This window comes from Plectropomus leopardus, chromosome 6, assembly GCF_008729295.1.
Source record: "Plectropomus leopardus isolate mb chromosome 6, YSFRI_Pleo_2.0, whole genome shotgun sequence".
In the NCBI taxonomy this organism is placed as follows: domain Eukaryota; kingdom Metazoa; phylum Chordata; class Actinopteri; order Perciformes; family Serranidae; genus Plectropomus; species Plectropomus leopardus.
Window position 1 is genome coordinate 16,744,229 of NC_056468.1, and position 144,179 is coordinate 16,888,407.

General features: G+C 39.0%; 5 protein-coding genes across 6 annotated transcripts in view; 3 read left to right on the forward strand and 2 right to left on the reverse strand.

Moving 5' to 3' along the window:
- Window positions 1-7,451: 7,451 nt before the first annotated feature.
- ssbp2a (single stranded DNA binding protein 2a) lies at window positions 7,452-71,585 on the forward strand. The gene is made up of 17 exons (XM_042487546.1): window positions 7,452-7,507; window positions 36,832-36,904; window positions 41,135-41,196; window positions 41,548-41,632; window positions 63,351-63,440; window positions 64,881-64,940; window positions 65,055-65,121; window positions 66,371-66,441; window positions 66,539-66,606; window positions 66,983-67,031; window positions 67,115-67,150; window positions 67,782-67,836; window positions 68,437-68,507; window positions 68,606-68,684; window positions 68,841-68,869; window positions 68,947-69,045; window positions 69,565-71,585. Exons 1-17 carry the CDS (start codon window positions 7,452-7,454, stop codon window positions 69,592-69,594), a joined length of 1,080 nt encoding a protein of 359 aa, XP_042343480.1. The 3' UTR covers window positions 69,595-71,585.
- Window positions 71,586-80,175: 8,590 nt separating this feature from the next.
- LOC121943877 lies at window positions 80,176-82,536 on the forward strand. The gene is made up of 6 exons (XM_042487467.1): window positions 80,176-80,353; window positions 81,025-81,167; window positions 81,265-81,332; window positions 81,576-81,704; window positions 81,864-81,959; window positions 82,051-82,536. The coding sequence occupies exons 1-6, from the start codon at window positions 80,243-80,245 to the stop codon at window positions 82,137-82,139; spliced, it is 636 nt and encodes a 211-aa protein (XP_042343401.1). The 5' UTR covers window positions 80,176-80,242; the 3' UTR covers window positions 82,140-82,536.
- Window positions 82,537-85,513: 2,977 nt separating this feature from the next.
- f2r (coagulation factor II (thrombin) receptor) lies at window positions 85,514-113,336 on the reverse strand. Its single transcript, XM_042488404.1, has 2 exons — window positions 113,214-113,336; window positions 85,514-87,519 (listed from the first exon to the last, which is right to left on the reverse strand). Exons 1-2 carry the CDS (start codon window positions 113,281-113,283, stop codon window positions 86,300-86,302), a joined length of 1,290 nt encoding a protein of 429 aa, XP_042344338.1. The 5' UTR covers window positions 113,284-113,336; the 3' UTR covers window positions 85,514-86,299.
- A 641-nt stretch (window positions 113,337-113,977) lies between these two features.
- iqgap2 (IQ motif containing GTPase activating protein 2) overlaps window positions 113,978-144,179 on the reverse strand; it is a 37,967-nt gene continuing 7,765 nt past the window's right edge. Inside the window, exons 3-38 of the mRNA XM_042487579.1 lie at window positions 140,672-140,828; window positions 140,117-140,194; window positions 137,768-137,844; window positions 135,441-135,508; window positions 134,190-134,303; window positions 133,852-134,030; window positions 133,226-133,313; window positions 132,801-132,964; window positions 131,962-132,049; window positions 131,623-131,786; window positions 131,317-131,477; window positions 130,537-130,661; window positions 130,215-130,378; window positions 126,795-126,885; window positions 126,017-126,184; window positions 125,749-125,891; window positions 125,377-125,547; window positions 124,918-125,001; window positions 124,204-124,275; window positions 124,034-124,103; window positions 123,347-123,555; window positions 123,001-123,153; window positions 122,745-122,908; window positions 122,175-122,399; window positions 121,588-121,728; window positions 120,305-120,389; window positions 119,924-120,156; window positions 119,176-119,308; window positions 117,906-118,008; window positions 117,677-117,818; window positions 116,711-116,798; window positions 116,359-116,571; window positions 116,118-116,278; window positions 115,829-115,972; window positions 115,025-115,133; window positions 113,978-114,549 (exon numbers count right to left, since the gene is read on the reverse strand). Coding sequence (XP_042343513.1) covers window positions 114,436-114,549; window positions 115,025-115,133; window positions 115,829-115,972; window positions 116,118-116,278; window positions 116,359-116,571; window positions 116,711-116,798; window positions 117,677-117,818; window positions 117,906-118,008; window positions 119,176-119,308; window positions 119,924-120,156; window positions 120,305-120,389; window positions 121,588-121,728; window positions 122,175-122,399; window positions 122,745-122,908; window positions 123,001-123,153; window positions 123,347-123,555; window positions 124,034-124,103; window positions 124,204-124,275; window positions 124,918-125,001; window positions 125,377-125,547; window positions 125,749-125,891; window positions 126,017-126,184; window positions 126,795-126,885; window positions 130,215-130,378; window positions 130,537-130,661; window positions 131,317-131,477; window positions 131,623-131,786; window positions 131,962-132,049; window positions 132,801-132,964; window positions 133,226-133,313; window positions 133,852-134,030; window positions 134,190-134,303; window positions 135,441-135,508; window positions 137,768-137,844; window positions 140,117-140,194; window positions 140,672-140,828 — 4,843 coding nt within the window. The 3' untranslated portion in view covers window positions 113,978-114,435. The remainder of the gene's footprint in view (window positions 114,550-115,024; window positions 115,134-115,828; window positions 115,973-116,117; window positions 116,279-116,358; window positions 116,572-116,710; window positions 116,799-117,676; window positions 117,819-117,905; window positions 118,009-119,175; window positions 119,309-119,923; window positions 120,157-120,304; window positions 120,390-121,587; window positions 121,729-122,174; window positions 122,400-122,744; window positions 122,909-123,000; window positions 123,154-123,346; window positions 123,556-124,033; window positions 124,104-124,203; window positions 124,276-124,917; window positions 125,002-125,376; window positions 125,548-125,748; window positions 125,892-126,016; window positions 126,185-126,794; window positions 126,886-130,214; window positions 130,379-130,536; window positions 130,662-131,316; window positions 131,478-131,622; window positions 131,787-131,961; window positions 132,050-132,800; window positions 132,965-133,225; window positions 133,314-133,851; window positions 134,031-134,189; window positions 134,304-135,440; window positions 135,509-137,767; window positions 137,845-140,116; window positions 140,195-140,671; window positions 140,829-144,179) is intronic.
- On the forward strand, window positions 128,158-135,487 carry f2rl2 (coagulation factor II (thrombin) receptor-like 2). 2 transcript variants are annotated; one of them, XM_042487581.1, is made up of 3 exons: window positions 128,158-128,416; window positions 128,820-129,245; window positions 135,415-135,487. In XM_042487581.1, exons 1-3 carry the CDS (start codon window positions 128,353-128,355, stop codon window positions 135,444-135,446), a joined length of 522 nt encoding a protein of 173 aa, XP_042343515.1. In that variant the 5' UTR covers window positions 128,158-128,352; the 3' UTR covers window positions 135,447-135,487. The 2 variants fall into 2 exon arrangements, with proteins under 2 accessions (XP_042343515.1, XP_042343514.1); XM_042487580.1 differs by lacking the exon at window positions 135,415-135,487 and having other exon boundaries at window positions 128,820-130,195.

Here is a 144,179-nt window from a genome sequence, read left to right on the forward strand (position 1 = left end):
CAGTTTCAAGACGCCCCTGGACCAGAGGAGACTGGGACCGAAGAGTTTTATTTCTTTTCTCTTGTGTATCTGTTTGTGTTGTACATCTGTGAGCCCGCATGCACACATTTGTCAATACGATTGCTCCTCGGCTGTCTGTATTGCCTGAACATGGGATGCATCTGCATCTGTGTTGTGTGTCCATGTATGCAGTATGTGTCTGGCACTTGCAAGACTGACAGGACTGTAAAGCAGCTTCTCAGTTTAATACTTTAATTGGTATACAGAGATGGTACATTTTAGGGAAGGTGGAGGTGGTGCGGATGGTGAGGTGGTGTACAGATCTCACAGGTGCAGAGGATACTGTATAGCCACATGAGCTGTGTGAAGTAGAATAACAGAGTAGTGTTTTCCATATTTCACCTGCATGCAGATTGAAGATTAAAGGTTGAATGCCTTCACCAACCAAGTTAAGTCAGGTTGCTGTTTTAGTTTACATCCTCCCCTTGGCAGCAAACACAATCAGCACTGTTTCAAGATGGACACCCAAAATTAGTGTCACCAATTCAGTATCTTACCAAATGTCTCCCCCTCTGTTCCTGAGTTTTGACAGTGAGTAATGGCTAGAAAAATCGTTTTACAGAACATTAGGACATCGCAGTGAAGTTGACCTTTGACCTTTTGTTATAAAATGTCATCAGTTCATTTTTATTAGACATTTGTGTGAAATGTCATAATTAGTGTATGAATTCTTGAGTTATGGCCAAAATCTAATTGACCTTTGACCAGCAAAATCTAATTTTGCTTGCACAAGAATGAGACAGATGCAAGGTCACAGTGACCTTTGACCACTGACAACTAAATTCTAATCAGTTTATTGTTGAGTCTAAGTGAGCGTTTGTAACTAATTTGAAGTAATTCCCTCAAGGTGTTCTTGAGATATTGTATTTACAAGAATAAGACAAACAAGGTCACAGTGACCTTGACCTTTGACCTGTGACCCCCAAATCTAGTCAGTTCATCGTTAAGTCCAAGTGGACATTTGTGCAGAATTTACAGAAATTCCCTCATGGCATTCTTGAGAAATTGTGTTCAAAACAATGGGCCGGTTGGACAGACGGATGGACAGAAAGACAGATGTATGGCTGGATAACCCAAAACAAAATGCCCCCGTCCACAACTACCACATGCAAATACATGTAAGCATGCAGATACCTGTTAACAGTTTACCAATAATGAATTATGACAAATGAAATACATAAAATTGAATTAAAAGGAGACACAGACATTGTCATCATGCTGTCATCATGTACAGTGTCCACTGTCCACTGCAGAGAGCCGTTGTTGAACAGTGATATATCCTCAGTAGCGACACCAACAATTACTCATCTGAAAACAAAAACACAGTGTGACAAGGTGTACCATTGTTCATGCTAAATTATTTACTGAGCCACAAGCTTTTGTAAACTTCAGCGCCAATTAATCTCAAGAACCTCTTTTGTGTGAGAGCTTAATCGTTCGCTAATTAGCGTCCTTGCTAACAGACACTCTCAGTGGAAATATACGATTACATAGCCCATCGACAGGCTCAGTAAACAAAGGCTGTTTGCCAAACTGCCAAAGCAGTTGTTGTAAAGCTGGAGAGGGGCAAATCTATCATTTGTTTCTGTGTGTGAGTGTAAAGCCTACTGTATGTGAGCGTGTGTGCATCTGTGTGTGAATGAATGACAGGAGAAAAACAAAGAAAGAGAGACACAGGAGAAAAAGGAGGGAAACAAAGAAGAAAAGTGTGATTGTAGGGCACATTTTGATTTCACTCGCTGCTTCATAGTGATTGCACGTTAACCTGATTTAAGTGAACATGTTGGTTTGTTTGTAAGTGACAGTGCTGAGAGTTTGTGGTCTAGACAGTCTGGAATAGGTGACCTCAGACAGATGGCTCGATGCTGCAAAACAGAGAGAAGTGGGTGGACTGAGAGACAGAGAGAAAGACAAGGAGATGTAGGAGAGGAGAGGAGGGAAGCAACAAGAGTGATGTTCTCTGACAGATGTAGGTGTGTTGTTTTTGCGACCAGTGGTGGAGAAGAAGTCAATTTAGCCAAGTAGCGACTGCATTTGCTGTCTTAAATAATTGAGTCACTTGAGTGTTGTGCAGTTTATTCCATTACATGTATTTGACATGTAAGTGCATTTTAAAAAAATTAAACCAGGAATTCCCACTTGTTTTCTACATGTGACCCCCTCTTAAAAAGATTTGTATCTAATTGAGGCCCCTAATGTTTCAGGTGTCAACAAGTTGTTAGCAGCTACACCAAAGAGATATTACACTGCTGTACTTCTCAGATGGTCTCATTATAAATAACTGCTCAAGGCCAGTAGAGGTGAAATGCTCTAAATATTTAATATAAAAAGCTGACATTATTAAATAGTACAAAAAAAGAACACAAATTTGTATGGCGAAATTTAGTTTTTGGTCTTTCTCTCCTGCTAATCTTCACTCAACCTCTGAGATTTCTGTTGTGACACTTTCAGGTATATGTAAATTACCTAAAAAGAGTAAAACCATGCCATTTTTGTAAACAATTTTGCAATTGTGCAGTTGTGATTTGTGATATTGGGCTTTATAAACTAAATTAAATTAAGTTGAATTCCATAGCGCTTATACATACATAAAAATGATAATCAAGGGCGTAGGTTTCATTTGAGAATTGGGGGGACCCATGTGAAACAAGGGCGTTTGTGTGTTCTCTGCCAGAAAACTTTGAGCATTAAACACTTAATTTCTTGCCTTCTGCTAAAAAATGTTATGCACCAATTTGTGCACAGGCCCCCTGTGTCCCCCTTGAAATCCAAAACCTATGTTCATCAGCATGAATTTCAGTTTTTTATACAGTAATATAAATCGAACAGGGGGTATATTTCACTGTTCACTTTTTCCTTTACTGAGGCAGGATTTTACTTGTACTTGAGTGTATTAACAATGAAGTACTTTTACCTTAGTAAAGGATTCTAGCTCTTCTTTCATCACAGAAATAGATAGTATATTCACTAATAAACAGACCTGCAATGACCATAAATTTTTCTCTTTGTGTGTTTCACTCTCTTTTCTTCTCCTAGTGTTTTATGTTGGTCCTCCACCCTATGTCTTTTTAAGAAATCAAAGCTTGTGATACTGGAGTAACATGATCAATGGAAACATAACATATACAGTAACGCATACACAGGTTGAGCTTGTTGAATTGGTGAAAAGTTCTGGTGGCAAATCTGCAAACATAGTTGAAAAAAAATAATAGGATAATTTGTGTCTTTTGTGTCATCCTCATTCTCTCTGTCTCACTCCCTCTGTCTGTCTGGATCAGATCATTTGCTCTCCTGACTGAAGTTGCGCTTTTCAGTGATGGAGTGTAACATGCTGGGGCTTACTTTTGATTGTCACCACAGGCCTGCAGATTACATGGGGCCACAGTCAATAGGAAAATAGCTAAGTCCCCTATGATGGAGTACATCTGTAGTCTTCGGCCAGTCTGTGTCCCGGCCGGGCATCCAGCCAGTTAGGAAACCTGCTAGTCAGTCAATCCTTCAGTTAGTCAACGAGCCAGCTGGTCCATCGGTCAGCCAAAATGTTGCCAAGTTTATCAGTCAGTAAGACAAGTTTCACGCCATTAACTCTACGTCTATACTGCTTCCTTTCCTCAGGGGGATAAATTGAGGTGATCTACTGTGATCTGACCGTGGCCCCCCTTTGGCACAACAGAGGTCATCCCACCATGTTCCCACCTGAGGCTTCATGAGGGAGACAGGAAGTTGAAACAGTGAGGAGAGAGACAGGAGAGGATGTAGAAACACCTGGTAAAGGATAAATACAAAAGCAGGCCACTGGGAAGTCTGTGAATTTCCCCATAGGGCCATTTTTGTGAGTGCCAGTCATTTCCCCCAACCCTGGTATTATATACCCTTTGATAACACTTTATTTTGTAAACCAGTCATGGTCACACATGTATATTTCCATTAACATTGCCAAGTACGTCACTACTTCTTCCCGTCAGAATGCATTCGCCGTTAGAGTCAGTGCACTGAAGTTGTAGCATCGAATGATTTGACCAAGGATATTTGAATGACTGCTGGCTTGACCACAGATATTTCTAGTATGTGCCCTGCCGGCAACTCTTTGGCTTCCTTTGGGCGGCCAGGTGCTCTCAGGCTCTGGATTAGCTACCCCTGATAAGGCATATAAAAGTTGACCCAGCGATGAAAATGATTTGTTAAATACTTGGTGTAAATCAGTGCCCTTTGTGTATATATGTAGTGTAAATATAGTGTGCTTCTGTGAGTTTGTTGGATAAAATTTAGCTATGACACTGATGACTGATTTACAATATTTGTAATAATTCTGAAAAGCAGGCTAATAAGTCAAACTAAGTGTCAAGTGATCATGATATTAATTCAATTTAATTTTTACACACAAAATGAGGCAAAAAACCTTGGAAAATTAATTCAATCATTTAACATATAAGCCTAACAAAAAAATACAGATGAACAGATTGTGTGTTTTTTAATTACTAATTTGTTGTTCGTAGTTTGAGGCTGCTTTTTGTATAAGACACTTTATAAGAGACAGTTTATTTTGTACAGTGAATACACAATGTATTTAGTTGAATGCAACAGCTTAATGAATTACAATGATAGGAAAAGCACATAGAAAAGCAGCAAATTCTCACATTTGAGCAAGTGAAAATAGTAAAAGGGTCTGTGCATTTGCTTGATGAATGACAACTAATCCATGATCAAAATTTTTCTTGATATTCTGTATTCCAGCGACTAAGCCATTAATCGACTAATTTTTAGCTCTTTAGGTGATGCAGCTCAGCTCCCATTTCTGTAAGATTTTCCGATCTTTCAAGCAAAGCTCTTGAATTAATTTCAGCTTTCAACATTCACGTGCATATTCTTCAGGAAATGAATTTTCTTCTTATTTCAGCTGTCGTGATGTTTATTGTTTTTATAGTATTTCTCCTTGCCAACTGGTAATGTTTTGTAATCTCAATAACCAGAATTTAGGAGCAGGTCTCTGTCTTGTCATGCAAAAGCAGCATAATAACATTTGATTTTAATCACAAGTTTGCAGACAGGAAATCAGTGGATAAGGAGGTAGCAGAAAATGGGTTGGGGGGCGGAAGAGAAAAGAGAGAGCGAGCGAAGAGAGAAGGGGAGGAACAATGCAGAAACAAAAGGGGGGAGGGAAGTTAATCTCCAAACTCAGTAGAGTCTAACTGTTCATTACCTCTGTGAGGATCTGAGCACTGTGTTGTTAACAGAGGTCATCTGAGCATAGAGAGGGGGCTGGCCAATGATCTTTACCTCTTCCACTTACTACTCCCCTGTTATCTGGACCGCTATCCATCTATCCATCTATCTACGTATCCACCTCACATCTCTCCCCCTTTATCAGTGTCACTCTGTGTCTCCCTCCCTCTAATCACAGCCTCCGTCATGTTGGAGCTGCGCTTCGCTTTCAGTGGTGGCAATAAGAATGATGACGGATCGTCAGATTCATCCACAAATAATGATACTATATATTATCTGAACCATCTGGGAATAAAAACAACAAACAGGTGACCCAGTCAGATCACGTCTTATTAGATTTGACTTTTTTTTCTTTGCATAACATGACCTGTTAACCTTTACATTCTCTCTCACTCTGGTTCTCTCTATCTGTCTCTCTTCCTCGTTCTTTCTCGCCTCTTTCCTCCTCCTCCTCCTCCTCCTCCGCCATCCTCTGGAACACATGGTTATCGCCTGCTAGTGGTTGTCATGGTGATCGACCCCGGGGGACTCATCCCAAAACCAAAAGTTCTGCCTGTCTGAAATAGAACCTCCACTTCTCTCCAGGGGGATGGGGGTTCATTTGGCACATGGGGAGGCAGGGAGAGAAGGAGAGACAGAGAGAGAGAGAGGAAGAGATGGAGAGACAGAGAGAGAGAGAGAGAGAGAGAGAGAGAGAGGTTTCAGTCAAAAAGAGAGACATGAGAGAGTGAGGACAGGGGAGACAGAAAGAGAGAGAGCAGGAGAGAATGAGGCAGTGTGCATCCATTCCAACTGGGTCACATCACGGGAGCATTGCGTAAGCATAAACACTGCTGCCCCTGTACTATGCCCTTAGCGCATGCACGCACGCACGCACACACACACACACACACATATACACACATACAGACAGTCTTTCCAGAGCTTACTACTGTCTGGGAATCAAGCGTTTTGTACATCAGTCTGTGGTGTTTTTCAGCTCCTGGATAGCACCAAGCTGTGGTCCATCCCTTATTCTCTTATGTTCTTTCTCTCAGTGGATTTGCGATAAGTACATCGTGACAGTGGAGTGAACCCTCCTCTCTGTTAGCTGCCAGACTGGACAGCAGCATGACGTAGCACTTCTTGCCTGCTGCATATCCAAAAAACACACACACCGTGCTCTGTGAAGAAGACCATGTTTCTGCAGTCATCATGACCTCTGCTTTTTTGTGAATGTACCTCATTATCTCATGATGATCACAGACACTTACGAAGGACTAATCCATACAGCGTGAGGCCTTTTTTAGGATTTCAGCTGTTGAGCGAACTCATATACGTATCTCCAACAGGTCATCATTTACACTCGAGAGCTGATCATCTTCCATGTTCCACTGCATTTATCCAGCTCTTAAGTATCACTGCATTTCCCAAACATTTCCTGTTAGTAGTGGAGCAGCTGCACAGTGGCAGCGCTTCAAGCATGTATGTAAAGGAAGGCTTCTTTTGTGGCCACGTCTCCCCACAGTGCACGCTTGGGTGTGTTGTTTACAGGCCCTCAGTAGCGCTTGTCTGTTCCCAACATGCTCTGCTCCACACATGTTTGGATATCTTAACACCTTTGTAAATAAACACCAATGCAAATGCAGTTTGCGAGACTTGTTTGCGCAGTGCGCTGTGTGTGCGTCGGTAGAGGGTGTGATTGTCTATAAAAGGAACAGCCAAAGCCAGTTGTTTAAAAATCCTAGTTGGACGGTTTCAATTCCCCCCCTTGCAATGAGAGAGGAGAATAGAGGGAGGGGGTGCGGATGTGTATGTGTGTGTGTGTGTGTGTGTGTGTGTGTGTGTATGTCAGTCTGTCTGCATGTCAGGAGAGCCTTTCCAATCAGGGAAGGGATGTGAGAGACACTGACAGACAGACAGACTTCAGACAGACACACTGGAAAGCAGAGGGAAAGAGAGTGGAGCAGAGAGAGACAGAGAGAGAGAGGCTGGGGGTGGAGCTATTCAGGAAGAGGCGTGGTTTTGAAGCTGTCACTCACTGGCGGTTGCCATGGCGAGCGGGCGGTCCCGAACAGCGGGACATCCAATGGGAGACGACGCTGCTTGTGTCACCATGGTGACGGGGCTGTGCCCAGGGAGGTTGTGATGGGTTGACAGGTGCGTGACAATCGGAGCTCTCTGCAAGCATGTACGCCAAAGGCAAGAGTAGCAACGTGCCGTCCGACAGCCAAGCCAGAGAAAAGTAAGTTTTATTTATGGGGGAGGAAACCGCGGCTGTGAGGGAAGTTCATGAGCGGCCGGGGGCAGTCACACACGGAGCTGCGGTAGGGGAGGGCACACGGCGCTACACTCAGCGGCATGGAGCTCTCTGCTCAGCGCTCTGCAAACCTTGGAAAGTTGACTGCTTTATTTATTTGAGGAAAGATAAGACATTTTGTCGGCGGGGTTTTTTTTTAACCGTTATTAGCCAAAGTAGGCTAGAATGTGCCACGCAGTTTCTGCTTTCTTCTTCTTTTGTGGTGTCTTTCTGTGCTTGTTGTCCGGGCTGCTTCATTTTAAACACTCATTTGTTATTTTGGCTCACGCGTGCTTTAAAACACGCATTTGGCAGTTTTGTAAACAAGCAGTGCGAAACTAGACATTCACGCCCGTGTGTCGACAGTTGAAGCAGCAACAAAGTCCACGCATTTGAGTGCTCGCGAGCCGTTTTGAGGTGTCGGTTTTTAAAAAGAGACTTGTCTTGCGTTGAATGCCACGCTCCGTGAGTCCAGTCACCTACAGCCACAGTACATGAGATTGTGACAGCAGACAGTCATGTTGGCTCCACATTTAGCGAGACATGCACTGTCAGGCAGCTTTGAAAAAATAGTTGGTTATAGTATAGAAGATGATGTACAGCAATTTCTGTTTTACATATCAGCAAGCAAAGATATGGCTGCTTTCTGCACACTGACGGGGTTCACACACACACAGAGAGAGAGAGAGCAGAGTTTGGCCCAAGAATGGAACTAATTAGGGTTTTTTTTCTTATCAGACAAGAGCTTTTATAAGTTAAAATTAAGTCAGGTTTGGAGGTGGGCAGGTCAGTGACATTGTTTTAATTGAATGGTCAGCTTGTTTCAAATACCTGCGTTTCAAAAATTTAAAATGAATGTATGTAATTTGGCACATCTTTTGGTGCTACTTTTCAACACATCCTCTAATGCATGACATAAAACACTAAATTCAGTCATCCCAAAACTAGATGTACAGAGAATAGCAGATTTTGTGTGAAAGCGCTTTAAGGTGAATCCCCTTTTCAGTTTCAATCAGGCATGACTGCTCACTACTTTTTTGGATGCTCGGGGTCAGATGGTCGGCAAGCAGCGATCATGGATCAGGTCCCGCTGGGAAGGAGGAACAAGTATTTATTGATGATATGCCTTTTTAACAGACGAAAACACATTTTTAGAGTCGATGTGTCTCTCAGGTTTGGTCCTCTGCAACTGATGAGGAAATCAGAGAGGAGTGCAAAGATAAACTGCATTTAAGTTGTATTTTTTCAGTTGTTGTGTCCTTTGAGAGTCCTTTTTTGTCCTGGCAGTATGTTCATAAAAGACTAGATTAATCGTCTCACCTCTACTCCCAGCTGCTTCTGCTCATATCATGTCTTTTGAATCCAGTTCACTCATGTTTGTCAACATTGTGATTGAGTGTTCAGCTCTTCCCTCGAGCCCCATTCTTTATCCCCCAATCGATACGAAAAGGATAGGACTGAACAGTGTGGCTCTATTGCTGCCTTATTGCATGCGCTGACAGAGAGATGGAAAGCTTCCTCCAGGCCTGGAAGATACTCTGTGTCAACACATGTAAGCGTGCGTGTGAGTGTGTGTAAGCATGTACTGTATGTGAAAAGCTTTTCTGTTGGGAAAACAGAAGATTATTTTGTAGAAGTGTTGCTCAGGAGTCCCCTGACAGTTTGCAGAGCAGCTTAGTTCACGTGATGAAGAGATGTGAGTTCACACTGCTGTGTTAACATGGCATATAAGTGGGTTACCAGCTGTCTTTAAAGGAAACGTCTGCCTAAACTTTGTTCATAGATGTGTCAGACATGATCTTTCATAGGTGAAGACCTACTTTTTTGGAGCTACTTGAGAGGTTTGACATTCATGAACACTTGGCTTGTGTGATACTTTTGTGTTACTGAGCATGAGTCTTAACATTTCAGCCACAAATAAAGGATATCTATATACTGTAAATGACCTGTTGAAAGTGGTATCTTCTGGGGCGATATTTTGATACTCTGATATGAGACCACAAATTGTCTTAGGTTTTGGATATTATAATATTGTAAATGTTGTTTTTACCTGGTTTTAAAGGCTAAATTCCTTAAAAATGATATACCCTATAATACCCTATAATATCATATCGACATTAAGGTATTTGGTTAAAAGTACCACGATGATTTTATCCATATCGCCCAGTCCTAATATCTACTGATCATATTTGATATTAGTCTTTGAGATCAAAACAGGCAAGATCTTTCCTGCAGACTCTAAACTTATTACTTTTCTATCTCACTGGCTGGTATCACATATAATTTAGACTTCCATGCCGTTGCAGATCATTTCGTTATCTGTGTTTACAAGTGTTTTCGAGGCGAGAGTTGATGTTCCACTGGGTGTTAATGCCAAGGCCATGGCAAAAGAAAGGATGGGGTGACAAGAAAACACCAGATGAAAAGGGGCCGAGAAAGGCAAAAATCAGGCGAGGCACAGTTTCATTCGTCTCTTAACAAGCAGCCTTGTTTATCAGTGGTGTGTATCGGAGAAGCAGAGCGGGCCCAGCACCGCCGAGTCTTCAGTTGTTTCTCATTTCTGCAGCACAGCGGGGGATCAGAGAGTGGGAGAGACTGAGGGCAACAACAGATTGAGGAAAAGAAGGAGGAGGGGAAGAGAGCAGGACTGAGGGAATTTGCTGGATCATTAGTTTACAGTGTTGTAGTATTGACCTCAGGATGGACCCCCGCAGACACGGGGCTCTGGCATCTCGCCCATGTAAATGTAAAGGAGCTGGAAATGCAACTGACCTCTGCAGCTCTGTTCACTGGTGTGTGTGCATTAAGAATCTGATTTGTCTGTGTATCCTTGCTACAGATGCATTTTCGGAACACACTTTTTTGCCTCAGCAGGGTAACATATCACAGATATACAAGTGTTTATCCCGTGGTTTTCTAGTTTGCATACTTGGAGATAAAAAGTTATATAGTGGGATAAAAATATTGTTTCAGGAGAGTGACAAAATGTAGCACTTTTTAAAAAGATCCTATGTTAATCACGGTATAAAGGTGTAAATTTACAGTCTGCAGAATATGCCTGAAATTTCCAAACAAAATGAAGGAAGCCTCATTTCTCTCCAGGTAGAAATTGTGTGGACATTGCATGTCAGTTGAACTCCCTGTTCTTGATATGAAAAACTTTCAGACATATAAGGAGTTCTGCGTGAAGAATCAAGGTAACATTCAGTAGCTCAAAATTTGTTAAACAATGTAATTCATCTTCAAGAGAGTTAAAAAAAAAAAATACATTTTTTGTGTCCATAGAAAAATGCAGTATGTTAAAATACACCAAAGGGAATTTGGACTGAAGAGAAAACTATTTTCCTTAAATTATTATAGTAACGCCCATCTACCTGACATTTCATCTGATTGTATATCCTTTTCTACATAGATTATGTAGTAAGAAAGCACCGACTGGACAAAATAATTGACGCGCATTTCATGAAGTTCACTGAAGATGTGGCTGAAGCTGTTGTCACTTATTGATTTCCGCTATTTAATCTGTACCCTTAACAGAGGAGGATGTGCAGATAAAGCGAAGCAGATGAGTAAGAAAAGGATTCTTTGAGGAATCTGTTTATTCAAGTTATAAAAAATAAATAAATAAACAGAGACATAATGTCACGCTTAATGTTAATGGTATCATGCCATATATATATATATATATATAGTCCAGGTTGGATGAGATTTCTGCTTCTAAGGAAGTGCAGCTGCACACAAGTTCAGTAATAGTGAATGGGATTTTGTTTGTGTTGTTCTAAGCTCTAAAAACTAAATGGAAACATGTCTGTGCAGACACAATAGAGGGCTCAACAATAAAGATTGCCTGATTGCCAGGGGCAAGTAAAATGTCATGTTTGGCTAGTAAATCTAGTGGTGTTAAAAAAAAAACCCAATTAAACACATTGTTTTTCAGAGCCGATGATGGAACTAGCTGTGGAGTGAGTCATCCGCCTTCTCTCCTATCTCTGTTGAGAGCTGCATATGTGCAGTACTGATCATAGGGTTTCCCACACATTCATTTTTTCGTGGCGGCCCGCCACAATATCAACATCTGGCTTTAATAGGGATGCAGGATATTTGAATTTTTGCCAATATGCCAATATATAATAACTCATTTGGCCAATAAGGGATACTGAAATCGATATATCCACCTTTTTCCCCACCTAATTTTAGTGGTCATCAAGTCAATTCTGTAGTGGAATTAACATTATATTATGCATACTCCCGTCATTATGGCCCACCAGCAGATGGAGACATAAAATACAATGCTTTCTCTCGGCACTGACGGAGCATCGAAATGGCCGGTGCAGTGAAAATGAAAAATTTGCCTTCATTTGCCTCTGCAGTAGCTGCTCCTCTTGTTAATTGATCTGATCGAATGGACTGATCAATTATTATCTGTGCTAATCAAACTCCACACCTGTGCTGCGTTCATGGACCTGCAAAAATGTCCTAAATTTAGAGAGGGGACAGAGAATGATACAAAGGAGCTGGAGCGTGAGAATTTCATTTATCCTGACAACACGAGTTTAGTTGGGTGGCATTAGAGGATTAGGGTGAAAGATTAAACCTGATAATTAACTTTAATCTTTATTTTTATTTGACAACCACTAATAAATAAAGCAATCTGGACAAGGTCAACTAAAGATCAGCTTTTGGCAACTATATTCCTGACCCACTTGCCTGACTGAGTAAATGAAAAAAAAAAAAAACCTTAATGTTGAACCGTGCAAACGCCCTGACCTCGCCATGGATAGTTTTTGTAGGAGCCATAATGTGTATTGATCATTTTGTTCCGTGTTGGTTACGTTCACTTCAGGTAGTTGTAATTGTCATAGGGTGGGCGTGGTTTTACATTATTTACCTGTTCATTCATAGGCGTGGTGGCACTTAGACAGAGAGAGGGTGAGTTTGGCTCCGATATTTTCTGTTGACCCTTAACATCATGTTTTATTTTGCTTTGCATCAGTTATTAATGTTTCCTGTCTTTTTGTTAATAAATTCCCATAAACCGCATCTGTGGACTTCAGCATCTTTGAACAAGTCACTGTTAGGAGCCTGCTCAGCCTCTTAGCAGCTTTTTTATTAGTAGCGGTCACTATAGTTTTGATTAAGACAGTTTCTTCAGTAGAAAGAATTGCAGTCCCCGTCACAAATATTTGGCAGTGAGGTTTATGGATTACGCTGAGTAAAAGGGACATCTGCCAATAAAACCCAAATTGTCTGCAAAGCTAGATACCACTTCTACCATCACAACTGTGTATTTTATGATTTGTTTGAACTGATTCTTTAAGGTTTAAGACAACAGAGACTTGAATAGGAAACAGTCTTTACACCCATGTGCCTGTAGCGAACACCCTCTCCCTGGTTCTCAGACAGCAACACTGTTCAGCTCTCTCTTCTCTCTCTCTCTGGCTGTACCTGTGTTACGGTCTGCACTTGATTTTGATTCGAAGTGACAGTACACGACCACTGACTGTGTACTGCAGTTGTTCAACGAGTGTAGGTTTCAGTCACTGGCAGTTAGAGGACACATTCCACATAGTTCTGGGATTGTGGTCCTGAGCGAGTTGCATTGCAGCGCATAGTACACATTCCTTTTTTTTTTTTTCTTTTCTGTGTAATGAATCATGGAAAAAACACTGCTTCAGATACACGTGCTTCTAAGTCTTGTCGTATCACTTAGACATATGCAGCATACCTGTTTTGAGGACTTTTTCCTAAAAAGTGTGCTTTGTTTTTTTTACTCATCAGATTAATGAGAACATATTCTCAAAGTCAAACTATAGGAAGTGCCACTGCTGTTCAGTCTGTAGTTCAGGTGCCAACCACAAATCTGGTGCAGACTTAAGCATTTCTAGTGCTGTAAGGATCATCATTCTGCACACACACACACACACACACACACACACACACACACACACACACAGCTACTTCTGAACCGAGACACCTCAGAATCCTGCCAGGAGGCTGCCAATGCAGCATTGCGCAGACTGAGGCAAAGCAGTGCATGCTGGGAGTGTTTATCCGACAGAAGCAATTCAGGCTGCCACTCTGGCTCTGACAGTGAGTCGCATTACAGGAGAACTACAATAAAAATAGAGCAGTATCTCACACACGCACATAGTGTATGCTCACAATGCCTTGCATCGACTGTGCGGGGAATCTGATTTTGTGTGTGCCAGCTGCCACCTTACAAATGTAATTGATGACTTTTTTTGTTTGTTTACTACCACATCTTGGGTGTCCTTGAAAAATGATAGAGGTGCACTCATTAGAGGAAAGGGAGAGTGGGATCATTTGTTAGAGCATGAACAAAAAGAATGTAGCCGGGGGATAAACATATGTTGTTGGTCAACTTGGCGGGTGAAATGAGAGTTTGGAAAATGAGCGTCAAACTAACAGATTCAAAGGTCGACATACAGTTGAGAGGCAGGGACGTATCTAAGGAGTGTTCTGGGGTGACACTGGCCCAGGCCCTGAAATTTTAATGCCCACTCAAGGTGCCACCCCATTATGATTGGCTATCCGCCCAGTCAGCTGGAACTGTTTGATGAGTAAACTGAATTTTAATTTATCGGTGCAATTCAGTGTTAAACTTGAGAGGCAGGAATGTGTGTCTAGCCCGTCTAATTTTATATACAAATAAATCGATGCAACTTTAAAAAAGTTCGTTCGCACAGGCTTATTTACGTTAAATTAGGGCTGTCAAATGATTATCTTTTTGAATCACAGTTAATTGCAGAAATTATAGGTTATCATGATGAATCGTAGTTTTTCATTACATATTTTCAAATCCATTATTTTGCATGATAAAACAGTTTTGAAGTCCATATCGACAGGGTAAGGCAATTCTTACCAGATTGTCTTGATCAGAAATCAAATGACAGCAAAAAACTGTATTGGACTAGTAAAAGTAGGCATGTCTGTGAAGGGGAGACTCATGGGTACCCACAGAACCCATTTTCATTCAGATATCCTGAGGTCAGAGGTCAAGGGACCCCTGTGAAATGGCCATTGTTTTTCCATTGCCAAAATTTAGCCTACCTTTGGAGCATTATTCCGCCCCCTTACTGAGAAGCTAGTATGACATGGTATGAACCACTGTCTTCTTTAATATGAAACCAGTGTCATTACTCTAGCAGCCCCTTAAAGACAGAAATGTTGGCCAACGATTAACACTATTAAAAAGTTTAACATTTTAACGCTCACAGTCCTATTCAATGTTTTGGCTTTTTATTTTTTTTTGGCACTTTATACTTGCTATTGTGCTTTTTACTTTTGGAGGAACATTGTCTAATTTTACATTTGTGTGGTGTCACTCGGTTGTGTTGTGATTGGTAGGTCTATACATCTTTTAAACTAAACTATAAACAGGAATGTAAGACACTGTAATGTTAGTAATTAAAGTAGGTATGGGTAGCTTATGTAAAACTATGCAGACATGTGAAGCAGTGCTCGTTCTTATTGCCAAACCTGCGAAAGTCAGTGCTCCACTCGGCCAGCCCAGTAAAAAAAGTCTGGATATGCCACTGTTGAGAGGTTAAAAAAGGAGGGCTGACTGAATGAGAGAGTTTTTGTGTCCAGGTCAGACAAGGTCAGGTGATATCCTAGAGGACCTCATGGTCTAATGCTCCATAATGGCTGTGTATCGGACCTCTGCACTCTGCACGCATCTCGCTCTTTCTGTGGCTCACTTACACTGGTAAGTAGCCACACCTGGTTTTGTTGGCTTAAGTCCAGTGACGGAGTAAAAAGAAACCCTTTAACCCAAACATAAGCACCACGTGGTGGACCTCAACTTTAGCTCCAGAGATCAATATGGAAATGTGTGATAGTGTGTGTGTATCTGTCTCCGCTCTTTGCTGCTTTGGGTCAATAAAGAGCATACTGCGTGTGTAAGTCTGTAAGCCCATCTGAGCTGTCTGCTTACAGCACTTTCCCCATATGTTTCATCCCTCAAAATCAACCTCCATCTGTCTGTCACGCTGCCTGTGTGAATGTGAACTACAACATCCAGTGATCATTACACAGCTAATAGCCTCCCCAGCTCTCATGGGATGCTTGTGAACAACTGCTACAACACAGAGAACTGTCAGCGCTATCCGTTTGTTGTCTTCCAGCAATACTGACGGTCAGTGAAAGATATCTACTTAAAACTGCCGCAGATGTATTTAATCCTCACAGCGTTTTAGATTAGCATCAGTCTGGGATTACAAGAAAACCTCTGATATGTTTTTTTTCCTCTCTCTGGGTATACAGAGCTGTCTTCAAACAAAAGTGATGATGACAGTTTGACAAGGCCCTGATAGAAAACACTTTTTAACCTGCTGAACACATAGAGGCTGTTAAAAGTCCTCTTTTATCTACTGGCATCCCTCCTAGTTTCTCTCTTATCCCCGCTGCCAGAGATGTAACTTGCCACAGAACTGCTATCAAAGCAGCGGCCTCTTATTGAGCTGTGTGAGGCAGGGGAGACAGCCTCTGATCGACACAGGCAGAAAAAGGGGTGACATGTCAATCAACAGAGAGGACCCTGTAGAAGGCATTCTCACAGGACGCCTTGGGGTCCTTGAGAAGGATCGACGTGACAAAAGGCCTCCGTCGGCATCAGATAGTGTGTGGGTAAGAAGGGGGAAGAGAGGAGGGGAGGGCACAGCATCCTGAAAGTCTTTTATCACTCCCTTCAAAAGACGTAGGGCACAGATGAGTGAGTTTATCACCTGGTGTTGGTCCCTGAAGACCTCATGGGTGTCCCTGAATGCGTCTGCTTTAATTAGGAACACATCATATCTTTTCTTTCTCCTTAGTTCTCTTAAGGAACCCACTCATCCTGTCTGCAATAGTTACAGTGTATCAGGTGTATGTTTGCAATTGAGATACTGACATTTGGGGAGTGGAGGATTCAGATCGGTGCACTATGAAGCAGGGAGGGGGGTGCATTTCATCGTACGCTTTGTTGACCATGATTGTAAACTGCGATCATGCTGTCAGGCTTTGTTCATGTTGTTAGTGGTAGCACTTGAGGTTTTGTCAAGATGTTTTTTTTGTGGCCCCTGGTGACACCAAATATGCCCGGCTTTGCTCCAAACCACAGCGCCGTAGGGACGCTCCCTCAAAGCGCTTCCTGTAACCTGAGAGTTCCAGCCAAAAGTAAAAGCTGTCAGTGGAAACACTTTCTGTGTATAGGCTCAGCTGAGAGAAGCTCTACTGCTTGTTACTTTTATTCATCTGATTTTCTGAAACATGAATTATTTTAGCCATTTATCTACTCTGCTTCTCCAGTATAATATTATATGTATAGGTAGTTTTTTCCCCGATTTCTTGATGTAAGCAGTGGTGGAAGAAGTATGCAGTTCCTTTATTTAAGTAAAAGTACTACCCAATGTTGAAATATGTAAAAAAACAAACACACCCAGAAAAACTCAAAATTATATAAATGAAAAACAGAAAAAGACTTAAATGTTTATCAAAATAGTTGACAGTTCATTTTCTGTCAGTTGGGTAATTGATTAATTAACTAATAATTGTAGCTGTACTTGTGTAAACTGTTTAGTAATCTAATTTACATTCTCATGGTTTTTATTCAAATATTTAAACCAGTAAAGTAAGTAGTTACTAAAGCTTTCAGAAAAAAATCTTCCCTCTGAAATGTGGTGGACTGAAAGTATATATTGGCATGAAAGGAAGATACAAAGTCCAAGTACCTTAAATTTGTACTTAAAGGGGTACCTCGCTGATTTTCAACCAGCTTTGTACCAAAACAGTGTTGGTAGTATGTGTAGATAACTAGTTTTATGTGAGGGCCTTCTTTATATTGGTGAAATACTTCTTTAAGTACAGTACTTATACTTATTTACATTCCACCACTGAATGTAAATGTGTGTATTTTTCACACTCATTCTTACTGTATGACTGCTCCATGTGCTCACCAGCATGGTTTAAAGTGCCACATAGTGTAACTGCGGATGCTGCTGTGCTTTCCCTGCCTGCCGAGTGTAGTGGAGGTTGGTTGAAGGCCTCTCTGCTGATATCCCTCCATCATTGATATGCAAGCTGCATCGCACAGGCGCTAGCGCAAGGTTAAGCATGCGTGACGGCCAGGCTTAGGAACTGCTTCAGACACTCTCTCTCTGTATCTCTCTCTCTCTCCTGCACGCACACACGCACACACACGCACACACGCACACACACACACACACACACACACACACACACACACACACACACACACACACACACATTCTCTTACTGTGCCTTCCATCTGTACTCAGTTCTTCTACATCTTGGCCTCAATTGTCCCTTGTCTGTTTTGTGAAGTTAAGCCACAGAGTTCTCCACTTTAATTCTCCATAAATGTACCGTCCTCACATGACCAACATGCAGGCTGTCCGTCCACTGATCCCTATAAAGTCCTTCATGACATTTTCTCCCCTCTGAATGCATGCAGTATATCCTCTCACTTAGGATTTAAATCTCTGACATTGAGTTCTTGACTTTCTGAGGTCCTCTAAATGCCACAATTTCACAACCATTGAGCAGCAGGACAGATAAAGGAGGGACACAAGGTGCCGAGCAGGGCAACAGTGGGATTATTTAAGATAAATCCAGTAATGGCAGCTAACTAACTGGTGCAGCTAATTTAGTACAGTTATGTTTTTTTTCTTTTATAAGTGTGTGCTGCTATTGATTTACAGACACCTCAGTGCATACATTTCACTGTAAGTTTATACAACCTCATGTTGCAGCAAGATGTATTTCTCCGAACGGTTAGTCATTTATTTATACTTCCTCCCGAGCCTCTGTGCAGGCCTTAATAGCTTCACATTCTTCTCTAAATTGCTCCAGATTGCCTTCATCTGTATCAGTTTCTTTTATCTCATCTCGAAGCTCTGTTGTTCAAAAGAATAGAGGCCCATTAGAGCCCGTAGAAAGGAATTCTAATCCTATAAGATTAGAGCAATGCAGTCCTCCCAGTCGTCTGCTTCTCCCTCTGGTTTTGTCGGAGTTGCTGCTGATTGTGGAATGTTGCATTGTGCGAGCTGAACAATGACGGACGGCGTGTCACTGGACGGCCTGCAGAGTGGGCAGGAAAGGAGAGTGTCCTGGGCTGTCACATGCTGCATACTAGGGACAGGGAGGTGTGTACGGCAGATACGAAACACCTCAGATCCACAGTGTGTGTGTGTGTGTGTGTGTGTGTGTGTGTGTGTGTGTGTGTGTGTTCCTAAGTGCGTAAAAGAGAAGTAAGTGGGAATGAAAGAAAGGGAGGTGTGCATACATGAGAGAGATGATCTTAAAGTAAAAACAACTCAATCTACTGAAAACATACGTGCACGTGAGCATGTGAAGTAATCCCTCCCCAGAACAGTGATTGTCCAATCAAAGAACAAAACAACGGTACGATTGTACTACCTTATTATATTTATAATACTAGGACTAAATACCTCTCTGTTGCATTCCACAAACGTTGTTTTTAAAAATTTTAATTGGTTAGTTTTTGTTTTTTTACATATAGCCTTTTGCCTCAGGCCTAATCCACATGTGGGGATTTAAAAAAAATAAAATTCTATGTGTTGGCCTTATGTCCTCACAAAAACTGCATTTAAGGTCACTGAAAACAAACTTTTTGTAAATTAACTTTCAGGGTGCAGCTGTTTAGTACTCTGTTTTCAGCGTTAACGTGTAGACAGGGAAATCACAGTCTTTAGCCCATGATGTCAGAGTGTGCACCGAATTTCCTTTGGGATGCGACTCAAATGAGTTAACATTTCATGCAATGACAGACGTGGCCAAAACAGGGCTGGCTCTAGCCTTGCTAACAGGAGTTTTGACATGTTTATACAGAAATGTACAGTTACTTGTCCACTATATTGAGGAACGGAGACATTAAGATGTGCGGTTGGGTCACTGCTACATAATGCCCACCTCCTTGATGAGCTATTGCAGCCAGGTAGCCTTCTGGCTCTGGCTTTTTTTCAGGCATTATCTTTTACTTCTTTGTGTGATTGGCCTATATAGCTGATGGTTTATGGTTATATTGCAGGCTGTTGGTTGAGCATACTTATGACAGCACCTCAGTTGTGTTTTTGTGGTCGTCTCGTCTCGTATGGTCAGTTTTATGTGCTTATTTGGCATTCCCAGTGAAAACTAATGCAGTCTAATACATACAGCCCTGCAAGGAAAACTATTGTACCTGCATGTTGGTTACAATGTTCACTTTTAGAGAGATGTTCATTCAACTTCATGATCATATTTTATGTTGCATGGACAATGTTTAAGTGTACAAAATATTTTGGATTTTGCCCTTATTTTGAAAAAGACAAGATTCCTGTTTACCTGGCTAGTGAAAACAAATATACCACCAATATTTGTGGAATGTATCCATCCATGCTCTGATTAATGTGCCCTAACATGTCGTTTATCCAGTCAAAATATGAAATTTCAAATTGTTTTCCACAGGTGGTAGACTTGTTTGACAGTACAAACACAGTGTCCCTCCTTCATTTCTTCAACCACCCTCTTGAAAAGTTCTGCGTTGCCATGTTTGCACATATCCACTAATAAGTGTGGATATGTGTAATAACTGTGGCACATCTTACATGTCGTAATTGGAAAGTGCTTCATTTGTTTATACGAAGAATCAAATTCACAATAATGTCATATTTGGAAAAATAATGGAATATTAGTGTGCATATAAACGTAATCACTGTACTTTCACTTTTTTAATTTCAATTAGTCCATCAACAGATCTGCAATTATTTTGATAGTCAACCTCTGTGAGTAATTTATCAGATGTACAAAAGTGCCATATTTGTTGCTGACTCAAACCTTGCAAATTTTATTGTTTGCTGTGCTCTCTGCTTTATATCATGATAAACTGGTAAACTGTCGTCCAACCTCAGACATACAGTACCAGTGTTTTTGCCATTTTGTATACAGAGCTGGGGATTTTTTTGTTACATGTAGGCTACAACTACCGCTACACTCACAATCCATTAAACGCCCCTCTTCCGGCGAGACGCTGGAAACAGCCTTTAAAAGAATACAGTAATTAACCTCGTATGATCACTAAGTGTTGTCATCAGACTCTTTAAGTTCCCTCTGTAAACAGCAGTTTAATATTCTGGGCTTTATGGCTGTGTTGCATTCAAGATTTACTGTAATAGCTTGTAGAGAAAGTTGAACAAGGAAAACACTCCTAAAAATCATTGGTGTTCTTTCAGCTGTGAAATTAAACAAACTCCCCATGAGAGGTGACTCAATCTAAACAAATCAAAGCCAATGAAATGGAACTCGAATTAAGAAAGTGATGGATTTGCCCCCGCTTTTATTTGATTTATCCACTTTACATGTTCTGCAAACAAATTCCACTTGTAGAAAAATCTCACTGGCTGAAACCTAATATGTAAATGACAGATTTTTATGTAAAGGGCACAACTGAATTTTTGCTCAATTAGTGTGTTGGTAAACAGTGAGCTACCCATCACGCTCTCTCTCTGTTTCTCCCGCTCTCTGATAAGCTGGCATTTCCTGTTATCTCAGCCCTGGGCATTGTTGTCTGCTGTGTGAGACAGTGGAGTCTCTGCACTGCTGACAGAACAAGAACTGTTTCACTTTGTCTGATTGTGCCTGTATCGGGCGGGGGAATGCTTCCTTTTTTATTGTATTGTCTTTTCAAGTCTTAGTTGCAGCTGCACTAATTTGCTGTTTTCAAGATGCGAGTGTGGGAGTGTATCCTGTCAGAGCTGCCACCAGACAGTCAATATAATCTGGTATGCACTGAACAAACCAAACACACAGCAAATGGATGAATTAATCAATATTTTTATTCTGTCAACAAGGTGAACAGTTTAGTTTTATTTTACAACAACTGGTCCAATGACATGAAGCTGAAATCTAAACAGAAAAGCCGAAAAAAGCACAACAAGAACTATGAGTGAATGGATGAAAATACAAGTGTTGGTTGAAATAAACTGAGGTGGGCGATGTATTGATTATACTCGATATGTCATGGCTTTTTCCACATGGTCTGTATAAAATGAATGTATTTATTTATTTATCACTTACACTCCCTTGCCAGTCTAGACCTCTCCCCTGAGAGATAGTGTGTGAGGCGAGGCTAGTTTTTCATCATTTAGTCACATTTTGCAGCCATGGAGCACAAGTGAATTGCAAATATTACTAATATAGGAACTAGTATAGAGTATAGAAAGTATTGAAAGCTGGTAGATAACATGTATCAACACTTCTGGCTGGGGACGAGCTGTTGCTTCAGAATAAAAGCACCATTGGTTTTGCTTTGATATAGTCTTTCAGTGTAATATTGTCTTTATTATCACTGTACTTTAACTTTATTATAACATTACAGTAATTTAAACAGTTTTTGATTTAGCTTTATTATAACAGTACTCAATTTAACTTTATTTTAACAATACAGTGGTTAATTGTAATTTATCATAACATTACTTAATTTAACTTTATTATAACTGCACAGGACTTTTAATTTATTATGGCAGTACTTAATTTAAATTTATTTGAATACAGTGCTCGATTTTATTACATCATAACAGTAATTTATTTAAATTTATTATAATAATTCATCATTTAATAATCCAGTAGTTTATTTAGCAGATTAGTTTTTCAGTAGTCTACAGTAGTTTAGAGGAGATTTCAAACTATAAAGAAATACATTGTATATTGCAATATAGCCTGCAAATCTGAATCTGTACCAGTGTTAGTTGTACAAAACAAGCATTATGATCAAATTAGGACATCAGGATAAAGACACAGCCCTAAAGTAGTTTACACCCAAAGCAAATCACTGTACACATGTAGTAAAGTCACAACATACCTTCTCCCTTCTTTTTCTTTTTAAGAAGTGATAGTTTTGTATTTAATTTAACATGAGGTTGCAACTACACATCAGTTCTTTAATATAAGCCCCAATTTGACATACATACACCAACACTTTTAATTATGTTGTTCAAGGAGTGTCTCTGTACATTCATTCATCCCCATCTCAAGTTATGTAACACTTATTTATTTAAACTGCCTCTACAAAGACATTTAGCACTTTATCATATTTAGTTAATGTGGTTTACACATTATTTACAGTTAATTAGCTTTCTGTTCTTTCTGTTCGACTTTGTGTTTTATCTGTGTACTATTTCTCATGCACAGGATATTTGATGTTAACCACTTCTGGGTGTAGTCTTGGAGTCATGTGTTGTCCTAGCAGCAAAGGGTGGAGGTTTGCAACAGCAGTTGTACTTGTGGTCAGAGTGTCTTGATAAGTTGGCTGTTATCAGTCTCCATCCTGCTCACCACGTAGCTCGGGTTACTACATGAGTTGTGCATTATTTTTCTCTCACATAAAGGATCCAGAAAGTGCATTCAGAGTTTTCCACTGTTTATTGCAACATTTTAGTCCAAAGTGTTTCATGGCAATTGATTGATTAGTCAATCAGCAGAAATCAAGTAAAGATATGTTACATTCAGGTTCTAGTGGGTGTTTGCTATTATAAAATGTGTATTCTAGGGAGTGAGTGAGGGGAAAAAAAATAACCAAATATGCTAATATAACAAAAACTGAGTGTTGTTGTTCATGCATGTCTGTTAAACAATTCATAACTCAAACATTATAGTCTTTGCTGCTTTAATATTTGCCTTTCAAGTGTGTTTTACAGCCTTATTGTTCACCTTGTATTGGACTGTCCCAAGGGTAGGGAGGGGGAGGAGAAGATTCTGGGATTTTGAGTTAATGAAAGGTAAACACAAGGTTTACACTGAGGTGAGCCAAAGAACGCAGGAGTCTTCCTCTCCTTCAGGATATGAGCTTCATTCTTTTGACTCATACTTTTACGCATGACATTTCACCCTTCTACTGGCAAATTCCTCCTCTTTGCAGGAGGAATGTTTCCCCGAAAACCTCTTACCGTTTACAACCCAAGTAGTATTTTGTGTTTTTATTATGTGAACTATAGAAAGTAGAAGTTAACCTTTTCTTAAAGGTTCACCCACAAAATTCTGATTTGTATATGAATTACTCTCCCTGTTTTAGGTGAAAAATATAAGTTAAAGGTTGCTCTTTTTAACAACAGCAAGAATATATCAAAATATCCATTTACAAACTCTCACAAAACTCCTGCAGTATAATCCAAATCTCATTTATCCAGTCTATCCTCAGTACTTCCTAAACACATACATTTTTGATAAAACCTTACTATTTAAAACATTTCTGCATAAATGTGCATAATCAGTTCATGGACGAGAGGTGTGCACGGGCATGTTTGAACTCTACTCAGTGGAATGCAGATGTGCTACTACTTGTATGCGGAAGTGTTCTAAATGGTAAGATTTTAGCAGAAATGTAGGTTTTTAGGAAGTACTGAGTATATGAATTAATCTTGGATTATACAGCACGAGTTGCGTGAGAGTTTGTAAATGTGTTCATATAGTTTTTCTGTTGAACAGGGTCCCCATTTGCTTCAATTCTTAAAAAAAAATCTGCATTTTTGAATTCTTTGTTCATTGTGGTGGCATGAAAGTTTTCTTCATCTATTCATGACAGGGGGTGAGTAATTGATATACAGGTGATCATTATGTTGGTGAAGTATTCCTTTAATGTTAGCTGATTGCAGGACATACAGCACAATGTTGTGTGTCAACATCATTATCTCTCCAGGTCAGTTCATTCAGCATTTATCGGCCACCTGCGAGATGCTGTAGAGATTTTATTGTGTGCCTGGTCAACCTCTCACACAGTTCTGAAGTCAGCCAGCTCCAGGCTTCACCCATCTTTGCCAAGCCAGTGTTGGAGCATTCAGGCCTGTCACCCAGCCAGTGCTCCACTAAGGGCTTTACTATGTGTTGTGGAAGTGAGAGGGATAAAGGCTACGACAAACATTTGCTCGACAAAGCAGCGTGTGAGACCATCTCAGTGGAGACAAAACAGGGAACGCGGCAGATAAAGCGCAGTTTATTTGAGTACGAGTGTCTCTCCTCAGGCTGCTTCCAGTGCTGGATTATGATGCGTGTTTTGTTAATCTTCAAAGCTGGAGTGAACTTTTCACTGCTCCTCCCAACTCTCAACTGTGCACCGAACCTGAGGTCTATGCAGAGGCCAGTCAGCATCGGAGAGAATACACTCTATATGAATATCTCAATACGAGTGCTCTGCCTTTAGCAGGGGCCATTAGAGAGGCCCCAGGGGATGCCGCGAAAGGGTAATGGAGAATATAGATTTAACTTGTGACCATCAGCAAAAATACCAATTAGAAATGCATCAGCAAGCAGCCAGCGATAGAGCCACAGCACACTGCCAGTTGGGGATTAATTGAAGGCATGTATTTGACTGAGATAGTTGAAGGAGTCTAATGGAAGTCACACTTAAATAATACATCTCAATGTTGATGGTTGTTTTCTTTCAACTTGATGATAAAAACTTTATCTGAAAGCAGGTTATGGTGTTATTTGAAGCATTTATTCAGTTAAATATGCTATAATCACTACTTTGTAAATAATAAGGTTACACAGATTCATCAACCAAAAATTGGTATCGGCTGATATACGCCATGTTGACTGCCATTAGCCTATTGGCAAATACGATGACGTTCACCAATAGCAGTGGCGATGATTTTCTGTTGTCTTATCAATTTTTTGCTGGCTAAACACCTGCAGGACGAAAGGACATTGTAAATTCACTATTGACATGTAAGGGGATGTACCATTTTTTCTCTGATATTGCTACATTATGAACAACAAAAACGTGTTGAAATTGACTGGAGGAGAGCTAGTTAACGTTAGCTGTGAGCAGCCAGTGACCAGAACTAACTGCTGACGGAGGTTGCATTGAGTTATTATGATGCGTTCAATCTCTATTTAGCAGAAGTGTTGGGCGTATAAATTATAACAATATCATGATATGTTGTTGTTTTCACAGTAATTTAAAATAGACATTAGAGAGGGAATATGATATATATTGTTAAAAGACCTTTAAAGCAGTTATTTTTAAAGGTGTTTACCATTTTAGAGATTATATTAAAGGCTGTTTCATAAATGTGTATGATTGAATTTGTACTCATTCAAAGGTAGTGTAATGAAGAAGGACTAAATGACTTTAAAACATTTTGGTTATGTTTTTTATGATGAGGATTTCCCTGGTACCAAAGGGGAAATAAATAACAACAATTAAATAAATAACAACAAAACTGTTATTTTAAACATTGATATTGACACAGAATTTCACAAACGATGCACCCCTAGCAATTAACACAAAAGCAAAAAAATCTGTCAAATGTGACCAGCTAGTTTTTGTCTTTATGAATTAAAAGGGTTGAAAATCTCTCATTCACTGACTGCACCTCAGCCTCATATTATTCCCAGTCTCCCAAGGCAAGTTCAGTTCCACTTGTGCAAATCTAGCGTTAAAGGGATGCGCCAGCCTAATACCAGCTCGGCCTCTCTCTGAGATCCTCCCTGATAAAGGTGTGTGACAGCAGCAGGCATGTTCATAATGTTGTCCTTTTCAGTTTCGCTCACAGGCTGCAGCATCACTCCTCTTCTGCTCCGTCCTGACCTCCCTTCGCTGCGCTTCCCAGCTCCTTTCATTAATCATTTACTCTCTCCCTCCTCTCTGTCTCTCTCTTTCTCTCTTCCTCTTCTTCTCTCCTCCTCTCTACCCTCTAGTCCTCTTGTTGCTGCTAATCTTTATCTCTTTATCTTACTCTCCATCGCTACATCTTTATCTCTCTGTTGACTGGTAAATTATCTATCTTTGTCCTTCCCTCAATACTATCAGTGTTTGTCATTGCCTTTGCATTCCATAATCTTCCTCTTTTCTGGCTTTTTCTCCTTCACACTGCTTGTATGAGTTTTACTGTATGTGTCCTTGTTTGTGTGTGCTTGCAGAGGAGTTAAAAGAAAAGCTCAAACAAAGCATCTACTGTGTGCAGCACTTTCAAACAAAGAATCCACTCGCACCTCGCTGTCCAGCTCCCCTGCACAGATTCATTAAAACTATACTTTTTCTCTAATGAAAATGCATCAGGGATTAGTCTACTGAAACTTGGTTTTCCGCATAAAGCGATTTGGCCATGATCTTGTCGTTGTACCATTCCCAGACAAGGTGTGTGCATAAATAGCGCTGTTTTGAAGATGCTCCTCACTGTATAAAGGCCTCATAATCCCCATGGTTGTTTGGGCTGTTGTTTTTTTTTTTTCCTCTGTTGTTTTCCTGAAGCCTTGCGTATAGGATGAATTATTCAGCATTGTAATGGGTCTATATTTGTCGTTGTTTATCTTGCCTCAGTGCCCCCGCCACCCTCATCGCTGCCCTACCACTGTCTCTCTCCCAGCTTTCACTTGTCTGTCTGTCTGGTGAGCGCGGCCCCCTCTACCCGCAGAGGATGCTCCACTTTAATGAATGAAGTGAAGTCATTTAGCAAGGCTCTTAATGGCACATAAAGCCCCGCTGCTAGGCTTGATTAATCAGGGAAAGTGTTTGGCTGTCACACACAGGGCTGTCCTCAGCAGGGGCAGCAGCTTGATCGCTGTGCTCGCTTTTATGGCGGGGTCCCTCTCTATTCTCGCCAGAGCTGTCTGGAGCCAGAGCTGCCAGAGCCATCCTTATCCACAGGTGGCATCTGTTTGATGGTGGGCTTTTTTGGAGGCTTGATTGCGGAGAGAGAGTCTGCTTGACTTGGCTGTAGACTGGGTGTTATGATGATGGTGATAATGTTGATGATACTGCATCTGAGTCAAAGACAGGTGTCTGGGATTTGTGTTGTGGCCTGCAGCTCTGTGCTCAAGTGTGGAAACATGAGAAGACAGTGCTGTTAGTGGGCCAGAGTACAGAAAGGTGTAAATATCTGTAAGCTTCAGCTCTTTACCACTGCTTCGTGCAAGAGATCCAGTCTCATCATAGGGTTACTCTGGGGGCATAGATTAATAGGAACACCTTAGAATAGGGTTTCTTATCTACAGTGTAGATAAAAATGCAACTGGATGGAAAATCTCACCTTTATTTGAGTTATTTTCAAAACTCAAAACGGAGACTTTTGACACATAGACAACTTCCATTAAAATATGGGTTCAAGTAATAATTATAGTGATAGAACGTTTGGTTGGCGTCAGGGTGTTTCTGACTGATAATAATAATTTTGTAATACCCTGTGACTGTAAATCCAGAATATTTTCTGAGATGTTTATCTCAGACCGTTGCAAGCCTACCTTAGAACAGTGGTTCCCAAACAAAGCCATGGGGTCCAGATTTCTCCTGGGACATTAGTTTAAGGTCAACACAGTCTAACATATTCAGCGTCATACTTGCATTTGGCCATGTCGTTGAGCTAGTTTGCTGTCTCTGTTGAGTAGCTGTCCGTTATTCAGGAAATGTCTCTGTTTTTTTACAAACTTGACATGTTTGCAAGTCCCTTGCGGTCCATTCAGAATGGAGCCGTGACTCACTTTTGGACAACGACCCACCAGAATACAGTTACATAGCCCACCAGTGTAATGCATGCTAAATCAGCCAGGCCAAGAGCAGCTGATATTAGTTTATTGTAGATGTATCTGTGTATGTGTCAGCTGATAATTAACGAGAAGTTGCAGTACAGCAATGCCAAACTAAGTTTGAGATAATTTCGAATCATTATGAAGTTCGTCTTGCAGAGAGCAATAATAACTTGATTTTTACACTGTCAAATGTCCAGAGTAGTGTTAGCGTTTTTTCTTAAAGGGACAGCTCACCTCAGAATCAAAAATACATATTTTCTTTTGTACCTGTAGTTTATCAGTGTAGATTTTTTTTTTATTTTAGCTGCTGAGTGTTGTAGATACAAGCTGTAGCGATGTCTGCCTTCTCTCCAATTTAATGGAATTAGATAAAAAAAAGTGCTATCGCCTGTATATTGTTATCTAATTTTGAAAAATTCCCGATTGATATCAGCCTCAGAAATTAAGTCTTCAAATGCAGTCATTATATAGAACCATCCTTTTTTTTTCTTTTACTTACATCTAAAGCCTTTAAAACTGACTTATTAATGCTGACTGGCCCTATAAAGCTGATGCATGTTGCTCAGTCGAAATCAACTTGACTCAGTTTTGTACTAGCTGCCTCTGTACTTGGGGTTACTGCTGTCACTGCCAGTATTGCATCAGTCCTATATGCTGCAAAGTTATGTAACATGGCCAAAAAAAGCACCTAAAAAATCATGACAACATACGCCAGACAAGCTGCAGTTGCAAAGATGCACAGATAGAGTCTCACCGACACTGAATGAAAGACACCTAATGGGTTATTTGATTTACAACAATACAAAATACATCAAAAATCATGCTTTAAGGAAATGTTATGAGCTTAACCAAACCGGAGTTTACTGCAGGTCTAATTTATTGTAAGGTGTTATTGCTATTTCGTCTACGGGGAATTTAAAGGAGTCACTTTATTTCACCTTATTGCTTTATTATTCTGTAAAGTGTTCCATTCGCTTGAAAGCAAAGTGCTTCAAAGACACTATAGCTCTCAGTGCATACTTCACGGTGTCACTTTTACTAACATTATTCTTTGCTGTGAACACACACAGCAGAGATTTAAGACAGCAATTTAGTCTTTTGTAGTAGGTAAGCATATCCAGGAGATAATTACGGTATTTCAACTTCCTGACTGTGACTTAGTTCAATCTCGGATTACTTTTCCATTGTTATTTCCTCTAGCACAGAACCCATTGAAATTCATTTATAAAAATATAATGAAACCCTGTGAATACTCAGCGGCATAGTATGCCTATGTATCTTTTATTATGTCTTTTCTTTATGTTATGTTTCCAGCGCAGCATGCAGTCATTTGCTTTTTTTCTCTTAGAGAATGGTAAGAATCAGGTCTTCTTTAGCCTGTTTTTGTTGCGGGGTTTTGTGTTAATTTGCAGAAGGAGGTCACAGCAGGGTGCTTGGCTAACTGAGACACTGCTCAGTGAGAATCCTCAACATTAGAATATGAAAGTTTACAGATCTCACGTGTATTCATCTTGGGGCTCATCCGCTAGCACCCATCACCTCCATCCTCCCCATCTGCCTCTTTTTTTCCTGTCTCTCTAATCCCCTTCTTCACTCTCTTCTCTTCACCAGAACCTTTCATCTCTCTCCGCTACGCTCCCGTCACCCCATCACTCTCTTTCTCACATTTTATCTCTCTTTCTGTAATTTTGCTCCACGGTGGAATTGGATAGAGGGGAACATTTCACTCTTCAGCTGTTTGTTCTTATTTTTTCCTTCATTTGTCTATCAAGTTATACCTCAGAATTCACTTGTCAAATTCTACCAAAATAGAAGAATAAAATGCATCTTACACTGCTGTTTAATACAGAAATCTGTGTTTCACTACTTAACATGTGTTCACCATGCTATGCTTATCTCAATCATCACTTATGACCCACTGCAAGTGTGTGGTGTTGTATTGTTCTGCAGAGACTTAGTGTGTATTTTATCATTTTCTTCTTCTTTTACTGTGTTCGGTACGTATATGAACATGTACTCCCACAGCACTCAGAGCTCCAAAAGACACTGGCAAAAAAACGCAAATATAGCGAAGAGAGACGAAACTCCAGATGAGAATTAATCTAGGGGTGACTTCTACTTTTACTTTTGCTTGCAAGCATGTGTTTACAAACACTAACCCACAATCCTGCATAGTGAACCTTTAATCCCTGGTTGACACAGAGACTTCAGTCTGCAGTTGTTGTTCTGTATAACTGCTAAATCTTAACACCTTACTCCCTGGATTTTTTGTGACAGCTTTATCATTAACATTAAACAACCGCCCCATCTAGTATAAATGCTATTTTTCAGAGTCACTGTGTCTTCCTACACATACACTGACTGCCACTGTCAGTGTATGTGTCTCTGAAAGGTGTGTAATGGGCCAAATATGTGCACTACTTTTTAGAAAACAGTATTGTCCCAGTTTCAAATGTGGAAGGAATGACCTGATGTGGTGTGAGATTTTCAGTACCCTCACAATGTGTAATTTTAATCGAACATTTCCATATTTGATCAATCATATTAATCAGGTTTGCATTACACTAACAATATTATCCCGATACCTACAAAGTATTTTCTGAAAATAAGAATAATGCTATAAGTCCAATTTATCTTTCAATCTGTTATTGTGCTTTTTGTCTCTCATTTTGGCAAGTGGATTACTCTCAAAATATGAGTGTAATGAGGTGTAGAGAGTCTGCAACCAAAACTGTACAAAAGTTTACAAGAACAATAATTAATACATAGTTTTAAGGCACCTGGATGACATTTGGGTAGGGAGAGAAAGCAAAAACAGAAAGAAATGGAATTGATTTCAGAGGCGCACATATTATCATATGAGCATTATGAACATAATATTGTTATTTCATTTGTAAATATGGTTATCATCAATATCGCAGTCAATATGGTCATATACCATCATAAGCCTCCTTTTGCGTATTGGTAAGTAATAGCAGGTAACTGCTCTAAAATTGGACTTGACGCTGTTATAATGAATATTTTTAAGTAATGAATGTGATGTGATAGAAGTGTGATAGAGATGATTAACCCACAGAGCATAACCATCAGACTCAGCCATTCTTTCATACTTTAACTGTTGTTTTGGTTTTCCAGCCTGCATTTTAACAGTTTTCTGTGTTCAGCCTCACACTCTTATCAGCATCATTTTCAGGCAGTTGTTTTTCTGTGAAAAAAGCTCTAAAAACCCAAATAAAAGAAAGATAAATCCAATAACTAGCTGGTTAAGAAAGTGGGGCATTTAGCAACTTTAAGAGGCAGAGATTCCCCTCAGGGGTTTGTGGAGAGCAAAACAGAGCTAAAAGAAGTTGCATTCATCAGGTGTCCAGAAACAAGACTCGAAATGAATGCTGATGTTAATCCATGCCTACTGGTTGTGTAAATAAGCAACTAATTGCCAACAATTTTACCATACCAACTTTTTTACATGATAATACTGCTCCCAAATTCCAGAAAAGTAGGTTTAAACATACAGATGTTATGTATTTTGAGATTTAACTTTCAACAGCACTCTTGCTCAGTTTACAGTGTGTGATGATTGCATACTAAGTCAAAAGGGACAAGACATCTTTCTCTGACTGGATCGCTCTCTAACTGCTGCCCATGAGACAGTTTGTATTCATCACTTCCTGTGGGTAGAGACGATTTCCTGCCACTGCCCACACCCAACACCAGAATTTAATTTGGGCAAAGAAAGAAGGCAGATTTATAGCATCTTACTTAGTGGGGTGAGACACTGCTGTCTCCACTGTGGTTCTTCTTAGTGATTGATAAGACTGTTTTTTTACAGACTTGCGCCAGACAGTTTCTACAATAATGCAGTATTGTTTCAGTAAATTGTTATATCTATTAGAATAGACCACAACCTGTGTAAATGTAGTTAAATGGGGAGTAGGTCATTCTGATAGGTGGAGCAGGTCATTCTGTTAGGATGAAATATCTGTAAGAATGGACCACAACTTGTATAAATGTAGTTAAATGGAGAGTAGGTCATTCTGATAGTCAGATTAAGTTATTCTATGAGGTAAAAACATCTGCAAGAATAGACCACAACCTCTTTAAGGTCATTCTGATTGGTGAAGTAGGTCATTCTGTCAGGTACAGATATCTATTAGAATAGACCACCTTTGTAAACGTAGTTAGATGTGGAGTAGGTCATTCTGATAGGTAGAGTAGGTAATCTGTCAGGTAAAATATCTATTAGAATCGACCACAACCTTTATAAATGGAGTTAAATTGGGGGTAGGTCATTCTGATAGGTGGAGCAGGTCATTCTGTCAGGTACAAATTACAACAGACCGCAATGTGTATCTGCTGAGCAAGTGACTTGTTTACGGGCAAGAATTTATTTAGGATTTTATTACTGTTATTAGGCGATGTCAGCACAGTAGCAAGTCTTGTAAATATGTCAATTAACATGCCGATTCAGATCAGAAGTGTAATCACTTTTCCATTTCATCTTTAACAAGGGTGAAATAATCTGGAGCTAATCTATAACAGGCAAATCCAATCAGTGAAGCCATTGTCTGTTGTCATTTGAAGCTCCGCCAGACTTTGATCGCCATGGCATTAAATTGATTAGCAATGATCTACCGGTCCTTCCTAAACACTGATCTTGAGAAAAATCGGTTCACGTCTTTTGCTCAAGCTGAGGTTGTGGTTGAGCCTGAGCTACTCTCATGCCTTGCTCTCCTGTCGGTAACACAGCAACATAGACGCCAGTCGCTGTTTCTGCCTGCTTCCTTCATTAAGCTAAGCTCGGTCTCTGGCTGTGGAGGCTCGCCGGTTGTCTGGTTTTGTGCAGACTTACAGGAGCAGTCAGGATGGGTTTGGTTGCAAATGTGAATTCAATTAAATGTGACTCACAGAAGACAAAACCACTTGGATTTGAAGGAGAAAAGGGTCAGGTGGGGATCTTAAAGTCCCCCTTTGCTCCACCTTTTCCAATTATACACATCCACTACTCCACAGCGCATGGGGAGAAGAGGTGGGAGGCACCTGATCTCTTCAATCATCCTGGTTGTGATTAATGCAAAGTAGCTCTTATTTACTACTCAAATTGCCAGAGTTGATGGATAACAAAAAAACATCTTCAATTTTCCGGTGTATGTCCGACAGCAAGGGCAAACACAAAAAGAACTTTAATGTGAAGCGACTAATGTGGAGTCAAGAACCATTAGAAATGCATTGGCTGCCTCAGTTTGAGCACTTTTCTACCTTAAATCCGAACGCACAGATTATTTAAAGTGACAGTTTATTTAATGACAAGAGAGTCTTTGTAATGCCTCCACTTTATTGTGTCAAATTTAGAGGATTCTTAACCTTGAACAGTCCCCCGTGCTCTAATCCTCAAACCTTATCTCCGCTCAGTATTTTGACTCCGTCAGTCAGTCAAGTTCCACATACTTGTGTGCTTTTTTTTCTCTTTTTAATCTAACAGCGGGAGGCTCAGCTGAACAAGTTGTAAGTGAACAATGAGAGAGCAGTGCAAGGGGGTTTTGTGTTTTCAAAGCCTATCACTCGTCTTTGAGGAAATTAGTAGTTTTGAGTTAAAGTTCAATAGATATTGAATGCTAACAAAGTGCCTTCTTCTGCTGCCTGCTGTCTGCTTATCAGCCGTGTTTCAGCTCTGCCGTCGGTTGGTGTGTGTTAAATAAATAAGAGAGGGGGGAGGGAAGGAGTGGTTTGAGTCTGATTTATGTATGTATTTTTGCAAGCATCGGTGCATTTAAAGCATTATGTTTAAGGTCAGGAGCAGGGAATGAATAGCTTCTTCATTTTTTTTACCTTCCTTTCATGTTTTCTTCAAAACTTGCATTAACCTGCTTACCTTTGATACCCTGTAATGTTTCTCTTGCTTTTGTCAAATCACCCTCCTCCACTGCTGCCATCATGCTTCCACCTTTGCTGGGTGTCTTTGACCCCTTCTCTATATCGGGGCCAAAGATCACATCTTACAGCTCCTGTTGAATCAATCATAGGTCAAACCTTTCAGTCTGCTACTGAGGGAGCCTGTGTTTTTGTGTGTTAATGGGTAGCTGACTGGATAGAGGCCAATGCATGAGGACAAGCTTTCATTTCTATATTTATCCCCACTGACACAATGAATTAATCCGTGCAGTCCGTCAGGCTTGTTGTCATTGCTGTGAGCGTATTCACCGCAGATACACGAGTTTTTTTGGTATTAATAAAGAGTTCAGTACTGATGCTGTTGTATCTGATGTTAGGGTTCACGGGGGGAGAGTGACAGACTCCGACAGGTTGGCAGGAAAATGATGCAGTGCAGAGCGATTCAACGAGTTTGTACCTTGGAATGTTCGGAGTTGTACAGTGCCTTGAAAAAAAGATGGCCACATCTTTTATTCATGTTCTGTTGTTGAGGTGTCAAGAGTTTTGTCAAGCCTCTCACTGTTCCGTTAACCTTGTCCCTGTGAAACGTTCTGTCTCTATCTCTTTGGTTAAACGTTACTGCCAGGCCATGGGGAGAACGGAGAGAGAGAGGAATGGATGGAAAGAGGGAGGGAAGGGACGGAGAGGAACAGCTTCATCCTTTCATCATTAAACAAACATGGCCTCTTACTGAAAGGAGCACAAGAAGCAAGCAGAGCCATCAAGACAGAGAGAGGTGGAGGAAGAGGGGAGACTGAGGATGAAAATGATGAAGAAGAGAGATGGAAATGGAGGAGAGGGATGGAGGAGGAGAGCGGGGGCAAGGAGACGGAGTACCTGTGTGCAGAGCAGAAAGGTGTACAGTCCATCATCTTCAGACAGGCAGACAGGGCTGTCTGGGGAGTTTATTTTTACCTCCATATGGAGGTGTGTGGATCGGCTACAGCAGCCTGGTGGCATCTTTAGAGCAGGTTCTTGGACAGCTGCCGTCCCAGTGTGACCATCTTTCACGCCTGACAATACACAATCTTACACATGTGACACAAACACACTCAGACACCCATAGCTCCAGGTCAAAGCGTCTGCTGTGTCATGCTTCAACTATAGTTTTCTGTATATTACATCTTTGTCCATCCGTTCGTCCTTCTATCTAAAGCAGAACGATTTGTCAGCAAATCAATTACTCAGTTAACATTTGATCTTAATCAGCTAAATATGTCAGTAATTTTTAATGCATAAATGCCAAACATGCATAATTAAAGTTTCTTAAATTAGAGAATTTCAATCATTTCTTTGTCATATATACAAACGTAATGATAAACATTTTGGGTTTTTCACTGTTGGTCTGACAATATATAGGCTGTTGACAATGCTAAACTAATAAACCGTTAGATTATTCAGTAATCAAAATAATCCCAAATCGAAGCCCCCAAAGTTGACCCATGAATCAAAAATACATATTTTTCCTCTTACCTGCAGCGTTGTTTATCAGGCTAGATGGATAATGTAACTAGAAGGCATTCTGCTTGTGGTGCTCAAAGCGCCAAAACGATAAATTTGAAGAAGTCAACAGTAATGTCTCTGCACCACTGAACTAGGACAGAATTAATGCATTCACCAGTTTTAGCTTCTTGTTCTAGGTGATGAAAGTGAAAGTGATTCCTACACAAAACTGCTCACAACAATGTCTGGTATCGTCAACACTCGGCCGGTGACAAAAAATCAAACAAACAATCTGGATTGATGCGTAGCTCTACAGGTAAGAGGAAAATTGTGTATTTTTTTATCTTTATTTTGGGGTGCACTGTCCCTTTAAATTAATTCCAAACATCAAATTATTCATGCACAATGACTTTATGTCCTTTCACCAGACCTCCTGTCCAAATCTACAGGGTGCTGTTAGGAGTCAGTGCGATCTGCTATTGATCTTCTGCAGATCAATGTTTATCTTGTATTTATAGACCCAGTAGATCATCACCCCCCCTTCTTCTCTAAGTTGCTGTTAGTACCAACACAGACACACTGGGAGGAGAATTGATTAACAAATCAAGCCTGTAATTAATTCTTACTGTGATCAAAGCCACGGGAGGAAGTCTGTGGAGAGCCTGAGGCACCAGGGTGAGGTGTTTTACAGTGCAATCCCTACCAAGCGTTCTCTTATCACCATGCTGTTTGTTCTTCAAACAGGTGGGTTTTAGATTTAGCATAACGTCGTCGGGCGAATTTCAAATGTCTTAAAAGGGTGCCCTAACTATTTTTTGGCATTAGGGAGATGATTAGTGCTTTAAAGCTGGTCTGTGTCTTTCTGTCTCTCATGAGATTTGTAACGGACTTTGACGCCCTCACACATCACTGCACGTTGCATCTCGGAGCTGCTTGGCAATCCGTATCCATGCGTAGGCTCCTTTATCTTTATTTTTAGGCAATCCTGGGAGAAACTCCCTCTTAAATATGGATTTATCTTAAATATGGAGTGGGAAGTATAATTGTCTTAGGGTCCCAAAGCAGTTGTTTTCTGGCCCCAAAGTTGGAACTTGAAACTCGAAGATGCTCAAACTTACATAAGGTGAATCTTTGGGGGATTTTAAATGCTTCATTTTTCTCAGTCTTGACTGTCTCTTTTCTAACTGTGCATCTGTTTCCTCCACTCCTTATAATGTTGCATTTTCCCAGCGTTTTCAGCTCTTTTTTTTTTTTTTTTTTTTTTTTTTTACTCAGCTAACATCTGTTGTTGACTGTTTGGATCTCAATGAACAAACTGACCCATTTCCTCCCACTGTGTTCTCTCTCTCTCTGCTCAGGTTAGCTCTGTATGTGTACGAGTACCTGCTGCATGTAGGAGCACAGAAGTCAGCACAGACCTTTCTCTCAGAGGTAAGTCACAAAGACGCTGTATGAATTTGTGTGTCAGAGTACAGCACATGTACTTTATGTGTCCACTCTGAAAGGTGGTTTAACCCTAATACAGTGTGTCCAGTAAGTGTAGCGGCTAATTGAATTAGTCTGGCCTCACAGTGCTGAGCCGACAGGTTAGCAGCAGCAGCAGACGGGGCTTTTTAACATTAGTGTTGCATTTAGTGGGACTGGAGCCGGAGCGCAGGGAGAGTTACGATGCTCGGCCCTGGAGCTGACGTCTTCGACTGACATCATTCACTGATCCGCTCTGCAGCTCCGTCTCACTCGATCTCTTTCAATCTCACTCTCGTCCTCTCTAATTCCTCCACCTTCTCTTTTATGATCCCTCTGCTCTCCTCTTGATCTACCTCTCCACTGCTCTCTCTGAGAATTTAGCTTGTCCTGACTTTAATTCTGCAAAAGGTAAAAAGGTGACGGGGTGAAAACGAGGTCAGCTGATTCGGGTGCTTCGCTGTAAATGACGGTAAATTACAATGTAGGAGACAGTGGCTGGAGGCTGGTTGTACATCGGCCAGAGGAAGAAGAGAACAAAGAGAGGGGGATGGAAAAGGTTACATCATCAGCTGGCACCAATTCTCATCACTCTGACTTGTTCATGCACACACACACACGCACACACACACACACACACACACACACACACCGCTGCATTGTTCATGTGTGTACACACACACACACACACACACACACACTGTTGACTCTCTCTGACACCCTTTCCTCTCTACCGTATCAGTTGCTCTTTCTTTGGCAGATGTGGCAGATGAATGGGATAGGCGGCGTTGCATTCAAGTGTGGGAACGCATTAGCTAATAGCGCAACAAGTATAAACACAGCCACTTGTATCCAATACACATGGGTGTGCACGCTGGAGCATGCACACACACACGCAGGGTAAACATTACCCTATAATGTAGCTCTCGCTGGAGTAGTGTGGGTGGAGTAAAACACGGCTTTAAAGGCCTGTTATCCACTTTTTATCATCCACATCTGTTTACAGTGTATCCTCAGGCTCAGGAAACAAGAGCCCAGAAAGACAAGTCACGAATCAGACCCAAATACATAAAGATAAATACCAAATCAGACAGACAGCTCAGAAGAACAGGAAGCAAGACACCATGCAACCCTGTCAAACAAAAAAATGCTTAAACCTCAAAGGTCCCATATTGTAAAAATATGATTTCCAGATTTTTTAAAATCATAAAGCAGGTATAAGTGCCAATGTAAATACTGTGAAAGTATTAACACACAAAACACAAATAAATTGCCCTTTTGGGATAAATAAAGTTGTCTCTCTCTCTCGAAGAAATGTACACTGCCCGTATTTAGAAATTGTGCCATTTAATGAACTGTCAGGACTTCTGAGAAGTTGTGATGTCACAGGTACACCATATAAAGCTACAAAGTGCTGCTGTAGTGTCATTACAGTCATTTCACGGATGCAGTGATGATGCAAAGAAACGAAGACCTGGAAACACTGACCAATCAGAGCAGAGTGGGCTTTTTTTTAGGAGGGGGTCTCAAAGAGATAGCTGCTAAAACGCAGCATTTCAAACAGAGGTTGAATACAGGTATATTCAGGCAGCCAGTGTGAGAAAAATACTGTGTTTTCTTTTTTTTAACAATAAAGCATGTAAATATGCTCTAGAAACCCAAAATGTAAGTATGAAACTGAAAATAACCTGGGACCTATAACAAAATACAAAAAAGAGTAAAAAAAAAGCAGCAAGAATAAAGAATAAAAATAAACTAACTTTGCAGTTTATTAACCTTAGTTTAGAGGAAACCCTAAAAGTAGGACTCTAAGCCTCAGTCCTCAGTGCAACCCCTTGCTACACACAGCCCACATCTGCCAGTAATCATGCTAAAGGCATCTCACTGTAGCATGGTGAAGGTAAATGAACAAACCTCCCAGGAGCACAGACCACTAGAAGACAGGATATGCGGGCGTAGTCAATGCTTTTTTCTTCTACACTTTCCAGATGAAAGAAGGAATAAGAGAACACGCTAAACAGTGTCCTGACCCGAACTGTCTGCAGTCGTGTTTGGACTGAGCTACAGCCAATTAAATGAGAGAAATGAGGGATGTCATGCCCATTCTGCATCGTTTGTACCATTTGAGATCCTAAGAGGAAGTAAATCCTTCTTTGTCACAGTGTGTATGGAAACTGCTGCCTGCCAATAATGTTTCAAGTTAACTAATGTCTTTACTAGAGCTGCTAACTTAGACTGAAAGCATGTGGGATAAACAAAGAGAGACAGTTCCCGAATCAACCAAAAAAAACCCTCAGAAACTTCAAAGCAAGACATTCCTTCTAAAAGTCACCGTGTCTGATCTGCAGCTGAGGTCAGGACGGTCTGATTTGAAGTGATTCAGTTGTTCCTGTTATTTTAGAGCTTGTTCGCTCTGCGAGTAGAGCAGGTGGTACAATAGTCTTATTCTTTTACCCATATGAAACATTCCAGTGAGGGAAATTAAAAATGACAATCATGAGGTCATTTTTGAAGTGATGTCAGTCTGTTTATAGAGAAGTTAGGCAGACTAAACAATAGCGTCATAGTCTGACAGGAGAAACCTGACTGCTGCCCACAGCTGCTGTTCAGCCTTTATGCGTTTCTTCGCATGTATCTGCACATCAGTTGACACAGTCTGCAAACACAAATCATCCCTACTGTGGGTGATGTCAGCAGCACTCTTGTTAGTCACTAACCTTGACTGAGGTGTGAAGGCGTTCAACTGAAGTGTTTGTCAGATGAAACTGTCCTTCCCAACACCTTGCACTCAAACTCAGGGTTGGAATTAACCATTTGATAAACCCTGCCCCCCTTAGTTACTGTTGCTGTATCGATCAATCTTTCTGGTTTGCCATAGCATTAGGGCTGGGGAATATGGCTTTAAAATAATATCACAATATTTTTAGTCCATATGATGATACACGATATATATCTCGATATTTTGAAAACTTTTGTAAACAACTGTAAACTACTAAAATTATAAAGTAAATTACAAATAAAGAAGCTACTACTATAAAATAAAGTTATATAAACTACTGTTATAATAAAGTTTAATACAATGCTGTTATAATGCAAAATAAAGTATAATGTTGAATAAAGTACTGTTATAGTAAAGTTAAATAAAATATTGTTATAATTAAGTAAATAAAAGCAGATGGATGCAAAGTGTTTTTTTTATCGTCAGATAATATATTTCGTCTAAACTCTCAGCCCTACATGCAAAGATAACGGTGACAGATTTACCATTTGAAATTTATAGTAATTTTGAAGCAATTGGTCTTTGATTTCAGACATTCAGTGCATTTATGTGCATGAACTTACCTTGGAATACTTGTATAACTGTAGAGTCAATGTGTACATCTTGTTTGTTTCTTTTGTTTCTTTGTTAATTTGCTGTATGTGTCTGATAGACCAAAGTAGCTTCTCGATTCTATTCAGCAGTGGTCCCTGTCCACAGCAGTGCATTGCGTAGCCTCCATGCTAGTAGATTTGGTTTATCAAAGACACGAGCAAAGCAACACAGGACATAAGATAAGCACAGCAGAATCATTAGATAGGTAGGACGACCATGTTTACCTGTATATCATTAAACATTGCAGTTACAGTCTGAAAATGGCAATGGAACTTAACATTTTGTCCATTTTTACAAATCTCTGCAGTTAGAAACAATAGCCAGTTGTCCACTGGGAAGATTAAACGTAATGTCACGCTGATTTTGTGTCATAGAAAGATGTTTTAAGGAAGGCAGGAATGAAGCAAAGAGTGAATGAAAACTGGAAGCAGAAGGACAGAAAATGTGATACAGGAGCAGGCTGAAGGGTGTGTGGGTTATTCAAAGGTTTGATTGGGCTCCTCAGGCTGGTACATGTTTCTGACCCCAGACTCTGCATATCGTCTTGCTCTTTCTCACACACACACACACACACACACACACACACACACACACACACACACACTTGTGAATATACGTGCTTTCAGGCACACAGACCCACTTATCCACTTATGATTCTATGGCCTGAGAATTATGATATGGTAACATAATGGCATGTGCTATATGAATTCCCTTGCTCCCTCTCCAACCTTGTAAAGCAGGTAATTCAGGTGTCGGGTATGTTTTTATCCTTAATATGTTTCTGAAGCACCTCTCTGTCTGTGTCGCTCTGTCCGTCTGTTTAGATCCGATGGGAGAAGAACATCACATTAGGAGAACCTCCGGGGTTCCTCCACTCATGGTGGTGGTGAGTGTTTTTATGTCTAATGATTCAAGTTACATTGCTCTTCATGCTGTTTTTCCTCATTCCATCATTGACAATATTAATTAAAATGTGTATTCTCCCTCCTTTTTCTGCTGTTTTAATTTATCTTCATCTCATTAATTGTCCCCAAAAGCTCTTCCTCAGGTTGCTGTTTGCTAATTGTAACACACTCTCCTAAACTTCTCTACCCCGATGATGATAATAGAATTGCACTTACTGCCTCGATGCTGGATTACCATGCCTGTAAAATGGACTATTATTTTTATCTGTCAAGCTTTAATGTTTCTGTTTTGCCATCACGTCGTTCTCTTACTGCTTCTCTGTGTATTGCAGTGTTTTCTGGGACCTGTACTGTGCAGCTCCAGAGAGGAGAGACACATGTGAACACTCCAGTGAGGCCAAGGCTTTCCACGACTACGTGAGTCTGCATTGATTTAGCTTTCCTTGTTCTTCCTGGCTCAACAGCGCTCTCTGATTAACACCATATGATATGGCCACCCAAACTGTTAGATATCAGGTTAATAAACAAAGTTATTTATTTATTTTTTAATTTTAAATAATACAATACAAACTCATCCCAAATCATTATGTTTTTGGTTGTCATTTTTAAAATTTTGCTGTTGGTTACTCAACTTACTCTAGCCTGTTTGTCTTAATGGACAGACAAAGACTTTGTGATAAAAGAAGCAGTGTGAAATGAGATGGTCTTTGGGAAAAATTGCTTTGCGAAATAAAGGTAGACATTTGAAATTGAAACAAATCATATGGAAGTAAGATTATTAGAACAAGCAGATTTTTTTCTCCCCATTTAAACTTTTACTAGTATTTTGATAAAATAATCAATAATTCAGTAAAACAGGGCAAAAAAAAAATCTAAAGTAAATGCAATACCCTTCCCAAAAAGCTGCTGCTGAAATGAAATAATAATTACTTGCAGTGAAAAGAATTGGGAAAATATATAATAATAGCAAAATATATATGTCAGAATCTAAAAAACATCTGTATGTACTCATACAAATATTTATTTATTAATGTCTTTTAAATTGTTTAATATTGAATATTTTGGTCTCCATAGAATGTGTTCCCATTGGTGTTCAAATACCAAAATGAGAATCTAACTAACATAAAATAACATTATACACTAGGGCCTTGCAGTGTATTCATGTATTTATTTCCTGGTTTTAAAGGCTACAGTTAATTGATGATGTAATTTTCTGGGCTTACCAGACTGTTCTAGCTGTTTTATTGTTTGCCTTTACCTACTTAGCCATTAGCCATCCATATTGTTGATCATTGTTTTTATCATTATCATTGCAATATCAGTATGGATATTGGTGTGGATACCAGTATGGAGGTATTTGATGAAAAACACTTTTTTTTCTCTGTATGGCCTAGCCCTATCACACAGATTCTAAAATATTATGGCTCACTAGAGTGGTAGAGGAGAGTGGTAATGTCCGTGAGAAGCTCTCTGCTGTTGTTTTTTGATTATGCTAATACATCTGCAAGTGCATAAAATCTGAGGCTAAGGATTTAAAGCTGATGTCAAAACAACAATTGCAAATTTAGGTGCATGTTTAGGCCATAAAGCTGAGAGTGGGCATTCAACAACCTTCATCAGTTTCTCACATCTAAGCCTAAAACAGCACTTAACACTGTTTGCTTATCATATGGCTGCAACTTTTCTTTACAAGCTTGTTAAATGCTTTTATCTCCTTTTGAATCTGAAGTGGTGTTTAATTGAATGCTTGTTGTGACGATCAAAGTGTAAGATAAAGAAGTGCACTGCTCAGTTTGTAGTACCTGCTACATGTATTCTACCAGCTCTGAAACTCTGCACAAGCACACAAATTCTGCTAAACTATTGTGAGCACGCTGAGGAGCAGACTGGGCTGGCAGACAGTGGCCCGTGTGTTGGAAACATTGTTTATTGCTGTGTTTTCTCAGTGTGGCTCCACTTCACTGTTGTAATTCCCTCACATCAAGGCATCGGTTTATTCAGTCATGCGCCATTCAGTAACCGGAAAACAAGGTGCAGTGCCAGAGCTCTTCAAGTTTTAGATTAGCTGATGACTAAGAGAAAGGAAGTGCAGCTCTCCACGCGGGAAGTTGCGACGTGGAGGAGGAGGAGTAGGACGGGGAGGTGCGACGGGGTCTTCTCTCTCCTGCTTTTTATATTGTTGTTTTCCCACTAAGTCTGACTCATCAGATTTGTCTCTGCTGTGGTTTATTGAGATATATTGTTGGAAGTGCACAGGTCAGGGGTTTCTGCCTACACCAGCAGGATCGTCCCTCTCCTCTCCTCTCCTCTCCTCTCCTCTCCTCTCCTCTCCTCTCCTCTCCTCTCCTCTCCTGTCCGTTTCTGTCCATCCATTTTTGTCCCTCTTTCCTTTTAGGCTCACAATCCTGCAGAACTGGTGGGGGCTCTCTCCTCTCTTATCTTCTGGCAGTCGGTGTATGTGCTTGTGTAAATGTGTGTGCATACGCAGGTGATGCTGCTGATGCTGGCGATGATGATCAGGGTGATGAATAGGCACTCCAAGGACAAGGCAGCTATGTGATGATGTCATCCTGGCGGCAAGGAAGGGAGCTGGAGGGCAGCACGACCTCAGCCTTAGGAGACGTGCAGAGAGTGGAGGAGAGGGGGGAGAAAAACAGTTGATAGAGAAACAAATAGAGAAAGAGAAAAGCAAGTCAAAAAGCGAGACAAACTGTTCTTGAAATTAATTAAATAATCTCCTCTGAACACTAAAACAACAAAAACACATTTACAGTAATTCCATCTAATTGCGCTCAAGATGACAACAACAGCATCTTGTTGTTTCTTCTTATCTGATCAGAATCAATTCGACTTAGGAATCACTCGGAACCTGTCTTAACGCCATTAACCGAGGCCACCAGCAACATCTTATTCTTACATTTCCTGCAGGGATGTAATCAGAGAATTATAATTAGACCAATTGTAATTAGACCAAGGTCACTTTCAATCAACTGCTCCGATGCTGCGCTGCTGCTCAGATCCAATCAGAGGTTCTACTCACATATCTGCCGCTCAATTAAAGCAAAATGAGGGGACAACCGCGGTGGCCGTCGTTGGAAAAAGTAGCACGCTTTAATTTGACGGTGGTGTCGTCTCTCTCAGTCTCCTGACTTTGAGGCTGATGGAGATTTTAATCAGACATTTTGATGGTAATTATTTTCAGATAGCTAATTACTGAGTGAAGTCCTAATTAATGCTGGGGAGATGTAGGAGCTCGTTCACATCAGCTTTGGGTCCCTTTCTTTTGATAATTGATGGGATTGTGACAAGGCTTTTGACTTGATTTGCACGATTATCCCAGTTTGAACTACCTACTGTAGTTACAATTGGCTTTGAGAAAATCTGATTTAAAGAAACTTTCTTAACAGTGTGTTTCTGTTCTTTATGGTTACATGAGGCTTTGCATGTGGTTGTAGGGCTGCACAGTGAATCGATACATGATCAAAATCACAATATGGCCAAATGCAATACATCCACATTGCGGGAGCTGCACTTTTTTGTTAAAAGTAAAAAGTGTCCAACCAAAGACTGTATAAATAATGGACAAAGCTCTCGCGATGTCACCCACTGGCTCCTGTACTACCATTATGAAGCCTCAGGTTTGATATCTTGCCATTGTCATCTTTGGTTTATGGAGCCAGAAGTGACTGTATGTGGATGAGAGGGAGGATCAGTGGAGGAACGGGGGGGGGATCTGACTCATAGACTGTGGTGAGGCCTTGAAGACACCCTGTAATGCAAGTTCTTCATCATCATTATTTCTATTTTTCTTCTGTGGAAATGAAATACAAAAATTACCATTCCTAATTGTTCGTCACATATCGCAATCAAAATATCCATAAAAATGATTGCAGTGTGACTTCTTGGCACTGCCCTATGTGGTTGAGTGCTGTACATGATGATCATATCGCCACATATGAGTGTGTGAGGATGGTAATATAATATTAAAAGGGAAAGAAAGAAAAGACTGATGAACACAGAGAAGAGAGATGCAATGTTATTGATTCCCATCCTCAGACGAGGCTTTTCAGGCATCAGAAAGGCCATTTACAGTTCTGTTAAGTGCTTTGTAAATTGTGTTCTTGATACTAAATGAGCAGTTTCCATTTGCGAGGGGCCATGATGTCATAAAAACAAGTTATTTTTAAATTCTTATGCGTGAACTGGAAATCGCCTTATTAAAGACAAAAGTCAGCGGCTGTTGCTTTTCTGTCTTTGAAGAAAAATACACCAATCCATGCGGGTCGTTTCAGGCTTTTCCTGGTAGTGTTGTAGGCGTGAGAGTCGAGAGCTGACTGTCATGTAGCTGTAACATCTTCGGTACAGTATATACAGAACACTGCTATATCTCAACGTCTCATTAATAAACAGAGAGGAATACAATACTAATCTTGTGTTTTGAACAGCAAACTTTTATTCCAGTTAATTTCTGTGATCTTTAACAAAATGTGAACAAATTAAAGCGGAACGAGAGGGAATCGAGCCAGCATGAAATTGCTTGTAAGGCCTGTGGAAACAACATTGAGCATATTAGCTGCATTTCTTCTGCTACATTATGACATTTAGACCTTTTAAAATGTTTGCTGTACTGAAAAATGCTCCATTTAATTGAAATACAAACTTCTCAATATGAGTTGTGTTGAGTGCACTGGTGCAAGGTTGTGTATTTGAGTGTGGCGCTTTGAGTTTGCAGAATAATTATACAGTTAAACTATACATGTTCACACTTCCCTCGGTGGATTATTCTTGCAAGCACTGGACGAGATAGATGTTAGAGAAGCAGACTGGTGGTAGAAAGGCTGATGAGCTAGAAAAATTGGGGGAGTTTGGGAGGACTGATGAAACAAACTCCACTCAGAAAGATATCTCACTCCTGATTTGCGGAGATTATCAGTGTCCGACACTTGTACTAGTTGTGCTGTGCAGCCTCCAGATAAGAATGTGCTTATTAACTGAAACAAGTCGTTGGTTTAAAAAAAAAAAAGAGCGTTCCCAGATGAGTTGTGGATAGAGTGATTATTGTAAAATGAAAATATGCAGTGAACTCAAATTTGCAGGTGAATGTGAAAGTTGTTTTAAATGACCTGAACGTGTACAAATACTTACTATTATCACATTTTTAGTTTGCCTTATCAGTTTAAGTGCGTAATGAATTCTCACAGAGGAACACTGAAAGACACACACACACACACACACACACACACACACACACACACACACACACACACACACACACACACACTTGTGAATATACGTGCTTTATTGATGCAGATCAGTCAACCAGAAGACATGTGAACAAATATTAGGGAACCAGACTGCTCGTGCAGAATCAACCGAGTGTACAGCTTGACAAAAAATACTACAAAATTCTGAGAAATGTGCAATGTGCTCTCACCTAATGCATAAATCTATGTATATTTCAAATTACTTTGAGTTTTCGAATATATGTTTTCTGACAAATTAAAATGTGCCAGCAGGAGCAGGTAATTTCATTAAGTTGAATGATGATCAAGTTTGTATGCTTATTTTTAGCACAGAGACAGGTCTTTAAACCAGTGTGAATTTTTTATTCAGTTTTGATTTACTACTTTAAAATTACAGTCTCGAACATCGCTGTTTTGTTCTCATTGGCAGCACGTATGTCGATGAGCAGGAATTGCACCGTGCATGTTGGCAAACAGGCTTGAGACCAGGCTGGTGCATTTATTTATATCTGTTTAATCTGTGAGTCATGCAGCTGCTGAGATGAAAGGGTTACCACAGTATAGATTGTGTGTGTGTGTGTGTGTGCATGCATGTATCTGCGTGTGTGGGAGCAGATTATTAATGTCCTTGCTCCGCATGTGATTTTTTCCCAGAAAAGTTGCCACCATAGACTGTATATAAAGACAGACAGCGTGTCTCCACTTCCTCCTGCTGTCCAAAAATTAAGCAAAATATCCTGAATACAGGAGCTGCCATTTTGAACTGGTGAATTGGAGCCATTGGGTATTGGGAAGTGGAGCTGCGGTGTTGCGTTCCTGCCCATACACCCCCCTGACTCAGTCACAACCAGCGCCATTGAACACGAACACACTGATTCTTTTTAGGGCCGTAAATAACTAATTAAACCAAATGTATCACAAAACATGAAGCAGCATTATAAAAACCACCAAAACCAAAGATATCCTTTGAAACCTGGATTGACACCATTTTTCTTGTGCTGTGTTCAGACGCCTTTCACAAGCATTTAAATAATTGAAAAAAATATGGTGTAAAAGGCAATCAGCAACTTATAAAGAAATGTCTCGCAAATTGCAAAGAATTAGTTAATGGTAACAAGAAAATGACCTTAAAATTAGACAGAAAATTAAAGCAAGAGAGAGAATGAGAGAGAGAATCATAAAATCATTAGAAAATGTATTTTCAAAATTACTCAATTGCTCATTTTAGGTAATGTCTTTTTCATCAACTGCTTTGTTTTTAAAGCCAAATCAAGAAATCAAGCCAATTTGATCAGGTTTAAAGTGAAAATCTTTTGAGATGATCACTTTATCCACTAATATTTGCCTTATCTATTAGTATTCAGATTAATCATATAGTTTATAAAATGGCAGTGAAAAGCAACGAACATGTATGTGTTTTCTCAAGTTTCATACTTTATTAAACTCTCAGTACAAAAATGCTAAAAAGTGATTACTCCTAAAGTCTTGTGTTCTTTGACCAGTAGTCCAAATCCTCAAAATATCTAAATACAAGAACATAAATCAGAGAATAGCAGTAAATCCTCACAACTGAGAAGTAAAAGTAGTTTATAAAAAAAAAAAATATAGATCATTTTCTGTGGATCGACTAATGGATCAATCAACAAATCATTTCAGCTCAGTTTGTGATTCCTCAAATATTATGGACATAGTGTGGGCGTCCTGTAAGTTGTAAGCAGTTTTATTTTTAAAGGGATGAAGAGGTGTATGTGAAAGAAAAACTTGAGTACCAAATTAAGGAAAAGTTTTGTGTTGCAGTAGTAGTAGTAATATTTATTTCTGTTGTATCCCTTTGAAAAGCTCATGACTCCTCAGATTTATCAGGAGGGGGGTGGGGCACATCCAGGTTTGGTGAACTGTTTTTGTTTCCACTTGTCAAAAACTGATAAAACTGCAATAAAAACTAGTGTCATTGCCCCCCGCTGGCTGTAGATAGGCAGCAGTGTTAAAGGCGACTATTCAAAGCAAGGAGAGCCTGGTATCATTGTGTGGCATCGCTGTGGGAGATAGCAGGCACACGGCAGTTAGAGGGGAAGAAGAGATCAAGAGGCAGCGCCAACAGCAACCCCCTTTGATAAAAATGCTCCATCTCACACTGCCAGATCTTACATTCATAACTCTCTCACTCATGCATGGAAATGTATTCACGCCGCTCAATTTAACAGCAGCACACATATTCTGTCTTGATTGCTCAGCTAAAGGGATACATGCATTTGTAAATATGTAGTAACACACAGGAGTGTTTTATTCATTTATATCCTGATGCACTGTGGCAACAACAAGTGAATGCATACTGTACTGCACAATGTGTGTGTGTGTGCATGTGTTTGTGTGAGTGACTGAAGGACAGGAGGGTGCAACAACCCTGGGGCTTAACTGAAAACAGCTCCTGCCTGCAATAAGAAATAAGAAACCTTTTTGTAAATACTAATGTTCTGCAGCCCTGATAACCCACTAACATACAGTGATTCCAAGTAAGTTCCAATTGAAAATTCTGTATTGTTAAATTATTAATGTTTAATTTCTCTCTAGGACTGCAAGTATGGCAATATGAGTCAACGTTTTCTGAATAAAATGCCCATGGCTTGTACCAAGGAAATATAAAAAACATGTTGGTGGGGGCACCCACCAGCTCATCTGGTGGAGCAGGTGCCTATGTGCAAAGGCTATGTATCTATGCCGCACAGGACCTGGGTATGAGTCCATCTTTGGCCGTTTGCTACATGTCATCCCCTCTCTTTCCCCTTTCATACTGAAGCTGTCCTCTGTAATAAAGTCCAAAAAGCTCAAAAGTAATCTTAAAAAGAAGAGGTGGTGGTCAGATTTCCATTTAAATTCATAAAACACATTAATGCTCCATAGAGGACGAACCCTCTTCACTGAGACTTTTTGGTGAAGACATAGGTGACGTGAGGTGACGCGACAGTCGGCCTTTGTCATTATAGCTCTCTAATGTGTCTGCGCCTTAACACAATCTTGTGTCGCAAGTGGACATCTTGACATTTTGTTGTTGGCACAACAGAGAAGCATCTGTGTCCAAAACCCCACTCAGAGCCACTCTTAGGAGCCCAGATCAAATCAGTATTCCACCTCAACAATCCAACTTCCTTGCAGCTACATTATTGACTGTGGGACTATATCTCCCCTGAAGTCGTCTTCTCAGGCAGAGCTGCCTCCTATTAAGCTCCAACAATTTGAATCTCAGTAAAACTTTTCGAATTTTCGATGTAAGCTGAAGCTTTCATGCTAGTTTTTTTTCTAGGTCTTTGCTGCACATTGTTGCAATTACGACCAGCTGCATTAAATCTTTTGAAGATAATTTTACCTCTGACTGGAGCACATTATAAACTGATTATTAGTTAGTTCCTTCAGCTATTTTCCCCCCTTTGGTTTTGCATTTTTTTTTATAGTACTGTAATTTATCAGGAAATGTTACAAAAGTGCTGCAAACTCCATCACATTTGTTGAGAAAAGCAGCTGCAAATTCAGTCATTCCTGACCGCAATAATTACAAAACAAAACACAGTAAGATCCTGTTGGGGACTGATGTTTTATTATCTGATTATGGATTAGCATAAAACAAACCTGAGAATGAAGGGCTTGATTCAGCGGCATGAAATGCAAACTTGAATTTTGAACCTGTTTGTGTGCGCATGCATATGAGGAGACAAAGCAAAACAGAGAGGACAGAGACAACCTAGAAACAGAGACTCTGTTGGCTCCAAGCATTGTGGGTAACAAGCTGAATCCAACCAGTTGAGAACCAATGGGGGTTGGGGAGACCCCCAGTCTGTTTCCAGGGAAACAGAGCCCTTTCTCCTCCTCTGTCTCTCTCCCTCTCTCTCTGTCTGTGTCTCTCCGTCTCTCTTTCTCTCTCACATGCTCCCATGTTCCTTCTTGGCGGTGCTGAGGAGGAGGGAGATGTGGAGGTGACTCACTGTAACATCATTGCCATGGCAATGAAGAGTGAGCCGAGTGTAGAGGGAGTGAAGGGAGAAAGAGAAGGGGAATTTCCATAGGTTGAGCAGAGATGGAAATGGTTGTCACGATCTCCAACAGAAAAACAGCAAGGGGAATGTCAGTGTTGAGCACTTGCTGTATGCTTACTTGCTACTTCTTTGCATTTTTGCAAGACAACATTAAAATCCCTCAGTCTCTTTCTCCCATTTTGCCTCCTCTGTTTGTCTCTCTTCTTTACACAGCTTCATCCTCTCTCTTTCACATCAGCAGTTTTTTCTCTCCTCTTCATCCCCTCTGCCTATCACTGTCCCTATTCTCCATCCTTCTGCATTCCTCTTTATACTCTTATCATCTTCCTTCCTCTTTCACTGGCCTGTTGCGCGCAGCCCTGTGGTCTCAGCGAAGCGCATTTTCCACCAGCGGGTTATGCTGAGTCATGTCACATGCGTGTTTGGACATGAACGAGGTGGAGTGTTAATGTGATGTTGACATATGCACGCCTTGCTGCTCTGCAGCAGGCAGGGGCAAAAACGAAGGTACGGCACAGAGTGGAGGGGAGAGGTTAACTGGGGGCAGGGGAGGACATTAAGGTGTTAGAATGAGAACAAGCTCTAACAGAGTGGTGGGCTACGGGAGAGCAGTTTCTGGTTCGGCTGCGGTTATTAATATTATTGATCATGGAAATAAGGGGCTTAGTCAGGAGCATCTGCTGTTTGTCTGTAACAGTCTGAGGGAAGGTGGTGTTTGAGCTTTCACCCATGCAGTTTCATTCAGCAAGCTCCAAGAATATTTATGAGTTGATATTTTCTAAAATATTTAAGAAACTGGAATCAAATATTCAGGGTCTGGGTTTGAAATTTTGTCCATACAAATGTGTGAGAACCCTGAATATTTCAATTTGATATCAGTCAAAGTGTGCACATTTTTGCACATTGCACATTTAGTTTAACACCCAGTCTTCCCTAACCCAACCAGGAGGAAAGTTATCAAAATGTTGCAAAAGTTTACACAGCAGCCAGCTTACAGGTTGTGTGTGTGTGTAAGGGATTATAGTGAATGATCCAGAGATTGAGTTGTAGAAGTTGCAGCAGGACTACAGAGGAAGAACAGGAGGGCAAAGTGAGAATGCTGACACGATCAGACCAGCACATTATCTCTTTGACCCCAACTAACCTCCTTTTTTTCTTTTTTTTTTTTTGCTGTTGTAGACACCTATATTCTTATCTTGCACGTTCTCTTGTGTCTGCCCCTTTAGCAGAATGAGGACGGCAGGGTAAGACACAGAAAGTGCCTTCTCACTAGTTCTTTCTGTGGATTGAAGAGCATTACAATTCTGCCAAATGTCTAATTCTAATACACTCTTCAAACTCTGCAATTGCACTCAATACATCTCAATACATCATAAGAGAAGTGACTCGATTTTAAGATCACAATTTGTAGATTTCCGTTGAATCAATAGTCTTAGCATCAGTCTGCCAGATAGAAAGGTCCATGACACAGTCTCTTCCTCAGCTCAAGCCGTGGCTTTTAAATCTTCCTCTGTGTCTCTCTACCCTTTCCTCTCCTCAGTGTTTAGTCCATCTCTCTTATCTCCCCCATGCCGTTGAACCAAGCGAGATAGTGGTGGGAGAAGTGTGGCTCCCCAGCGCCAAAGTGACTATCATTTTCAGCTCTGTATGTGTATCTGACAGAGCATCGGCCCACGGCTCCACCTCGCATACTATACAGCACCTCGCAGCCTCAGAGATGTTTACGGGGGTCGATAATGACATCAGTGATAAAGGAAGCTCGGCCAGTGCCGCTCCCCCTCCCATGTCACCCACTGTGCAGCTGATATCACCCTACCTGTAATCACCCAGTGAGACCAAGCTGATTAGTGTTGTGCAGCCATTTTACCTGATAATCACCTGTAATGTTACACTAGAGAGTGCCTGTGTGCTGGAAGGAATTCTGTTATGCTGCACTACTGAAAGTGATAATGATTGAAAAAAATGTTGTAGGATGGAAAGGGGTGAACACTGGATGCTGTGCAGGTTAAAATAGATTGATCTTATCCTCTTCTTTCTCTTCTCTTTTTATTAAAGGGAGTTTTGGGTGTATTACAACTTGGGTCTTATTTAAGTTGTTTAGGCCAATCGTTTTTATAGATTCTAAGAAACCATACTAATGTCTAAGATGTGGGATTGTCTGACAGTTTGTGTTCAGTAATCCATCTTACCTCTATTGGTGATTTTGCCACGCTCCCAGAACTCAAATAAAGGATAATGTTTTCCCAGAATTTTCTTTTTGTCAGCAAATAAGATGAAACAACAAAAACATGCAATTTGTTTGTTAATCTCTCAACACTTTCAGACTTTCTTAGACTGACTGTGGCACGCAACTCCAAGCCCACTGGTTACAACTGAAGATTTACTTTTTAAAGGAGTTGTATACATCATTGAGATCATTAATAGTGCAGAAAACAGCTATTTGCTATGTAAAGATGTAGTGGAGTAATGGTGTCCTGAGCAGCGAATAGTGTCACACTCCCTCTGTGTGTGTCTTTGTGTTTCTTTTTGTTTCTCTGTTCTGTGTTGTGGTAGACAGTCTGCCGCTAGTGCTAGTTAGTTTCTGTGTGTATATACTACTGACTAGCCATACACTGTTGCTCTGCTCTGCGCTAATATGGCGGTCACCACTGATAACACCGCTCTGACTCACGGTGTCATTGCAAAAGCATATCCCCTGATTTGGATACCGCTTATTAGTTATGAAAGAGACCAATAAGTGATCTATCAAGCCGATATAAACTTTTGTAGTTAAAAAAGAAAATCAAAGTGTCAAAATTTAGAATACAAACTCTGCTTAAATGCTTAAATTTAATTAACTGGTGAAAACAAGAACATTTAACATATATCTTTTCTTAAAGTCATTGCTCTTTTTTTTCAGAATTTGAAGCCCTCTTTCCCAGCTGACCGCCAACGTCATTAGTCTTTGATATTTGGTTGAATTTAGGTCATGACATGGGGTTACCAAACTTCAATCTTAGGACAACGTCTGATGCCAATGTCAGCTTGGTGTAGAATATTGACAACATTTAGTCAAATGGTATGGAGACCAAAACCCAATGTTAGCAAAACGTCATGGTGTTAGTGCTGTTTATAGAGTTAGCACCATCAGCTGCTAGCCATTGGCTCCGCCAAATCACAGATAATGCTCTGAACATCAGATAGAACTCCTTTAAAGATGACTCCCCATTTTATTTATTATTTTTAAAAGCCCAGATTACTGAAAAGGCTGGGCAATGTAGTTTTTAGCAAATATTACTCAAGTAGGGGTTAATAAGCATTTGTTGGGGACCATTTCAGCCTCAGATATATTTACACATTTGACGCTCTGAGTATTTACGGCAGCAGGTGGTGTATGCGGGATTGCATTCAAGACAAGTCAAAAATATGCAACTAACACATGGACATACTCACTTAATTTTTTTCTAATTTCACTGCAGCTTGCACACAGTCAGATATTGTCTCTAACCAGCAGAGATCTGGTATGAAGTGCACAGAGAGAGCACTTCTTTCCACTCGCTGCTATGTTTTACTGGTGTAACATATGGCATGTTTTGGTTAAGAAAGGGAGCTTTGAATGCCAGAGGGCAATTTTAAGCCTATCTGCCTTGAAATTGAAAAGTGAGTTTGGCTCAGGATTGGATAGTGGAGCGTGTTGATCTGTCTGTGGTCACCACAGGAGACTGTGAATAATACATGGTTAAAAGCAGAGCACACCCATTCTCATTTCTACTCGGCACTTCTTCTTCTGTCTCGCTGTCTGTCTTATTTCTGTGCTGCCTGACTTTTTTTTTTTTTTTTTTTTTTTAGTTAAACCCTCAGTTACACAGGAGAGAAAGATATGCTCTAGTTAGGCTTCTGACAGTGACTGACAGGCTACAAAGTTATTCTCTGCATATACACTAATGCAAAAATCAATCTTCTTATTGCGTTTTTGCTCTCACACTTTAATGTGTGTGTGTGTGTGTGTGTGTGTGTGTGTGTGTGTGTGTGTGTGTGTGTGTGTGTGTGTGTATTTGTGTGTGTGTGTGTGTGTCATGCAGAGTGGTAGCATCTCTTCTTTCCATTCCCCCCTCCTCCCTCATTCAGGAAGTGGACTAATGGCATTTGAGAGGATGGAGGGAGTGGGAAAGAGGGAGGAGGGACGGAGTTCCTTCCTGTGTGGTGTGTCATTTGTAGATCCTGTTGTACTGCATGTGGCCTTGAGACTCAGTGATAACCTTTACACACCACACTGTTGTGGGGACTTTATGACACTGCTCATGAAAATAATTTACAGCAGCTCAAACTTGTAGCACAGCCTATAGCATGCATGTGTGCATGTGTTTTCTGTGGAGGGAGACAGAGATATGAATGTTTGTGAAGATCTCTATCAAGCACAAATCAGCTGACAATCTGCTCGGTTCACTGTTTCACTGCCATGTTTCTATGACATCAGTTGTGTTTATGTCTGCAAACTTGGTCTAAATGGATCACGGTTGAGGTTCTGATGTGGGAATTCTGGGTTAAATGGCCGTTCCATTGCATTTTTCCGTGTCTGAGGTTTCTTTTATTTTTTTTTTCAGTCGATTTTTAGAGTATAGTGAATTGCAGAATCTGTAAACAACGAGTGTCACTGAGAGAAAAACTACAGTTAGTATGGTTTGCTACTAAAGTGAAAGTGAAGCAAGTATAAGTTATTGTTCTTATATTTAAGAAGATACATTTTTAAAATAAATTTGACCCTGCTGGAGTGCAGTACTTTTTTTTTTTAAATTGCCAATGATATCACACTTGATGCCATGCTATGTTTTTTTTAAAGAATCTGAAAATGTTAGTTACAGTTGTCAGTGCATGACGCCTATGATCTCTTACTCTTTATGAATCAAGACTTGATAGTCTAACAATGGGGTCTGTGCTGAAAAAAGACATTTAAATTAAAAATTGACTCAAATCATGACCTTAAATTTCGAAATTCTAGTCGAATGGTGGATATAGAGATTTGTTACATCCCTAATATAAATACATGTTGAGTTGTGACTGCAGCAGGACAGTGTATAAGGGATTGATTCAAATAAACTGCAGCACCCATAATGTCACATCACCCTCTGCAACAGCATGGCTCATTTGTGTGTGTCTAATAGTTTTTGGGCAATTGGAGAAAGGAGGCAACAGTGGGATTTGTTGACAAGAAAAAATAAAGAATATCACCAGCCCTATCCTTGGAGTCTACTTCTAGGTGTGTGATAGAAACAAATTGTTATGGGGTGATACATGAATAGAAAAAAAAGAGACAAAGCTGATTTGTGGGAGAAGTGGGCCTGTGAGAGACAGAGAGGTGGAGAAAGCAGACAACAGCCGTTGCAGGTTGAGACTGTGTGTGTCTGCGTGTGTGTTTGTGTGTTTTGTGTGTGTGTGTGTGAGAGAGAGAGAGAGAGAGAGAGAGAGAGAGAGATAAACAGAGAGAGAGAGGGAGAGAGAAGATAGACACAGACAGCCTTTTGAGATTCTACTCACGCATCTCTGAGTGTCTCTTGGTCTCTGAAGTATTGAATGAAAATGACTCCCCACCTTCTCTCTCACACACACACACACACACAGTATGCAAGCATTACGCAGAGACATTAGCGAGGAACACAATCAGTAAACATATAGGGATGAAAGAGTTTGTGAGTTATCTCATTAAGTATTACTGAGCCCTTTAGTCTGATGGGATTAAGAAAGTCTGATTAGGTTGTAAAGTAGCGAACTGTAGTGTAATTGCACAACATTTCAATGGCTGCAGTTCCTTCAACAGTTTTTTATATTTTCTACAGGAAAAGGCAGCATGTTTTGACATACACTTTACGTAAAATGTTTTCAGTTAACATCTCCTATATTCTGCTCTTCTCCTACATTTCTTTGTTTTGATTATGAGTCATCATTTACGCGCTCATTCAACAGTCCTGTAAAGCAAAGATGCGTGATAAGATAAAAGTTATATGGTCGTATATTAAAAAAGAGCATGTAATGTGTTAAGAACTGTTGTGACTTGGATGACTTGAAGTTAAAGTCATGTTAAGTCCCTTTGTATTCTTTTTTATGGTGTGTGTATATGTTGTTTTTATATCGCCTGAGGAAAAAGCTACACACAAATTCCTACACACAAGCCATGACTGTGCAGATCACATGGAAAATAACCGACTCTTATCTTTACCCATTTATGAATCACATCATCATCTATTTTGGCACATACTTTTTTTCAGGAGCTGAGCTCATTTTATTCCTTTTTTGGACATTTTGTCTTTGTGGAGGGTGGTGTGCTTTAGTGCTCATTCAGTGATGCTGTAGTGCACTGTACTGAATGTCTTGTTGTGTATGTCTGGTATACTGTAGTGTTCTCCTGCAGGGGGTGGTTTGAATAATTTATGCAACAAATGATTTTGCCAGGAGATGCAGGTGTTCATCTGAGGACCTGCAGGTGCAATTCCACTGCCTTGGGTTTCATCACAAACACCTTTTGGTCACAACACCATGCCGTGCCTACGAATGTGGGGAGTACACAGGAAGCCACAAAGTGCAAATCATTGAGCATTTTGATGACTCATGAAATCTGAAGGCTGAATGGACAGACAGAATAAATGTTTTCAGATTCTTAGACCAAAGTCATTCTAGGATCTCAGATTGTGTTTACACCTGGTATTAACACGTGTTTCCATGATACGAACACAAGTGGACAGCCGAGACGCATCACCTGTCAAACCTGTGTCTATCAGCTGACAACTTGTGTTCACATTTCATCACTGCCTGTATCACTTTAAACTAGAGAGTCAGAAGGGCCGTGCACATGGTTATCATGTCAGGAGACATCACCGTCCGCAGAATATAACCTTCCTACAACCCTTACACTACCAAAGACACATGGTCAAATGCGTCCCAGACCACATTTGGCAAGTGGTTTGAGTGACTGGATCAGAATGTGTCTTGGTTTACACCTGTATTTAGTAATGTCTTGTGATCAGATCATTAAAGAGGTATACTAAGTGTAAAGAGGCTCTCTGTGAGACTGAAGGAGACAGAGAATCAAGGGAGAGGAGCAAAAGGAGAGTTGAGCTGAGTGCAGTCAGATAATTTAAAGGGGTTTTGATGGGATGCAAAGAGCGGCTCTTGTTCCTTTTCTTGCTTTTAAATAATATATTTTATACAGTACAACAACAACAAGTTAGCTTTCGTTTACCAGTTTTTGAACTCGTGAGATGATCTAAGTCTTATAATGGGTCCTTTAATTTGTTCTCAAATTAAATCAGCAGTCAACTCCATTAGGTCAAGTGCCATGAATATTATGAGAAGTACTTGTGTGTGTTTGAGCTCAGTAAAAAAAAATTGTGCTATGATACATTGTGTTAATGTGTAAAGCCACCAGCTCAGTATCTCATTGTCCCTCTTGCTCGGCCTTGTCAGAAGAGTGTAAACACTGATGTGTGAGAAGTGTAAATGATGGACTCATTAACAGTGTGTAACAATGTGTGTGCATTTAATGTTTACAAAGGTTAAGTGCTGGAATATGTTGAGCTTGGCTGTGAATCAGTATTTAAACAGAACTGGCTAACAGGAATTCACTGAGTCTCATTTACAGTAGTGTTATAATGACGGCCGACAGCAAACATTTACTTCCTGGTCACTGTGCTGTTATAGCTAACTCGAGCTGCGCCACACTGATGTGGTGACATTACATCAGGTGAAGCTGTGCAGTCTCATTCGATTATCAACAACTGTGAGCGGCTCAGTGTTTGAATACAATAAAGCTGTTAGCACATCAGCATGTTAGATCTAACTGTTATCAACAGTATACGCAGTCGTTTCCAGTGGAATAAACATTAAATGTTGCTTAAATAATTCTCAATCACTGTTCACGAGTCAGCGATAAAGGTTATTAGTGAAACTGAGAGCTGCTTATTTAAAAAAAAAAAATCAAATAAACATCAACTCTTCCCAGTCTGTAAAGATACCAGGTTTTATGAGTCTACAGATCCTTAGAGCTTTATCGACCGTTTGCCACGGACACTTTGAGTGGGCACTCATGTTGTTATCAGTCCATTTGACAAACTTCATAGATTCTTTTCTCAGTGCGTGAGTTAAAAAACAGCTTTCAGGCCTTACATGTTAGCGTGTGGTTGGTGTCATTCTTATTATACTGCAACAGATACTGCCTTTTTCAAGCCAATATTTTAGGGTGGGCTCATTATTTTTTCAGAAATATATAACTTGGACAGACAAACATTTTTCAGAATCCCCAAAATAGTTTTGTTACACACTGCTACACACTGCACTGTACTGAAGAAAAAATGTGTCATTGCTGTATGCTGGACAAATCGTGACTCCAATAATGTTTTTAAAGGATCTCAAACATTTTTGACACACGGACAATTTGTTCTTCTAGCCGTAATTTTTATATTATCCAACAGAGTATTGTTTCACTGATACTAACCTTTACAGCATTGTTATATACGCAAGAGTGAATTAGCAATGAATGGATTGTGGTCACTGATGGCACCTTGAACGCCACATCACTTGCAGCCATTATGTGCCCCATCCCAAAGTCCACCTCACAAAAGATATTGCACCAATGATGTCACAGCGCAAACACGCCCATAAAGTTTTGCATCCAAGTGCAATTTCAGCTTTTTTTTTTTGCATTTTCCTGCAATTATCCATGTTGGAAAGTGTTACATTTGCGGCAAGAATACAGTAGACAGAACGATGGCAGAGAGAAAAGGAAAACCTAAATTTTCAGACTGAGCTACAGGTCCTGACTGAGGAGTGGTAGAGCCATTCCCCAAAATGTCACCCCTTAAAAATAAATGTGCTTCAATTACCATCAACTCTCTGAAGATGCCTTTAATTTCACTGTAACTGCAACTGGCTTAAGCGCTTATCTGTTTAAATTGCACAGTTTTTGTGATCAGGCTCATTTTTGTATCAGCCATAGTGAAAGGGGCCAGTTTTGTGTATTTATGTGTAATGCCTGACTTAAACACATGCATATAGCACAGGCACAGGTGTACTGAGATGCTATTTGTTTGGCAGCGCATGTAGAGGGCAATTTCTCCCACTGAGGGTGCTTGAGGATTGAGAATTACACGGTTTATTTTTGTCTTATTTGTGCAGTTTTAGTGGCTGCAATATTTGTGTAAACCTTTTGTGAATTTACCCAACCCCTATTTTTGTTATTGTTATTTCAGTTTTGTTCATTTTGCAGAGACAATATTGGTTAAATAAAAGGAAAAAAATGCAATGTGCCAGAAAACGTCTGATTTACATTAGCAGTTGTAGCATTACATAATACCTTTTGGATATTATTAACAATAATATCCAAAAGATATTATGTAATGCTACAACTGCTAATTAAGTATTAATACCATTATTCGCTGATAGCTACAGTGAGCGTTGATACCAAAATCTTACTAAAAAGTTGCAGAATTAAAGGAATAGTTTGACAATTTGGGAAGAATACTTATTTTCCTTCATGAGTTACTGTGCCTGGCCAAGAGATGCTCTGGCAAATAAACTCTCTATAACTACATAACATGATGTTCTTACAACTTGTGTTTGGTATGGATAATAGAAAGGAGATACATTTTAACAGGGGCTGGTGAGACAGATTGTGTTACCTTTGGACACAGCTAGGCTAGCTGTTTCCTCCTGTTTCTAGTCTGAGCTGAGCTGAGCTAATGGACTGCTTGCAGTAGCTTCATTTTAACTCTACAAAGATGAGAGCGGTATTAATCTCTTCTAACTCTTAGTAAGAAAGCAAATAAGCCTGTTTCACAAAATATCAAGCACTTTAGATGCTGCTGCACAAATTTTACACAAGCATCAGTATGCAGACCATGTAACTCATCCAACTTTGTGCAAACAAAAGATTCACAGCCTCTCTTCCAAAGAGGCTTTGTGAGTCCTTCTCAGCATGATTCATTCTAATTTTCTAATGTCATTTGAGTCAATCTGATTCGTCATAATCAAGAGGGACTGTCAGCACCAAAGGAGTTGGTGTTGTTGCCAGTATTTTTGTTTTCTGTACATGTAGGGTGGTGCTGGTTTTGGGGCAGGCAAATATATCCTGCTGTGTTTTTTTTTATTTATTTATTTTTTCTTGTTGCTGTGTTTGGAAAATGCTGCTTTGTCAGCAGGTCAGGTAGATTTTTTTCCCTCCCCCAGTCCTCCTTTTCCCGCACAAATAAACATTAAGTGCGCACACACACACACACACACACACACACACACAGACAGACAGACAGACACACACACATGCACACTTATAATCTCTGCTTTGTCCTCCTTTCTCCTCTCCTGTCTCTCTCTCTCTCTCGCTCTCGCTCTCTCTCTCTCTTTCTCTGTGTGTGAAGGCAAACTCAGCAGACCTCCAGGCTGCAAGGGAGTAAAGGCATTCTGGGTAATCCAGGGTGCGAGAAGGAATAGGAAAGAAAAAGAAAACACTCTCTCAAAATCACAACACACACTTGATGCTGAGCATCATGTCACACACTTAGACAAACACACACACAGAAACAAATCTAGTCTCCCACTGCTGAACTATAGAGATACAATATCCATCTGCGTCCATCTGTACATTCATCTGCTGAGACGAACACAAGCTCTGTTTGCGGCAGAATATGGAATCAAAAAGCTGCATGGTGTCCTGTTCCCTGTTGCCGAACATTAATGATAGGGAGACGTGAAGGAGAATGAGGGAGGACGAGGGAATAGCGAGGGTGGTGGGGTGGAGCAGAGGAGGATACAGGAGTGTCGTCAGTCAGCTTTTATCTCAGCTCTGATTAAACCCTGTTCCTGTCTGACCTAAAAAGTCAGCTGGCGGAAACTTCAGAGACTGTGGGTGAATTTCACTGGAGCTCTTTACACCCAGCCGATGCCTTCAGAGAGGGAGAGAAAGCGAGAGGGGAGATCAGAGAAATAGGACAGAGAGTGGGCAGATACTGAAAAAAGAAATACATGCAGAAACAGGCATGCTGGCTTTATGTGCTCACTGTTCACACATTATCATATATATGGATGCACACTCTCCCACACTGCGTGTTGTCTGGTCTGTAGACTTAATGAGGACGAGGAAGAGGCCGGTGCTGGGTGGTAACTCCGGGTTAGTTAGTAGTACAATGCCACAGGAAGCAGACGGAGGCTGTGCTGAAATGTGCCAGCGCCGCCCGTCTGGGACAAGCACAACAAAAAACACAAGGTATAAAAATAAACCTGAGCCAGCATGGCAGGGTATCTACAGAAACAGGAAATATCCCACTGAGGGAGAGACGGCAAGTGAGACATGGGGGAAGACCCTTGGATTGCAGATTTTCTTTTTGATTTTGTGGTTTTCATTGGTGGCATGTTTAGATGAAGTGCTGTTTTATCAGCAGTACTTAAGAATGTATTCTGATCCTTTGCTGAAGTAAAAATAGCAATCTTAACTTTAATTGCATATTAGGAAATTTCACTTCAACCATCAAAAGTAAGCTCGGTATTCGTAACCCATAATAAAATGCTGCCGTGAGTGTTATACTATTATACAGTGCATTGAAATGATTTCAACTCTTTTATAGTTTGTTGGGTAGTTTAATTCTTAATCATATTATTTCAATCATATTTAGGGCCGCAGTAGCTCAGTCCACAGGGACTCGACTTAGGAACCGGAGGGTTGCCACTTCAAGTCCCTGCGCAGCATGAAGCGTGGACTTTTAGCTGTAGAGGTGTCAGACCACATCCAGGGCACTGCCGAGGTGCACTTGAGCCAAGCACCAAAGTGCCCCAAAAGTGCCACCTGCTCAGGGCGCTTGTCCTTGTGCAGCCCCTCACTCTGACATCTCTCACTTTAATGCAAGTGCAAAGGTTCTCTTTGAGCATGTGTGTGTATTTCAGGCTTGTCTATGTAACATGTAAATGACAACAGTGTGAAGAAATTGAATTTCCCCTCGAGGATTAATAAAGTATGTGAGAAAATATAAATGTATTTTATAAACTCGCTATAAGTAGGCAATTTGAGGGTGGTTGAGTGCAAACTCAATTTCCCATTTTAAACCAGCCAACCCTCTCCATCCTGCAGTTACGGACACAGACCTTTTACTGATAAATTATTGAGAATTATTACAGTTTGTCAGAGCGTTTCTAATTTGACTGGAGCAGCATTTGTAGCACTGGTTCAACATGCTTTGATTCATCTCATGTGATGCTATTCAGCCAATAACATTTATGCATTCTGATCAGCATTGCCACTCGAATGAATACGATACACATACAGGAGAGACAACAGATGGAGAAATAAGAGAGTCAGAGAAAAGTCATTTTGCATGGCCTGTTCTAAAGAGAGAAAAGTAGACAGCAAAAAAAGAGCTTTTAATCAAAAATGGACAGACTCTTGCATGTTCGTTTTTACCACAAGCAGTTCAAAACCAGTATGTTGCATCATATGTGTTGAAATTGTGGCGATTATTAAAAGCGGCAATATGAAACGCCACTACGAGAAAAAGCAGAGAGCGTCTTCTAGCAGAGTTCCTCTCTCCTGTTAAAAATTAAGAAATCGCCTCCAGCTCATTATCATATTTAAACTTAATCTGCAATAAACTGAACTGTATAGTAAATGTAGGGGAGTAAAACACATAATATACTATATTGCTAATGTGTAGTGGAAGATGTAGAACTACAAATTAGCATATAAAGGAAACACTCTAGTAAAATACCTCAAATTTACACTTAAGTTCGATGCTTGACTACATGTACTTAGTTATTTTCCACCACTGCTTAGCAAAGAGGTGTTGAGTGTCTGCAGACTGGTTTGAATCCTGAGCTTTACTGTGTTTCTTTGTGTGTGTTTGCATCTCTCAGAGTGCTGCAGCAGCTCCCAGCCCCGTCCTTGGGAACCTTCCCCCAGGAGAGGGCATGCCAGTGGGGCCAGTCCCTCCAGGATTCTTTCAGGTATACTGTACGGTGCATACACACACACACACACACACACACACACACACAAACACACACACACACACACACACACACACAGACACACACACACAGGAATTGTGAGAGAGGAAAGAGAAATTTCTTAGGTATTCTGGCCACGTATAGATACAGTATTGAATAGTGCTATTTAATAACACCCGATATGTGAGTATTTAATTCAATGTGGAACTCACTCATACTTAACTCTATGTGTTCATGTAGGGAGCCTTTGTGTGCATTAATCTGTGTGTGGGGGCACCTATGTGTGTTTCCCAAAACGGAGAGAAAAGAGTCTGACAGTTAAAATAAATATCTCGTAAACAAAAAGTCACACATGCAGCTTTGCCCTCGATCATCTCTGTTCTCCATCAGAAGGACTCTGCCAGTCGCACATTGATTAACCGTCATTATCAGTCAAACTCAGACGCTCGCATCTGACACGCAGATCAATATCCTTCATAGGCATTTCTCAGCTCAGCTTTCAGAAAAACTCCAAACATCATTTTCCATCTCTTGAAGATCACTTGTTCTTTGAAGACAAGGTGTTGTCAAGACATGTCGGTTAAAGAAACGCAACAATTTCCAGACTGACAGCTCTTGGTTCACCTTCTATAAAATGATTTGCGTATGCATTCGATAAGAACTCACAGAAATGTATTTATTGACAAAATAAAGAATGTTACCACTTATCTAGCTTTCAGCATCATCTATTAATTCATTAACTCTCTGCTACTTTCTGTGTCACATTGCTTGCATTTATTTGTTCATACATGTATCAAAACAAGACTGTTAATCATTAGAGCACTTCAGTAGACCTAAAACAGTGCAGCTGTTTTCCTTTAATGGACATTCAGCACAGCTGGGAGAAGAGAAGAGGGGTAATTTAAGAAAAGACCCTGATCAAAACAAGTGGACCATTGCTCTCTAGTGGCAACGTATTGCATTGCTTCTCTGTTGCTGCAGACTGGCTTCTCTGACCACAGTGGCCTCAGTTCAGCAGACATAGCAACAGCATTGCTACTGTCTGTGGTGAGGACAAGTGAGAACCCACTCACAGCTGCAGAAAAGCTTCTCGCTCCTGCTGCCAAACTGCACGCAGTTAACACAAAACACTGACATCATTATTAACCAACCTCATCCTTTAGTCTCTCATTCTTTTTCCATAAATCCATTCCAATGAAAATGCGGTCGACTTACTGAGTCTGCTGTCATGGAACTGCTGTTAAATGAGCCCAAAACTCAACTGAAGTTTTTTTTGCAGTAGTTGTGGTTGGTTTCCTGTTTTGAAGAGCGAAAAAACTTCCCATATGGTGTTCTATACAGTTTGTACTCCTCTTTTGTTTCTGTGAAAGGGCTGTTGAAAATAGCAGTCCTGAGTGTTTATGATACAACCTACCTTTTATACTTTTTTTCCCCTAGCCATTTATGTCACCTCGATACCCCGGAGGACCCAGACCACCTCTCAGATTACCCAATCAGGTAAGAACCACACTGACACCTGTAGGCAGCAGTCAGAACTGTGAATAGCAAAAATGGACAGTACCGATGTGACAATGATGATTATGTTTCTGACAAATCATGTTTCCTCTGCAGGGACTTGGAGGAGTCCCAGGTAGCCAGCCGATGTTACCCAGTGGAATGGACCCCACAAGACAGCAAGGTACGCAGATACACTGGTATGCACAAACAGAGACATATGATATTAAACAGGGTATTTCTTGGTTCAGAATGAGGTGAAGGTAGTACCATCCTGATTATGTGCACACACATGTGTGTGTACTGTGCCCTCAACTGGCTCACAAAACATGCAACACAAACAACATATTTCCCATCAAATGTGATGGGAAAAAAACTACAATTATTACTAAATTGTTACAAGACAATTATATATATATATAAATTGTTCTATTAAGACACCCATCAGAGTTTTGTTGAAAGCTGGAGGTGGGACAACATTTGACAGAGATGGCCACCTCATAATTCGCTATGTAGAAAAACCCCTTTACAGCACATTTGTATAGTCAGCACCCAGTTTATTGATAAACTGGGTGCTGACTGACTGATAGGGCTTTTGGTATAAAATGGACAACCCAAAACAAGAGAGTATAGCCACAGTTCTGTAAAGCTGCACTATAGGCACAGTGGTGCTTTGACCTAAATGATAATGTTGGTATGATCACATGCTCACAGTGACAATGCTAACATTTGTCTATTATCATTAACTTAAATAACAGATAAGGACAACGTTAATGTATTTAGTTTTGCAGGTATTTGGCTATATATTTAAATTTGACTTGATGGTAGCACTAGAAGTAAAGTTAAGGAATAACCAAACTCATTTCCCGGTGTGTACCAATCCATCTAATAGATATTGAGATATTTTACTTAAAATCACACGTTACTATCACAGATGTGCTAGATGAGAAGTCATTGTCACCAAATCATCATGATTTTTGGGACTATGGATATCAGTAAAACATGTCATGTGCAATGAGTACATTGTTAGTTTAGTCTCTTTGTGGAATTTGTTGATAGTAATATAAAACTCTCTTCTTACCCTGTAAGTAAACCCCATTTACACAAACTCCTCACTCCTTCAGACAATGCATCAATTATGCATAACTAAAGAGACTCGGGATGTTCAGTTCCTGTTAAAGTCAACATTAGAATGAGAAAAAAACACTGCATATGAATTTTATATGATGATTGGTCCTGTCATCTTAGAAATTGATTTCCTCTTGGGGTTTTGAAACACTGCAGCGTTGCAGACGAAGGTGTAAAATATAAAAGTACACAAAGTGAGCAGACATTTTCGAAGAGAGACTTTGGAGGACAATGATATTTTTTTCCTGTTAAAGCAAGATAATAAGAGTATACAGGACAGTATACTTAACTTCTTTTTGTTTTAGGGCATCCAAATATGGGAGGACCAATGCAGCGGATGACTCCACCCAGAGGCATGGTACCGCTAGGGCCCCAGGTTTGGGATCAGATCATTTCAGAAAATATTTACAAAGTATTTATCCTGACAGTTACTCTCTTTTAGACATAACTGAGGATGTTTGGTGTCTTTTTAGGGCTATGGAGGTGGGATGAGACCACCACTAAATGCCCTGGTTGGTCCTGGGATGCCTGGCATGAACATGTGAGTGTTATCAACATAATGTTATCTACACACGCACATAATGTGAATGATCTCCCCACACACTCAAAGGGACATAATTAAATTGTAAACACCTTTAATCTGTCACTACAGTAGATGCAGTTAGCCATTTCCTCTCTGTAGCTTTAATTACACTTTACTGTATGTTTTTGGCTCTTAGAGGTCTGTAAGTGAAGCAAAGAGCCAGCTTTCCTCTTTTTTGTCTTCTTTATTTCTTTCCTTTTTTTAAACTTGTTGTTCCCATCACCTCTCTCTGGCAACAGGGGAGCTTGTTGTTGCCAACTCTGCCCAAATGAATTGGAAACAAAAAAGCTTGCCAAAAGCAGACAACTAAAGTGTATAATTGTGTGTGTTGCAGGGGACCTGGTGGGGGTAGACCCTGGCCAAATCCTCCAAACTCTAATTCAGTAAGTGCTCTGACAAAGACACCCAGCACAAAATTTAACAGTTATTTCATTTATTTAATGATTTTCTTTTTTTCTTTGTACAGACCCCTTACTCTTCTGCATCTCCAGGAAGTTATGTGGTATGTATGTTTGAGTATAAAGGGGACCTATTATGCAAATTTTCAGGTCCATACTTGTATTTAAGATTATGACTAGAACACGTTTACATGCTTTAATTTTCAAACAACGCTTTATTTTCCTTATAGTGTCCGTACTGAAACACTTGTGTAATAAAAGCTTCTAAACACAACTGGACACGTTCCAGCAAGAATTTGATCTAAAACTGGTGAAAAATCAATAACATTAGCAATCAAGATTACATGTTTCCCTGATGGCAGCAGTATTTAGCAGTGTAAGCTACATAATGTAACGACTTGCAGTAGTGTGTCTGGAGCAGATGACCATATAAAGAAGTCGTTCAAGAGCTGATGTCAGCTTCTCTCAAAAGTAGAAGAAAACACTGTATTAAAAAAGTATTAAAACAATCTGAAGCCTGAGGTTTTTGCTCACAGGCTTTACCTTTACGTATGTTTACCAAATAATTAGAAACTTTGGCGACGTTAATAGGCTATAATGTCATACAGCCAATATGACATAGAAAGAGGAAAAGCATAATAAGTCTCCTTTAAACTGTCCTTATTCAGTATCTCTACGGGCTAAAATTTGTTATTTCATGAATGACTGTTATGGAAACCAAATCTGTGATTTCAGGGACCTCCTGGAGGAGGGGGACCACCTGGGACTCCAATAATGCCAAGTCCAGCAGGTTAGCTTTTTGTATTCATGTGTGTTTGTTTGTATTGTCTTACAGAAATGTTCTGTAAAGCACTCAGCCACATAATCAATAAACACACAAAAGAGAGCAGAAATAAAGTAATTATAATTAGAAGACAAATTCAGACCTTCTCATACAAAAACCATCACAGTGTCTCAACGAGGGTGTTTTTTTTAATCATATTTTATAGCATTTCAGAGACAAAGAAAGTCAAGGTTATTTGCTGTCTGCCCAAAGATAACAACTTTCCTCCAATTCCAAAAAGGAATACATAATCATACCATCTTCATGTTATTGTCACTATATCTGGACATGTCTTTTAACTTTCAGTTTTGGGCCCCTTTGTCTGAGGCCCATACTTCCTGTAAGGCAGTTACAAAGCATGTTTTTCCCTATCTAAAGAGGCCTACTCATACCAAACTCCATGCAGCAGGCAGCATGAAAAGTCCCAATATTGGAAAATTATGAATCTTAATGTTTTATAATGTTTGCTTTTTTGATAAAATGATAACCTTACTTGTTTCATCCTACTTTGACTGCATATGTTTATGCTTTTTTGTCCCCTTATTGTCTCTATGTTTGTTACATCAGATTCAACCAACTCTGGTGACAACATGTACACCATGATTAACACAGTTCCTCCAGGCGGAAGCCGACCAAATGTAAGACATTTCTCTCTATGTATTTATCACTGAAGTGCAGATGGTTGTAGAGTTTGTGTGCGCAGTTCTTCGACGTCTCATGTGTATGTTCCCCTCAGTTCCCTATGGGTGCAGGTGGCGACGGTCCATTAGGTGGCATGGCTGGAATGGAGCCCCATCACATGAATGGATCATTAGGTACAGGAACAAGTAGCTTGTACAGTATGTGCTGCATTGACACTGAATCTTTGGCTGTATTTTTTTTTTCGTTAATTTGTCAAAAAAATTATTATATAAATCTATTATTTATTTGGAAATGTTGATTGGTGTTCATATTTGTGTTCCTTCTCACAGGGTCAGGCGATATGGACAGTCTACCCAAGGTAGGAGAAGAAACTTCATCTATTTTAAAACTCGTTTTCAATTGCACTGTAGACTGATTTTTAATTTTTTTAATCAGAACTCTCCTGGTAACCTAAGTATGAGTAATCAGCCCGGGACCCCCAGAGAGGATGGAGAGATGGGAGGAAACTTCCTTAACCCTTTTCAGAATGAGAGTGTAAGTCAATCATCATTTATCTTACAGAAACATGAGTGGTATTAGTCTCCTCATCTAACTCTGGGAAGAAATCAGAAAAGCCTAATTCCCATAATGTCAAACTTGTGCTTTAATGTTTAAAAAGGTTAAAGGTACACTATGCAGGATTTTTCCCCAAAAAAATGTAAAGACTCATACAAAAGTAACCCCTTTCAGCCATCTCTTAAAACCCACTAGAAGTGTGTGGTGGTGTATTTATCTGCAGAGGCTCTGCCCTTTGCCTGTATTTTTCTTATTATCTCCTTATTTTGCTGTGTCCAGGACGCTCCTGGGCACAGGACACAGGTGAAGTTGGGACTTATATAAAAGTAGCAACCAGATGCCAGACTGCAAACAGCACACATCCCAAAGGGGGCGACAAATCCATAATTCAAAGAATTTTGGAGGGATTTCTAATTCACAATACTGATGTATAACAGTAAAAAATGCTCATACACAGATGCTTACACTTACTTATATCCCCCCACATTATCTCTGCAGTATTCTCCAAACATGACAATGAGCGTGTGAAGGCTCTGGAAGCAGGTTTGGTTCAGTCGCTCAGTAACCTGGTGTGGATCGGTGAAAAGCAGAGAGACAGGATGTGATGTCATCTAGGCCAGTGACTCCACCACCTCCACCACCACCTGCCTAGTCAGGACAGTTGCCCCAGGCTCCGTCCTCCTACTATCCACCCACCCCCCACTCCTCTATGTCCCTGTCCACGTCTCTCCTCTCCTGTTTCTTCTCCCGTTCTAAGTGGTGACTCTGCTACATTCATCAGTTCTTCCTCTGCAACTATGAGACTGTACAAAGGAACCAAATTGAATCAACCCGGAGGAGAACTCTTTGTATATTTGCATACGGTGTGTATCAGACTGTGCACACACTCACAGACAGAGGTGTCTGCCTTTTGCATCATATCACAGAGTTCATGCCCAAAAACAAATGGCCAGTATCCTATTTATGCTAAAGTTTAAATTTCCAAGGATTTAAAGCGATAAAGACACTTTTTGATTGACGGTCAAACTTAATCTAACTGGTTATCACAAGGAACATCTTTTGTCTTTCCTTGACAAATGAATTTCTCCGATACTGAATGAGAATTGGGGAGACATCCCAATATTACCACAAGGTGTATTTGAGGTTTGTGTAGGTATTTTGTCTTTTTTGTGGTTGTCTAAATCTTTAAGACCACTATCTTTTTTTTTTTTTATGTTTTATCGTGGGTCGTTTTTAAATTTCCTCTCCCAAAATCAAGAATTGGAGAATGTGAGATCTCTTCAAAGTCAGCTCTTTGACCATGAACTGCAGAAAGGCTTCAGCACAACTGAAATATTTGTCTGCATCTTGAATTTGAAGTCATATCAAATGGTTATTGAAAAAAGGAAAGAGCTTTGTTCAAGGCTTCAGGCGAGGAAATGCAACTTAAACAGTACTACAGGTCATACCGCATCATGTCATGCCGTAGAAACAAATTCCCTGAATGTACTGAAGTGAGCAACGGTGAGTTGTCAGCACTTCTGAATTTAAGTTTCTGCTTGTAAGAGGAAGAATATGTTACTTCTTTTCAAAAGTTGACATAGTCTCGCTTTAAATCATATCAGATCGGTCACTATGCTGAGAGAGCAGTAAGGATAACACTGTTGACTACACAGGCACAGGGCAAAGTTTCAAATCGGGGGAGCAAAAGATAGGGTTATTTTGGGACTTTATTATCTAACGAGGGGTGACTGAACCTGTGCATGTAGTCTTTTTTTTAATTTATTTTTTATTTTTTAATTTTTGGCAAAGGCCTCTCACAAGTCTAGTTCTTTAAACCTCTATCCAAATGTCTTATTAGTTTACGTCCTTGAGCCACAGTTGCAAAATGGCCCACATTCTTTGGACATATAATGTCAAAAAGACAGAGAGAAATCAAAAACACATGACCCATATTTGGATAAACAAGCTTATAAAGTCACTTTGGTCACTTATACTTTATAGCCATCCGGATAAACTGTGATCTCAGTTTTCATGTGAAAGGTTAGTTGGTACAGAAAGCTAAAAACAAGGTTGTTTTTAATCGTTTTAAACTTTTTTCACTGCCCAAGATGTATTATCATCGTGTACAAAAGGTCGATATGCCTGTGAACATTTTCCTCTCCCCTCTCTTACTGCAAAGTGTACAGCTCACAAATGTAGCTCCTCTGTCTCGTATGTGTATTTGATATTATTATTATTTAAAGAAAAAACCTGGAGAGAATTATTGCAAAAGGGAGGGATGGACTGATGATGCACCATCACAACTGAACAGAGATATTTTATTTTGTTCTTTTTTGTGTTAGAATGAAGCCATAAGTGGGAGTACAAGAAGATGCATTTGTAAATTGGGTCATGTTTTCTGTTTTGTGGTAGTATATGGGACTCCATTTGTGATGTGTTCATTTTCTCTTTTTTATTCTTGTATTATGTTTTTGTAAATACACAGAGAAGTATTTCATGGGTTTTGAATATGCTAGTATAAAGCTTCTCTTCCCTTAGTCAAAGTGTCAGCTCTTTTCATTTGTGAGGACTGTGTGTATACAGACATGAACGCAGTCACAACGGGCTGTATTCAGGGTGTGTAGACGAGGTGTTATCATGAATTATGCCTTTCTGAGTTGTGTGCTTTGGTTCAATCTGCTCCCTGAATTGTTCAGCACAGCAGTGTCTCCAATGTGAAAGAAAAAAAAAAACACTAACTGTGATCATCACTTCTCTCCTAGTAGGAGAAGGGGAAGACCTCTTCCTCATAGAGTGCTGCACGCATGATGTTGATTTTTAGGACAACCTGGAAGTTCGTGTCAATGTGGTTCTGCCAACCAAAAACCTGTGGGAGTTTTTCATTGTATTTTGGATTATTACGGAAATTAAAATTGGAGGATAACAAAAGTTTATGATAATACTGTCACAACAAACACAACCCTGGGCACTTGATGCTGTTACTTAAGGTTAACACTTGTTTTGGGCCTCCCGTACACATATTACCAGGAAGTGAACATTTGGCTGGTAGGCCAACGGTTAAAGGATGTGGATCTACCTTTTGCTTGCTGTTCTGGCCCTTATCTGACGGCCATAACTTAGTCAGCTTGCTCTCAGTGATTCTTCACCACTTAGCTCGATACTTCATTGACAATTTATTTTAGGCATTTAACACACAAACAGTAACTTGAAACAAAACTCGAACTTGTGTGACCTAATCTAGCTAGTGATTATAGCTGTGTCAGGTGCCAGTCTCACATCCTTTTTAAAAAAACAACCCAAACAAGTGTAGCGCAAGTATAAACACAGCAAGGCTGTAATGACGGACAAGCCTAGTTGGCAGATGAGTTGCCTTGTTGTGTGAGGTCACGATAAACTTGACCCTTGACCACCAAATTCCAACCAGTTCATTCTTGAGTCCAAATGGATGTTTGCGCCAAATTTGAAGAAATTACCTCAAGGCCCTCTAGAGAAATTGCATTCATGAGAATGGGACAGTCCCACCATTGAGGTGCCCTTGAACTGGGAAACTAAAAAGCTTCCAAGCATGAACTGCAGGATCATGAGGGTCACTCCTGCAAAACAGAGCCAGGCTTGTGGAAAAGTCTACCTCGATAAAAAATAATCTCAGGAAATGCACTTTTTCACTTTCTGGAAAGAGAATAAGATGAAAACACTGAAGCCACTCTCTTGTTATTCCAGTAAATATAAAGCTATAGCCAGCAGCCAGTTAGCTTAGCTGGCACATCACACCCTCAAAAGTGGTAAATCGTTTATTACACTTCAATTTTGTATCGAATAAACAAAATGCATATTAGTGAGATTTAGAGTTGGTATGCACATTTTGCTGCCTTTGGACGGAGTCAGACTGGTCCATGTTTGCAGTCTTCATGCTTAGTTAAGCCAACTGGCTGCTGGCTAAAGCTTCGTATTTAGCATACAGACATGAGAATTGCATCTCATCTACCTCTCTGCCAAAAAGTGAATAAGCGTATTTACCAAAATGTCATGCTATTCCCATAATTAAAAAATCATTCTGTCGATTCAGGGAGACACCACTCACCCAGAGTCAGCACTTGTTGACCCATGTTTTACAGGCTTGTTTTTATTAATGGAGCACAATTCATGGTAGCTGGGGGAATTAGCACTTTAATTTCCTTTCTGCTGGTGATTTACACTGTGGCTGGAATCCAGCGTAAAACTTTGGAAGATTAAACCTTTGTAAGCTTTTGGGTTGCATGTACTGAAATAAGAGCCTACTGTACTGTAGTTATAATGTAGTTGTGACATTCTTACACCTTGCAGCGCACTCTTACAAGTCGGGGAGTTCAAAAGGAATGAACTCAGAGAGTTTTATTGTGTTTGCTATAATACTTATTTACTTGTATACTTGCTGCCACTTGTGCAACCAACTTTATGTCAACACTGCATGTAGATTTTTTTTATATTGCTACAGTCTTTGCATATTGCATGAGTGTATCTCTCTTTGTCCTCAAACACACAACCCACACAGAGAAGGAGTGAGACTGTGATCACCAGCAGAAGGAATAATTCATCCTGCACAACAGAAGACAGTAGGAGGGAATGTGAGTGAGTCTTTGGCAGAGGCACAAAAAGATCCCAGAATTTCTCTAGTATTACACCATGACAAGCTTCTTACACACAAATATGCAATAATCATTTACCATATATGAATTATTTATCCCATTTTCTGCACAAGAAAACCAAACAGTGGGGTAAACTGCAAATATAGTGTGTCTCTTGCAGCAGTGCCAAACTTCTTCTGCACACACTTCTTTGGTAACTGTGGAAATGCTTTTGAACTGTTTATTACACAATCCCATAGTTTCACATAGGCCTACAAATTGTAGTTTCCATCCACCTCCCTATTTACTCTCTAAAACTCTCTCTGTCTCTCTCATTACCACTTTGCTAATCTTCGAGGTGGCCGCTGTGCAACACAGCTGTCCTGTTGTCGCTGTTTTGTCCAGTTGGCTGTTATTCGACTCCTAATCATGTCTGATGAGTTTTATTTAGCTTTGCTGGCTCTCTCCGCTCTGACTGCTGCATCTGATCCAAGCTGTAAAGAGCTGCTTAAACCTCTGGAGGAACCAAGCCAGGTACGTTACCCTCTGTATTTACGTACAAGCACAATTGATTTTTATATAGAACATGCATGGCGGTTTGGGATGACTTAAACTAACATTATTATTGTTCAGTAACTGTTTTTTGAGCAATGTTTTCTCCAACACCTGGGGTTCAAATGCTCCAAAATCACAGTTTATTTTAGTACAAATTTGCGTGTTTTTAATTTTGCACATCTGTGTCTAGGTTTCTGGATATTGGATATTCCATGCTGTAAAAACAGACCAAGAAGAGCTCCTGAACTCACTTAGACCTCAGCAGCTCCTGGAACGAGTTCTCACCCATACCTGATAGTGAAGATGTGACCCTTCGCTGGGGAGACAAAGTCTAACTATTGATTATCCTCTGAAAATTAATGTTAATACTTTCAAGGTATAACAAACAATGAAAAAGATGAATACTGTACATCCCAGTGCACAATGGAGTGGGTGCTGGATCAAAGAAATATCTGGCAGAGTTGAACAAATTGATCGGCACACCAAATAGCTCCAGTTCGAGGGATTTTTCCTGACAAAGAGCACAATACCTTTAGCAGTCCGGTGCATAGGATTTATTGGGTTCTATTGGCAGAAATAAAATATAATACAATAAGTATGTTTACTTGAGTGTTTAATCATCTGAAAATAAGAACTGACATGTTTTCGTTAGGAGGAATAATTTATGTCATAGGACGTGGGGCCTTGTCTACAATGAGTCAACAATGTTGCACCACCATGTTTACATAGTAGCTCAGAACGGACAATCCAAACCCCGGCTTTAGACAGGGCCATTCACATTTTTGCATTAGCCCCCATATGTTTGGCAACAATGATTTTTGACATGAAACTGATAACTCCTAAATGTCGTGATGTAAACATTTCTGAAAAAAACAGTGAGCTCACATTAGTACGTGCTGGGCTAGCTGCTTGTCTACAAAGAGCCGAACAGTGTCAGAGAAACCATTAATGGTAATGTTAAACTGCTTTTTCAGTATCTTTACAGGTGTTAATAACACCTGTAATGTTAATAGTCCATTTGTTTTGGAGAAGCAGAGAACTCTGGGGATTACTCTTGGTAAAAACCTCCATAACAGTGACCACTGAAGGAATCCTTACCAGGAGAAGTTTCAGCTGTTTGCAGTCTGAACTCCCCACTGCTAGATGTCTCTAAGTCCTTCAGACTGCTCCTTTAAGGTTGTCAATGCATAAGGTCACTAGCAAGACTCTCTCCAGTTTTAAATGCTTATTGGTGGCACAGTAGTGTAGTGGTTAGCATTGTCACCTCACAGCAGGAGGGTCCCAGGTTTAAACCCGGGTTGGGTGGGGTTCGGACCTTGGATGGGGGGCCCTTCAATGCGGAGTTTGCATGTTCTCCCTGTGTCGGCACAGGTTTTCTCTGGGCTCTCCGACTTCCTCCCACATTCCAAAGACATGCAGGTTTATTGGTGAGTCTAAATTGCCCGAAGGTGTGAATGTGAGCAGGGATGGTTGTTTGTGTCAGCCCTGCGATAGTCTGGTGACCTGCTCAGGGTGTACCTTGCCTCTCAGCCCCCCTCACAGTCCTAAAGAGGATAAGTTGTTACAGACAATGAATGAACTAATCAGTGCTAATTATTTTTTACCTCTCCTTACAAGGGATGGAACATGTTATACCTGAGATGTTAATTCCGCCTTCTTGGGAATCTCCACCGATGTGACATGTAAGTACACGATACATAATATCATAAGTGCTTTAACACACAGTTAGCAGAAATGCGTAACAATATGTTAATCTTCTGTTTCTATTTAAAAGTTCACTTCAACACCTCTGATCATGATCATGTCAGAGGGCACCTGGGGACCTGTCCTGACTGCATCCTCTGAATAAACCCCTCAGTGACAGCGGGCAAAGTGGGAGCCAAAAGAGACCTCTATATCTTTAGTGAGTTCACAGTTGTCTGCAACGTTTTTTTTCTTTAACAGGTACAACTCCAAAACTCTGAATTTTAGTACTTAATTTTGTTAACAAAAACTTCTTCCTCTCTGCCCTGCAGCAAAGTCTGGGAAATTGGATGCCTCTGATCTGGAGGTTTTCAAGAAACAGGCTGCGTGCCTCAACTTCCCACCAGAATTCCCCTTTGGAGAAGCCACAGGTAAGATTTTGATTCACCACTACACACACACACACACACACACACACACACACACACACACACACACACACACACACACACAGAGTATGTGTACATGATTGAGGCACTTATCAACTACCTCTTTCTTTTTCCAGACCTGTGCCCTGATTAAAAGCTGGCAGATGTAAAAGAAGTTGAACAATAGAGATCTGATGTTATTTTGTGATTCAAATTTGTAGTCAAGTATGCTCCTCTGTTCCTTGTGTGTAAGATCCCTAGATGTGAAGATGACACTCTTTTTTTTCATCTTTCAAGGGGGTTTGATGTAAAACAAGAGGGATTACAACTTTTTTAAAGTTTGACAGTGTTTTGTGAAAACAAAGAGCTACTTAGCCTGTTGAAGTTAGTTATTCATTATGCCAGACTCTGTAGATTGCTGCAATAAAGAGAGTCAAATCGACTGGTTTCACATTTAACGTCAGATTTATAAAACACAATTTATTCCACCACTACCAGAAGAGAAATCAATAAATCAGGCCAAAAAAATCTTTTTTTTTCTCATCGTGTTATTCAGACCCAAAGTAGGACAAAAGTACAACTTAGCAGGTGTGTAGCAGAATTATGGTCCTATGTGTAAGTAGTGTCTGTGGGCCCCCTTCCCCTCTTCCCCTCTCTCTCACACACACCTTTTGATTTTTTTTTGTTTAGTTTGTTTTTTTTCCTCTTTCTTTTCTTTTTTTTTTTTGGTCCAACAAGGTCTGCAACAAAGTGAGAGCTTGTATGATAGAGTCGTGTCGGACTGTGACTTAAATGTGTGTGAGGAGAGTCAGAATGGAAATACTAAGCAGGCCTGTGGACTGGCCAACATTCATGCTCTTGTTCTACCTCAACAGTCTTTTCACGTTGTTAAGTTGTCGGAGGGCCCCTTGAAGGGTGGAATGCTACGGTTTTACATGTGAGGCTATGAGAAACTTTTAGACAGGAGAGAAAGATGGTGGCTTTTAACCCTTTTCAGCCATTCTTAAAGAGTATTGCAACTTCCTCTCCCATTTTCACCAGGCTCACTTTCAAATGCAAACAAATGCAGTGTAATCTTAGGGGCAATATAGCAAACTGTCGATATACATCCACTAAAAATGCCTATTTTTGATGCTAGGTGGCTTGCATTGTTACTGTAAGTGTCTGACAAAGACATAAAATGTTTTTATTTACTTTTCATCTTTCATCTGTTTGGTATTGTATCTAACCAAGTCTCGCTCAAAGAAAAGTCTCACTCTGAAGTCTCATAAGTTTAGTTCTTGCAATAATAAACATACCTGGCGAAGTGAAAGGTAAAGAAAGACACTTAAAACAACCATCTCAGCTTGTTGGTGGAGAAACAAGGCAATAATCACAATTTATGCACTTGAACAGCATGATAAATCGACTGAAATCTGGGATGTGGCTGTCCTACAGTCAACTTTAGATAATGTGGAACACGATAATTGGCTTACAGACATCCATTAGATAAGTTGGAGTCAGATGACAATATGGATTTAGACATTCGAGAAAAGCTATGTCCATTGGAATGGACGGAGGATCTGAAAAGATTAAGGACGTAAATGACAGTGCGCTATTGCTCTAAAGATTACTTTGCTGCCAGTTTTGCTGACTGCAGCACTCTCGCTGAACACTGGACCAGTTTCAAAAATAGTTTTTCCAATTAGTCACTTAGAAACAAAAATATGGGGAAATAAGATCCTGAAGTTTCCCCTCAACTATCATGTATCCAAAATCGAATGAAAGCAAATGGATCTGTAATATCTCCCTGACGTATACATGGCTTGAGTATCAAAACATGGAAACTGAGTGAAGTTTTGGTTTGTTACATAACACAGTCTCAGACTCTTGTCAGTGCACATCAATAAGGAGTGACACATACACGCACACACACACACACACACACACCATTTATGTAACGGTATATACAGAAGCCCACTGCATGTGTGAGTTACATAATCTACTCTCACTATATCTTTTAAGATTTAGTGCATGCAGTGATCTTTATCTGCAGCTAAAAACTGAGCAAAACAGAGTCAAAAGAAACCCACAAAAACACGAAATACACTTCACCACAACATTTTCTTTAAATCTATGCTTGAGGGAACTGTCCCTTTTTACAGACCAAATCTTCCAGATATGAGTCCATACACATTTGGTGATTTATTACCTAATATTGAAAGCATTTTGCAAACAAACTCAAAACACATTGATTGTTGACTCTTATTATCTCAGGGTCTCTGTGTGAGTGACTTCAGATAAGGATTTTTAAAATGGAGCTAACCCAATTAACATCCTGTAAGAGTGTGTTTGGAAAGCACAATATTATACAAGTGACAAATCCCTGATTGTCTTGTTTCAGAAGAGGAACACGAAATATGTTGTTGAACTGTGGCACACATTTGTGAAGTATTATCAGCATTAGTCGGGGTGTAGCCCCAAATTCTGGTCCTTACATAAGCAGCCCGCCCCCCTTCTTCTCTTTATTCATGTCTCTCACATGCACTTTTTAAGTAGGTTGAAGGTCAGTGTCTTTTCTTCCCCTTGACATTTGTTCTGTCTTTTCTTTTTTGAAACCCTGATTCCCTTTGCAGAGAAAAAACATGACAGCAGCATAAGCAGTCACTCACTCAGCTCTAGCAATGTTTGGATATGAATCCAAGTGCAGGGGCAGACTACACCACTTTCAGGGTGAGAGGAGCCTCAGAGAGCCTCCACTATAGTCATTCAGTCAGTTTTGAAGTAGTTATGGGCCTAAAAAAGATAAATATTGTCAACTTAGAGCTGTTAGGTTCTGACATTTTTATCAAAACTGAGTTATTCATATGAACTCATACAAAAGCACATGCCTCATGCACAGCACTGTCAGGCCATTTAACTTGGTGTGGGTGATGGCAGGAATCATCAGTTTGATTGGAAATAAGTAGATTCACCACAAACAAAAAGGCTGGATTGCTTCTTCTTTTATTTAATCTTCATTTGAAACATTGCAAACAATGTGTTTCACCCATGGCTTCATTAGGTTTGCTAAACAATACAATGCACAGGTGTTTTTAACAAGGCTGCAGCCATGGGCAAGTAATGTGCTGTGGTGTGTTTTAGTTATGTCTTTTTGGACTTTTTATTCAGAAAATAAAACGGTTCATATCATTTTTGCTATCTGGAATTTAAGGCTCAATGTCCCACTTTCTCAGAATGCAAATAGAACCTTATAATTCTAAGGTGGCAATATTGCAAGCAAAACCAAACTTTCCAAGGGCCACCTCCCAGTGGGACCCTGGGTAATCAGTTTTCTCCCCACTGCGACACCCCACGCCATGAGTAATGATTTCTTCTCTGTAGGAAAAAAGCACTGAATGACCGGCCTCTGAACTGAAGAAGTTGAGGCAGTACATGTTATGTAAGCTCTTACCATCCCTGAGGAAACAAAAAGTTACGTGATGTCTCTAAATGTCCATGTTACAGTCTGCGTGTTCAATGAATTAGCAAAAACAAGCAGTTTATGGAGATGTCTGTAATATTTGTTGAAATAAGACATGAAGACAGAGGGATGTGTGTGTGTGTGTGTGTGTGTGTGTGTGTTTTTCTTTTCACTTTTTCTGCCTTTGTGCCTGTGTGACTCTGTGCAGGGGGGTGTTCACATATTGAGCAAGATGCAGGGGTCTTGCTATTCAGACTCTGCCAGCTGGCTGTTATGTAACAGGATAAATAGGACACAGGCCCTTGCTGACTGGATGTGAAAAGTGATGATGTGTGTGTGTGTGTGTGTGTGTGTGTGTGTGTGTGTGTGTGTGTGGCCCTGCCCACTGTTAGAGAACACTTTCCCTGGTTGCTTTGAAGAGGCTGTAGCTGGCAGGATCCCTGACATTAGTGTTGCTCTCTGGCTGCCTGCTGTCTCAAGCCATGGCTGCACAGCTGGTTGTAGCTCTGCTGGCTCTCACCTCCCTGGGTGCTGCATCTGAACTGGACTGCAAAGAGCTGGTTAAGCCTCTGGTACTGGACAGCCACAGCCCTGTGAGTATCAACGACCATATGGTATGAGCTGTGAGGATGCTATAGCACAGCACTGTGTTTTAGTAAAACTTGAAGAGTAGAGAAACAGTTTAGCATTAACTTACTTATATTCAAAAATGCTAATGTGTGTTTAAAAGTAACCAAAGCTGTTAAAAAAATATTTTTGTAAATTGTTCATCTGTGGAGCCCATCTGTTTTATCGATATATATTGTCTTGGTTTAACAGGCATATGCAATTCCTCATGCACGTTAATATATCTTGTATATCGAGACTTATGTATCCTCTTAACAGAAAGAAACCATGATGTTATGTGCCTTTAACAAAGACCTTTTAGATATTTTTTTGTAAGTTTTCCATTTTTAATTTATTTGCAGTTCTTCACAGATCAACAAATATTAAGGTTTAAGTGTTTATTCATTTATTTCAGGAAATTTCAATATGTATTTTTTTATATTATTTAATGTTTTGATATTTTCATGTTTTAAATTTTGCACAATTTAAAATACACAAAATGACAAAAAAACCAAACAAATATAATACAGTGCAGGGAGAGGCAGAAAGCTGAGTGGGATTATTTGAAGGCTCCATCTAAAAAAAAACTCCAACACAGATATGCGGCCCAGTCATGTGAGTGACGTGTGTTGATGTTCTGTCTTTGTGTTTGTGGCAGATTTATGGAAAGTGGGTGCTCCATGTGGCGGTGTGGGACGAGCCCGGCCTGAAGAAGGACCTGGAGACGGTGAACAGCTCCTGGGTGGAATTGTCGGCTTCCTCAGACAGCGGAGTCATGACAATCTATTGGGCAGACCGGCTGTGAGGACACTGAAGATATTCATATCCTCTCAAATACAAGTGACCGTTAAGAGTATTAAAGGGTTGATGTGGATTCTTACTCCTTTTCTCATTACAGAGGTGAAGACAAATGCCTTCAGGGTGTTGCCAATGCCACCATCTCGGGGATGACCAGTCACACCACTTGTATGTATTTCTATAAATCTGTTTGCACTCTGACTCATCACCTCTCTCATTTGCTGTGTAATGTTAACTGGATGATGCATGAAGCCAAAGCACATTAAGAAGAAAAGGAAATAGTCACACAACGTTCCAAATACAATATCATGATTTTTTTTTTTTTTAACTACAGATGTGAAGGGAGACAAAAACACATATTCAGTATTTTTCTGTTATGGGAACATTCATGCATTGTTGTTTTCTTGACAGTTATTATCAACGGTGTAACTTCATATCATGATGGGAAGTACTACGAGACGTGCGCTGACTGCCTTCTGTCCGAGGACACTACCGTCCTCTCTGATGGCAAGTCAAAGGGACGATACCTTTTCCTCTTTAGTAAGGCCAATTTTTTTTCTCCATCCCTGATATGAGTATGAAATACACAGTTTTTGGTTCACATTTTGACCATTTTTCTCTACTTTCTATCCTTTCTCCCCCGACTTATCTTTATCCTCACTACCTCCTTGTTTTATTTCTCTGACTTCTCTTTATAAGCACGGACTGGCACTTTGGAGCCATCTGAGTTAGAGACCTACAAGAAGCAGGCTGAGTGTCTTAAATTTGTTCCTGAGTACTACTTTGGAGGAACGGGTCAGTCCCCATTTGAGCTCTGCATCTTTAATTAATGTTATTTTTCTTAATGCTGCTTTCTTCACTATTTGATCATTTCCTCCTATTTCAGATTTGTGTCCTGACACCAGGGAACCTGCTACACCTGCTGCTGAGACTACAGAAAATGATCAAACTGAAGTTCAGCCTACTGAAAATTAAAGCAGAGTACAAAGACTACACGGCCCTTTGTACAACACACACACACACACATCCAGATTAACATAGTGTTGTTATGTGATCTGCACTTGCACTCATATAAAGATGCTGTGGGATAACGTCTTGTAAGTTGTGGTCTAGTTGGTTCCAGCAGCAATGAATTCAAAGCCTGCTCGTGTAGTGTCATGTTAGATCTGTGGTTTGTTATGTGTAGGTTTATTACTGCTAAGCTGTTTGATTTTCATGATTTAGTTTAGGAAATGTTGGCATCTGAGTAGCTCTTGGCTTATTCTGTCAGGTACAGTAACGGTTAAAAAAATCCACATAAATGCCCCCTTTTTAACAATCATATTTCCAATTGGTTGTGTGAAATAAATAAAGCAGCTTTTATTCTGCTCTATGTTCTGTTGTCATTATTTACTGACACTCTTAAAGGCATAGTTCAGTTTTTTTGAAGTGGGACTGTATGTGGTACTTTTCCATTGCCAGTGTATTATCTACAGTAAATTTCAGTCGGCACACCCTTAGTTTGAAGAGGAAGGCTGGAGTACTGCCTCAAAGCAAAGCAATGTACTGCTGTTGATGGGGGCCAGCAACAAAATGTATTTTAGCCACCTAAAGAACAAGCCACCTAAAAAAAATCAATATCAGTTTAAGTGTACGCTATACTGTAAGTATTTTCATCACTCTACCTTTTTGTTAGACCGCCCATTCGAAGGGAAGAAGCCCCTATCTTTGCTCTTGTCAAAGCCACCAGACTCCCCTGACAAAACAATCATTTTAGCTCACTGAACACGGGAGCTGCTGACCCACCACTGCTTTGATCATTTAGTTAGTTTGTGTTATTGTGTGATTTTAGTAAATCAGGACTCAACACTTACACTAACACATGCAAAGCAGTCCCTGTATTCAGCGATGCTAAATCCCTGTTTTTGTCAGTGGAGTGTGGCTTTGATGAGAGTGATATAACTGAAAATAGCTAAATTTTCCTGTTTCCATTAACATTAAGGTAACGCAGTGAAAATATACTAAAGTGTTTGGCTCCAACATTTCTTAAACCTTTTTTGAATACAAGAAAAGATTAAGACACTCTCCTCACCCATGTGTCAAGACTAAACGCCTCATCAAAACTGCTACAGTTCTTCCCAAATGCACTGCTGTTCTCAGAAACTTCAACAAAGACTGTTGCTGGGTAACGTCACTGTTAGGGGGAGAAAGAAGACGTCAAACTCTTAAACTGTCGCCACAAGGAGTCTTCTCAGACCCGCAGGGAGACAGCCTTCTTCAGGTCCTTTTAAATGTCCCAACAATCCAAGAGAAGTTTGGCACTTGTCCTGAGTTCATTCAGGGGCAGCGCTACGGGCAACAGAGGACTAATGAGCTGGCTATTCAGCGCTTAGCAAAAGAAATCTGCATGGGTCCGCAAGGTCATTAAAAAAAAGCTTTCCTTGTGTATCTGAGTATGTAGAACCCCCCTCCTCCACTTTATTAGCACTTGCACAACAACCTTTTTTTGTGTGCGGTACCCCAGAGAGAAAATGAATCTGTGTTAGAAGTTTTCTGTTGCAGCTTCAGTGACATCCTCTGCAGTGCTGCCATCCCTCATCCTCATACCTCCGTCTGGCCATGGCTCTGTATGTTGTTGTGTTTCTGTTGGCTCTCTCTTCCCTCAGTGCTGCATCTGCACCTGACTGTAAGGACCTGGTCAAACCTTTTATGCCAGAGGACCCTAAACTGGTAGGTTTTCTGTCTTATTTATCCCAGTGATGCTTGATTTTATATTAAAAAGCATATTATCATTAAGAACACTCAGATATTTTCATTATAGTTTAATAATTATTGACTTTTCTATGTGAAGATTTTTGGAAAATGGGTGTATGTGATGGGAGCTGGTGACCCCAAGGCATATCACAAGGCACTGGAGTCTCTGAAAAGCTCCTGGATAGACTTGGCTCCCACCTCTGACAGTGAAGTTGTGACATTACGTTGGGGGGATCACTGCTTGTAAGTTTGGTGTTTTTGAATATGTTGGGTAGAATCATCCTTTAATAGATTTTGCAGAACTATTTCATACCTTTTCAAACAGCATGTTACATTTTAATCTTGTGAAAAAGCTCTGTCACAGTCTATTCTTGTTTCTTAGTGATCGGTGTATCTCTGGGGAGGTAAATGCAACAATCTCAGGAATTGCCACTACATTTCGTAGTAAGTAACATGAGATGATCTTATTTCTTTACTGTGAGGACGAATAAGAGCACAGAGTATCCTCAACAACAGATCAGACCATATAAGTAATTTTGTATAATTAATTGTTGTCCTGCTGTCCACTTTTAAAGAAAATCTGTCAGACCACAAAGGACATATTCTACAGACTTGCTCTGACTGCCTGCTGTGGACAGACACCTTTCGAAATGGGGACGTCACTGGTAGATACATCCTGCAATTCAGTAAGTTCCACATTGGTTGTTAACACAGTCAGTCAGTCAGTTTAAAATGTTGTTTCTCTTTTTAAAATCTACCTCCTCTTTCAGCAAGGACTGGAAAAATAGATCCCAAAGATGTTGAAATTTTCAAGAAACAAGTTGGATGTCTGACCTTCCCAGAGAACTTCCACAGCTACGATGGTAAAACAGGTCAGTAAGTCTTCAGTAACCTGATAATGAATGCTAAAAAGAGCTTGACCTGGGAGTCTTTATTGTACACAACAACTTACACAAGTTTCCACAAGGTGGCGATGTTGCATTGTAAAAGTCAATATTTTTACACTATGACTTCTTATAGCAAACTTAAGGTACAATGCCAACACTTTCCATGATGGTCAGGGAATATTTGCTTTCTCTCCTTACAGTTTGCCTTTATGTTTTCCTGTGTTTCAGAGCTCTGCCCTGACGAAAAAGAGAGCACAGAATGATCGGCAATAAAAAAAAAAAATACAATAAGATACAGCATTTACAGCATATACAACATTTGTATTAAGCAAATTCATGTAAAGTGAAGTAGTTTGTTTTGATTGAATTATCTGTGCTTTGAATGCCAGTGCAACAGGTGATTAATGATTTTACTTTTAAAAACCTATAACAGATGATAAACTGAATTGCATTATGAAAACTGAGGTGTCAAACCACCATTTTTTTCTTACAGAAATGTGGTTATTACATCACGTATAATGTTTTGCAGATTAAAACTTAATTATTGTTATATGCTATTTGTTTAATTCCTCTGATTTACTGAAAAAAAAGAATATGAAAAGCAAATCTGGAAAATAATGGCTGAAAATGTTGTGCCAAGCTGTCTGTGAAGTGAATCAAACATATGACACACTGTCATACTTGTGGATTTTTAAAAAAAAATTTTTTTTTTAAATATTTTTATTTTTATTTATTTTATGGAGCAGTGTGTAGGATTTAGTGTCATCTAGTGGTAAAGATTACTGACTGCAACCAGCTGAAACTTCTCCCATGTGCCAAGCGGGAACTCCCTGTTAGGACACCTTAAGCATTTATTGTTCAGGAAGTTTTTAGTGGGAGCTGAATTATCTTCAGAGGTTTCTTGCTCTCTTAAACAAAGAGACTTGATTGTTAAAACCATAAAAACACTGTCTCATCACAGACAGGATACTAGCCCAGCACTTGCTAATGTGCGTTCACCTTTTTTCTGGGATAACTTAAGATCCAGACATTTAGAAGTTTTTTACTGGAAGCTGAATTATCTGCAGAGGTCTCTTCGTCTTCAGAACACAGACCCATGATTTAAACCGGTAAAAACACAGAATACAGCAGTTTCATGTTAAAACTTTTTCCCCCCATTGCTGTTTGGCTCATTGTGGAGGGGCTGATAACTTCTGTGGCTGTTGCAAATTGGCAAATGGTCCAGTCTGGACTACTACAGCAACATGGCAGTGCAACATGGCAACCTTTGTGGATGATTTCAAGTGATTATACACTGAAGAAAACATGTATTATAGGCTTGTCAATTTGTGCCAGCGTATCCCCCTAAATCCTACACACTGGACCTTTAATGTAATTCATCAAAGAAGCAAATTTTGCGCAAATAAGTCCAGCATTAAGAGGCACTGGAAAAACTTTTTGGATCCAGAATTTACTTGGTAAAGGTTTAAATAAAGGTCCAAGTTTGAAAGTCTTTCAGAAGCAGGCCCAATGTCACTAAGCCACCAGCCTGCTGTACTGGCTCCCCGGGTTAGTTTGAACGCTCTCCATCTTGTATGACTTGACGCTGTCTCTCCGCCCGCTGGTCCTTGTGCTCTGTGTTCGAGAGCTGCTTGCTGCTTGTTCTGGTTGCCTACACCTGAGCAGTGCTGCCACCTGCTTCTGGCACTGAGAGGAGGCAAAGTAATACAAGACTGGATCCAGACAGCAGCTGAGGCTGCCTACACACATGGAGAGCAGGTATGCTTGGTAAGAACTGTCGCTGGACTTGTGGGACAGCTGAACGTAGTGAACCATCAGGATGATGTTGGTGGGGGCAAAGCAGACTACAAACACGACCAGCACGACCGCAGCCATCACCACAGCTCGAGTCTTTCTAGAGCGGTTCTCAACGTTGGCCGCTGCCAGAGCCTGAATGATACGCACATAACAGACAGCAGTGAAGACAAGAGGGATGAAGAAGAAGATGGAAGAATAGATGGGGAAGAAATAAAGATAGTAAGCTTGTAATTCTTCCACATCCTGAACATCATGGCAGGTGGTGATGCCCAAATCTGACAAATAAATGGTTTGTCCAGAGATAAGGAGAGGGGAAACGCCTCCAAGGGCCAACAACCACATAGCAGCACACACAGCTGAAGCTGTCTGAGGGCTGCGCCACGTCAGCGAGTTCATGGGGTAAACCACTGCCAGGAATCGGTCAATGCTGATGCACGTCATGAGCAGGATGGAGCAGTACATGTTGCAGTAGAAAGCTGCTGTGACAACTCTGCACATGAAGGAGCCATAGATCCAGTTGTTGCCATGGTAATGGTAGGCGATCTTGAAGGGAAGGAGCAGGCCGAACAACAGGTCAGCACAGGCCAAGTTCAGCATGTAGATGATCGCCGGTTTTCTGGGGCGGCTGTGATGCATAAACATCACCATAGCAACAACATTAAGGGGCACGCTGATGATAAGAACGAGGGTGTAGACTGTTGGGACAAAGGTTGTTGCCAGGCGACCCTGGAGGAAACTTTTAGCTTCATCTGAGACAAAATAATGCTTCCGGGGTTGGCGGTGTGGACCATGTTTTTTAACTGGTTCCTGCTCCCATCCTGAACCAGAACCCCCGTCATCCTTCAAACTGTCTAACACAGACAGGTCAACATAGTCTATAGGCTCATCAGTGACCATCACAAAGTGTCCAGAAAAAGTCCGCAGGAAGGGCGCAGAGCCTTTAAAGAAGAGAAAGAAAGAGGACAAACTTATTTTCATGTGAAAAATTCTATGTAAATGCACCATTCAGACTGAACCTGTTGAATCCAGGAGCAACATCAGTTTTCTTTTGCTGTTTTTGGGTGCCTCTCAAAAGTATTTAAACATTTGCCTTAGTGAAATTGGTTTAGTTCCTTTCAGAAAGAAAGGGAAAAAAGATAATAAGAAATAATAAATAAATGTGTCAAACTTTGCAATAAATTAGTAGATGCATTTTTGGTCATTTTTTCAACATGCTATGTTATGGTGTTTTGGGCCATTTTTTGCAACATTCTATGCAATATCGTGTCTCGGGATTTGATTTTATGTGGTTTTCTGCTGTTTCTGGAACATGTCATGTTTTGACACTTTTCACCATACTATAGTATTGCAAAAAGGGCCAAAAACATCATAAACTGGCATGTTAAAAAAATGATCAAAAATGCAAGGCAAAAAATGGCAAAATTTGACATATCCCCAAAACAGCTGGAAACAACTCAGAATAGCCTGCCAAGACATGCTATAGCATAGAAAGTCGCAAAAAGAGGCAAAAACTTTTGAATTTGGCATGTCGAAAAAATGACCAAAAATGCAAGACTATAGTAAGGCGAAAAATATCACAATTTGACATGTCCCAAAAACATCTGTAAACATCTTAGGAAAGCATGCCAAGACACGCCATAGCCTAGAAAGTTGCAAAAAAGGCCAAAAACCACATAATTCCGAATGTCGTAAAAATGATCAAAAATGCAAGAAGGGCCACAAACATCATAATTTGGCATGGAGAAAAAATGACCAAAATGCAAGACTATAGTAAGGCGAAAAATGTCAAAATTTCAAATTTGCAAAATTAGCTGAAAACAGCTGGAAACAGCTTAGAATAGCCTGCCAAATCACACCATAGCATAGAAAGTTGTAAAAAGGGCCAAAAACATCATAATTTGGCATGTTGTAAAAAATGGTCATTTTTTCGACATGCCAAATTATGACGTTTTTGCCCCTTTCTGCAACTTCTATGCTATAGCATGTCTTGGCAGGCTATTCTAAGCAATTTCAGCTGTTTTCAGCTGTTTTTGCAAATTTGAAATTTTGACATTTTTCGCCTTACTATAGTCTTGCATTTTTGGTCATTTTTTTTGACATGCAAAATTATGACGTTTTTGCCTCTTTTTGCAAATTTCTATGCTATAGCATGTCTTGGCAGGCTATTATAGTCTTTTTCTAGCTGTTTTCAGCAGTTTTTGGGACATGTCAAATTTTGACATTTTTCGCCTTACTATAGTCTTGCATTTTTGGCCATTTTTTCGACATGCCAAATTATGACGTTTTTGCCTCTTTTTGCAAATTTCTATGCGACGGCGTGTCTTGGCAGGCTATTCTAAGCAATTTCAGCTGTTTTCAGCTGTTTTTGCAAATTTGAAATTTTGACATTTTTCGCCTTACTATAGTCTTGCATTTTTGGTCATTTTTTTTGACATGCAAAATTATGACGTTTTTGCCTCTTTTTGCAAATTTCTATGCTATAGCATGTCTTGGCAGGCTATTATAGTCTTTTTCTAGCTGTTTTCAGCAGTTTTTGGGACATGTCAAATTTTGACATTTTTCGCCTTACTATAGTCTTGCATTTTTGGCCATTTTTCGACATGCCAAATTATGACGTTTTTGCCTCTTTTTGCAAATTTCTATGCGACGGCGTGTCTTGGCAGGCTATTCTAAACTGTTTCAAGCTGTTTCCAGCTGTTTTTGGGACATTTCAAATTTTTACATTTTTCGCCTTACTATAGTCTTGCATTTTTGGTCATTTTTTCGACATGCCAAATTATGACGTTTTTGCCTCTTTTTGCAAATTTCTATATGATGGCGTGTCTTGGCAGGCTATTCTAAGCTGTTTCCAGCTGTTTTTGGGACATGTCAAATTTTGACATTTTTCGCCTTACTATAGTCTTGCATTTTTGGTCATTTTTTTGACATGCCAAATTATGACGTTTTTGCCCCTTTTTGCAACTTCTGTGCCATAGCATGTCTTGGCAGGCTATTCTAAGCAATTTCAGCTGTTTTCAGCTGATTTTGCAAATTTGAAATTTTGACATTTTTCACCTTACTATAGTCTTGCATTTTTGGTCATTTGTTTTGACATGCCAAATTCTGACATTTTTGCCTCTTTTTGCAAATTTCTATGCGATGGCGTGTCTTGGCAGGCTATTCTAAGCTGTTTCCAGCTGTTTCCAGCTGTTTTTGGGACATGTCAAATTTGGACATTTTTCGCCTTACTATAGTCTTGCATTTTTGGTCATTTTTTTTCGACATGCCAAATTCTGACGTTTTTGCCTCTTTTTGCAAATTTCTATGCTATGGCGTGTCTTGGCAGGCTATTATAGGGTTTTTCCAGCTGTTTTCAGCAGTTTTTGGGACATGTCAAATTTTGACATTTTTCACCTTACTATAGTCTTGCATTTTTGGTCATTTTTTCGACATGTCAAATTATGACGTTTTTGCCCCTTTTTGCAACTTCTGTGCTATAGCATGTCTTGGCAGGCTATTCTAAGCAATTTTCAGCTGTTTTTTCAGCTGATTTTGCAAATTTGAAATTTCGACATTTTTCGCCTTACTATAGTCTTGCATTTTTGGCCATTTTTTTGACATGCCAAATTCAAAACGTTTTTGCCTTTTTTGCAACTTTCTATGCTATAGCATGTCTTGGCAGGCTATTATAAGGCTTTTCCCAGCTGTTTTCAGCAGTTTTTGGGACATGTCAAATTTTGACATTTTTCACCTTACTATAGTCTTGCATTTTTGGTCATTTTTTTGACATGCTAAATTCTGACATTTTTGCCTCTTTTTGCAAATTTTCTATGCGATGGCGTGTCTTGGCAGGCTATTCTAAGCTGTTTCCAGCTGTTTCCAGCTGTATTTGGGACATGTCAAATTTTTACATTTTTCGCCTTACTATAGTCTTGCATTTTTGGTCATTTTTTTCGACATGCCAAATTATGACGTTTTTGCCTCTTTTTGCAAATTTCTATGCTGTGGCGTGTCTTGGCAGGCTATTCTAAGCTGTTTCCAGCTGTTTACAGCTGTTTTTTTGGGACATGTCAAATTTTGACATTTTTTTCGCCTTACTATAGTCTTGCATTTTTGGTCATTTTTTCGACATGCCAAATTATGACGTTTTTGCCCCTTTTTGCAACTTCTATGCTATAGCATGTCTTGGCAGGCTATTCTAGGCAATTTCAGCTGTTTTCAGCTGATTTTGCAAATTTGAAATTTTGACATTTTTCACCTTACTATAGTCTTGCATTTTTGGTCATTTTTTTCGACATGCCAAATTCTGACATTTTTACCTCTTTTTGCAACTTTCTATGTGATAGCGTGTCTTTGCAGGCTATTCTAAGCTGTTTCCAGCTGTTTTCAGCTGTTTTTGGGACATGTCAAATTTTTACATTTTTTGCCTTACTATAGTCTTGCATCTTTGGTCATTTTTTTCGACATGAAATTTCCAAAAAGAGGCAAAAACGTCATAATTTGGCATGTCGAAAAAATGACCAAAAATGCAAGACTTTTTCACCCTATAGGAAGGCGAATTTGACATGTCCCAAAACTGCTGAAAACAGTTGGAAAAAAGCCTATAATAGCCTGCCAAAACATGCTATAGCATAGAAAGTTGCAAAAAGGACCAAAAACATAATAATTTGGCATGTCCAAAAAAAATGACCAAAAATGCAAGACTATAGTAAGGACATGTCAAAAAATGTCAAAATTTTTCACATGTCCCAAAAACAGCTGTAAACAGCTAAAAATAGCCTGCCAAAACCTGCCATAGCATAGAAAGTTGCAAAAAAAGGCCTGTTACATGCCAGGCTGTTGGGGAAGGTGGGCACTGTGCAGTTATGTTTTTGTTTGTGTCTTTCCCTCCTGGTTTTCTCTCTCTCACCTCCTCTTCTGCCAGGTGCCATCAACCTGATTGGCCTGCAACTGTGTGGTGTGGGCTCTTCCAAACTGGCCAATCACACCAAAGGCTCTCTCATAAAAGGACTTTGCCTGCACTGATCGCACTCTCTGCCTGCTGGAGCTGCTGTGGTGTTGAATGCTGCCATTTACACTGGAGTTTCCTTAGTTAAAATAGGTTGGTGGAGTGAGGGTGTGGATTGGTAAGATGGGGTACCCCATACATTTTTCACTCATGCAAGTCTTTTGGGATTGTCTAGAAACACTAGGTTTTATGGTTGTGCCGCCTCTGTATATATTTTTGGTTAAGCTTCTTTTTTAAGATAATTGAGTCAGGTTTTGTTTGAGTTTATTTTTTATAAGGCTAGATTCAGCTTAGCCCCTGTTCTATTGTATTTTTTGGGACTATTATTTATTTGGCACAACCCCTCATCCCACCCTCCTTCTCCACAATTTTTAGAATTTTTGTAAGTAGTGGTTTCCAATAAATCATTTTCTTTATGCCATCTTCTCTTTGTTGTGTTGATGTCTCCTTTCCACTCATCCATTAAAGGACACATAACAGGCCACAAAAAATCATAATTTGGAAAGTCGAAAAAATGACCAAAAATGAAAAACTATACGAAGGGGAAAAATGTCAAAAAATTTGACATGTCCAAAAAACAGTCCAAAAACAGCTGGAAGCAGCTTTGAATAGCCTGTCAGGACAACGTTATAGCATAGAAAGTTGCAAAAAGGGCCAAAAACATCATAATTTGCTATGTCAAAAAAATGACCAAAAATGTAAGACTATGGTAAGGCGAAAAATGTCAAAATTTCACAAGTCCCAAAAAAAGGTGGGAACAGCTAAAAATAGTGTACAAAGACACGCCATAGCATAGAATGTTTTGCCCTGCCAAAAACACCCAAATAATGCATGTCAAAAAAATGACCGAAAAGGCAAGGCTATAGTATGGCAAAAATGTCAAAATATGACATGTCTCAAAAACAGCTGAAAACACCTGAAAACAGCATAAAATAGCGTGCAAAGACACACCATAGCATAGAAAGTTGCAAAAAAAAGCAATGGCCAAAAACACCAAATAATGCATGTCAAAAAAATGACCAAAAAGGCAAGGCTATAGTATGGCAAAAATGTCAAAATATGACATGACATTTTTTAAAAAACAGCTGAAAACACCTCAAAACAGCATAAAATAGCGTGCAAAGACACACCCATAGCATAGAAAGTTGCAAAAACTGCCCAAAAAAAACCAAATAATGCATGTCCAAAAAATGACCAAAAAGGCAAGGCTATAGTATGGCAAAAATGTCAAAATATGACATTTCCCAAAACAGCTGAAAACACCTCAAAACAGCATAAAATAGCGTGCAAAGACACACCATAGCATAGAATTTGCAAAAACTGTTAAAAACACCACGAATAATGCATGTCAAAAAAATGACCGAAAAAAAAGGCAAGGCTATAGTATGGCAAAAATGTCAAAATATGATGTTTTTTGAAAAACAGCTGAAAACACCTCAAAACAGCATAAAATAGCGTGCAAAGACACACCATAGCACAAGAAGGTTGCAAAAACTGGCCAAAAAACACCAAAATAATGCATGTCCAAAAAATGACCGAAAAAGCAAGGCTATAGTATGGCAAAAATGTCAAAATATGACATGTCCCAAAAAACAGCTGAAAACACCTCAAAAACAGCATAAAATAGCGTGCAAAGACACACCATAGCATAGAATTTTGCAAAAAAACTGGCCAAAAACACACAAATAATGCATGTCCAAAAAAATGACCGAAAAGGCAAGGCTATAGTATGGCAAAAATGTCAAAATATGACATGTCCCAAAAACAGCTGAAAACACACCTCAAAAACAGCATAAAAAATAGCGTGCAAAGACACACCATAGCATAGAATGTTGCAAAAACTGCCAAAAACACCCAAAAATGCATGTCAAAAAAATGACCAAAAAGGCAAGGCTATAGTATGGCAAAAATGTCAAAATATGACATGTCCCAAAAAACAGCTGAAAACACCTCAAAACAGCATAAAAATAGCGTGCAAAGACACACCATAGCATAGAATGTTGCAAAAACTGCCAAAAAACACCATAAAAATGCATGTCAAAAAAATGACCAAAAAAGGCAAGGCTATAGTATGGCAAAAAAATGTCAAAATATGACATGTCCCAAAAACAGCTGAAAACACCTCAAAACAGCATAAAATAGCGTGCAAAGACACACCATAGCAAAGAATGTTGCAAAAACTGTCAAAAACACCACAAAAATGCATGTCCAAAAAAAAAATGACCAAAAAGGCAAGGCTATAGTATGGCAAAAATGTCAAAATATGACATGTCCAAAAACAGCTGAAAAACACCTCAAAACAGCATAAAATAGCGTGCCAAGACACACCATAGCATAGAATGTTGCAAAAACTGGCCAAAAAACACCCAAAAATGCATGTCCAAAAAATGACCAAAAAGGCAAGGCTATAGTATGGCAAAAATGTCAAAATATGACATGTCCCAAAAAAGCTGAAAACACCTCAAAACAGCATAAAATAGCGTGCAAAGACACGCCATAGCATAGAATGTTGCAAAAAAAAATTAAAAAACACACCATAATAATGCATGTCAAAAAAAAATGACCAAAAAAAAGGCAAGGCTATAGTATGGCAAAAATGTCAAAATATGACATGTCCCAAAAACAGCTGAAAACACCTCAAAACAGCATAAAAATAGCGTGCAAAGACACGCCATAGCATAGAATGTTTTGCAAAAAAACAAAAAAAACCATAAATATGCATGTCAAAAAAAAAATGACCAAAAAGGCAAGGCTATAGTATGGCAAAAATGTCAAAATATGACATGTCCCAAAAACAGCTGAAAACACCTCAAAACAGCATAAAATAGCGTGCCAAAGACACGCCATAGCATAGAATGTTTGCAAAAACGCCAAAAAACCAAAAAATGCATGTCCAAAAAATGACCCAAAAAAAGGCAAGGCTATAGTATGGCAAAAATGTCAAAATATGACATGTCCCAAAAACAGCTGAAAACACACTCAAAACAGCATAAAATAGCGTGCCAGACACACCATAGCATAGAATTTGTTGCAAAAAAGCCAAAAACACCAAAAAAATGCATGTCCAAAAAATGACCAAAAAGGGCAGGCAAGGCTATAGTATGGCAAAAATGTCAAAATATGACATGTCCCAAAAACAGCTGAAAACACCTCAAAACAGCATAAAAAATAGCGTGCAAAGACACGCCATAGCAAAGAATTTTTGCAAAAAAAGGCCAAAAACACCAAAAAAATGCATGTCCAAAAAAATGACCAAAAAAGGCAAGGCTATAGTATGGCAAAAATGTCAAAATATGACATGTCCCAAAAACAGCTGAAAACACCTCAAAACAGCATAAAAAATAGCGTGCCAAACACACCATAGCAGCATAGAATGTTGCAAAAAACTGTCCAAAAAACACAAAAAATGCATGTCCAAAAAAATGACCGAAAAGGCAAGGCTATAGTATGGCAAAAATGTCAAAATATGACATGTCCCAAAAAACAGCTGAAAAAAACCTCAAAACAGCATAAAATAGCGTGCAAAGACACACCATAGCATAGAAAATTTGCAAAAAAACGGCCAAAAACACCATAAAAATGCATGTCCAAAAAATGACCAAAAAAGGCAAGGCTATAGTATGGCAAAAATGTCAAAATATGACATGTCCCAAAAAAACAGCTGAAAACACCTCAAAACACAGCATAAAATAGCGTGCCAAGACACACCATAGCATAGAATTTTGCAAAAAACTGGCCAAAAAAACACCAAAAATGCATGTCCAAAAAATGACCAAAAAAAGCAAGGCTATAGTATGGCAAAAATGTCAAAATATGACATGTCCCAAAAAACAGCTGAAAACACCTCAAAACAGCATAAAATAGCGTGCCAAGACACACATAGCATAGAATGTTTGCAAAAAAACGGCCAAAAACACCAAAATAATGCATGTGAAAAAAAATGACCAAAAAGGCAAGGCAAGGCTATAGTATGCAAAAAATGTCAAAATATGACATGTCCAAAAAACAGCTGAAAACACCTCAAAACAGCATAAAAAATAGCGTGTGCAAAGACACGCCATAGCATAGAATGTTGCAAAAACTATGGCCAAAAACACCAAAAAATGCATGTCAAAAAAATGACCGAAAAGGCAAGGCTATAGTATGGCAAAAAAATCAAAATATGACATGTCCCAAAAAACAGCTGAAAACACCTCAAAACAGCATAAAATAGCGTGCCAAGACACCATAGCATAGAATGTTGCAAAAACTGCCAAAAAACCAAAAAATGCATGTCCAAAAAATGACCGAAAAGGCAAGGCTATAGTATGGCAAAAATGTCAAAATATGACATGTCCCAAAAAAACAGCTGAAAACACCTCAAAACAGCATAAAATAGCGTGCCAAGACACACCATAGCATAGAATGTTGCAAAAACTGGCCAAAAAACACCAAAAAATGCATGTCCAAAAAATGACCAAAAAGGCAAGGCTATAGTATGGCAAAAATGTCAAAATATGACATGTCCCAAAAAAACAGCTGAAAACACACTCAAAACAGCATAAAATAGCGTGCCAAGACACGCCATAGCATAGAATGTTGCAAAAAAACTGCCAAAAAAAACACATAATAATGCATGTCCAAAAAAATGACCGAAAAAAGGCAAGGCTATAGTATGGCAAAAATGTCAAAATATGACATGTCCCAAAAAGCTGAAAAACACTCAAAACAGCATAAAATAGCGTGCCAAGACACGCCATAGCATAGAAATTTGCAAAAAAAAGTCCAAAAAACACACCAAAATGCATGTCCAAAAAATGACCAAAAAAGGCAAGGCTATAGTATGGCAAAAATGTCAAAATATGACATGTCCCCAAAAAACAGCTGAAAACACCTCAAAACAGCATAAAATAGCGTGCCAAAGACACCATAGCATAGAATGTTGCAAAAAAAAAACTGGCCAAAAAAACCCAAAAAATGCATGTCCAAAAAAATGACCGAAAAGGCAAGGCTATAGTATGGCAAAAATGTCAAAATATGACATGTCCCAAAAAACAGCTGAAAAACACTCAAAAGCATAAAATAGCGTGCCAAGACACGCCATAGCATAGAATGTTGCAAAAAAACGGCCAAAAAACACCAAAAAATGCATGTCCAAAAAAAATGACCAAAAAAGCAAGGCTATAGTATGGCAAAAATGTCAAAATATGACATGTCCCAAAAAACAGCTGAAAACACCTCAAAACAGCATAAAATAGCGTGCAAAGACACACGCCATAGCATAGAATGTTGCAAAAAAAAAGGCCAAAAAAAACACCATAAAAATGCATGTCCAAAAAATGACCGAAAAGGCAAGGCTATAGTATGGCAAAAATGTCAAAATATGACATGTCCCAAAAACAGCTGAAAAACCTCAAAAACAGCATAAAATAGCGTGCAAAGACACACCATAGCATAGCAAAGAATTTGCAAAAACGGCCAAAAACACCCAAATAATGCATGTTGAAAAAATGACCAAAAAGGCAAGGCTATAGTATGGCAAAAATGTCAAAATATGACATGTCCCAAAAAAAGCAGCTGAAAACACCTCAAAACAGCATAAAATAGCGTGCCAAGACACACCATAGCATAGAATGTTTGCAAAAAAAGGTCAAAAAAACCCAAAAAATGCATGTCCAAAAAATGACCGAAAAGGCAAGGCTATAGTATGGCAAAAATGTCAAAATATGACATGTCCCAAAAAACAGCTGAAAACACCTCAAAACAGCATAAAAATAGCGTGCCAAGACACGCCATAGCATAGAATGTTGCAAAAAAACTGCCAAAAAAACCATAAAAATGCATGTCAAAAAAAATGACCGAAAAGGCAAGGCTATAGTATGGCAAAAATGTCAAAATATGACATGTCCCAAAAACAGCTGAAAACACCTCAAAACAGCATAAAATAGCGTGCCAAAGACACACCATAGCATAGAATGTTGCAAAAAAAAACTGGCCAAAAAACCCAAAAATGCATGTCAAAAAAAAAAAATGACCGAAAAAAGGCAAGGCTATAGTATGGCAAAAAATGTCAAAAATGACATGTCCCAAAAACAGCTGAAAACACTCAAAACAGCATAAAATAGCGTGCAAAAACACACCATAGCATAGAATTTTGCAAAAACGGCCAAAAAACACCATAAAAAATGCATGTTGTGTCAAAAAAAAATGACCAAAAAAATGCAAAAGGCAAGGCTATAGTATGGCAAAAATGTCAAAATATGACATGTCCCAAAAACAGCTGAAAAAAACCTCAAAAACAGCATAAAATAGCGTGCCAAGACACCATAGCATAGAATGTTGCAAAAACTGGCCAAAAACACCAAAAAATGCATGTCCAAAAATGACCAAAAAGGCAAGGCTATAGTATGGCAAAAAAATGTCAAAATATGACATGTCCAAAAAACAGCTGAAAACACCTCAAAACAGCATAAAAATAGCGTGCAAGACACACCATAGCAAATAGCATAGAATGTTGCAAAAACGGCAAAAAAACCCAAATAATGCATGTCAAAAAAAATGACCAAAAAGGCAAGGCTATAGTATGGCAAAAATGTCAAATATGACATGTCCCAAAAACAGCTGAAAACACCTCAAAACAGCATAAAAAATAGCGTGCCAAGACACGCCATAGCATAGAATGTTTGCAAAAACAACAAAAAACCATAAAAATGCATGTCCAAAAAAATGACCAAAAAGGCAAGGCTATAGTATGGCAAAAATGTCAAAATATGACATGTCCCCAAAAACAGCTGAAAACACCTCAAAACAGCATAAAATAGCGTGCAAAGACACACCATAGCATAGAATGTTGCAAAAACTGTCAAAAAACCCAAATAAATGCATGTCCAAAAAATGACCGAAAAGGCAAGGCTATAGTATGGCAAAAATGTCAAAATATGACATGTCCAAAAAACAGCTGAAAACACCTCAAAACAGCATAAAATAGCGTGCCAAAGACACGCCATAGCATAGAATGTTGCAAAAAAAAAACGGCCAAAAAACACAAAAAATGCATGTCCAAAAAAATGACCGAAAAGGCAAGGCTATAGTAGTATGGCAAAAATGTCAAAATATGACATGTCCCAAAAAAGCTGAAAACACCTCAAAACAGCATAAAATAGCGTGCCAAGACACACCATAGCATAGAATGTTTGCAAAAAAACTGGCCAAAAACACCAAAATAATGCATGTCCAAAAAAAATGACCGAAAAAAGGCAAGGCTATAGTATGGCAAAAATGTCAAAATATGACATGTCCCAAAAACAGCTGAAAACACCTCAAAACAGCATAAAATAGCGTGCAAAGACACATAGCAAGAATGTTGCAAAAAACTATGCCAAAACCAAAATAATGCATGTCCAAAAAAAATGACCGAAAAAGGCAAGGCTATAGTATGGCAAAAATGTCAAAATATGACATGTCCCAAAAAAAAAAAGCTGAAAACACCTCAAAACAGCATAAAATAGCGTGCAAAGACACACCATAGCATAGAATGTTGCAAAAATGCCAAAAAAAACATAAAAAATGCATGTCCAAAAAAAATGACCAAAAGGCAAGGCTATAGTATGGCAAAAATGTCAAAATATGACATGTCCCAAAAAAACAGCTGAAAAAACCTCAAAACAGCATAAAATAGCGTGCCAAGACACGCCATAGCATAGAAATTTGCAAAAACTGGCCAAAAAAACACCAAAAAATGCATGTCCAAAAAAAAATGACCAAAAAGGCAAGGCTATAGTATGGCAAAAATGTCAAAATATGACATGTCCCAAAAAACAGCTGAAAACACCTCAAAACAGCATAAAATAGCGTGCAAAGACACACCATAGCATAGAATGTTTGCAAAAAAGGCCAAAAACACCATAAAAATGCATGTCCAAAAAATGACCAAAAAGGCAAGGCTATAGTATATGGCAAAAATGTCAAAATATGACATGTCCCAAAAAACAGCTGAAAACACTCTCAAAACAGCATAAAATAGCGTGCCAAAGACACACCATAGCATAGAATGTTGCAAAAAAAAACTGCCAAAAACACCAAATAATGCTGTCCAAAAAAATGACCGAAAAGGCAAGGCTATAGTATGGCAAAAATGTCAAAATATGACATGTCCCAAAAAAAACAGCTGAAAACACCTCAAAACAGCATAAAATAGCGTGCCAACACACCATAGCATAGAATGTTGCAAAAACTGCCAAAAAACACCATAAAAATGCATGTCAAAAAAAATGACCAAAAAAGGCAAGGCTATAGTATGGCAAAAAAAATGTCAAAATATGACATGTCCCAAAAACAGCTGAAAAACACCTCAAAACAGCATAAAATAGCGTGCAAAAGACACACCATAGCATAGAAAGTTGCAAAAACTGCCAAAAAAACCAAATAATGCATGTCAAAAAAAATGACCAAAAAGGCAAGGCTATAGTATGGCAAAAATGTCAAAATATGACATGTCCCAAAAAACAGCTGAAAACACCTCAAAACAGCATAAAATAGCGTGCCAAGACACGCCATAGCATAGAATGTTGCAAAAACGGCAAAAAAACAAAATAATGCATGTCCAAAAAAATGACCGAAAAAAGGCAAGGCTATAGTATGGCAAAAATGTCAAAATATGACACATTCCCAAAAACAGCTGAAAACACCTCAAAACAGCATAAAATAGCGTGCCAGACACACCATAGCATAAAGAATTTGCAAAAACTGTCCAAAAAACACCAAAAATAATGCATGTCCAAAAAAATGACCGAAAAGGCAAGGCTATAGTATGGCAAAAATGTCAAAATATGACATGTCCCAAAAAACAGCTGAAAACACCTCAAAACAGCATAAAATAGCGTGCCAAGACACGCCATAGCATAGAAAAGTTGCAAAAAACTGTCAAAAACACCCAAATAATGCATGTCAAAAAAATGACCGAAAAGGCAAGGCTATAGTATGGCAAAAATGTCAAAATATGACATGTCCCAAAAAACAGCTGAAAACACCTCAAAACAGCATAAAATAGCGTGCCAAGACACGCCATATAGCATAGATGTTGCAAAAAAAGCCAAAAACACCCCAAAATGCATGTCCAAAAAAAAATGACCGAAAAGGCAAGGCTATAGTATGGCAAAAATGTCAAAATATGACATGTCCAAAAAACAGCTGAAAACACCTCAAAACAGCATAAAATAGCGTGCCAAGACACACATAGCATAGAATGTTGCAAAAAAAAGCCAAAAAACACATAAAATGCATGTCCAAAAATGACCGAAAAAAAGGCAAGGCTATAGTATGGCAAAAATGTCAAAATATGACATGTCCCAAAAAAAACTGAAAACACCTCAAAACAGCATAAAATAGCGTGCAAAGACACACCATAGCATAGAATGTTGCAAAAAACTGCCAAAAAAACACCCAAAAAATGCATGTCCAAAAAAAATGACCAAAAAGGCAAGGCTATAGTATGGCAAAAATGTCAAAATATGACATGTCCCAAAAAAAACAGCTGAAAACACCTCAAAAACAGCATAAAATAGCGTGCCAAGACACACCCATAGCATAAGAATGTTGCAAAAAAAGGTCCAAAACACCAAAAATGCATGTGTCAAAAAAATGACCGAAAAAAAGGCAAGGCTATAGTATGGCAAAAATGTGTCAAAATATGACATGTCCCAAAAACAGCTGAAAACACCTCAAAACAGCATAAAATAGCGTGCCAAGACACACCATAGCATAGAAAATGTTGCAAAAACTGGCAAAAAACACCAAAAAATGCATGTCAAAAAAAAATGACCAAAAAAGCAAGGCTATAGTATGGCAAAAATGTCAAAATATGACATGTCCCAAAAAACAGCTGAAAACACCTCAAAACAGCATAAAATAGCGTGCAAAGACACACCATAGCATAGAATTTTGCAAAAACTGGTCAAAAACACCAAATAATGCATGTCAAAAAAAAAATGACCGAAAAAAAAGGCAAGGCTATAGTATGGCAAAAAAATGTCAAAATATGACATGTCCCAAAAACAGCTGAAAACACCTCAAAACAGCATAATAAAATAGCGCCAAGACACACCATAGCATAGAAATTGCAAAAACTGCCCAAAAACACCAAAAAATGCATGTCCAAAAAAAAAAATGACCGAAAAAAGGCAAGGCTATAGTATGGCAAAAATGTCAAAATATGACATGTCCCAAAAACAGCTGAAAACACCTCAAAAAGCATAAAATAGCGCGTGCCAAGACACGCCATAGCATAGAATGTTGCAAAAACTGGCAAAAAACACCAAAATAATGCATGTCCAAAAAATGACCAAAAAAGGCAAGGCTATAGTATGGCAAAAATGTCAAAATATGACATGTCCCAAAAAGCTGAAAACACCTCAAAACAGCATAAAAATAGCGTGCCAAGACACACCATAGCATAGAATGTTGCAAAAACGGCCAAAAACACAAAAAATGCATGTCCAAAAAATGACCAAAAAGGCAAGGCTATAGTATGGCAAAAATGTCAAAATATGACATGTCCCAAAAACAGCTGAAAACACCTCAAAAACAGCATAAAATAGCGTGCCAAGACACGCCATAGCATAGAATGTTTGCAAAAACTGGCCAAAAAAACACCATAAAATAATGCATGTCCAAAAAAATGACCAAAAAGGCAAGGCTATAGTATGGCAAAAATGTCAAAATATGACATGTCCCAAAAACAGCTGAAAAACACCTCAAAACAGCATAAAAAAATAGCGTGCCAAAGACACACCATAGCATAGAATGTTGCAAAAAACTGTCAAAAACACCATAAAAATGCATGTCCAAAAAAATGACCGAAAAAAGGCAAGGCTATAGTATGGCAAAAATGTCAAAATATGACATGTCCCAAAAAACAGCTGAAAACACCTCAAAACAGCAGCATAAAATAGCGTGCCAACACACCATAGCATAGAATGTTGCAAAAAAATGGCCAAAAAAACCATAAAATGCATGTCCAAAAAAAATGACCGAAAAGGCAAGGCTATAGTATGGCAAAAATGTCAAAATATACATGTCCCAAAAACAGCTGAAAAACACCTCAAAACAGCATAAAATAGCGTGCAAGACACGCCATAGCAATAGAATGTTGCAAAAATGCCAAAAAAAAAACCATAATAATGCATGTCAAAAAAATGACCGAAAAGGCAAGGCTATAGTATGGCAAAAATGTCAAAATATGACATGTCCCAAAAACAGCTGAAAAAAACACCTCAAAAAAGCATAAAAAATAGCGTGCCAAGACACACCATAGCATAGAATGTTGCAAAAACTGGCCAAAAACACCAAAATAATGCATGTCAAAAAAAAATGACCGAAAAGGCAAGGCTATAGTATGGCAAAAATGTCAAAATATGACATGTCCCAAAAAAACAGCTGAAAACACCTCAAAACAGCATAAAATAGCGTGCAAAGACACCATAGCATAGAATGTTGCAAAAAACTAAAAAAAAACACCAAAAAATGCATGTCCAAAAAAAAATGACCGAAAAGGCAAGGCTATAGTATGGCAATGAAAAATGTCAAAATATGACATGTTCCAAAAAACAGCTGAAAACACCTCAAAAACAGCATAAAATAGCGTGCAAAGACACACCATAGCATAGAATGTTGCAAAAAAAGGCAAAAAACCAAAAACAAAAATGCATGTCCAAAAAAAAATGACCAAAAAAGGCAAGGCTATAGTATGGCAAAAATGTCAAAATATGACATGTCCAAAAAACAGCTGAAAACACCTCAAAACAGCATAAAATAGCGTGCAAAGACACACCATAGCATAAAAAGTTGCAAAAACTGTCCAAAAACACCAAAAAAATGCATGTCCAAAAAAATGACCGAAAAAGGCAAGGCTATAGTATGGCAAAAATGTCAAAATATGACATGTCCCAAAAAACAGCTGAAAACACCTCAAAACAGCATAAAATAGCGTGCAAACACACCATAGCATAGAATTTGCAAAAAACTGTCAAAAAACACCAAAAATGCATGTCCAAAAATGACCAAAAAAGCAAGGCTATAGTATGGCAAAAATGTCAAAATATGACATGTCCCAAAAACAGCTGAAAACACCTCAAACAGCATAAAATAGCGTGCAAAGACACACATAGCAAAGAAAGTTTTGCAAAAATGGTCAAAAACACCAAATAATGCATGTCAAAAAAAAATGACCAAAAAGGCAAGGCTATAGTATGGCAAAAAATGTCAAAATATGACATGTCCCAAAAAAAACAGCTGAAAACACCTCAAAACAGCATAAAAAGCGCGTGCCAAGACACACCATAGCATAGAAAGTTTGCAAAAACTGCCAAAAACACAAAAAAATGCATGTCAAAAAAATGACCAAAAAAAGGCAAGGCTATAGTATGGCAAAAATGTCAAAATATGACATGTCCCAAAAACAGCTGAAAAACACCTCAAAACAGCATAAAAAAGCGCGTGCCAAGACACGCCATAGCATAGAATGTTGCAAAAACTATTAAAAAAACACCAAAAATGCATGTCAAAAAATGACCGAAAAAGGCAAGGCTATAGTATGGCAAAAATGTCAAAATATGACATGTCCCAAAAAAACAGCTGAAAAACACCTCAAAACAGCATAAAATAGCGTGCCAAGAGACACCATAGCATAGAAAATTGCAAAAACAAAGGTCCAAAAAACACCAAAATAATGCATGTCCAAAAAATGACCGAAAAGGCAAGGCTATAGTATGGCAAAAATGTCAAAATATGACATGTCCCAAAAAAACAGCAGAAAAACACCTCAAAACAGCATAAAATAGCGTGCAAAGACACACCATAGCATAGCATAGAATTTGCAAAAAAAACCAAAAAACACCAAAATAATGCATGTCAAAAAAATGACCGAAAAAGGCAAGGCTATAGTATGGCAAAAATGTCAAAAATATGACATGTCCCAAAAACAGCTGAAAACACCTCAAAACAGCATAAAAAATAGCGTGCAAAGACACGCCATAGCATAGAAATGTTGCAAAAAACTATTAAAAAAAACACACAAAAAATGCATGTCAAAAAAAAATGACCGAAAAAAAGGCAAGGCTATAGTATGGCAAAAATGTCAAAATATGACATGTCCCAAAAAACAGCTGAAAACACCTCAAAACAGCATAAAATAGCGTGCAAAGACACCATAGCATAGAATGTTGCAAAAACTATTAAAAAAACCACAAAAATGCATGTCAAAAAAAATGACCGAAAAGGCAAGGCTATAGTATGGCAAAAATGTCAAAATATGACATGTCCCAAAAAAACAGCTGAAAACACCTCAAAACAGCATAAAATAGCGTGCAAAGACACGCCATAGCATAGAATGTTGCAAAAACGGTCCAAAAAAACCAAAAAAATGCATGTCAAAAAAAAAAATGACCAAAAAGGCAAGGCTATAGTATGGCAAAAATGTCAAAATATGACATGTCCCAAAAAACAGCTGAAAACACCTCAAAACAGCATAAAATAGCGTGCAAAGACACACACACACCATAGCATAGAATGTTGCAAAAAACGTCCAAAAACACCAAATAATGCATGTCAAAAAAATGACCGAAAAAGGCAAGGCTATAGTATGGCAAAAATGTCAAAATATGACATGTCCCAAAAAACAGCTGAAAACACCTCAAAACAGCATAAAATAGCGTGCCAAGACACACCATAGCATAGAATGTTGCAAAAAACTGTGCCAAAAACACCAAAATAATGCATGTCAAAAAAATGACCGAAAAAGGCAAGGCTATAGTATGGCAAAAATGTCAAAATATGACATGTCCCAAAAACAGCTGAAAACACACTCAAAACAGCATAAAATAGCGTGCCAAGACACACCATAGCATAGAAAGTTGCAAAAAAAAGTCCAAAAACACCAAATAATGCATGTCAAAAAATGACCAAAAAGGCAAGGCTATAGTATGGCAAAAATGTCAAAATATGACATGTCCCAAAAACAGCTGAAAACACACCTCTCAACAGCATAAAATAGCGTGCAAAGACACGCCATAGCATAGAAAAGTTGCAAAAAACTGGCCAAAAACACCAAAAATGCATGTCCAAAAAATGACCGAAAAGGCAAGGCTATAGTATGGCAAAAATGTCAAAATATGACATGTCCCAAAAAACAGCTGAAAACACCTCAAAACAGCATAAAATAGCGTGCAAAGACACACCATAGCATAGAATGTTTTGCAAAAAACTGTCAAAAACACCCAAAAAATAATGCATGTCCAAAAAAAAAAACCGAAAAGGCAAGGCTATAGTATGGGCAAAAATGTCAAAATATGACATGTCCCAAAAAACAGCTGAAAACACACTCAAAACAGCATAAAATAGCGTGCAAAGACACACCATAGCATAGAATGTTGCAAAAAACTGGTCCAAAAAACATAAAAAATGCATGTCCAAAAAAATGACCGAAAAGGCAAGGCTATAGTATGGCAAAAATGTCAAAATATGACATGTCCAAAAACAGCTGAAAACACCTCAAAACAGCATAAAATAGCGTGCAAAGACACACCATAGCATAGAAAGTTGCAAAAACTGTCAAAAACACCCAAAAAAATGCATGTCAAAAAAAATGACCAAAAAGGCAAGGCTATAGTATGGCAAAAATGTCAAAATATGACATGTCCCAAAAAACAGCTGAAAACACCTCAAAACACATAAAATAGCGTGCAAAGACACACCATAGCATAGAAAAGTTGCAAAAACTGTCAAAAAAACACCAAAAATGCATGTCATGTCAAAAAAATGACCAAAAAGGCAAGGCTATAGTATGGCAAAAATGTCAAAATATGACATGTCCCAAAAACAGCTGAAAACACCTCAAAACAGCATAAAATAGCGTGCAAAGACACACCATAGCATAGAATGTTGCAAAAAAGGTCAAAAACACCAAATAATGCATGTCAAAAAAATGACCGAAAAGGCAAGGCTATAGTATGGCAAAAATGTCAAAATTGACATGTTCCCAAAAAACAGCTGAAAACACCTCAAAACAGCATAAAATAGCGTGCAAGACACACCATAGCATAGAAAGTTGCAAAAACTGTCAAAAAACACCCAAATAATGCATGTCAAAAAAAATGACCAAAAAAGGCAAGGCTATAGTATGGCAAAAATGTCAAAATATGACATGTCCCAAAAAACAGCTGAAAACACCTCAAAACAGCATAAAATAGCGTGCAAAGACACGCCATAGCATAGAATGTTGCAAAAAAAACTGCCAAAAACACCAAAAATGCATGTCCAAAAAATGACCGAAAAAAGGCAAGGCTATAGTATGGCAAAAATGTCAAAATATGACATGTCCCAAAAAAACAGCAGCTGAAAACACCTCAAAACAGCATAAAATAGCGTGCAAAGACACGCCATAGCATAGAATGTTGCAAAAAACTATTAAAAAAACAAATAATGCATGTCAAAAAAAATGACCAAAAAGGCAAGGCTATAGTATGGCAAAAATGTCAAAATATGACATGTCCCAAAAACAGCTGAAAACACCTCAAAACAGCATAAAATAGCGTGCACAGACACACCATAGCAAAGAAAGTTGCAAAAACTGTCAAAAACACCAAATAATGCATGTCAAAAAATGACCGAAAAGGCAAGGCTATAGTATGGCAAAAATGTCAAAATATGACATGTCCAAAAAACAGCTGAAAACACCTCAAAAACAGCATAAAATAGCGTGCCAAGACACACCATAGCATAGAAAGTTGCAAAAACTGTGAAAAACAAAAAACACCAAAATAATGCATGTCAAAAAAATGACCAAAAAAGGCAAGGCTATAGTATGGCAAAAAATGTCAAAATATGACATTTTTTAAAAACAGCTGAAAACACCTCAAAAAACAGCATAAAATAGCGTGCAAAGACACACCATAGCATAGAAAGTTTGTAAAAAAAATGCCAAAAACACCCAAAATAATGCATGTCAAAAAAATGACCAAAAAGGCAAGGCTATAGTATGGCAAAAATGTCAAAATATGACATGTCCCAAAAAAACAGCTGAAAACACCTCTAAAATAGCGTGCCAAAGACACGCCATAGCATAGAATTGTTGCAAAAACAGGCCAAAAACACCATTTAAATGCATGTCCAAAAAATGACCAAAAAGGCAAGGCTATAGTATGGCAAAAATGTCAAAATATGAAAAAACAGCTGAAAACACCTCAAAACAGCATAAAATAGCGTGCAAAGACACGCATAGCATAGAAAGTTGCAAAAAACTGTCAAAAACACCCAAATAATGCATGTCAAAAAAATGACCAAAAAGCAAGGCTATAGTATGGCAAAAATGTCAAAATATGACATTTTTTAAAAACAGCTGAAAACACCTCAAAACAGCATAAAATAGCGTGCAAAGACACACCATAGCATAGAAAAGTTTGCAAAAACTGTCAAAAACACCAAAAATGCATGTCAAAAAAATGACCGAAAAGGCAAGGCTATAGTATGGCAAAAATGTCAAAATATGACATGTCCCAAAAACAGCTGAAAAACACATGAAAACAGCATAAAATAGCGTGCAAAGACACCATAGCATAGAATGTTGCAAAAACTATTAAAAAAACATGAATAATGCATGTTGAAAAAAATGACCGAAAAGGCAAGGCTATAGTATGGCAAAAATGTCAAAATATGACATTCCCAAAAACAGCTGAAAACACCTCAAAACAGCATAAAATAGCGTGCAAAGACACACCATAGCATAAAAAGTTTGCAAAAACTGTCAAAAACACCCAAATAATGCATGTCAAAAAAAATGACCAAAAAGGCAAGGCTATAGTATGGCAAAAATGTCAAAATATGACATTTCCCAAAAAAACAGCTGAAAACACCTCAAAAACACATAAAAATAGCGTGCAAAGACACACCATAGCATAAAAAGTTGCAAAAAAAAACTGTCAAAAACACCCAAATAATGCATGTTGTCAAAAAAATGACCGAAAAGGCAAGGCTATAGTATGGCAAAAATGTCAAAATTTGACATGTCCCAAAAACAGCTGAAAACACATGAAAAACAGCATAAAATAGCGTGCAAAGACACGACATAGCATAGAAAGTTGCAAAAAAAACTGCCCAAAAACACCCCAAATAATGCATGTCAAAAAAATGACCAAAAAAGGCAAGGCTATAGTATGGCAAAAATGTCAAAATATGACATTTTTAAAAACAGCTGAAAACACCTCAAAACAGCATAAAATAGCGTGCAAAGACACGCCATAGCATAGAATGTTGCAAAAACTATAAAAAAAACACGAATAATGCATGTAAAAAAAAAAATTGACCAAAAAGGCAAGGCTATAGTATGGCAAAAATGTCAAAATATGAGATTTTTTAAAACTGCTGAAAACACACCTCAAAACAGCATAAAATAGGGTGCAAAGACATGCCATAGCATAAAATGTTGCCAAAAACTGTCAAAAACACCCAAATAATGCATGTCAAAAAAATTGACCGAAAAAGCAAGGCTATAGTATGGCAAAAATGTCAAAATATGACATGTTCAAAAAACAGCTGAAAACACCTCAAAACAACTGCATAAAATAGTGTGCAAAGACACGCCATAGCACAAAAAGTTGCAAAACTGCCCAAAACACCCAAATAATGCATGTCAAAAAAATTACCAAAAAGGCAAGGCTATAGTATGGCAAAAATGTCAAAATGTGAGATTTTTTAAAACAGCTGAAAACACCTCAAAACAGCATAAAATAGCGTGTGAAGACATGCCATAGCATAGAATTTTGCAAAAACTGTCAAAACACCTGAATAATGCATGTTAAAAAAAATTGACCGAAAAGGCAAGGCTATAGTATGGCAAAAATGTCAAAATATGACACATGACACATGTCTCAAAAACAGCTGAAAACAACTCAAAACAGCATAAAATAGCGTGCAAAGACACGCCATAGCATAGAATGTTGCAAAAACTATTAAAAAAACACGAATAATGCATGTAAAAAAAAAAATGACCGAAAAGGTATGGCAAAAATGTCAACATATGACATTTTTTAAAACAGCTGAAAACACCTCAAAGCAGCATAAAATAACTTGCAAAAACATACCAATGCAAAGAATCTTGCAAAAACTGCCAAAAAGACGCTAATAATGCATGTCAAGAAAATTGAACGAAAAGGCAAGGCTATAGTATGGCAAAAATGTCAAAATATGACATGTTCAAAAAACAGCTGAAAACACCTCAAAACAGCATAAAATAGCGTGTAAAGACACGCCATAGCATAGAATGTTGCAAAAACTGTCAAAAACACCGGAATATTTCACTAATATTTCACTTTCAAAATAAGACATTTCCAAAAAACAGCTGAAGACACCTGAAAACAGCATAAAACACTCAAAACACTCCATAGCATGGAAAGTTGCAAAAAGGGTCAAAAACATCATGATTTTTTATGTTGAAATAATGAACAAAAAGGCAAGACTATAGTAAGGCAAAAAATGTCAGAATTTAAATTAGTCCCAAAAACAGCTGAAAAGAACTGGAAACAGGTTAGAATAGCCTGCCAAGACACGCCATAGCACAGAAAATTGCAAAAAGGGCCCAAAACATCATGATGTGGCATGTTGAAAAAATGACCAGAAAGGCAGGACAATAGAAAAAATTTGACGTCTAAAAAACATCTGTAAACATCTTAGAAAAGTCTGCCAAGAGATACCATAGCATAGAAAGTTGCAAAAAGGGCCAAAAACATCATAATTTTTTATGTCGAAAAAATGACAAAAAGGCAAAAAATTTCAAAATTTAACATGTCCCTAAAACAGCTGGAAACAGCTTATAAAATCCTGCCATGACACACCATAGCATAGAAATTTGCAAAACTGATCAAAAACATCATGATTTGGTATACTGAATAAATGACCACAAATTCAACACTATGGTAAGGTGAAAAATGTCAATATTTGACATATCCCAAAAACAGCTGAAAACAGCTGGAAACAGCGTAGAATAGCCTGAAAGACACGCCATAGCATAGAAACTTGCACAAAGGGCAAAAAACATCCCACTTTGGCATGTCGAAAAAATGACCATACATGCAAGACTATAGTAAGGCGAATAAAGGCAAAATTTGACATGTCCCAAAAACAGCTGGAAACAGCTTAGAATAGCCTGCCAAGACGTGCCGTATCATAGAAAGTTGCAAAAAGGGCCAAAAATATCAGAATTTGGCATGTCGAAGAAATGACTACAAATGCAAGACTATAGTAAGGCAAAAAATGGCAAAATTTGGCATGTCCCAAAAACAGCTGAAAACCACATAAAACCATGTAAAATAGCACACTGGCACATGCCATAGCATAGGGTGTTGCAAAAAAGGCCAAAAACCAATAATATAGTATGGCGATAAAATGACCAAAATTGCAGTACTGGAGTATGGTAAAAAATGTCAAAATATGATATGTCCAAAAACAGTGCAAGCCAAATAAAACCACATAAAATAACAATGCAAGACACGCCATAGCATAGGATGGTGCAAAAATGGCCAGCAACAAACACGCTATTTTATGGTGTTTTGGGCCGCTTTCGCAACATCCTGTACTATGGCGTGTCTTGACATGCTATTTTACATGGTTTTATGTGGTTTTCAGCAGTTTTTTTGGACATGTCATATTATGACAATTTTTACCATACTCTAGCACTGCAGGTGCATGGTGTTTTTGGTCGTTTTTGCAACATCCTTTACTATGGTGTGTCTCGGCATGCTATTTTATGTGGTTTTCAGCTGTTTTTGGATGTGTCACATTTTGCCATTTTTCGCCCTACTATAGTATAGCATTTTTGTAAATTTTTTTAACACGTTATGTAAAACATGTAAAACATGCAATGCTATGTTTTCTTCGACATTCTTTTCTATAACGTGTTACGCCTTGCTTTAATACGATGTGTTCAGCTGTTTTACTATACATACTATAGTATATCTTCAAATAAGGCAACCGTAAACATCATATTATAGTATGTTGTTAAAAATGACCCAAAACGTCAAAAATACTTCATAGTATATTATACCGTCAAAAATGTCTCAAAACACGACCGAAACATACCTGATTATGTCATCTATAACGACCCCAAAACATCATCATCATTATGGTATATAGTCAAAAATGTCACAAAATTCCACGGAAAGTCATAGTATAGAATCTCATCAAAAATGACCAAGAAATTTCATGGTGAAGTATGTATCACCCAAACATCCTTGTATAGTATGCTGTCAAAAATGATGCCAAAATGCCATAGTATGGTATGCCATGGACAATGACACAAAATATCACCAAAAACGTCACCAACACATCGTAGTATATGGCGGCATGTCACTGTCAAAAATTACAAGCAGAATTTCCCTCCTCGCGCACACAAAAGAGATCTGCGCGTGCAGATACGATCCGAGGAGGGATATTCTGCTCGCAATTATTGACAGGGATATGCCGCCGTCACAGTTGACATTTTACCTTTTGGATATAAAATGCCGGAGCTTCATCATCATATCCTATTAGACATTTGTGTGCAATTTGAGTGTATTCATTCTTTATCTATGGCCAGACAAAAAGGTTTTTGAGTTCATCTTGACGTTTATCTTTGACCTTTGGCCACCGGATTGTACTCACTTTAGTTCACTCTTCATTCCAAGCAGACACCTTTTTTTTTTCCAATTTCAAGAAATACATGAGATATTGTTTTTACACGAATGAGACGAATCAAAGGTTCACTGTGACTTTGACCTTTGATCACCAATACTTTATCAGTTCATCCTTTAGTCCACTCAAAAATTTGTGCCAAATTTGGAGAAATTCAAGTTCACAAGAATGAGACACACAAGGTCACAGTGACCTTTACCTTTGACCTATGACCACCAAAATCTTTAAATATCACGTCCACGGGAATTGACAGGATATACAGACAACCTAAAAACAACCCGAATATAACTAGCGGCATAATGGAAGTACTCAGTGGAGAAAAATGACCCCTGTGCCTGTTAATGTTCTTTTAGGGGAGCGGAAACAGAGAGCTGCACTAAATGGAATGACCCAAGTAAACTATTAGTACATCGAATTGGTGTAGTGGAGTGGATGTTTAAGGTAGCATACACTTAGAATAATCAAGCACAAGTATGCTCTCAGGTACATTACTAATGTAAATGTATTTATTTATTACTACTGTCCATGACCTGCTGCTGTGTCACTAGTCAGACTGACAAAATTACATATTCACTGATACAAATCATGTTTTAGTCTCAGTTACTCAGTTATTAAATTGTTAAGGCTTGCTGGAAAGGTGAATGCAGGGTGGGTCCTGCTTAAAAAGCATTTCCAATAGTCCAGCCTACAGTATTTACTGTAGGTTATCGTCCAACCTGAAGACGATTTTGAGCTACTGTGTGGTTCGATTGAATTAACTGTTAAAATAGGAGATGTCACACTTATTTCTAATCTAAGGCATGACACAAATATGCAAAGTGTTAACCTTTCTAATATTTGTATAACCCAGCAGAGTACAAGCCTTTACTGTACAAACTGTAGCCATTTTTTTTTTTTAAAAAAGCATGATAATTTATTAATGACACATATATGGTTCAGAAAGCAACTTACCATTTTGGGAGGCGAGCGCTGAGCCCTGGAGAGAAAACAACACCAACAACCCTACTGATAAGTCAACCATGGCTCTCTGTATATCCTCCAAATGTTTAACAGTTATGAGAGGGTTACAGTTATCTGTTTGACTTTAGAGTGAATGATTTTTTTTTTGTCAGCATCACATGTCATTACAGTGCAGTGTGGATACTCCGCCTCCCCTTTGCTGCACATCTCCTCCCCATTACACAGAAACAATATGTACCGGTGACTTCAAGCTGAAGATGGAAATATCTGTCTCTACAGAAACAGAACGTCAAACAAATACAGAAAGTGGTTGTTGATTAAAAAAAAACTGATAAAAAAAAGAAAAAAGAAATAAAAGAAAAAATAATAAACAATACTGATGATTGTAGACATCTGTAATTTATTATGCACATTGTTGTTTAGCCTCTACTTCTATCTCTATCTTTTTACATTCTTTTTTTTAATTCCGCCCTGATTATTATTGTTGTTATTATCAGTGTTCTGCGTCTATTGCCTTTCTGTTGCCGCATTTATCTAATATGTCTCTGCCCCAAATTCCCTACCTTAGTCTGCCTTCACTCTTTGTCTGCATTACTGACTAAATTGTTTTATTAACTCTGAGGTTTGTCAAAGAACTTTGTAAACTGTGTTTTTAAAGATGCAATATAAAAAAAGTTGTTATCATAATTATTATTATTAAACACAGAAATCACTGATGATACATATTAAAAATACATCAGTTGAAGCTTTAAAGCTTTAAATTTCATATGTTTTATTAATTAAAACATGTTTCTTTACACACTTTAATTAAAAGGCACTGGTAAACTACAGTATTTCATAGAGCCATTCAGGGCAGCAGCAAAGTTGCTCTCCTGCTCCTTTTCTGAACTAACACAGTTGTTTTAACATACAAGGTAACAACAGCAGTGCGTTTCATAGCTTTTACATACAAAACATTAATATCATTACTATTTAATTCTTAAAAATACATTAAATTTACAATCACCGGGTGGAAAAATACAGAATCGATATATTTGCTTGGACATTTCATTTTGGTGTGATGCATCAAATTATAATCACATGAAATAAAACTAAAATGTCCTACACCATTTATTTTCTGACTAAATAAATTGTGTTAAACTCTGTACTGTCAGAAGGCACAATCTGTTTCCCCTTCCTGCCCTGTTGCTTTCTCCCTCTTGCTCTTTACCTTTCATTTTCCATAGAATTTTTTGTTCAGGAGGAAGATAAGTAAATTGACATTTACTTTGGCTTTGTCGAACATCTTCATGACGGCCACGCCTTCGTACTGAAGCTGAAGGAGGTCCTGGACACAATTAACAAATACATGCAGTGAGAAACACACACAAACAAGCATTCTGACTTTTCACTCTGAGAGATAATGGGCTAATTTGGCAGGTTTACGGAGAACATAAATAATGAAACCTGATCTATATGGCAGCAAGCTAAATTACTATATTACTCTTTTATTAGTCATTTAAAATACGTTTTCAGTAAATGTTTTATGGCCCCACCTTTACAGCCTGTATTCTGTCCACACATTTAATCATACACTTGGTATTATATATCCAATGTGTTCATGTATGACAACATGCACACTCAGCAGTGGACACAACAAATGTGTCCACTACTTTAGTCTCTTTAGGAAAATGTTCTCTGCATCTATGATGTTTCCTGCGAGAAGTGCGCTGAGTGGCAAAGGACATTTAACCGTCTGTCATCTAGGTTTAGTGTTGACTGCTTTATTTTGTGATATTCTGACGCACTTAGGACATGTTTACCTGAAAATGGAGCTGGACTTTTTCCATCTCGACTCCCATAAACTTGGCCTTCACCTCAAAATCCCCGACTTCCTCAGTGGGTGAGATGTCGAACATAACATTTTTGAACCTGAAAAGAGGCAATAAAATAAGACAAATGACAAAAAGTGACAACACAGCAGCCATAAAACCCATGATAATATTTTTACAGTTTTTTTGCTCTGTTATTGCAAAACTGCAAAAACAAAATGATAATCCGTCGTCAGCATTCCATAACACTTGTGGGAACTGTCGTTAGGACTTGAGTCAACTTGCTTTGATGTATTTGAACAGTTTGTTTGTAATAAATGATTCTTAACATTCTATATGCACGTTCCTTCCTTCATACATAACTCCTCCACATTCTAAAAACATCACCATGCTGGTGCAGTTTGAATGTTAAACTGCTCCAGCATGGTGATGGTTTTAGAATAACAGATGAGACATAAAGGCAGATGTCATCTCACTGAACAGTACCCAAAATATTTTTTTTCTTTCTACAAAAACAAAACTGGCAAAGCACATTCAACATTTTATATATCAGAAAGCAGTTTATAACCAACTCTTGTTACTCTGAACAGACTTCTTTCCTGTGATAAAGGAATCATATGCTGACGTCAGACAAAACTTAACTGACTCAACTATAGGTTCTTGTCTGTATAAACACAAAAATATATTTAAAAAAAACACGTAGCCTTGCTTGCAGTTGCTAGAAAACTGTGTCTTACTTATGATGTAGTGCAAACATTTTGGTTGTTTCATGAAGTGGTGAGAAGCTAAACTCACTGGTTTGTCTGAAGTCCTTCTATCTCCAGGATGACTCCTTTCTCATGCAGCCTTGCTGCAGTGTACTTCAGAGACGGGGGCTTCCACTTCTTACTGCCCTTATTTTCTCCTTTGCTGTCTAGTTTTATGGATCTGCGTGAATTCCTGGAGACACAAAACACATTCATACACAAAAAATCACAAGATCACAAAATCATAAGCAACAACTGACAGGAAGCCTGATTATATACACTCACAGTGAGAGGAAATATTCTGAAATACTGTTTATCATCAGAAGGTATGAACTCACTTCCGATTGAGGTTATCCAGGCAGGTCTTGATGTAGGTATCGTAATAGTTCATTTGGTCCTGGTAGAAAGCTGTTTTCGAGTTGAGTGCTGTAAGTGTCTGCTGGAGCTTCACAAGCTCGGCCTTCCTCCTCTGTCTGTAGCGTCTTTGGTAGCGAATGTCCTGCAATTACAGGTTTTAGATAAAAAATACACGTAGCATCGGAGGCATGCATCTTTGTCAATAAAGAGCTGCTTGTGTACCTTTGATATGTCATTGATGAGGTCTTGGTACTTGTTACTGGCATTCACAAGGCCAGCCTGCTCCAGGTTACGGAGGTTCCTCAGGATCTTCCTCTTCTTCTGCTCGAGGGGCAGCTGGCTGTCCTCCAGTACTGCCGGGCTGCTCTTTAGACCCTCTGGTGTCTGAGCATCCTGGACTGCCCGGCGCTCCACAATCTTAGTGTGCTCGGACTCCTTCAAAAGCCGAGTCATATAAAAAGTGCAGAAAACTGTTAGAACTCTAAACAAAATCTTCAGTGCATATTTGCATTTGAGAAATAGGAAAGGCTGACGAATATATGAATAAGGAAAACAAGATAGAGGAAAATATCACCTGTGCAACACTAGCTGGAATCTCAAGAATTTCAGGCAAGGTCTCTCCAGGCTGTATCCGAACCACATCCACAATAAGCTTTTTTGTCCTGATGCACACACAGAATAACATCTTTAAGAGCCAGGTCTGTTTTTTCAAAGTCACCAAAACAATATAGGAAGCTGTTGTCATGTGATGGCAGAAAAATGTATTTCACAGACTTAATTTTAGAAAACTTATTGGGGGAAAGTGTTGTTAATATCCAGACATGTCACATGTCCATTCCCACAAAGTGCAGAGTTAAGTAATCATTTCTCACCATTGGTCATAATCAGGAAAAATGTATAACACCAAGTAACACTGTAGCCCCACCTTAATTATTTCATCAACATGGTTGTCTGTTTGTTCATCCAGTTACTTTAAAAGGGATTTTTTTCTTTCTAAATTTTTGCATGCTCTGCTCCATCAACCTTCTGCCAGAGTCTTGCTGGTGGGTCTAAACTCATTATGCTGGTAAAATCCAACTTTAGAGGACACATGTACGTATTAACTGCTGCAAAAACTCCTGCATTTACATTTATTTTACCACTTTAAACTGGTATATACCAAAAATACAGAAGAAACTAATTCTCCAACACAGTGTCATGCAAAGAACAGATCTAGACGGATACATGTTATTAGGCATGATAACCCTGACTACCAAACCCCTTCCTGTTTGGACAGGAAAAGATAGAAGAGCAGGAAAGGCAAGACTGCTACGGACTGATAGCCACAGACAAACACACACAGTGCGTCAAGAAGGGTTAAGTACACTTTATCACATGGCATTCACAGTAATCCCAAACTCTATATTGAGTACTTTGAGTAAGTGTGATTCAGGATAATGGTTTTAAATAAATTGAAATGATCTATAAATTATAATATTGTAAGAATTCAAATGATTGCAACATCAAATTGCCACAAAAACATTCTAAAATATAAATTTACTTTGTCATTAGAGTCTTCAAGTCCTTGTCGTCTCCTTCCAGCAGCTCAAACTTGCTGGTCAGGGTGAGAGAGATCTCCGTCTTGGCCAGCTGGCTCAGTGCGCTCTCTCTGTTCGGGTCATTTGGGTCTACAGCTCCTTCACCTGAAACAGATCAGCCCGGCATGTAAAATGATTAAAACATTACAATCAATTTGTGATTAATACATGTTAAAGTTTGTTTGACTGTACCAAGCAATGTCTCTACATCGGGGACGTCCCCCAGGTCCTGCAGCAGCTCATGCAGCAGGTCATTGTGGTCCGGAGAGATGGCCTCCAGATGTTCCAAAAGCAGCTGAACAAATACAGATGCGATTAGTCATACACAAAAGGCTTAAATATTTACTCTGTAACTAGTCACTAAAAATGTTCTGAAACAATAAATGAACGTTAGTGTTAAATGTATCAATGGAGAAACAACACAACAAATTTATGGATCAGAGGTACTAATATTTATCTTACAAGTTCAACCCATTCTTTTTTGCTTAATTTTAAAAACATTAATGCTTAAATGTATACAAGTATTGACTTTGCTTGTGGCACACATACATATCTTATTAAGGCCTATAGATAATACAATACAGACATATATTAGTAAAATGAATCATGTCTATATTAAATGCATGCTTTTGCTTTTCTTCACATATCAAAGTAACTGACAGGAAACGAAAAAAATTATCTCTGTGAGAAAGTGAAGGTTGAGAGAGCATCTGCTCAAACCAAAACGCACGTCATCTGCATTGTCAGTCCCTGCATGAATAAGTGTAGAGTGAAACTGATGACAAAAGGACACAGATGGCTTTACCATACTCATGTCCCCACCACTTCCCTTTTTCCAAGGAAGTGGTTTAGAAATAGAAAGAAAGGAAATAGGGTGATGATGTAAAGAAAGTATGCTGCTGTGAGAGAAACAAGTGATAATGAAGGAAGAGAAAGGGTTAAGAGATGATATTACATTTTAATAAAAGGAGGCGACTTATAGCCACAATTGGTGGGATTTAAGCAGTATGGGAACCTTAGACCAACTGGAGGCTGGATTAACATGACAAGTCAGCATGAGCTGTTGGTTAGTACAGTAACAACCATACTACGGCTTTAGGAGCATGCTGAGCATTTAATCCATATTCAAACAGTCAAATTTTTTATCCATATTCTAAAGTTTCTTAAAAAGTAATATGCTGAGTGAAATGACAGTAGTATTGGCAGAAATACTCATTCTTCTACTAGTGGTACCACTAAAATATCAAATACTAGTACTCACAACACAATAAATAATTGCAAAATTACAAGGGGAAAAAAGGTTGAGAAACAGTCTTGTTTGACCTTTTATCATGATTAATCCTGAGGTGGTGCATGTACGCACTTAATAACACTGCATGTTCTTACTGAAGTCTTGAACGACACCCTGAGATAAGTCGATACCTGGTCTGAAGAGTGTAAGAGTCATTTTGCATGGGTTTACCGAGTGGGTATTGATGATCTCATCTATGGAGATGTAGATGATAGGCTTGCTTAGAGTCACCATGTCTGAGTATTCATCAATATTAAACTTCTCCTCTGGTTCAGGGACATCACATGCTGACTGGAAAAACACCCTGAAGGAAGAAGAAAATCAGTAGTGACGATATGAATCTCAAATACTATAAGAGATAAAAAAAACAGCATTAGCAAAATCGCAAAGCTATAAAGTAATGCTGTTGAGTCAAAATACTGCATTGTATTTAATGTGACTGTGACTTTTTCAACTTGGGTAAATTGCTCATGCTGACTTTTGTGGGGAGTTCCAGTAATGATGAGTCAAACACTTTGGCAATGTGGGGCAGATAACTACACAAATACTCGCCCAGCCCTTCTGAGTTTACACAGGTCTGTCTAAAGTTCGGCTGATTTTAGAGACCATGTCTCCCAACTGCTGATACAGCAGATAAAAGCTTCGTCCTTTGCTAGGATTACTACTTCTTCCACCATGTCAGCTCAACTTGTTCCTGACATTAACGAGTGAAACATGTTCACAACAGGATTTACTTCATTTTTTTTTCCCATGGAAGGGAAATTTTTTTTTACTTGTGCACCCAAACCAAACAGCAGTGACATGCGTTTTCCCCTTTATCATGAAAAGCATACTGCATATGAAGATGTCATGCAAGACTTGTCAGTGTCATTTTCTTCAGCTACACAGCATAATTTTTCTCTCAACATAGATTTCTTACCTAAACTTCTCATATGTCTGAGTTATGTAGTTGTTCATTGGCGTCATATGTGCATTTTCCCCCTCAAACAGTTTATTGGCAGCAGCGTGCTGGAGCATCTTTGCCACAGATCCCAGATTACGACGCTGGTCCACGTGAAGCTGCCCTCCTGCTGACATGTCGATGATGTCGAAGCCATCGGGGGCCACAATGGCCGGGTTCATGTAGCGATAGTACAGCAGGTTTCCTACAATCTGTCATAAAAAGAAGAGAACGCATCATTGAAACCTTTTGTGAAATTAATTGCCCTCACCTCAGCATGCTCACAATACTAAAGCATGCAGAGACGACTGCTTGAGCACAAAAACACAAATGAATAGTAATATATCTGAGGGCTTCTACCTTCATCAGCTCATCTTCTGAAGCATCTGGAAACTTTTGATGGAGGCTGTTCTTCAGAACTTTTGCTATGTATCTCATGCCATAACTACATGCAAAACAAAAAGCATTGATGGGACATTAAATACAAAAAACATGCATTCACGCATTATAGGACAAATAATAAAGCAAGCTTATGACAGGGAGAATAAAAATGATGACTTATTTGAACCTTGATTTTGTTATTGACTGCAAGTAATGATGTCTCTTTATATTTGTGCACACATAAAACTAGCACCATCTAGTGGTACATACAGTCTAGGAGGGGTTTAAGTCATTTTCTTTTAATTAAAGAAATAATAAATAGATGAATATTTATCACAGAACTTGAATAACTGGGTGTTGCGACTGAAACACAAAGCAGACTTCTGTTTTTGTGTTTGAGCAACTGACCGGATGACTGCTCACTCCAAAGCAACAATTATGTAGTGATGACTGTGTCCCGACATGCAACTCAGTCCTTAACAACCGTAATGAGTGGCAAATGACATGCCAAAGCAAATGATGATATCCTGTCTGGCCCTATTTTAGTCACAATGCTATCATCACTTTCCTCAATAATAATGTAAAAAACTAGAAGAGAGACAAATACTAAACAAAATGATGAGTCAACAGAAAAATAAAAAAAGTCAATAAAGATATATATGTATATTATAAATATATATATATAAATAAATAAATAATAAAAAAATATCTAAATGACAAGGATAAAAATGCTTAGCAATAAAAAAAAATACTATGTACAGAGAGGAAACTTTTATCGATTTTTTGTATACCTCCAATTATTTTACAACATAATTGTGAAATGTTATTTAAAGAATCCAACTGCACTTTGAAAGCTTCTTCTTTGCCTTGAGGCATTTCCTGTTGAGACAATAGGCTGAATGGAGTGGGTGGACAAAATAACAAGGACGACTGAAAATGTTAAGTCGTCCAGTACAACACAACCATTCAAAATTATGGCCTCTAACATTCAGTTTAGAATTTTTACAAAGGGAGCGACTGAATTATATCAAGTTTTAAATAACTTTGTTCGAACACTTTCAGTGACAAAAAACTTCCTATTTAATTCTACCTCACAACTAATCTGGTCTAAAAGTTGAAAAAAAAAATTAAAAAAGCAGAAAATGACAGCAGAGAGCCAACAAAATCATGCTGACCAATATGCACAGGCAACATCAGCAGCACTGGCACAGAGAACGCAAAGGATAAGTTGACACTGACATATATCGGCTCCTAAAACTTACGGGATATTATCCAGTGACGACACAATGGAGTTCAAGACTTTATCTGTAGCAGACCGTAGCGCCAAACTGGAGGCCTCCAGCCTGTTGCGCACTTCCTCATGTGACATGGCCTGCTCGGGAGTAACTTCATAAGGCAGCTTGCTGAGGGACGTAAAGAGGAGGAGGCATATGTAAGACTCACTGTTTTCAGTTTTCACAGTGGTTTTTGTGCATTTTTCTGATCTTTTTTTTCTTTCATTTTTAAAAGCATAACATACAGTATTTGACTGACTTGCTTAACTACATTTATTACCAGTGATGCCTGGTAAAGGTCATCTCAGTATGGAGTTTAAAAAAAAAGAGAGAACTAAGTCTTAATCTCTAAATTACTGAAAACATTTTCCAAAGCATTTAAGTATACCAAAGCTAAAGATAATGGGATACAACATACAAAACTACCGGACATATAATCAAACAATATAAAGTCAACACAACTGACCACTGGGCACATCATATACATAAAACAACCATATATAGCAAACCTGGGACGACACCAATGGACCACCAGCACCACGTGCAGTATTTCTACCATCTGCATGTTTTCCTACCTGGCTTCTCCAGTAGCCGTCTCTAACTGGTTGACCCAGGCTTTGTACACATCCACTGGATTAGTGTTGATGCCTAAACTCTTGTCTTCAATGATGTCTTTGACCACTGGAGCCAGCAGCTGCCTGAGTGTGTTGTGGCCACGTGCACCTCTGTTGAAGCTCACCACCATCTTGATGACGGTTGGGTTCCCCGTCACTATGTCTTGGATCTGGTCCACCTTAGAACTGAGACACATAGAAAACATGACACAGATGATGAGTAGCTACTCGCCACCATACAGGACACAACATTTGGTGTTTGTCTGTTTTGGGAATTCCAAACTATTCTGAGGATCTTGAAGTCACTTATATAATAGTAAAACATTAAAACCATCAGAGTAATATTCATTCATTCATTAGCCGTAACCCCTTAGCCTTTTAAGGGTTGCGGGGGAACCTGCGACCCTCTTCCTGTGAGGCGACAGTGCTAACCACTACACCACCGTGCCATCCCAGTACTGAAATTCAATAGTGTATATGCATGTAGAGTTGGTACAGTGACACAGAGCCAATTAAGGTGGCGGTACTCACTTGATTTCCTCTTCTAGAGCGGTCTTGAAGAGTTTGAGCAGCAGGTATTCCTCTCTCTGGTTAGAAGCATAGTTGTACAAAGTGAAGACCACAGTGTCCATAAACTTAGTGGACTTGTTTTGGGGCATCTGGAAGATCAGCTTGGCCAGGTAATGAGGATCGGTCTACAGGGGACAGAGGAGTCACGTTAAGTATGTACAGTATGAATATCTTATCATACCTTATTGAGTTGTGTGCATGCAAGTTGTAGTTTCACCTGCAGCAGGTAGAAGAGATGTTGGTAAGCCTCTAGTTTTCTTCTCTTGCCTTTACTCAGACCCTTGATACCCAGTCTGTCTCCTGCAGCCAAGTCATCTTTACTCGCTTTATTTTTCTTGGTCTTCATTTTCTTATTGTGGGACACAACATCCTTTTAAAAGAAACAAAAAACAAATGAGTTAAGCAGCCAAAAAAAAGATATAATTACAAGAATTTCATTACAATTCAGTGTTGGGAGCCTTTGCTTAAAACATGTGCCACTACCAAGCTGTGAATGATATCAATCAACATAAAAGCCCAGTATATCCTTATATCCTTTCTTGTACATGTTAAGTGTTGCTTACTTGCAGAGTGATTCTGTTCTTCACCAGAAGTCCGATCTTAATGTCCATCAGGTTCAAGTCTTTCTCCATCTGCTGATTGGAGCGAATGTTGGTGACCACTTCTTCCCTAAGCCGCGTGACTTCCTGCTCCTCTTGAAGGTCCAGAGCGCTCTGCTCCAACAAGTGGACAAACTTACGCACCACTGACAGAGGAGGATCCTTGGCACCAGCTAAGATTTGGCAAATAAGGATGTCAGTAAAAGCGCTAGTCTTTCATACATTCACACATATGAAATTTTTTTATTTTGCTAATTTTACCATACAATATTACATGTTTATTGTAGGCTGCACAATACAAACAAGATCTCAATATCAATATACATACATCAAAATACTGTGACAATAATTTCAGAACGATAATTTGTGCTTTCAGAAGATTCACATATTTACACAGATGAAAATCTTGAAAAAAAGGATACCAAAAGCATGATTATTATGATTACTAAACTAGTAGAGCCAATGGTCAGATGAGCTCCAAAAACAGTTATGCCTCTCACTACAATACAACCTTCAAACCATGAAAACACTAATATAAACCTGTGTTGAAATGTGCACATGATCACAATCTCAGACAATGTCTACTGTCATATATTATATTAACATAGCTCAGCTCTGACTGCAGGAGAGAAAAAAGCTTTTTTGACTCACTCAGGGTCCTGTAGTCATCTCTGGCTTTGTTGGCCTTTAAAAAAGCTTGGATTTTCACAATTTCTTTTTCCTGAACACAGACAGATATCAGTGAATCTTACGTAACATGAACAAACAACACACGGGCAGAGCCCATTACTCAGTGATGTTGATTGATTAGTTTTACTCACATGATCTTTGAAGAACTGCAACCTCTGATTGTATTTGCTTTTGGCTTTCCACATTTTCACCAGCGACTGGATCTAAAAACACCAGTGTATTACGTCAGGTCTTTGATATGGTAGCTATGTAGTGTCACTTAAATGACAAATTAATTTCACAAGTGTTAAAACAGCCAACAACTAGCTCAATCAACTACTGACTTATTGAGGTCAGCAAAAATGATCGAGGTTATGTCCACAAAGCATACCATTTTGCCCTTGTGTTTACATGCATTTGATTTCATAAAAATGTTACCAACAATTTATCCGACATAATGCAAAATAAACAGCAAGGTTTTCCCGACCATTATAAGACTTTGGTGCAGCACCTAAGCATTTATTTTCAAAGTGCCTACGCCGAATGAACACACACACACAAAAAAAAACATGTTGAGTTTTCTTTTTTGGACTTTTTTTTCACTTTCCAGTTTTAATGTCTGATAATTCCTAAGGATTAAAAGTTAACAGCTTTTTTAAAAGGTGTACCTTCATTATTGTGCTATTATTATCATTATATCAGTGGCATAAAATGGCCTTAAATTGTGTTGATGATTATTTCAGTTTGTGGCTGATAATTTCCAGGATGGTTGCAAAGCTTTAGAGTTGACTGGTCATCTAATAAGTAAACATTTCAATAGATTTTTTCCCAATAAAAAGGGGGGAAAAAGTAAAACATTTACCTACCTTGACAACAGAAGCAACATTTTTCTGAAGCAAATTCATCCTGTCATTGTACATTTTCCTTTGTTTGTAACCTTTCCAGCAGGCCTGCAAAAAAAGGGGAAAAAATATGATAAAAATGTATGTACATGCCTCAAGTTGTGAGTTCTACATCAGGGATACCACAGCATGGATTATTTCACTTGGGTGGTCGATATTCATCCATGATTAATGTTTTTGAGATACTGTCACTGCTCTGAATAAATGTTTTCTGAGCTTTTTCTGCTTTGGGATTTTTTATTTTAGAATAATACAAACATAAAGATATACATTCAGTGTACTGCACTGTAAACTAGAGTAAATATTAATCTTTGCCTGTCCATCACTATTGATTTATTACTGCTGAAATAGCCCAGAGATACATAAGGCATCACTTAAGCTGATTGAATATATATCACTTTTCAAGGTGGAGCCATGCTCTACCTGCAGTTTGACGACATGTGGTTCTTGTTGGTGCAGATACTGCATTCTCTGGGCGTGCTTCTTCCTGACCAGGTAACCCCGAATCCTCGCCTGCAGCTGGGTCACCAGGGCTTCATTGGCCATCCATAATTGTTCCCTGTTATATTCTGCAGTCAAACAGCTGACAACATTCTAAGAAAGAAAGTTTTTTAAGGTTAAAAGGGCATCTATTGTTTGAATATTATCTGATCAAATGAATTCTGCAGTTTTAAAATGAAATCACTGAATCCATTGTTAAACCAAGAATGAAATCGATTGCATCACTGGAATGGAAGTATGCTAACACAACATTATATGATAAAGTAGTGAAACTGTGCAGTGCAGAGGGGCTACCTGGATTTCCTCTTTACTGAGATGGCCACTATTGTGTTCAAATCCCTCAGGCTCCTCCCAGGTGCCCTGTCCCGTCTCCAGGTTATAATAGTAGTCATATCTGTCTTTGATGCAATGTTTTACCCACTCACTGTCAGTGGTGCCTGAAGAAAAGCAGAAAATGCCCGTTTAGACACACTAAATCTGAAAATCAGGTGACTTATCACCATCTGGACATCAGTCTCAAACACATTCTTATAAGAGACACCTGTGCAGTCAGTCCAGTTACCTTTAGCAGCACTGTTTGTTTGTCTCTCTGCCAGTTCAGCCTGGTACGTGTTGGCACACTCAGGGAGCACAGCTTTCAGTCCTGCACTAGGAGCTTGCAAAGCCTGCAGTGTATTCTGAGGGTCCCCCTCGGCCACTATCCTGTTAATATCAGCGACTGCTCCAGCCACTGACAACGTAAACAAGATTGAACGAAAGAAGCAGTCATTGAATCACATATGAAAACGGCACAGTAACAGCAAAGTAAAAGCAAGTGAGTGAGTAAGAGATAATCCACAACAAGCAAAAACATATCACTATGTTGTTCCCACAAAAATTTTGCATCATCACTTTAATGTCAAACATCCATAGCAATAGGCTAAAATACCAAATAGCAGAGCAGTTTTGAGAGAACATATCTGCAAAAGTGGAAAGAAATACTGTATCTCTGCATCAAAGTCATATTATGATTAATGGCAGTATTGACTATCTGTCACATTTCTACATGTGATTAAAATCTAAATATTGTTTCCTCATATTTTAGGTTATCATGCTTATTAAATGAAAACTTTGTGTTAGCACAGCATCAACTATGCAATAAAAGGTTTTACTTTACTACATTATTGGGAAGAAAAAGCTGTAGCCTGGAGTTGGACAGTGATCTGAAAATAATGCACGTCCTCCCAACAATAAGATTCTAGTACTCGATGTGCTCATTGTATGAGAAGAATTAACCAGGCCTTAATTAACTATTGTATAAGTCTTTCATGAATGAGTGACTTTAAACTCTGTGTACGTACTTGTGAGAGCCTCCTCTTCATCCTGGTTGGCTGTGTGTATGGCCTCTTGGATTTGGTCCAGCCACAGTACTGCAGACTCATCTCCAGAGCTCTACAATTAGATGAAAGCACAAGGTCACTTTTCCTCTTTTCATACAGAAGAGAACAAACTTGGCACACAAGGCATCATTCATGCATAGCTGCACAATACTAACTTGATATCTAATTATAAATCTATTGAAGCAATTTTAGACAAAACATCCCACGTCCAAAGTTAGAAATTCGTGTAGTTACTGAACATTTTGCATCAAGTTAGAATTGTGAAATATTTGCTTTACAGCAGTAGCACCTCATAGCAACACTCATTACCATCACTACACAAGCTAGAGCTCTTTAAGCCACGGCAAATAATTGACAGTACCATTTCCTCTGTGTCCAGAGGTAAGAGCTGAGGAAAAGGAAAAAATGTCAGTTGTTGGCATACAAACATATCCTTGCCCCCATTAAATCAACCACTTTGTGCTAAAAAACAGACCCTCACTATCAAAACAACCGTGAACAATGTTTATTCAGCCAGACTTTTGTATTTGTTCTCAGGCTAATTTTAGAGAATGCTGTTGGGGAACGGGGTGTATCCCTGACCACAGGGCCAACAGGAAGGAAGTCACCATTAAAACACTGTTAGCAGGCTAAAAGTGGATTTTTTGTGTGTTTGTATCTCTGTCTGACCAATGATTTCCCAGAAAACTCTCCATGTATTGCCATTATGGCAGGACATGTTTACCTGCCCATTGTTGTAGATTTATGAAAAAAAGTATTTTTTTAAATTTTTTTACAACATTTCATTGTTACGTTTTTTGGTACAGAGACCAGATCAACATTAATGCACTCATGCTGTGAGCCCAATACACAGGAGCAAAGTAGGAATAACAAAAATACTTCTTTTTTTTTTAACTTTACTGGGTAACCTTCATTGAAATTAATGGGCACTAATTTAAAACATATTATCCATTTTCCATAACACATCCATGATCTAATCAGTGTATAATGTAGTTTGTATAATCTAGTTTAATATAGTGTTAGCACACATATCCATGCAGATGCAGGAGGTTACAATATCCCCACCTATGACTGTCCTCCATTCCATTACCAGGCTGACCACTTATTACCTTACATACAAAAACTTCATAGTAACCTAAACCACAATAAAATACTTATTGCACCAGTAATTAGTGGAATTTGTTTGTGGATCACAGCTGTTGATAAACCATTGAGCAGCATCCTCCCACCCCAGTGAATGAGTGGGCAGTCACTGACGCAGACAGAAGGGAATTTAGTTTTCAAGCCTAGACAGGAAACGTGCTCACTGCACCGTACAAACGGACAAGCGCCCCACATACAGTAACACTAGCGGTAAGGCTTAAGCACACATCGTTACCGGTTCTACTGTTTGGCTGCGGAGATGCAAAACAGCAAATTTCACAGATGGAGAACTCCTACATCTGCTGATAAGAAGCAACGCCGAGAAGGGTGAACACAAGAAACTACAAAAACTCTGGGACAAAGAGCCGAGGGTGATATGGCCGACCTGGTGCCAGGACTACTCATTTGTTTGATGGCAGTGCAGACCATTCAACATGATGGTAAGTTTAATAAAATACTTTTAAGAGTTAAGCAAAAAGTGTGTTTATTTTTAAGGCAGTGTCCAAAATTAGATATGGACTTGAACCATAAAGCTTGTTGGTAAACACTGACTGGTTGAGGGCTCATTTCCCATATCAAAGTTACATAACTCAGCTATTTTAGTACAGCGATAAATACAATACTACAAAAATGTAGACATTGCAATAAAGATATTTAACAATGCATAATATTATGGTAGAACTTTTTTCTTTACAAAAACAAGAGGTATAACAAGGAAGTCTTGAATTAACACTACACAACATCAGAGAGCATGACTAACTACAATTTCAATTTTCAGTGTACTTATATTGTAAAACTTAAGTTGCTCTAAAGCCATAACCATTGTTTTCTATCCATTTATAGGAAATAGAACCGAGACAAAAACCAATATTCCAACCGGTGTGATACCAAAAACCTTCAGGGGGAGGTTGTACAAAGTAAATCACACAAACCAGCTGCCGCTCTATCCCAGCACAGACCCGCTGCTGTATGTAAACTCAGAGGATCCAGTGACAGCCTACACCACAGGGGTCCTCAGCACCAGGGTCATACCTTTATCATACATCCTGGCCATGCTTGTGGGTATCCCCTCCAACGCCTACATCCTGGCCTTCCTCAGACTCAGACTCGGAACAAAGTCCATGTCCACAGTAATTCTTTACCTGAACCTGGCCTTGTCCGACCTGCTGCTGCTGCTTTCCCTGGCACTGCGTGTCCACTACCACTTCAACGGGAACAACTGGGTATTTGGGGAATTCTCCTGCCGGCTTGTCACAGCCTTGTTTTACGGTAATGTTTACAATTCGGCTCAAACTATAGCATGCATCAGTCTGAAGCGCTACGTGGCCGTGGTCAGACCGTTTTTGTACAGACGGCTGGCAAAGACTACACTGGCAGTGTGGACATGCTTGGTAGTCTGGCTCCTGTTTGGGGCCGCTGTCGTGCCTGAGTTGCTGGTCAGGCAGAGCTACCAGGTTACCCAGCTGGGAGTCACCACCTGCCACGATGTTCTTCCCCTCGAAGAAAAGTCACATTCCCCATTGGTGCCATACAGGCTGATGCTGGTTTGTCTGGGCTTCATAGTGCCCTTTCTGGTTTGTATCTATGCCCATGTGGCGGTGGTATACCACCTTGGACAATCTCGTTGTGACTGGAGGCCATTTGTTAAAGTCAGCACGCTTGTTTTCATCATCTTTGTGGTGTGCTTTTTGCCCAGCGGCATCCTGCACATCGCCCACTATATCCGCTTGTTTTCCAGTGGAGACGACAGACTGTACGGATACTACAGAGTAGCGGTGTGTCTGTGCTGCTTCCACAGTTGTCTGGACCCCTTCCTGTGTATGCTCATTTCCAAGATGGCAGCCTCAGAACTACAATTCATCTCCCTCCGCGGGATACCTCAGAGGTCGCCTGTTAGGATGTGAGACTGGCTGTTTGTGTGTGCACAGAAAAAAGCATCATATTTCTGGGCCATTGTTGGGAACCAGCAGGGAAGCACAAAAACAAAGATGTGAAAGTTTAACTGGACACTGTGAATTCATCATGATGATACTGCAGTCTCTGCTGCAGTCGGTCCATAGTAAGTTTTAGGAATATCAGGATCAGACTTATTCTGTCAACCCAGAAAAATCTAAGATTAGATTGCTTTATTGCAAGAGGAAATTAAACACAAAAACATGTTATTAACAACACTGCCATGAAGGTTTTGAGAAAGTGAGAATATTTTAATAAATAGAAATAAATTTAGAATCACAATACCTGGCAAAGGAGTTCCTTGGTATATTGTAGGACGTCATGGTAGTGTTTGGCTGTGGCTGGGTTCACCCCTGTCAGCTTGGCTGTAGGGAGGAGCAGGGCTGCAAGTGTCTGCTGATGATCACCTGAATTTAGTGCCTCATTGATCTCAGCTATAGCAATGATGCCTGGAGATAAAAGAAAAAACATTTAATACTTGATCAGTCAATGTGTTTCAGTGTTTTAAACAATTCTCGCACTTACAAAAAATAATTAAATAGTTCTTAATTGTCCACAATGTACACTATGTGTAATATGGAACTAAAAATGTGCAAAACTTTCTTACGTTCATGCTCCTCGTGGACTTGAATGTTGACGGTGTCAATGCATTTTTGAACATCATTCCAGGTGAGAAACTCTTGGCCCTTGGCAAGATCTTCACCTCGCAGTTTGATAAGAGTGTCAGCATACCTGAGGAATAGGTACATGAAGAAGATCAATAAAGTTTCATAACATTTATTGAACTCATCAGCCAGTCTTTGCAGGTAGCAGTGCAGAGAGACCTACAGTGGAGTGCAGTAACATGTAAACTTTAAGACATTATTCCTATGATGTTTTAATCAAATTTACTTCTTGCTCCTAAAAAAATAATGTGCCATCATAATGTGGCTTTAATGAGTGCCACAAATCCAGCAACAACAAAACCATGACTAGAAAAGAGTCAATTTTTTAAAAAAACCGTCATCCGCAAAAAAAAATTACTACACTGACATGTTATCTCATTCACACGTTTTATACTTACTATTATTATTAATTATCTGACTCCATTGACATAAAATATATATTTATCTTTTAACATGCATATTCTATTAGAGACCTGACCGTATCAAAGATTAGCAGCATCTGTTAAATGATAATGAGGCCTATATGTTGATTTTCCCCACACTTCAGTTAATCTGATGTCTTTAAGACCCCTAAGAGCTCAGACTCTCCCTGAATTGAATGTCTCTAGACAAATAAGGGACAATTAGACTTTCTGTCAATAAAAATCTACACAGAAGAAACCTCCTGTGTTCTGGTGCTGTAAGTGTGCAAAGGCCTTCAGGTTAACTACAGAACAACTAACCTGTTAAGGTTGTCTTGGTCCATGTTGGTGAAGCCCAGAGGAGAGTCCGTTAGTTGCTCAATCACAGCCTGGGGGTCTTTGGTGTCCAGCACTTCATTCAGCACTGCTACAGCTGACAGCATCTCCACAGCTACACTCAGCTCCTCGTGGCTCAAGCCAGACTGATAAACATAAAAGGTCAGAATCACAAGCATGATGTGACATTTAAAAACAGTATTTATAGCACTAACATCTCGTATACCTGTAAGGGTATCAGCATGTGGGTCCACATGTTAAAGAGCCAAAATTGCAAACATGATGTCTCACCCGTCCTCCTTGTAGCTGCAGACTGAAGAGCTCAGCCTGATAGAGGTTGGCAGCAGTTTGGTAAACGATAGGCAGTTGTGCCTCAGGGTTCATCAGCTCCTCCACTGTCTCTGCTGCATTGCCAAGACGAATGGCTGTATTGATCGCTGCAACTGCCTCAAGTTCTGCTCAAGAAAAATATCGCAGGTAGTCAGATGTCTTGCAGAGGACAAAGGGTAAGGCATGCCAGTATTAAAATCACATTTTTTTTCCTTGCCTTACAATTACATACATTTGCGGACACATTAACTGTGCAATGGTACATAGACTCTAAATGTGTGCTTTAAGAAAGGCACTTACTTCTTTTTTCTGCCTCAGCAAAGTCATTACACGAGCTGACAACTTTCTGGATCTCCTCTTTGTCCACCACCACAGCCTTCCCTCCATCCTGCAGAACACAGATTATAGTACACTGGAGTAGGGCTGTATAATTAATAGAAATAGTATCAAAACCATAATGTGGCCAAGTGCCAGAGGTGCAATTTTTTTTCTAAAGGTCAACTGTGTCACTAAACCATTATAAATGAAGCACTGTGGTGCTAGAGAAATATCCCAGCCTACAAATCATATTCCAGACATGAGGGAACATGCTTGTTTGGTAAAGACCTGAGGAAAAAAAATCCCATAATAATTTATATTATATTTTTAGTGAAAAGGAAATGCAAAAATTGCCATTTCCAATATATTTGTGACTCAAATCGCAAAGATAATCGCAATATCATTTCTTTTGCATAGAATGCAGCCTATCTCTAAAGGTGTGGATGGGCTATTTCTTTTTAATACAACATCCATGTAGTGAAAACAGCTACAGATCTTCACCAGTGTCTAAGCTACATCTATTCAGCCAGTGAAATGCTGCAAGCTCACAGCCGTACTTAAAAATGTTTTGCAAGATGGTCCAGTTCAGAAAAGGGGTCAAAGACAACACTGTAAATGCATATGATTCCATACACTTCTTTAAACACTTGCCTTTGTGTTAATTCATATGCACTATCATCCTTAGGAACTCCAAGAACTTTACAGTATACGCTCAACAACTTCAAATAAATGCAATTAACTAACTGCTTGGTAAGAAAACCAGAGCAGCTCTAGCTTGCAAGGCCCTGAGTTGGGAACAATTGAGTAAACAATCTGCATACCTTAGATTTATGTTGGCAGTAGGTGGTAAAATGTTCCAGGTACCAGCGACAGTTAGACTCCTGAACACCCAGCAGCGCCAGAGCTTCAAGCCTAAGTGCAGCAAAGAGAGCAGCCTCGTTCTCGCTCGACACCGCTTGATTCACCTGCCTTATTGCTGCCTGGACTGGAGACAGGAAAAACCAAGACGGGCAAAATTTAGGAATTATGTGTTTTCTTTTCAGTCTTTCAGATTACTGAAACAAATACATTTCATTGTCTATGTAGATTTTTTAACAGCACATTCTCTACTGTATACACAGATGTCCTGTACGTACCAACACAACATAGATTTTTTTCCATGCAAAAAGGAATGCATTTGTGGAATTTGTCAGCATTTTGGGAATTAAGAAGTATGCAAGTGCCATGTGGGAGGGGAAGTTCTTACTGTTAACAAAGTCAATGCAGCCCTGGATCTCCTGATGAGTCAGCAGCTCCTCATAAACATCCCTTTCTTCAGTAGCAATCGAGGCACGCTAATTGAAGATGACAAAGATAAATAAAACATGTATGACTGATATTCTTTTTGTATGGCATATTTAATCTCCACATCATTTTCCCCCACTGATACTGATGTAGTTGCACATTTTACATCTCACATCTCAGCCAGTATGTGGAAATGGATGGCTCTTGTTTGTACAGTATTCGTAAAGAGAATGGGAGGTGAGATGCCGGATGGTGCGGAGGGTTTGTGTTTGGTGAAGTACAGCTGACACTGCAGCCACTGGAATGTGCTGGCAAGGCCTGTGGAGTGAGTCAGTGCAGGCAACCCCTTTCAGACCTCAGTGTGGAGAACTCTTTAGTTGTTATAGTTAGCAGGACTAGACACTGTAGTCAGAAACATTGGTCAAAGGTCAAGGTTTTTATATTACTCAGAATTAGTCACAGTATTTCATATTCTTCTATTTTGTAATTTCCCTGAATTGCCTGAATACATAAACCAAACGTTAATACACAAATATGTGATAACACTGAAACATAAGAGGTCACTGAAGTGTTTAGTTGGCCTCTCACCCTCCCGGACGACTGATCTTGCTTTCGAGCCTTGGCCTGGCTCAGGGTGTCCTGGTAGTCTTGCGCCAGAGCTTCCTGGATATTCCTCAGCATTGCATTAGGATTATTCAGGGCTCCCATTGTCACTGACGTCTGACCTTTGTCAACTGCGTCATTGATGGCAATCACAGCAGCATGCACTGAGGACAACAGAGCGTGTGCAGACATTTTAGTGTTGGCAAAAAAGACATTAGGAACCAAGAAAAAAAATGTCAACTACGTCAGGCACCTCCATCTTCTGGAGTTTCTGGCAAAAAAAAAAATCAATACAGATTTAGTTAAAACATCAGAGGACTTACAGGCAGCTTCATCCACTGAGAGCTCGTTGGCCAGGATTCCTCCAATCTTACTAAAAGCCGGCATTTGAATGCCGTACTTCTCCAGCTCACTCCTCATGTTACTGATCTCTTCCTCTAGAAGACAGATATGTACAAAAAAATCAGGAAAACTGTGACGTTATGGAGCATACTGAAGCATAGTTAAGGATAAAACGTACAGCATAACAACTTAATTTGTTTTATTTTTATTTTTGTTTTTCACAATTATCAAATGGAAATCATAACTCTCAAAATTGTTCCATTCAAAATCTTTTGTTCATTTTCTGACGACAGTATGTGCAGTTTTAATGATCTGTATAAAGAGCGTCCACACCAAGATCCATAACTTTAATGGTCACAATGTGCGCATCCTCATTGATGAACAATAACGTTCTGTAAACAGTGGCATCAAGCAGGTGCTGCACGCTCCAGCTGTGTCAATTCGGATGAATTTTGATTGTGTCTCAGTTTCTCTATTGTTCATCAAATCACTCAAAGAGTGATCTTAATATATTGTTTGCCACTGTCATTGTCACTATAGTTGTGGTGTGGTCTCCACCATGCACATAAATAAGAATGCTTTCGAACAAAATATTTTTTTTTTTAGCTATTGTTATAGTTATCAATCTTAGTGTGGACAGCCCTTAACACTTGGACATGCTCATCACCATGCTCACTGTAAAAATCCTCACAAATGCATTTTCCAAATTCTAATTAATGTTAGTTAAACCTGGGATAAATAAAAAGAAGAGATTTGAAACCTCATGTAACTAAGCCCTGAAGTTTCTTCAGAACAATCCAATGTCAAAAGCTTTGAAGCTTGGTAGTCTGTGTTTCCTATTCAGCGTCATCTGAAAGGCCGCAGGGCATATTTTGATGAACTGAGTGATCGGATAATTCAAACATCTTAACTGAAGACAGGATGTTAATACAAATTCTCATAAAACGTTGCATGCTTGAGAGCACACAATAGCATTCTTTTGTGTTTTTCAATTATATCCCAACAAGACTGGTAAATAAAATCATCTCCCACACAAAGAGGCTTCTCATTACATGAACACACACAATCAGTATTTGAAAAAGCCCAGAGGCAACATGTACCCTTCATTTTAAAAACAATTAATAACTTCATTGTTTCTTCTGCTGGTTAAATAGGTGACTGTATGCACGTATTTAATTTCACTTCTGTGCTACACTTTGGTTTCAGGAGAAGCCAATTTCCATTGGTGTTACCTGTGAAGGCCACTTTCCCCAGGAGGTCCTGGATCTGAGGTGCGATCCCCAGTTTGTACAGGTACAAGCTGAAATAAACCGTAAGATTTACACAGTAAGGATTATACATACACACAAACACAAACACAAACACACACACACACACACACACACACACACACACACACACACACAGGAAGGAACCTGAAACAATTTGATCTTCTTCAGTCTAATATCATTAAAGTGAACTCCAGTTTTGGATTTTTTTTCTTCATGATTGTGATTGCTCCTTACTGCCTTAATTTCAGCGGATGTCACGCTTTCACCACAGGGGGGCATTATCGGCTCATGTTACAACAAGCACCATCTGACAGCAGCCAGCCAGCTCTGTCTGCCACTGAGCAAATCAACAAGCAGGTGGCTGGAAACTTCATAAAACTTTCATCTTCCCGACGGTACCTGATAAGTGGCAATGAATTATAGATATCTAAGGCAGGTCTGGCATCAGCACAGCTCTGAATGGAGCAGTTGTAGTGGCTGGTTATTCTGCCCTTTAGTCACATTGTGTGTGTACGTGTGTGTGTAAACATAAAACACACTGTGTCCTTGGGACACAGGGGGCTTGGGACATCTACCTAAACTCTGCTCATACAAAGGGTAATGTGTTAACATGCAGGCAGCGGAGTCAGTCTGAGATACAAACACAGTAACAGCTGACCGGGATTAATGAAGGTGGCCGATTACAAGCCACAGGGGTTACTGACAATCAGCTGACTAGCTTGAAGCAACTAGCTCTTTACAGACTGTGGATCCTCCTTGTTTATTTCCATGTTTTCTTTCCCTTTCACAAATTAAGCCCTACATATCTGCCACTTCATCTTAAGTGTTTTAAAATTGCCTTCTTTCCACATTGCATTGTGTTCCCTTTCAGTTTTCCACCATACTGAATATGCAGGAGCATCCGCTGCTTTGCCTCCATGTTTTACTATTCACTGGGTCCTCGTGGGACACAAGCTGGACTCGCAGGAAGGAAGAGCACGTGTGTGCATGAGCAGGGAAGGAAACCAATTCTCTAGGGACCGGACCAAAACACTACAACAGAGAAAACAATCCAACCAGCTCACATAACCACTCCCAAAAATCTGTTTGGCTGACTGGACGGGTCAGATAGATAAAAATTACCCTTCACTTCATTCAAAGTCATCTCAACTGAAAAGGCGACGGCCTGGTGTAAATCTCAAACCACCCACGTTACAATGTGACCATTAACTTTTCTTTTACAACATTTGGACATTTTTCACAAACCAGACCATGACAAAGAATTTATGCTTTGTGGTGAGACTAAAAGTAAAAAGTGGAGCATTGAAACACCACAGTCAATTTACCAGAAAGCCCCTGATTACATGCTGCAGATGTTTACAGAAGCAGTGTCCAAAAGAGTGGTTAGGCTCATCAAAAGTGTTCAAAATAAACTCAAGTAACAACACAACTTTAAAACTGTTCAAAGTAAAGAAATCGCTAATTAGGCGTATAATTAAAGGTGTTGGACAAAGTGGCAATTCAGGGACTGGAATTATGTAAACTTGTCACATTGCAGCAATAACTGCTTATAGCTAAATGCACGGTGCTGTATAATACAGCCTTGACCTACTTCAGACAAATCATAAAAAGAGCAAGAGGCACACTCTCTGCCTTACCTAAGTAGAAATAACATTTTCCAGTTCCTGTTTTGCATTACTTACTAAGTACAGTTTCTGTTCTAGACATACAATTTAGAGGTTAAACTGAACAAAGAGAGGCCAAGCTCAAACCCCTCAGAGTAATACAAATGTTAGTGCAGGCAGTCACAGACATTTGTCATCGTACATGTGAACTGCCCTTAATTTTTGTCACTTGAATACAATGTGAAAAGCAAAATAACCACTCAAACCTCAAACCTGTCAAAGTCTAACCAAAGCGTTAATGCTGCCTGCCATAACCATCGAGAGAAAGTAAATGAATCTAAATTAGACACTGACAAAGAGCATGACTGACTATGAGTGTGACTAAAAAGTCAACATTTACACACAACCTGCTCAGTAGCTCAGAGCTTAATTCTAACTTTCAGATACCACCACCTGGGTTTTAGATAATCTATAATAAAAAGCAGTTTAGTCCACAGGTTTTCATTTGTTTCTCAGAAGTAAGAATCACACGCGACATTCAGTCGTGTCACCTTCAGGAAAAAAGCAGCTGGGTACCACAAAAGACTTCAGAGATGAGGGAATAATCTTGCTGTCAGAAGTAAAAAATGCATGAAGACAGTAAAGTGAAAAATGACTATGCTTTTGTAATTCTTTTATTCTTACCTCAGTGCGTGTATGCAGTATACCACCTTGGGCATGTTTTTGCGATCGTACACATCTGTCGTTTCAGGATAGAATATCTGAAAGCAGAAACCATAATATACATCAGTCACTCCCTTTTCATCAGCGTCTTGACACTCTTTATTCTGCTGCAGCCAAACAGGAGCACAATATCCATAAGCCGAAGTTGCATGAGACATTGTAAGGGTCAGACATAAAAATAGAAAAACCTGCAAAACATAATGAAATCACAGACAACTGCACTGCAGTAAATGCTACCTTTGTGAAGCAGATCATTTTCCATACCACAGAGGTGAATTTAACCTCAGTCACTGGCATCTTTTCTAAAATACTGAGGGTTACAAGCTTCACGGAGGTAGAATTTATTGCAGTGCTATTGCATTGGTCTGCATTATAAATTTATAGGTGTTCATGCTGCATGGTACATACTCTATAGTCCTTTTCCCCCAAAACAGTCATTTTTAAAGAGACTTATTCACAGTACTGCTTAACACTTGGCTAACTTTTACTTACTAATAAGTCACATCATGCACATATTAATTTCAAATAGAACATGGTTTCCAAGGCACTGGGCTTGTTCTTGCCCTAAAATGTGACATACACATTGTTTGTTTTTTGGCACACCTGAAAAATGTTCATCGTGGCTTTGTTCATCATATCATGGCTTTACTCAAAAACACAGAAAGACGTAATAGAAAAAGCTACAGATGAGGTTGCGTAATCAGGGTGCCAATTCCTAAAAAGTCTATTCATAAAAACTGCCAATTAAATTACTATAAAAAGGACCCCAAAGGGCAGCACAGAGATAAGTGGTTATCAGTTTTACTTCATTTTCATTAGCAGGATACACCTCGGTGAAGCCTTTTGTGTCATCTCATAAAAGATGTAATGAGGTTAATACTGTCCTGTTGGAGCTGCCACACCTTCATTACAATTTTATCAGCCTTTGTTTACATTATTACAGATGCATGAAATGTGTGTTTGCACTGTGTTAAGAAAAGTCATGTTAACTGATTAAATATTTGTTAACCCTTTACTGTCTGCAACTTTTAACCTTAAATGTCTTAACTGACATCTTACTGTAGACCTCTAATATGAGCATTTATGTACTAACCTTGAGACAATAAACACATGACAAAGTCAAGGTATCCTTTTTTCATTGTTGTGTTGCAAAGTATCAAAGTATCACTTCAACAGGATCACCTTTTCATTTTTTTGGTTGTTTATTAGATGGGTTTATAAGACAGCCAACACAGACCGTTTTAAATTTAACAACATAAACATTCTCAGTTGGTCCCTTTGTATTTCCTGTTGGATTGTTTGTTAATGTAGGAGCTGACAGGAAGTAAACATGGACCCAAAGCTGTTTCCATAGCAACAGAATATCAATGAAAGGTCTGAACTGTCACTGTGGAGAAATGACACTTGTATCAGATAAGAGCACAACTTCTTATGAAGAGCAAAATAAAATTTCTGCCTGGTTTGAAAAATTTAATATGCTGCAAATAAATTACTCAACTAAAATCTTAGGGCGACTGCCTTCCTTACACACAACTCAAGCCTTTCATGATCCAATATGACTGATTAGTATGCAGACATCACACGCTGTGCTGATGAGAGGACTTTGCATTTACTTGATTCATGCTATTTTTTTAGTCCTTTAGCTTGTTTATGGAATCTCATAGAGAAGCTGAAGTGACATTATCGACTTAGCAATCATTCTTACAGAATATCGACTGAGTTTCAAAAAAGCTTTAATTCATCTGCAAATGTGATACTTAAGGAATTACTTCACCCACAAAATGACTTTGTAAATCAGTAAGTCATGTCGTGTTGCCTTGAACTTCTGAAGAAAACCTTTTTTCTTGCATGCCTCTCTGAATACAGCGAACATACTTTTTTAATTAATTTAAGCTTTTTTAATTGATGGGGACAACAGCAAAACTAAACTGAAACTTACCTATGCTCTCTTCAAAGCCAGACTCTTGATACCAGGGTTTTTTAGCAAAATGCATGTGTTTGGAATGTACTAAGCATATAACTGGATAATTGAGACTTGGATTTTACTGCACGAGTTGTGTAAGAGTTTGTATATAGATGTTTTTGTACAGTTTTGCTGTTGTAAAAGTGGATCCCAATTAATACGTTCGCTGTTTTCTGTCATTTTTGAGGTGAAGCATTCCTTTAATGTTACAAAATATGTCGTTTCTTGAGGTGTGATAACTGACTCACTGAGGGCTCACAAGGGTCTGTACACTGAACCTGTTTGTATGTATGTTTGTAAAACAGGAAGCAAGCATCTGTTTTCTGATGGTTGTGCAAGACCCTTACCTTGGGGAGACCCACTGACTCCATGGCTCTGAGCCACTGCACTGTGTTGTCAGTGTGTCTGAAGTGCAGCCCTTTGCTCTGAAAATGAAAACAGGGGAAAAGACATATAAATGTTGCCATATTATTATGAGGATGTGCAAAAGAATAGTTCAAAACTGTACCACTGAAATCTGCAAAAATGTTTCAAAATGGTTATTATGCTCGCAAAAAAATGCGCTGCAACTCATGCTGACTCCTACACTTATCATAACATCTAATGGCCTGATAGGGTTTTTTTTTTTACAATTTGTCTACCAGAAATAAAATCAAGCTCAAAGTCAAGCTAAAAATCGCACTCTCACATTTCTGTATTAGGCCCTCACACTCGCCTGCTACTTTTCTCCCTTTCCTGTGTAAAACTGTTAAAAACTGTCAGGAAACACCTTAAAGATCTGAAAACATTCTTCCTGTCTGATGTAATTTAAGCTGGTGAAAAATGAAAATGTAACAGAACTATGACCTTACTCAAAAAAGGGAAGATGACAGGGGCTTAAATGCAAAAGAATGGACGTGTACCTTATAGCGGGCCTGATCTCGGTCGTAGATCCTTTTCTCAGACACCATTTTGGGCGCGAAAAAGTTGGCGAGTTTACCAAGGTAGACACCATTCCTCAGTCCCTCCTCCAGTTCTGTTGTTGGGGGCAAATCCTCCTCTAGGCAGGCCTCCATCCACCTAAGAATACACAAATATCAACCTAAGAGCAGGCACAGGATTTTCAAAAGCATCTCCATTCTCAAAAACAAAATGACCTCGGTGGAAATCACTCTCGATGAAGATATTATACACTAGAGCGGTGTATTAGCAAAAATCTGGCAATAGAATATGCATCATGATACAGGGGTTACGATCCAGTATTTTGCAATATGTTGCAATATGACTGCCTGTTTCATAGGCCCGTGGTCTTCATACAATTAAAATGATGACTGAAAATCAATGCAGTATCACAAAGCATGATACTGCAATACTTGAGTGTACCAATTATTGACCGACCATTATACATTTTTCAATGAGAAGCTGATTTAAAAGTATAGTCAGAGCTCAGCTGACGTCAGGCTAGATTTCCAGTTAAATCACCACGAAGAATCAAGTTTCGGGCTTCTCTGTAATACTAAGCAGCAGGCAATGGTTACACTCAGAGTATAAACAAACATCAGTCACTCTTATTTACCCTGTCACCAACTCTAACACACAGTGCTGTGCAATTTATGAGGTGGCTGAATGCCTGCATGTAGTCAGCAAGTCAATATTGGCTTTTCCTACACTTGCTGCCCCTCTGATCAAAGTAAAAGCTAAAGACAGTGAGCAAAGAACATGCAAATCATAATGATACAGAATCTATTGCTGTCATTCACACAAGGTAGGAAAAAGCTCTGTACAAAAAACTCATGGCGACACTGTCTTTGATCTATGAAATGTGCTGTTGGTGGGTCAGTGATAAAAAGCATTTTATTTCAAAGTTTGCAAATATACCATTTTAAAATCAATTTCTATTGGATCAACTTAAATGTTCATACATTTATCCATTGATGAGTGACTTTATTAAAGAGCAAAAGCAGGTGTAAACAATGAGCATTTCAGCTTTAGCCTGAAACACATAAATAATGAACAGTTAGCCCCTGACTTTATTAAATTAGTGTTGATAGAACAACACAGAGCTACCATACTCCAGATGTACAATATTGATTAAATGTGTCAATGCTTCTAGAACTAACTGAAATGTTTCTGGTTAAACAAAACAACAAAGTAGCCTGTAAGCTGGTGAGAACTGGGCATTGTTACAGGCAGCACCCACACTGAGCACGGCATGCTTTGGAAAGGGGGCTGTGGACAGACTTACAGTTTGAACTTTGGGACCATGTAAAGGGTAAAGGTTAAGCTTACTTGTCTAGTGGACAATGTGAAGTTAAAGAGGTAAACAGTGAGCATGACAGTTGATCACCAGCCTAAATTAATCATCGATGAAGGTTTATTAGTTTGTCTTCTGCAAGACAACAATACGTTATGAGGAAAAATGTGATTTTTATTTCTACAAGGGATGATTAAAGAGATAGCTGACATATGTAGAAACTCAAAACTGAAGAGAGCATATTCAGTTCAAGTTCAAATAATGTTGACCTTCTTTCAAACTGATGTAATTTCCCTTTGGAAGGTGCAAGAGCGGTGTCAGAGTAATTGGTGCCAGACTATTCGAGAGAAATTAGGAAAAATCCATTCCAAAGAGCTAGTCAATGATTTGTGAGCATGGTGAATCATCATGGCCTGAAAATCTGTTACACATTATCTTTCTGCCTGGAAGTGACAGTGTATTTACTATAATGGCTATACCGCTGTCCTGATGGTCCAACCCTTCCCTGTTAAGTTTTTATCGTTTTGCTCATAATCCTACAACTAAAATTCATCATTTGTCTAGTGTGCAGTGCTGAGTGATTTTGCTTTTTTATGTTTTGTTTCTGGGTTTTAATCATACCTGCAGCTCCTACCTTTCCAAGCAATAAAGCTTTCCCTCCCACATGCATGCACACAGACACCTTGTTTAGGTTAATTAAAGCTGTGTGGGTGCTCAGAGGATCCAGACTGCCAAAATATGTGTCAGCACATTAAAAGGACAACCACAACGCATCAAGCACTGTCAACACAAAGCCAGTGGAGAGTGCAGGTTAGGCGCTTTGAGGACTGATTCATCCTCGTAACCAATTATGTAAACTGATGCTGTAGATTATGCAAGAAGAGGACCTCTGCCATATCTGCAAGGTTTTATAGAAAGGAAAGTAGACATAGTCTCTGCACTTTTAACTAGTATTACATAGAGCTGCAGCAGTATACTAGCTTCAAGGTATACTGTGGTATGAACACCGACAGTAATCATACCGTATACATCAGCTTATCTACAGTATTGAAAAAAAAGAAAACATGTGGAGACTTTCAGATTTATTCTGCTAAATTTCAAAAGGGAGATTTCTTCACACATACTCCCCAAAAACTGGTTTAAGGTTAAAATAATAACAAAGCTAGTTTTTAAACAAAAAAGTTTATTACACCATATATCGTGAAACTGTGACATTTTCTCAGACAGTTATCATACCATGAACATTTCACACTGTTTCAACCCTAGTATCACATCTATCTTAATCCATAAAGTATAAATATTACAAATAATGTAGTACGCTACCTTTTTTTAAAAAAATATAATTTCTCCCCACATGAGGAATGCATTAGTTTACATGATTTTGTCAAAGCTCAAGTTTAGGGATTAGGGATGAGGAAATTAGTATCAGGATGCACTTTATCAAAGATTGAAGTTCGCCTTTGAGTTAACTTAAAATAGAGCAGCATGGATTAATCAAGAAATTGATTTGTCGATTGACAAAAGAGTATTTATCATTTTCAAGCAAAACATTTTCATGTGAAACATTTCATGGTTGTTGCTCCTCAATGTGACAGCTTAAAAATGTGCTCCCTTTCCACATCTTACAATAAATTTGATATCTTGGGGGTTTTTGGACCATTTGCCAGACAAAACAAGACATTCAATAACATTATCCTGGCCCCTTGGAAATTGTGATGGATATTTTTCACTTGTTTGTGATGTTTTAAAGGCCAAACAATTAATTAAATTAATTATTTAAGCAGGAAAATATTAAGCAGATTGATTAATCATGGAAACTTTGTCAGTTGGCATAAAGAAACACATCATCAATGTCAAGCAAGCACTTTTTGGCCTGGTATCAAAATGGTGCTGTTGTTATATCTACATCAGTTAACCCTCAAGCAGCACGCAATGTTGCATATCAGAAAACGTCGTTTGGCATTTAATGACTATGAAACTGATAAAGACATGCAAATTTCGCACGCACACATGCAGCACAGCTTAGTGGCTGAAGCCAACCAGGGTAAGGCAGTGATGCAGATCAAAGAAAACATCCTGACTTTTATAATGTTTCTATAAAAGTAACCTATTGATAGGGAGAGACAAATTCAGACAATATTCAAGATAACTCACGCACCCACAAAAAAAAAGATTTG

Excerpts from the sequence above, each read along its gene's own strand:
- LOC121943877 (XM_042487467.1), top strand. The coding sequence starts at position 80,243 with ATGGCTGCACAGCTGGTTGTAGCTCTGCTGGCTCTCACCTCCCTGGGT. Across the intron at positions 81,705-81,863 it reads ACGATACCTTTTCCTCTTTA|CACGGACTGGCACTTTGGAG; the intron begins GTAAGGCCAATT and ends TCTCTTTATAAG. Across the intron at positions 81,960-82,050 it reads GTACTACTTTGGAGGAACGG|ATTTGTGTCCTGACACCAGG; the intron begins GTCAGTCCCCAT and ends CTCCTATTTCAG.
- f2rl2 (XM_042487580.1), top strand. The coding sequence starts at position 128,353 with ATGGCCGACCTGGTGCCAGGACTACTCATTTGTTTGATGGCAGTGCAG. Across the intron at positions 128,417-128,819 it reads GCAGACCATTCAACATGATG|GAAATAGAACCGAGACAAAA; the intron begins GTAAGTTTAATA and ends ATCCATTTATAG.
- ssbp2a (XM_042487546.1), top strand. The coding sequence starts at position 7,452 with ATGTACGCCAAAGGCAAGAGTAGCAACGTGCCGTCCGACAGCCAAGCC. Across the intron at positions 67,837-68,436 it reads AATAATGCCAAGTCCAGCAG|ATTCAACCAACTCTGGTGAC; the intron begins GTTAGCTTTTTG and ends TTGTTACATCAG. Across the intron at positions 69,046-69,564 it reads ACCCTTTTCAGAATGAGAGT|TATTCTCCAAACATGACAAT; the intron begins GTAAGTCAATCA and ends TTATCTCTGCAG.
- f2r (XM_042488404.1), bottom strand. The coding sequence starts at position 113,283 with ATGGTTGACTTATCAGTAGGGTTGTTGGTGTTGTTTTCTCTCCAGGGC. Across the intron at positions 87,520-113,213 it reads AGCGCTCGCCTCCCAAAATG|GCTCTGCGCCCTTCCTGCGG; the intron begins GTAAGTTGCTTT and ends TCTTCTTTAAAG.